Source organism: Spea bombifrons, chromosome 12, assembly GCF_027358695.1.
Source record: "Spea bombifrons isolate aSpeBom1 chromosome 12, aSpeBom1.2.pri, whole genome shotgun sequence".
NCBI lineage: Eukaryota > Metazoa > Chordata > Amphibia > Anura > Pelobatidae > Spea > Spea bombifrons.
Window position 1 is genome coordinate 8,660,523 of NC_071098.1, and position 105,341 is coordinate 8,765,863.

The window sequence follows — 105,341 nt, forward strand, 5'->3', positions numbered from 1 at the left end:
ATCCTTTCAATGGAAGTTGCAACGTTTGTGCCTGGCTAATTGGACCCAACTATTTTGTACATTTTTGTCCTACTGTAAAAACCTCTAGTCCATGGTCTCATCTTACATTATAATCCTGCAGGGGAATCTGGAAGTACATGAAGCTGAACAAGAAGAAGATACATATTATCTGCGACTAATGTGAATGTATCCATCCAAGCGCACCGAAGACTTCTGTTTTCATATGTGGTGTTAGCTTGTTAAGCAGAGGAGCAGAGGGGCACAAGCTTTCTTACCTGTTCTAGAAAGGGGGATAATTTTGTCACATTATAGGGTGAGATGGAGCAGACAGCTAAGTGCTTGGGAAAGAGACAGATGTTAGCTCACTATTATAAAGGAAACATCCCATACATGGGGGTACGCAGCCCCTATTTTCCTCCTCGGCCAAAGTAAGGACTGGATCTTGCAGGTTCTCCCTGGGGAAGGGAACCACTGAAGTCCACCAGAGAGGGAGAGGTGGCCAAAATGCATACCGTACCCACAAAAAAAGTCAGCTCAGCTGAGAAGGGACAGCACTAAAATGGTCTGCCCTCCGGTGAATGCCTACTCAAGAGAGTCTCTAACTAGCTTAGCCAAGAACGGGCTTGCATTTCATTTGCCTTGTGGTCCACACTAGTCTGATATGCTGATACATGGTGACGCTGTCAATGGTGCCTAATGTATAGACAGAGGGGTTTAGGGCCATTTTTAAGCCCAAGGTACCTAACCTATGTATATATATGTCAGCATTGCCTGTGCTACTTTCCTAAATTGTCTTCTCTGGACTAGAAGTTTTTCTCTGTAATGGAATAAGTGAGCGAAGACCACAGAGATCCCCGAGTGTGGATTCACATTTCATGTAAAGTGTTGTGTATTCTTGTTTGGGTCAATGTAGGTACTTCTTCTTTACACACACTTGGAACCCACACCACACCTATTGTTGCCTAATTGTCAGACAAATCCTTCGGTTCGGTTAATATTTGTGTATCGGTTTTTTTCCTTAGACTTAAAACACTCTCTGCTGAGCCGTCAGACAGCTGACATCCGAGTCAGAACAGATCAGCGTGTACCCGGTACTTGTGTAATAAGACGTGAAACGCAGCGAACAGACAAAAACAACAGCTGGGAGGAAAGAGCCAATTGTCCCTCTGAGAAAATGACATGTTGTTTTTCAGATTCTCGGCAATATCATAAAAAAAAAAAAATCACCTCAGACAACGTGGACCCCCCTCACCAACTAGGATAAACACGGACGGGCCCGCAGCCTGTCAGCTGTTAAATGAAGCAACACGCGGGCTTCGGGCCCATTAAGTCTGTGTATTTAGATGATTTGGCCTGTGAAGGGAAACGTTTAAACCCCGCTGAGCAGGCGTACCTATATATTCCACTTACGCTAAATGATTTGGGTAGAAGTAACAGCTCGTAATAGAAATACATAAAAGTAAAACATTACCAGAGGTGGATTTGTGCTTTATTATGCAGAACCTACAAATAGACATTTTTGTGTCCCTCAAAATTACCTTTCTGGCAATAAATATTGCCCCACCCTGGAAGCTCATTTAAACAGGACCCTCCGTACCATTTTCTAAGTCTTAATTGTTATATGATGCACTAATGGGTCCTGTTTACCCATTGTACAGTGCTGCGGAATATGTCGGCACTATATAATTAAATAATAACAATAATAATTGAAGAACACACATTTTGAAGTGAAATCCCCCCCCCCACCAGAGCCTAATGTATACCCCCTCAAGTGCAAAATAAAACAGAATAGTTTGTACGTGGAGCACATTTCTCGGTATTATAATAAATTGTGTGGAGCCAACACCAAGCCGCATCTTTTTTGCGCCTTGTGGTGGAAGTGGCGGTCCTACCTATACATCCTTTAGACGAATTCTTGATCCTTTCTTTTTGCTTTACTCGTACATAAAGAAATGGTAGTGTTCCCATTGATATATAGTGTTATCAGTATATAGTAGCAATATATACTGTAGTATAATACACGTTTATTTCTGGGATGTAGGGTTTATTTATGAGAAAAGGGTTTATTTGTCACTATGATATTAAGCGAAACAGACAATGAGCAAAAAAGGTTAATTCTACCTTTCACTCTAACCAAATAATAATAATAATCGTTGATCGTCTGACTTATTTTGTCAAGCACCATGTTGTTAACCTCTGTCATCTTTTAACACCAAAAGACAAGCAGTTATTTAGAAAGGACTAAAGCTAATCCCGGTCATCTTTCAGACATCGTATTTGCATAGTAAAGGTCAGCATCTGCGATCACCGACACAACACAAAGCATGGATCCTGCGTCTTTGTTTTCCTAGATCAAAGAAGCCTGATAAATCTGAAGTTCTGGTTATTTTCTTATTATCCCACTAAGGACTCCAAAGATTTTTATCAAACAAACTCACTCATTGTTTTCTTAACTCGAATGCCAACGTTTCATTAAACAACAAAAAGTGAGCTCTGAAAATGCTATACAGTACAATCACGGAAGAGAAACAACGTTAGAAGAAGAAATATATGTTTAATAATGCAAACATCTGTTATAAGAAAGTATCCTATCCCTCCATACTGAATGCCTCAAAAACACAATTTTTGTATAAAGATAGCCAATAAGCCAAATACATCAAGCTATAACATCACTGAGGAACCCATGAAGCCCAAACTGACATTGAAAATTCCAGGACAAGGTCAACATCGAGTGTTTTACTTCTGAAGATTCCACAGAGGAACTTGAGGAGTTCCAATCCAACTCTATCCCTTGTGTGACTCAAATGAAAGCTAATTATGCATATTGGGTAGTTTATGCTACTTTAACTCTGACCAGAGATGACTTGATGACCATATCTCTGGTGTTGGTGGCTTTTGGAATGTTCTCAGAGGATGGTGTATCTTTTCATTCCATTCCATGCTGAGCTGCACAACTCTCTGTGTCTGGGGTTAGGAATATCGTGCTGTATGATGGAGCATTTATTTGTGACTAGGCTAGTGAATAAAGACCTGGTTTAGAAGGAGCTCAGATGTTTCCAGTCAACACAAAGCAAGAACCCAAAGCAAGAATAGAAGATGACCTTCTCCACAGAGCTCAATCCAAGTGTTCTCATTGCAAGATTAGGTGGGTTTACGTCTGGTGGGTCGGATATCCTTATATAGTTTCACCTAGAATACCTTTAAAAAGGGTGTCTCTGGAATATGGAGGCCAGAAATTTGTAACCATCTTAAACTTAAGATATTGAATTTAACTTGTTTGGCAGAGTTGGATGACAATAACTTACACATCCTGCAAAACCATTATATTGTCACTAACAAAACCAATTAGGTTAAAAATACATTTTTGTCTCTGGAGCAATCTATTTGGAATCACTATGACTTCCGCAAACTAATACCCATTCAGTAGGAATGATTGAATGACAAAGCGGAAAAGATGACAGATTACTCATGAATAGCTTTTTGCGGAACTTTGTGTAATATCTCGCTTTTTTCAGTGAAAAGCATTGCAAAGTAAAATTCTAGGAGGAATGTCCTATATTTAAATGAAAAGAGGTATCTTTAGTATTGCAAGCTTGGGATAACTGCTTTGTTTCGAGTAAATGAAGTATTAGAACTGGCTTTCTTCACAAGGCACCAAATGAATTTTATTGTCTATGTTGTATTTGTATGAGTTGCTCCTTTTATCTTCTATGGCGACCCTTTAATCTGAATCAGCTTGCCTACGTGGCAGTGCCGGACTCTTAGTGATTCCACTACAATAAGTCCAATACATAAGTGAATGCTGGAGGGAATGATTGGCATTATAGCCTACACCACAAGTGGGCGCTCTTCGCACTCAACCATTTCTTTTTACTGCTGATTATCTTTCGCCCTGGAACCAAATGAGTTAATGGGTGCAGGATACAAGTAATACTACAGAATCCCTAATGTAGATTCAGTTAAGAATCCATTATACGCTGAGATATCTGTTAGATTTGCACAGTAATTAGCGCTTGTTATCATGTAATTTAAATACATAAAGGACTATTTTCTTGAAGAAAACATGAAACTTAGCCCCCTTGCCCACACAGAACAGCAATTATTTCAGATTTCCTTCCTGCCACATTTAATTATATGTTAATTAACTGTCATTGCAAAGATTTAATTCTACTGTATATTTGCGACTTAATGACATCAGCAAACTATTATTTTCTTCTCCGGTAAGAACACTGTCAATTTTATATTAGTTAAGAGCATGATTGTTATCTCGTTAATTTATGACATTATCTCACAAAAAAAGAATAGCACGGACATTGAAATGCATGAATTCACCAAAAACGGAAATAATATGATCGTCACAAACACATAATCTTTCTACAAGCACTGGAAAGTATGGAATTCATGTCTGATACAAATTGTTTAAATGCTACAAAACAGTATTGCCCTGTTACAGGTCCTTATATAAAATGTATAAACTGGCCTGGCAATTGCCCCCAGACAGTCAAAAATCTTCAATTAGGACTGATCTGATTTTTACTGGCCCATTTGCAGTGGTGGTAATGTGACTGGGTCACGTAATGCGGTGATCTTGCGGTAAAAGCATGGCTGAATGTGTATGTGTGTAAATGTGTAAGTATATGTGAGCATGTATGTGTAAATATATGTGTGTGTTAGCATGAGTGTAGACATGTGTGTTAGCATTAGTGTTGAAGTGTGTGTTAGTGAGTATGTGTAAGTGTATGTTAGTGTATGTATGTGTAAGCATGAATGTGTATGTGTGTTAGCATGAGTGTGTAAGTTTGTGTAATTTTGTGAATGTGAGTGTGTACATATGTGTAGCAGTGCGCATATAAGTTCCTCGGGGGGGGGGCAGCAAGGGACCAATGGGGCCACTTAGCTTTACCTGCCAAAATTGATGGGCTTTCTCTTTAGGGTTGTATTTTAGATACACCATCTGAAGCGTCATTTTTCAGGATTGGCATGAAATGAAACTTAGAATAATGTTATATTTTTCTTCATTCTCCAACAATGCCCTTCGGCTGACCCATCCAGCTCATATTTTGTGCTGCGGTTTCTTCAAGTGGTGGAGAGGTCACCTGGAGCCAGAGCATCGAGAGGTATCAGAGAAGGAAATACTTTGGCTCTGTTCCTCCTTTCTTCTCATGACTGAAATCTGCTGGAGTTTTTTTTCCCGGATATGAAAAGGGAGGAAGACAAACACTTCTCCGCATTAATAATTACAGAATTCTTCCTATATTTAATGTACAAACAGGAAAGTGTCTGAATGCTTAATACATGAGCAGTTTGTAAAATGTAATTGCATGACAGTAAACAAAGTCAAGCGTATTTTGTTAAGAAACAGATGCTTCCTCTCGGTAGAAGAAATTAAGCGCATACGGCTTGATAATTTGGGCAGGGTTATAAGGAAATTATAGTTCAGTCCAAAAGTCATGTCATTCTGGTTACTAAGTTTCCTACTATAACAGTATGTCCACATATAGGGTTTTAGAATCAACACAGAACCATTCGATTTTAGCATCAATAGAACCTCCACTGGAATTATGTCCAGTTAGGCCAATGAGTATCTGGAAAGATGGTCACAAAACAAGTGAGGGGTTTTATTACACATTAACTCATTCACTGCATGACTATAGGGGTTAATAGGGGTTTGAGTTATGATTGAGCGTACTTGGTACCATCTTCAGTCTTTGTTCCTGGTGTCTTAGTTCTCATGGGATGCGATCTCCAACTCCCATGCGAGTCAATCAGTCACCATGCTGGTATCTGACTTCTTAACTAGGCAGAAGAGGAGGGCCTGGTAGATGCTACTGACAGGTAGAGGTGTGTATCAGGAGGGGGTATCTTTAGCAGGTCCATGCATCGGTCAAATAATAAATAGAATGGGTCATTTTTCATCACTCTTGCAGATGTCCATCCTCAAAGGAACAAGGCCAAATGTTTCACTAAGCAACTGCTTAATCTTCCATTGATGCGTCTCCCACTACATGTGGAGTAAAAGTCACCACCACTATGTGGATTGGAGTTGCCTTTTGCTAATGGCCAATGGCAGATAAGGTGAGACCTGCGTATGATTAGATTGTGTACTCAAAGGATCAAACCACCAGGGAGGAATTTGTTTCTAATGTGAACAAGCTTGATTTTCTTTCATTTTTCGGTTTCGGCTGCCCGAAGCTTTTGTCTCGATAACAATGCAATATTTTCACTGGAGATTTATACAGCAGCTCGGATCTAGCAGGTAACATTATAACGCTATGCCCGGAAGCTATGCTGTCTATTGTGTTTTTCTTGTAATAAAAAGAAATGAACAAAGCAAAAACAAAAATCACAAAAAGTCAACCCGCTGCAAAGCAAAACTTGATATAATGTTGTGTTTCCCTAAAGAATTGTGTTTACGCTACACTCCATAGCCTTAACATCTCTTATGTACAATGTCATCTTGTCTGCTGTACTTTGTATTTTCATGACAATAACAACTAACATATAAACTAGAATAAAATGAGCCCTCATATTATCAACCTAAAATAGATATGGTGTTACTATTCCTTTAACATGGAAACATTAAAGGCAAATACAGACATATAAAAAGTTTTAAAAGTGGTCTTATCGCCGTGGGAACAAATGGAATGCATTATACTGATTGGATTATCTCATTGGCTGCTATGGAGATAAGACCATTTTCCAAATTTGCAGTTGCATACGCCCTGCCACACGCTACATAAGCATATAACATAGTACGTGGTCACACATATCCGGTTGCCAGCCACACACACGTCATTGGTCTTGCCAGCCCTGGTAATACTACCTGATCTACACTCACTGGCCACTTTATTAGGTATATCTTGCTAGTTCCGGGTTGCACCCCCTTTTGCCTTCAGAGATGGTCGTGCGTGAAAATCCCAGTAGATCATCCATTTCTGGAATACTCAGACCAACCCGTCTGGGACCAACAACCATGCCACGTTCAGAGTCACTTAAACCTCCTTTCTTCCCCATTCTGATGCTCGGTTTGAACTTCAGCAAGTTGTCTTGACCGCATCTACATGCCTAAATGCATTGAGTTGCTGCCATGTGATTGGCTGATTAGCTACTTGTGTCAACAAGCAATTGACCTAATAAAGTGGCCAGTGAGTGTATACAGTGAGTGGCGGGATCAGAAGTCCCCAACGGGTAATGGCTTGCGTGTCTTTCTTTTTTTTTTCTACATACATTGTACCTGTTAGTCTCACAGATTCATTCTTCTGTGAAGCATTTGTTTAGGCAATTAGTAAGACCTTCAAGTGACATAATGAAAGTGACATGAGAGAGCAGCTCGGCTGCGGAGACGAAATGCCAAGAGATAAAAAAACACAAAGTAACACTTGGCATTTCACCTGCCTGCGCAGGTATTCATTTCCGTGCTACTGTAAGAACGTGTCATTTCTGGTGATCGCACATGCCCAAGGGACCGTTTAAAAATCCACTTAACCGCTACAAATCTTCCTAACAATGTACAATAAGAGCCGTGAAAAGTTGGTCGGTTTTACATATTTGGACAATTTAAGTTGTATTATTAAAAGATAAAGTATAAACTGCTCTGTTCCACAGATAGCTTTGTATTTCACTGTAAGATCCAGATGCATAGGGTCCGTAAGGCCCATAAGGCACATAAAGAGACCCAGAACCGGTTAGCACTTCTAAAAGACCATACATTTCAATGTTACCCTTTACAGAATGCACCCAGCCTTAAAAATGTATTACCCTCATTAAAAAAAAATATAATTTTCCTGTAACAATCTGCCCGTCTCTGAGAGCTGATATAATTACCTGCCACGACATACATAAAAACTAAGATGCTAAAATGAAAAATGGAAAAAAATAACTCATGGTATAAATAATACTTAATTATATAATATATAATTATCCAGTTCTAATAATATACCGGTATTACATTATTTTAATAATAATTTTTAAAAAATACAAAGAAAAAAATAGCTCATGGTATAAATAATACTTGTGCATTTTTGTGTAATTATCCAGTTCTAATAATATACCGGTATTACATTATTTTAATAATAATAAAAAAAGAATACAAAGAAAAAAAAAGCTCATGGTATAAATAATACTTTTTTTATGTATTGTGCATTATATTATAGAACATGAATTATTTGCAATCTATAGACGTTTACTTGGAATTATACAAGAAAAAAAATTAGATGCTGATATTTTAGCAGTTTATAGTGTTTTTTTTGCATTTTTTTACCCACTTGCTACATGCAGTATCCCTTTCTGTGGAGTATTAGCAAGATGGATGTTCGGGTTCCGTGTTATTTGCTCGTTGAAATCTTAGGCTTTCTGACAAGTTTTGCAAAATGACCCCGATAGGCATTCCTCAGAGAAATGCTTATATAAGGTGGGACACGGAGTAAACACTGCCTTGAATAAATATTTAACCGCTCCGAGTAAAATGTTATGTCTACAGCTTGGAGCTCAGGGACTCTTTAAAGCCGTGTCCTTGGTTATTTTAAACATTTATGATGTCTGGGCAATGAAAGACTGACATGATCTCAGGTGTTGGGCCTTAACTCCTTATGAGCTTTGACTCTTAGAACATCATACGATAGAATATCTGGATTTATTTAATGATGGGTCCAAAAGTTGACTGTTGCTGGCATCTCGGATTTTTTTTGGAATGGCAACATGTTAATGGCGGTACAAAAGCTTGTGTTCCATATAGACAAAGCCAGATGATGGGGCGGAAGCATACCGAGGAACTCTCCTGGTTTTGCCCGGAGACTTCTTCTGAAGTGCCACTTCTTCGGGTCACCACGGGGAACCTATCTGCCTCCTCCGACCCCATCCATTGCTCTGTGTATCCTCAAGAAACATTTCTTGGCTATTCTATTACAATCATAGTCTATTAACCCCTTAATAGCAAAGCCCGTACATGTACGGGTTCAAAATGCATTGTTTTCAATGGGTTTAGGGAACGCCCATTGTCCTTAAGGGGTTAATAGTGTAGAGTTGTGCATCTAAACCGGATTCCGGTTATAATGGGCGAGAAATAAAAATAAAAAAAGAGGAAACATTCTACGATCGGCACAGGAATGCTTACGGGTGCGTGTTAATAAACCCATGAATTAAAGCAAAAGGCTATATCTTGGCAAAATTCATTGATTTAGAATAATTTTATGGGATGCCTTAAACAAAACAGTAAGGATAATATTATGATTTTCAATAGCTAGAGGTGTAAATAGCACTTAAGAACCATTTGACCCATCTCGCACCTCCATTCCCGGACTAAAAAGCTGTTATATTTCTTTTTTCGATTCCCCGGAGGGGAAAGTTATAGCCATTTTCGATATTCCTAAATTCCCTTACCGTATTTTATGGTCTTATGAGACTGCCTGACTGATGCCAGATCTTCCAGACCCCTACAAGCAGAGAAAGGCATTAGCCAGTGACTTATTCCGGAAATTATTGCAAGATGTATAGTCGATATGGGAGCCACGTTTTAGGTAAGAATGAGAATAGGGCTCCCATGGTCTCTTTATATACACAATAGGTAGATCAGTCCACATAGGAAAAAAATGAAAAAGGCTTTTATTTGTATTTAAACGGGAACAAAACCCTTCATATTCCACTAAGATTCGCCCATTCACGTTTTCGTTTCGGGCGCGTATTCGTGTACGTTCTTCGCGTTTGTCTTTTCGTTCGTTTTCTGCTGGTTTTCTAGGAAGGGTTAATACAGGGTTAACAGTTGGCAGCAGCTTTGGCGCCAGGATTTCAAAGGTCTGTAAGAGCAACTCTATTGGTTGCCGGCAGCGGCCTCCCGTGGGATCAACCAATAGAGTCGCTCTTACAGACCTTGCGTTCCCGTTAAGCCCTGCGATACTACATAGACAAGGTAGGCTAGAGGCAGTGACTTGTATGGGGGGAAGGAACCAGGGAGATATTTACAAAGACAAACACGAAGAAACGAAGATTCTTCGTATGCCATTACCTGCCACCATTTTAGTTTATTCGGTTCTCAGTTTGAACAATAAAGACACAACATTCTCCCGAATAGGAATGCGCAAGTCTAATAGCTACCTCCCCCCCAGAAATGGACGTGGGTAAATTATAACATTGCTCCAGTATTACTAAAAATGCAGACATTTTAAAAAAAAGTCAATATGTCAAACTAGAAATATTATGTATGGCGCATGCCTCCCAATGTTTCAAATGGCCAACCGAGGGGAACGTTGGTTTTAAGGATGTGAGGTGAGACTTTTTAGGTGACTTTGTGACCCGATTATAGCTATTTATACAATTAAGTTATTCCGAACACAAAAAATGTATTTTATTTGAAAGATGATTGACGGAAGGCATTTAAGTAACACAAGATGGTTCTGGGAGTCTTTGTCTTTGAATAGCTAATTGTGAAATATTGTGTTAAGGGATTTGCTGTCTGTCAGGACTGAGCCAAGGTAACGTTCATTATAATATCAAATGTCTTTAATTCATTGGAGCAGTAAGATTTCCGGATAAGCATTAAAGGTTACAGGAAGGTAGTACGCTTACTTTCTGTGTCGGACATTTTTCTCCCTATGGGGAATAAAGCACCATTATCTAAACTGATAAAAAAAAGATATTGAGGAATTTCTACAGAACTTCTGCAAAAAAACATTCCAGGTGGATTGAAGAATAGCTGCAGTAATAGCAATCTAGAGAAAACATAACTCGGAAACCAGCTGTCACAGTCTGAGGCTGGGCTCGCTAGCTCTACGCTCTTCATAACATTCATGTTTTCCCAACAGATTAAATGTTTGCATAATCACAGGATATTTTTCATATTAATCTCTAGCATTCTGGAAGCGAATGTTAGCGTATATGGCAACAATGTTAACTCCTAAGATCTCCATCTGTGTTGAATAAACATTTCATTGTAATGTTTTGTAATATTAAACAATGGTATTTATGGCAAGTAGATAGATATTGTGCTATTAAATATGGGCGTGATTACTTTTTAGCAAAGAAGAAAACAGACACACATACATATATATATATATATATAAGGACATGATTAGTAATCTCTTGCTGATCCAGAGAGAAATCAGATGCTGTTTTGGGGTTAAAAATACATTTCCCCCTGTTTTTGAAGCACAACTGGAAATTACTTCAATGAGGATTTTTTTTAACATCCACTGGATCAACCGCGAGGTTGAACTTGATAGACTTGGTAAAATAAGACATTAATATATCTGAGAATATTTGAGAATATGCTAAAGACATACTGCCACTGGATAATTACATCCCGGGAATGGTCAGAAAGAAGTACAAAGGGTTAACATTTAGGTACCAAGAGAAAGCAATTCATTGCGCTAATGCAGAAGGATGAATTAGCAAATGATTAATGTTGTTGATAATCTGCTTTCTGCCACTGGGACCCCAACCTGTGCTGTTTTCAGGCTTCTGTTGACACAGAAATCAATAGACGACCTCAAACAATCTTCACAATTATCAGTGTTTCTGGCTTTGTATTGCAGGTGGGGAAACTCCAAATTAGCAAATCTAGTAAATGGTGGGATTATAAAGGGATTTGAGTGCAATTCTGGAATACGTGAAATGTGTTTTTCTTTATCATTTATGGCTGGGGAAAAAATGAACATCAAAAGGTATTTTTCCATGTGTCAACTTTTCAAAAGATAGTTTTGGGCAATATTTAAGAGTTTTATCATGATCAAATGCTAGCATCTGTTTCATCCTGAAGGTTCTAAGACTGGAACTTTGACACCTCTACTCACTGACATTTTCTTATGAGTTGCATAAGCCAAGCCAACTTCACCTTTCTTTTTAAACATGTATTGTTCCCTGTAACTCATATTTTGTGTCTGTTTGTTATGTGTTGTTATGAAGCATTATATATTAAAAATATAAACTCAACTTTTATTGATGTAACCTATAATAAAAAAAAACATTTCCAAGTTAAGTCATCATAAAAATTATATAAGTCAGTGGGATTTGCTTAAAAGATTTGCAATAAAGTGAGACCTCTCCGCACTAGACACGATAGTAAGGACACTTGCCACATGGGCAGGAAGATGATGAGACCATCGGGGAATCAGGCAATCCAAGTTCTATCCCAATAGGACCCATAATATTAAGCCAGTGACTGTCCTACTAAAAATAAATTTTGGAATTCAGTGAGCGGTGGTTCCATCTAAACAGAAAAAGGTCACAATTTCCATGTAGCAATACATTGAATAGAACTGGGTAAACAGGTGAAAAATGGCCCCTTGGGAGTCACCAAGGAAACTTCACTTTTTCACCCGCATCCGCTGAGACTGGCAGCTTCTTGCCATTGGCATGATCAGACCCGGATGGGCCATCTGGCACGCCAAGCCAATGTGTCTGGCCACCCATATCCAGCCGTCATCCACACATGTAATTGGAGGCCACCGGCTCAAAAGTGCTAGTGCCACCTCGTCGTCCTCAGATCGACCCTGGACATGACCATGTACTATTTTCCAACGTAACCTAACATTGGGGCAAAATACTAGCAATACTTTCTGCTGGTTTATAGGTGTGGGTAAAAGTTTTCACTTTCAGTTCTACTTTTATACAGTTTTCCAAACAACCCAAAGGCTGTGAAACATGATTAACAGTGAATTCAGATAAGGGTGTACTTTAGAACAAATACGTCATTTAGTTAGAAAGGCTAAGATGGTAACTTCCATGAGCTCCACTGTAATCTATGTTCTACTAGTTTAAATTTAATTATTTATTTATTTTTCTTACATACTAGGGATCGCCATTAGATATTTAGGTTTTTATAGGTTAATAGGATAATGTACTAAACTATAATATAAAAAATATTTAATAGTATAATAAATAACTCATTTGAAAGCTTTGAGTTTGGCTTTACAGTTAGTTTTGGATCTTCTGTGCCTTAAACCCGGGAAGAAGACTTCTCTTGTATGTAATAATTGCATTCGCTACATCAGCTACAGACCTCAAGCCTTATATATATCATGTATTGGTTCTAACCCATCGCTCCCAGTATCACCGAGCAATTTATTGACTTCTTGTCAGTTCAATTTTGCACGGTTTCACTCCTCACTTAAGAGTCATTAATCTAAACCTGGAACATAAAATTAGAATGCAAGAAGATGCCCAGCAGTGTACTCAATAACAAGCTAAGGTTTTCCAAGAATTACAGAGATTAAGAATTTATCACCAGAAAACCAGTTTCTGGACTGAATTCTGCCCAGCAGGAAGCATCACAGATATTATATTACTTATTACTTATATTAACAGATATCCTGTATTTTCCAAAGAATTGCTAGTCCAGAGTCTTCAATTTATGAATCACACCAGCTAACTCATTTTAAAATCACATATATCAGAAACAGATCCAAATTTGCATTTATCATACGCATTCACGTAGCTCAATTAATTACCATTTTCCCCAGAAAATAACATATTTCATCCTTAACCATAAAATCACAATGCTAAGAGCAAAACTTCATAACAAGAACGATGTTCGGAAAATGATCAGCTGTTCCAGGACATTCGACACGACATGGTTTAGAGTTCTTTTTCTGTTAGTGGAACTTCAAGTGGCATTTTTGTTATTTGTGACCAGCTAATACACATATCTTATGGTCCATACTGAGGATCTGTGGCCACAATTATCTCCTCATTAAGCAGCTGAATCAATAACGGTGCTATTCTTGATAGTTGTCCCACCAACCCTCTTCCTACCATCACTGCGGCTTATTTGATCAATTAGTATTTCTTTTAATTTCTTAAAGGTCAAGTATCATTTCAATCTTATGTTGCCCTTCACGTCAGTCCTATTCATAAACTATTACATATAGGGTATATATCATTATTCTATTAATAATCACCCCTCTTCCTTCTCAGCTTGCCATCAGTTTTGTTGTACAATAGTGTTCATTAGTACATGTGTGTCAGGGGGAAGGTGAAATAACTCATGCACAAAAAGATCGATACTTTGTTCCAATGATGTGACCGGCATTGAAAATATGAAGGTTTTCCATACAGTAACAGAAAAGAAGGTTGCATTTTTTAGTAAAAGTTTAAGATTAGGACAGGGCTTGTGATATAAAGGTTTAGAGAGTGAACTATTTTAAGAGCTACATTGGGCAAGAAGTTGCAGTAATCTTGGAGGGCATTTTTGTCTTCATTGAATGCTGAAGCTGAAACCATTTTACAGAAAGCATTTCTATCCAACCATTGCATAGAATTTCATTCTAATTACTGGCAGCTAAAAGCTAACGTTAAAAGCTGTTCATTACTCACAGCTGTTGGTAATTAAGCCATCACACATCTCTGATTCCTTTTCTGCTACACTTCTGATTGTGGTCTCCAAATTGACTTTGGTCCATTAGATCTATTCTTAATTTTGCCATTTTGGTGCTAAGACGTGAACATGTTTAAGCACACAGAAACGTTTAAGAAGTTTCTATGTCAACAGCTTGCCTACCTTAGTGTCACATGGCTATTAAGTGCTCCCAGTAACAAAATATCAACTATGTAAAAAATTCAAAAGCTAAATAATGATTTCTGGGAAAAGACATTCAACAAAGCCAGCAAGTATATTTATAATGTTTAATTCAGGTGGAACAGCACCTCTAACACATTACAAAAGACAGATCAATCAAATGCCATTGGAACCCTTAAACCAGCATGGCTTGGGCTGAGCAGTTGAGACCGTCAACTTCTAGACTCCGGCTACCTGAAGCCCTCCCTCTTCAGGGGGCGTGGCTTCATAAGGGGTGGAGTTAACTTCATTAGGAGGCAGGGCTAGCCATGTATATTGGTGAGGATATCCCCAACCTTGTTCCCCGCTGTGATCTAAAATAGACCTCTGCCTAATTTTCCTGTACCCTAAGGAAGAGTCTGGATGGCCTTTAACCCTGTATTATAGATATGGTTAAACTTTAACCTTGTATTACAGGTATGCAGGTAGGCTGCTAACACAATAAGTACAATTTCAGCTGGATCACATTATCTATTCAACTCCGCTTTCTTATTATGTTTCTCTTTTTTAATTATAAAACCCAATAGAGAGTCCTTCTAAAAACAAATAAATAACGAACTGTGAAAAAATTGATTGTAAGCGAAATTGTTTACCAACAAAAGAATTCATGTGAGATGTTTTCTGTGCCAGCAGTAAGGCAATTGTTGCATCTGCATAAACAGGTGGCAGACTGGCAGCTTTCCAGAGAATATTTAGTAAATAAGTGTTGTCATCGCCCCAACGGAATTCCCTTTCAGACAGATTTAGCTGATTTCAAAGTTATTTCACATTTCTTTATTGATATATGTAGCTAACCTGCGCGGCTCCATCGTCGTAGAAGAACATTAATGGCATCTGTAGAAAGTTTCAGCAGAACTTTTTCAATGCATACACGTTAGTGACACTTGGTTGCAGATTCCTAGTAGGACAGTCATGCTGTAGTGGTTCCCTTTTGTGATACTAAGTTTATAATAACCCCTAAGCAATGGTCTTCCAGACGTAAGGCTTTTCATTAAAAGGTAAGTGATTCCATCCCCTTAGCATGCCACTTTGCCACTAGTGGACTTCCAACACTTCAGGGGCAAAATATAACTTAATTTTAAATGGTAATAGACATTCAATGATACCTCGGGTCAATTAATATATATGAGGTGCAGAATGAAATGACCGTATTTATAGAAGCAATAAAATATATTTATATCTTTCCTCTGCATCCTTGTGCATCAAACGGATCTCAGTTATCGAAGAACGAGAGATAAATGCAGATTACATAGGAAGCCGGGGATGCAAATAACAATAAATAAGGCGAAACCCTTACGGAATATAAATGCATGCGCATAATGCGGCATCTTCCATGCGGAATGCTGACCGTGCATGTTTTTGTAAAGGTGAAAATGCGACCAGGCATGTTTACGGAGGGGTTTCAAATAAAATGCTTTGCTTTCTACCCCCTGTGTCAGTGGAGCGTATGTAGTGTAGGCTGTAAGCAGTAGTGGAAGGTACGGGGGGGCAACAAAAGATGTTGGGGTTACAGACGCAGAACCAGATAGCTCCTAAAATACACAATGTTCATGGAGCCTAGATTATATCTTAAAGATTGGAAGATACAAGTCTACTGGCTTATCCCAGGATAAGAGCTGACTATCCAACCACCGAGGCAGCTTTTGATCCCCACGCGGGGCAGAATAATGGCTAGTATTGCCTACTCCTTGCCTTAGCTTTGCCTACTCCTATTATTACCTATTGGGATTAGCCCCCCCATTCTACCTTCCTTTATTCACGGAGAAATCTGACGCTGCGCTCCTATTAATATCTGTAACATCTTGATCATTTATTATGCCAAAGGGTTGGCAGAAACCCACTGGGTTGGGATGTTGTGTAGCTGAACTTGATGGCAAAATAAAGGGTAAATATATTACATGAAATTGTGATGTTGCAGAGATTTTATTCCCTGTATGCTTATTTCTTGAGATGCAGTAGACTACTTTGTGTCCAAATAGTAACTTGTACCTTTTAATATTATTATCATGAGCCACACAAGGGAGCTACTAGTCCACTTATTAGTTAATAAGTGCATGAACATGATCATACGTAGGCCTTTTGTTGCTTCTTTGCCACACTCCAGGACTTCTTTTTTTATCCCGAATATAGTTCAGATGCCCCCTTGATAATATTGCATGATTGATAAGTATCTGCCTGTACTTCTCAGTATTAAGGAGACTATTAATTCTGACCGATTCTGACATTAATAACATGTCTATTTTTTCAAGCATTCTTACCTTACAGCAATTTTTATACCTGCCTTAAACGTTTGCACGGTTCCATATATATATATAAATTCAATTTAATTGCAACTTTTCACATGAGTGATCACTTTCAACACCATTTATTCACTGGTTTATACACCATGCACATATCTTAAAATATGGCATGCAGTTTAATATGATCAAAAGCATGCAAATTATCGAGAAAGGGGATCTGAGATAAATATGCTATACTTTCAAATTAGAATCTTGCACTTGGCAGAATAATCCAATTTGAAGTAAAATCACAGGATATGCCCTTCATGAGTCAACAACAACAAAAAATTGCATTTAGAAAAAGTCCTCTACAGGCAAATACATTTTTGCCTGATTCCTGGAGCAAGGGCTCATCTACTCCAGATATTGATTTTCTAATATATTTTCTTATTAGTTTTTTTTATATTTACATTGATTTCATATTATGTGTCGCAGAATCATTAAAAAAAGGAATCAAATCAATTGTATGAGATCAGCTACATAAATATACCAATGCATTGGACAGCAAGGTGCTACAATAAAAATCTAGCCAATTACCTATAGAATTCCTATATCATAAACTCTGCTATATCATTATTGCAATGGAACTGTAACCTTGTTTGTTTACTAAATATTCATTTTTGTCCAGGAATCCAGGAATTATATATTTTTTTTCTCCCAAAGCCCTCTTATCAGATGTGATAATGTTCCGGAACTATAGTGGACCTTCCTGGCGGTAGATGGATTAGACAACTTCCTTATCTGCCACTAGTTACTGCACATGGCTGATAACAGCATTTTATAAAATAATTGTTTCCTTTAAAAAAAAACAAGAGATTTTCTCTATTTGTGCCAAAGTATCATACATTTACTGTATCTAGCTCTAAATAGGTACTGCTCCACAATAATATATAATACCTTTGCTATAATAATGGCCATAATTGGAACCATATTAATTATTCTGGTTTTTGTCTGAGAAATCATACAGTCATTTAACCTTCCCAATGGGGGATAAAGAGCCTTAGTTTTCTATTTGTACATGGTTAGGAAAAGTCCCACCATATCTATGGCTAATGTGGCCATGGAAGCTTGTAGACTTGCTTTATGAGGTTACACAATAACAACATTGAAATTATCTTTGACGGTTACCCAGCAATGACCAAGACTGTCCCGTTTTCTGGAAGCAAGCAATACTCTCCTGCTAGAACCTGTACATGGGTATCCACAATATCATCCGTAATTTCACAAGTAGGGACATGTACAGAGTGATCCGCTCCGTACATGTCCCTACTTGGCAAAAGACACTCTAGGCCAGTAGTTTGGACAAAGAAGGGTAAGTTTTCCAAGGTAATGGGCAAGAATAGATTAATGCAGGGGAAATGGAGAGTGGATGTTGGAGCGGAGAAAAAAGGGGGAAAACTGGAATGGACTATCTTTTCAAACATATAAAATACAGTGCACAATGTATAGCTATTGATAATATGATATGTGCCAGCTTCCCTAAATATAGATGGATAAGTCTGCATGAAGTCCTAGCTTCTTTGTATGCCCTCTGTGGATGTTTTTGTGCATTTCACATTCCAAAATGCCTGAAGATATTTTTTTCCTCCTGCAGAAATTACTTTTATTTCAACTGGAGCACAGAAGTAGAATGGAAAAATGAAAGGATTTCTTAATATTTTCCTAGCAAAATATTATCCATATACTGTATATTTCTGCATGCTCCATCTTCAAATGTTTTCATTGTGATAATGTTAAATGCTTTAAATGAAATATTACTGTAATGGATGCCAAAACGGCGCTGATAGCACCAATAAAGGTATCTCAAAATAACAAACTACTGTAATATGCTTCAAAGTTCAACAGGGGATTTTGTCCATAATTGCCATTATTGAACCATCCTTTATTATGGACTGTATAACCAAGATATCCACGCATTACTGATTTTAACTCATGTAAGTGTTCTGAATCCAGAATAAGTGTGGTTTTCCAGGGTTGCAAATGCACAGAAACCCCTACAAATGCTACATTGTCCCATTAATGGTAACAATGAACACAGAGATGAAAATGTTTTCATTTTGATATGTTCCTGGGTCATTTTACCCCAAACACGGTCTGTGTAGACCCTGATGCCAGGTTCTGAGATATTTTATCATATGCGGGGTTTAGTGATATTAAGTGGTATGTAGGCGGTGAAGAAGGAATTGCTACATGAGAGGTCTGTGGTGGAAACTAGAAGTCTAACTCACTTTACAGACCTTCAGCTCCTGAACCTGGAACACGTCAAGGGTGGAAGGAATAGCAGTCTTACCCCTACGGTAAGCCCAGACCTTGGCAGCTGTGTTAAAGACAGCCGTAGACAGCGCTCACCACAGTTGGCTGAGATAGATGTATCAAGCAAATAGCAAAAATCTATCTCGAATTTAAGACAAGACCAACGACTGATTAACTTCTTGAGTCACTACAGCAAGAAAAATGAGCAGACTAGATGAGTCGAATGGTTCTTATCTGCCTCCAATTCTATGTTTCTATTAAAGGGCCCCTTAAAGTGTTAGACATCCCGATCGCCCCTTTGTGAACAGAGATCTGTATGCCATGAAATCTCCACTGTTTTATGGGATGATGATACTGTTGCAGCATTTTCCGTACTTGTTATATTCCATGAAGTCTGTTTTCCATCAAACATTTAGTGATATCACTACACACGATAAAAGGGAATACTGGGCTTGAAATCACTTTAAAATGCAGCGCTAAAAACGCTAAAAAAAAAAGTGACACCTGCAACAGACATCAATAATGAAAGGGAAACAGAAAAAAACGGTTACAAGATGATATTATTTTTCCTAATTTAACCTGACAGCCCGATAATCACTGCAATTTACTCCAGACAGGGCAGCGTAATTGTCAGCATGGTACAAACAGCCAGAGGCTTATTCCTGCAGAACCCGACAGAAACCCGACATAGATGAAGACCACACACACTCCTACTGCGCCCTGTAAACAGATTAGGCGAAATGAACAGCCCTCTTTTCCTTCTGCACCAGCATGTCTTAATGTGGGATAATCCGGTTGTCAAATTGTATTGTCTAATTTAATATTATTGTTAATTTTCGCAGTCCCCCCCCCCTATTGTGATCTCGCTATGGAATCTGCTGGTGCTCTATGAATAAATGTAATTGAATATAGGCGGTAGTATGCAGGAGGTTTAGAATAAATAAAACGTGAGATATAGAGCAAAAGAAAAAGCTAGAAAGCATACAATATTAAAATACGCAGAAGAAACAATTGAAGTGTCATGGATCAGTGGGCAATGGTGCTTTGTACTATGTTGATCAACACGTTGGTGTTCAAAGTGCTGACATTTGGTACAAAACATGTTCTTGATGAAGTGTTTTGATGAAATATTTTTAATAAAGGGTTCAGAGACTAAGAAAAACAATCCCGTTTAATCAGTGGCATCAACCACCCCCTCCACACCTTGTCCTCAGAGCCATGATATGATGTCATACCCAGGGGCTCCATGTCTTAAAGGCACAGTCCTCCATAGTGTTAATGGGTCACATGGGCAGATCAGTGACCTCCCTTTTCACCAAGCAATGGTGCTACAAGGAGCCTTATTGTCCAATAGGGTGATTGGCTCCTTGTTATGCGACAGAGGGGCTAATGTCCCCTTGACCTGCTGCACCAGGCCCTGGCCCAGAATACACCACTGCTTTTAACACTGTTATGATTTAATAAAAAAGATGTAAAGAATATATCTATCTATCTATTGGTCAAGACAGGGTAGCGCCCCCAACATCAGAGGGACCTCCCACTGACGGCAGCATGACCACCCACTGACATCAGGGACCTCCCACTGACATCAGCGGGACCTCCCACCGACATCGGGGGGAACTCCTCCGCAAGTGAAGGCTCCGGGTAGCCGGAGCCCAGAAGTTCCCAGGTATGTCTATCTATCTATCTATCTATCTATCTATCTATCTATCTATCTATGATTACGTGACTGCAAGATTGAGATTATATACGTTTTGTAATTGGGGTGCTTTTAATGCAATTACACTTTATTTACCTTACATATAGAACACGTTTTTGCCATCCGTTTACATTTACACTATTATGGCAATCCACTACAGCATAAAAACTGGGCAAGCTAGACAGGCAGAATGGTTCTTCTGTGCTGTAAAATTCATATATAGATGTAAATTCATTATAAAGAAAAAAAATAGGTAACACAGAATCTGTGCAAAGCGACAGATTTATAAGATACGGAGCTGAATGATACAAATAGTTGGGATAGATGAATGCAAATCAAATAATTTCATGTCTCTTACGTGTTGTTTCTGGGAATAAACTTTCTGAGATTACGAGGAATATGAATTGTAGAGTTTGCTAAAAACCAAATATGCCATCACTATTATATAACAAGATTTGTAACGTTATCTTCTTCACATCAATGTTTTATTCAGAATAAAACCAGGCTTTACAACAAGGCAAGCTTCGAAAGGTTTTCGGAAGAGAGACCCATGCTTTCAATGAATGAAACACCACAAGATACAAAAGGCAACCCGCTATAATTTTGCTTTTTTTATATTAAAATGAAGACACCATCAGCAATTAAACCGAACTAAACAATGACAGTGATAAAACTCTCAAGAAACAAGTAGACCATAAAAGATCGGTGAAAGGATATGTTGAACATAAAAGAAAAAGAGAGAAGGAATGAAGGGAGAAAGGAATCTGTGAAACAAAGCTAATACAATCAGACCGTGGATTTACAAGGTGAATTGCTGCCAGGTCACTCATAGCCTGGTAGATACGGGACTCCCTATGTCCTCGTTGTTAAATATGAAGATCAAGCAACCAAGGACACTGTCTGGCTGTAATTTCCTAATGAAATCCCATACTTTGTGTGAGTAGGTGGGGATCTTAAATAAAAGGTTAGCCATTCCTCATTTACTGGTAGGTTATACCTTTAATTTTACTTATTATCATCCTGGACAGTTTCCAAAGGTTTTTTTTATTCTTTTAACACTTACTGAGAATCCTTTTCAGGTTCAGGCGTATTCAAGAAAAACAATGAACTCAGCAAGTCTTCATTATTGGATGGGAGCCGGCGTCTTGGTTTTTTTTGACAAGCATCTACAAATCTTCGACTTGTCTATGTGCCAGCTGTCAGAGTTGGTACAAAAATAGTGCTATTTTTTAGGTTTTCCTCAAATAAAGACATGTAACTCCATAACTAGCAACCTCCTAGGTTATACTGTACATAATTTTAAACACATTGATGATTATATAAGGAACACCTATAAACACATAGTGTGTGTGTAATGGGATTCAGCAGAGGGTAAAATGTCTGAAGCTGGAGAACGTGACAAATGTATATGAGCTCTGGATGGATGTTTTCTGTTGAGAAAAAGTATATTTACCCGCTTAGGTTTTGTGCGGATTGAACTTTTTGAAGTTTTGCATTTGGATGCAGAATGAAGGAGAATGAATTTGAAAAAGGGAAGAGATTTTATTAATCTCTTCTTGAAAAAAAAAAATTTACTAAATGTTGAAGGCACTTTTGGTCCAACTCTGAGTTATGGGTCTGGAGTTTTTTGTTGTGATTTTTGGGTTGCTGAGGGTACTTGCAGATACCCTACCCATTCCAGAATAAGATCTACCCATTTCACTCAATCTCTGCCAATGTTTAGTTGATTTCCCGCCCATTTAATTATAAAATACTCCATTTACAAAGAACCTTGGACAGATCGCTGGACTACCCCAGTGTTAGTGTGCGTGGATCTTCATAGATGGTCCTCCTTTATCAACATATTGCCCTAGATAAGTGGCACTGGTTGGACAATACCTGTCATCATTGAACTATAGGTGCTTTGGGATCAACTTATCGCTAGATTATTCCCTGCCTGTCTTTGAAAACTATCAACGTTATGTAAACATTCTTTGTGGGGTGGTTTCGGTGCCTGCTCCACCCAGCCATCTTCTTGGAATTCAAAGCAATTATGTTTTTTAGGTTCTAACACCGCCAATTAAATAAGCATTTTTGTTTCATCTATCGTTGTAATGCTCTGTTAGATTAAATTCTAATTAAATGGCTGGTAACGTTCCTGTAATTACTTAAAAGATATTTTTTTAAAGAAATATAATCAGCGGAACACATCACTCTTCAAGAAGCAATGAATGCGGAAGAATATTATGATGCTTATTAAAATATTGTGGCAGGTCTAATATATCATTTGCAGCCCCAGAAGGGTAATGTTGAGAAACACGAGGAATTTAAACTTCTTTGTATTACTTACAGAAACGTAAAAGGATTATCCTGAATTATATTTTTGTGGAGAATAGTTGTGTCTTATCTAAGCCATTTCAAAGACAGTTTGAACTGGTATCTGATTAAAGGGTCAAGCCGCCAGCAACCCGCGTAAATTAAAATGTCTGAGATGAAGATCTAGTAAATAAATTCACCTTCAACTAGTCAACAGCATTCCTTGTAAGATATTCCCATCTTTCAGAATTCCGGTACAATTTTAATTTGTAGACGATTTGTATTTAGAACAGCCATCGAAAATGTTGCAATTATTTCTTGAACTGCTTTTGGCCCACTTCTCTGAGTATTGTTACATTCATGGGTATAGTTTATGAGGCTACACGATTGTGGAGTTTGGCTTTGATCAAGTGAGTACCTGCAAGAGAGGAAAAACTTGATTCTGTGACATTAAGATCAAGTAAGTTCAGGAAGCCCGATGTACACATTAGGTGCCCCCTGATTTGGTCCGCTGGGGGCACTCAACACGTTGGTGTTTGTGTGGGGACGCATTGCACTCTGCTGTTTTGAATTGGTAAGCATTTATTTTGCACCTTGGACCATTTTTCAGCTTTTTTTCCCCTCCCCAATCTTAATATGCTCTGGCATATGGGTGGTGGCAATGGGGGGAATTTTGTACAATACCAGCCATCCGGCCAGGAATGGCACATTTCATATGTTTTTGTGTCATTGAACATGCCACAGTGGAGCTGGGTCCTGAAGAGTCTGGGTCCTGAAGGGTGTTACGCCCTTTGGCCACTAGCCCCCTTGAAGACTACATTGGGTTCTCCTTTCAGGGAAGGCCCTTAGGCTCCGGGTTGGGAGGGAAGGAGGGGGCCACACAATCCCAGCACCAGAAGACGTCTTACCACTTGGAGCATAGATGACATTTTTTCCACCAGACGAACTGAGAAGCATGAGCTCCTTGGGCTTCACAAAAAAATGAAATTGTAGATGCTCATAAAATGTCATCATGTCTTCTCCGTCAAACCTTTAAGGCCATTTGCAGCGGTGAAAATTAAATCAATTTCAGCACGAAAATATTTCTAAGGAACTTCTTAAGAAACGGTCTATCATTTCAATACATTTCAGTTTATTGCTTTTTTATTTATTGGCTGCATTTGAATCATGCCTCTAATGATTACCTTTCATAAAAATAAAACATGTCTTTACAATGGAGGCTTATTTTCAACGTTCCCTTCTTTGCTTAAAGCAGTTTAATGAATATCGTTTGGGGCTCTTTTTCACACTAAATGGAATATTGGACAAAAACACGAAAGGGAAAAGCGATGGTGTATGTTCTAAACTGTGCTTCAGCGGAGCCATGTAAATACCAGAGGGGTGCAGTTAGAAAGGTCAGTACCTCCGTAAATTAATTTCGGTGAATAGTAACAATCGTCTATGCTATTCTTAAAAGGAATTATACCTTTTTTTCTGTTCTATCTATTCACGTATAAAAATGTACCTCTCGTGCTTATTACTATTGGACAGTGGAATAGAAGGACCAAACGTTAAAATGTACAATGTATTCTAATGGTGAGTTCACAGAGCTCCTTATTACAAATATACCGGAACAAATGAACATGGACCAACATGTCAGCCACCCTTTTGGCTTAACAGCCATGCCATTGACTGGGCCATATCAGCTTTATTGGCTGTCTTATAGCCATTGTGGTCTTTGGCCGGGTTTGCTGCTCCAAGGCAAAATATGTCATTGCCTCCACTTAAATGTCCTATGCAGTGAGGAAAACTAAGGCATCACTCAATCCTAATGGTTCCAACCTGAAGCCAGTTCTGCCCCTACACAGTTCAATGCTCAAAGTGTGTCTTTTTGGGTAATTTTATATTGATGTTTCTCTGTTAGTGATTCCCTTTCCTATACACAAGTCTCTATTCTTGGCCCTTTCTTTAGTCCAGTCTCTCTTGGCCTTTTCACCATTCAGTCCCATCTTGATTGGTCTTAGTTTGACCTTTAAGCGGTTACTTGGCCTTTGCTTTGGATTGTCTTTATCCTTTACTTGCCTTTCTTAATCCCCTGCCCTCTGTCTCTACTGCTTGTACGGCTCTGTAATGGCGGTCCAGCCCGACCACAAGAGGATTGTTGGATTATCAGTTTATCACTGCCGAAAGTACAACAACTAAAGGTGATTCAAGGATGGCAATCAAGGGGTTTCTATGGACCAGAATAGGGAGGGAGGGAGCCCACAAATGCGACAGAAACCCCTGCGAGGTAGAAGTTAGATGTTCATATTAAGAGCCCCTTAATGATTTTTTAGCTATACTCTGAATTAAAAATGTAAATAATAAAAATATTAAACCTTAACATATTGATATGCAGCATTTATTCTGAATTAGGTTCCATTATAAATCCCATTTGTTGTTTCACGAGAAAAGGAATAAAAAGGAAAATGTTGTAAACGATCACCACATCTGCCCAGTATTTCTTTTACTCTGTTTGTGTATTTATTATCTTTTATATTTACTAAGAAGTAAGATGCTTCCCCACATCACAGGTTAATGCATCATCGGTACAATCTCTAATAAATCTGAATAAAGAACCGTGCTGGACAGTCAGCTGATTATAGATTTATTCACTTGCAGAACATCAGCTCTGTAATCCCTTCCCAGGCACCTTGGATTCCTTTTTTTCCTTTGTTTGCTTTTCCCAGTAAAAGCGGAAGAGAAAACTTCTTTGCACCTATATATCTTTTTCTCTGAAATGACGGTAATATATATTGTTTTTATTAACCCTTTGAGAGGAGTTTGAAGGCACACTATCAGTGCATCTGCAACGTATTATTTACTAAACGCAGAAGACCAATAAAAAATCACAATGAAGTTACTCAAAATCAAAAAGGGGTTTTCTTTGCGCACAAAAGCCATATATGAGCAGGTCAAAGAAACACATGCTAGTTAAATGATTAGCAGATTAGAACCATTCAAAACAGAGTATGTCTCTTTCCCTGTATAAGAAGAGGTATGAGAACAACTCAACTAGGAACGGGCAAGATCTCCATGGACATAGCAGTCGATCCTGCCCATGAAGTCAGTCAAAAACCAAAAGGCAAGGCAACCGTATTCTCCATGAACGAACCAACAACCCCAGACAGTTTTCCTACTCTGACTGCCGTTACTATGGAGAAGAAAAAAACTGTCCCTAAGCTCTAATGTCCCTAATCTTCTTCTTCTTCTGGAGCTGCACTCCCCCTGAATATGCAGCCCTTTATTTCCTCCCAGGCCAAAGTCAAGGGAGGGCGGACATACATCTCAGCCTTCATGAGGATCATCGGTGGGGTGAAGGTATCCCTCTAGATGCCTCAGCTTTACATTTGTGGTGAACCTCAACAGACATAGTGATGTAGGTTAACACTGACAAAAAACATGGTTTTAGCTCAGTCTGTTCCGATAACTATCCTTCATCTGTAGAACTGCAGGTCTCCATTGTTTTTTAGTCATGTAATATTTTATGTTACGTTCCCCGTACAATGAAGCCCCATCTTCCACAGAAGAAGAAACCCAGACAAACACAAACAAATTACTCATTTCAGCTGACTAAAAACATTACATTAACATTACATTAATTAAAGAACTAAAACATCGTTTCAGTATCATCAAAAAAAATTCCTATAATAAGATATGAATGCCTTAAATGATTAACCACCAAGGCATTAACCAGTCTTGGGTTACCCCAGCCAGCGTCAGTGAATGGAACCCAATGGCATTTTTAGGTTAACCTGCATTGTGCCATTCCCCTACCCATCAATGACCACAACTGGCCTCCATTTATCTCCACGTCATGCTGGACCCATGTCCAACCACCACTAGGAATGGTTAAAGTTAAACCTTTTAAGCGCTTAGAGCCTTTGGATAATACTTTTAAGATGCTGGGTGAAACCCCAAGATGAATGGAATTTTCAAAGCGGAAATTTCAAACATGCAGGTATTTATGTTAGAAATTCACCATATCTTTACTTGACTAAACAAGCTGTACGCGGCATACCAATGAGATCACCGCGTAAGACAGAATGTCACTTCTCATACCGATACTGTCCTACGTGTAATGTTATTCCGCAAACATGTCTTTCAGCAGATAAATAAATAGCATCTCCCGTCTCTGGCAAACTGCAGAAAGGGAAAGTGATTAGTCTGTAGAAAAGAAGTGTGGGGTTTTTCAACAGCAAATCTCTGTGAAAAAAAATATCTACTCTCGACATTTTCTCTGTTTTATGGTTCTTTATGCTTTCAAGAACCTGTGCTATTTATCTTATGAAAGGGAAAAAGCCGCTATGAAGGTGCGGTACATTATTTATTATTTCCCTGCTTCAAAGTCACAGCAGTACTTTAATGGCATTTGGAGTAATCACTAATAACTCTGGTTTGAAGTGGACTTTAACACAAATCAATTGGATGGTGGGGGTAGAATGTTTAACACAAAGAAGAAACAGAGTACATATTTTTATATATTTTCCAGGGTCACGTTTTAATATGTCTCACAAAGAATGAGAACCCCTGAATCAATGGGGGCAAATACCTACATACTGGCATCACCTGTGGAATAAATGCAATGTGTTGTGAAGGCTTGGGTGGGCACAGTGGTCGACAAAATCAACAGGGGCTCATTATGAACCTTTTCTGAATCCCACCTTACTAAACCTATGTGGACATAAGTATTGGGACACCTGACCATGGACTGGGACTTTTATGACCTCTCATTCTAAATACATAGACATTATTCTGTAGTTGGTCCCCCTTTGCAGCTATAACAGCTTCCACTCTTCTGGGAAGGTCAAGTTCTTCCACACCACACTCATCCAACCACCTCTGTTGTAGCTGAAATGGCGTCAACTCAGGGATAGGCAACTACAAGCTATATGAACATTTTACAAAAGTCTGATTGACATCACAGACCCACAAACCTTGTCACTAGCACTTATATCTTTGACACTGTGTTAACCATTGGACCACTATGAGAATGGAGGCATCTATAACGTAAAGATTTCCCTTTTTACATACATTGTGAGCTCCTGTAAAAGGGAGTCACACTATGGCAGGTTACCAGCTATCATTATGGCTTTGGATCAACAGCTTTAGCCTAGATGTCATGAAATACCAATCTCAGTAATCAGACACAGTAGTTCATCACCACTGATCAGACTTCACATATATTATTTTTAGAAACATAAGTAACGATGTCTCAGAGCGAGGCAAGTAAATGCAGTTGATATTCCTTTGGGAACAAGAAATGGTAAGAGACATGCCCAGACAGCATCAGCTCTGTGATTCTCATATCCCCATAGTGATAGCAATGCAGTCAGTCTAAAAAAAAATATTCTTGAGAATTCTGGAATCCTCTTGATTTAGATCAGTATCCAAGCCAAGACCAGTAAGAGTAGGTTGGAACAATGTATCTCTAAACACAATATTCACTTTCCTTTAACAGGTAAAGCATGGGTTGGATATAAACTCTGATTTATAATACACAAAGAACGTACTTTACTCTGTATAGTATACATATTGCTTGTGGAATAATGAACCTGTGTCTTGGATCAGAGCTGCATACCCTTTGGCACTCCGAAGAGCTACATGGGCGATTATTCTGGATTATTAACTAACCAGTCACAAACTCCACCGCAGTACTAATGTATGTGATATATGAGATATTCATTTTTTACCAAGCAGAGTCAAGTTGAGGTTCTGTTTTGCAATATTATCTATACTATATGCTGGATATATATATATATATATATATATATATATATATATATACGTTATATAGGAATATTGTCTTTTGTATTCACATCTTTTTTTTCCATTAGTTTTTCTTACATTTATTATAGTGGGTTTATTATACTTGTAGTAGTTTATTTTAGCTCATATTTCTTTCTCTATGCTTTTCAGGCTTCCTGCTAAACCCAGTTAACTTGTAAACTGGGGGCCCCACTCAAATAATGTAAAAATAAAGAATCCACATTTTATTACCTGCTTAAAAAAAGCATCTGAATGTCTTGCACTCTGAGAACATAGTTTAATAATAAGCCACGACTAGATTCCAGCGTTACTCTAATTGTATAAAACGTCTCTAGAAATTCTGAATTCAACTATTGCGATAAATTGTAAAATTCTCAAAAAAAAGACACAGCTTGATAAACTAACTCATTGAACTTTTACAAGGATTCTATTTTACTTAGTCCTACTTTTATGTACTTATAAATGGAACAATAGCTCAAATAAAATCTTAAAGATTAGATCTTATTGACATTGGTCTTTTTTATCTGGTTGTGTGGGGGAGATTGATTAGTTTCCAACAAGGTTTTTGGAACCACAATAAAGTAAATACAATGAGGAGTTTGTAGACCTTTTCCAACCCTTTAAGCTCTTTATTTATTTACTTTGATTTAGATCTCAGTAATAGGAACATTCCAAAATAATCTCCTAAATAATAGTTTATCATTTGAAATTTCTCATGGATGCATAATATTAGTTCTAAAACCCTAAAATATTAAAAATAAAATAATAAATAATAATAAATAAATAAAGGTTGCCTTTTCATGCATTGGTAAAGAGCACAGGCTGGCACTTGGTCAAATTCTTGGTGGGCCGCTAGCTGACAGCATCATATACATACAGTGGGCTTTAGTGTCCAGCCACAGCTGGATATCCCAGACTGCACGCTATGGGAGCATGAGAAGCTGTTTCCAGCTGTCGGCTGCACGTACATCACCAGGCGGTCGCCAGCCTAAAGTACCAAGGCCAACTCATTGCTGGCAGTCCGGCTCTGACGACAACACTATGTCGAGAAATTAACATCACGACGCATGAGACCGCAGAAACACCAGGCAGAGACGCTGGCCATGAACATTTGTATTTTTCTAATTTTGGGGGAAAATTTATGTTTTTCACATCATGTCATGGTTTCTGTTGTTTGGACATTAAAATGCAGAGCACAAAAGGTTCCGTCCCCAATAATTCATACAATTTAAACTTGCCCCGATAATTACTTAAAATCCGATTATTTTTGTACACATTGCTGCAAATCGTGACTTCTTAGAAATATATCGTATTAAGATAGACAACAGTATAATATATCCAGGATAACTCGCCCAGTTGTCTATTGGATTTATGCTTCTTGCTGTATGGCTCCCGCACTATCATCTTTAACTCAGAAGACTGCAAGATCAGCTTCTTTTCCCGTTTATCCCAAAGCATATTTAGTGTGTAATTGATTGATAAACTCACAGTTTCTGTTTGCGCTAAATTGACCCAGTGCAAGATTTGCAATCTGAATGACCTCAGAACAATTTATTAAAGCGCTCGAACAACATGGTGCATTTTTATGACACCTTGCTTCATATAAAGATTATGGGCAATCAATAAAAAAGGGGAATTTATCAGTTTCTCACCACCAATGCTATCTTTATAATTGCCTTTTGTTCAAAGGAATTCAGCAATACCAATGGTGCTGGCTGTCCTAATTCAACCATTTTAATGCCCTGAGGTCTCTTACAGCTTCTTGAACCACACATTGTACTAAGTGGGAGATGTAGAGAGTACTACAGTATGATGTCATATCACAGTATCTTCTACATCACTATGCCTGGCATATTCCATGCAGCACACAAAGGCAGGTGAAAACATATATATGGGAAACCTACGGGTTTGACCCGAAGTCTCGGAGTGAAGTGCTGCTTCCCTGGGTCTCTGGGTCGGTCTACTCTTTCTCAGAGCAGGGGCTGTTTTGCCACGCCCACTCCTCGTCCACTTCCTCTCCGATTCCCCACCCACTGAAAGCTGTCTGAGCATAGCGCTGTCCCTACGCATGGTTAGCCCCGCCCCCATACACAGCTAGCGCCACCTTGGGAAGCCACTCCCCCCAGAGGAGGGACATCTCCAGGAAGCCTCATTCTTACTTATTATTTTAATAAAGTATTATTTTATTATCAGCTTAGACCAACTGTCATCAAAACAGTAGCACGATTCTCCTGTTAATATGATATGAAAAAGGCGATTTGATATGACGGCGTTTGGGTGTAGCGTTGCTTAAAAGTTGAGGTCAAAGGGCATAGAGTTAACCCTTCCTCAGCTATCGGCCTGGTGATTTAAGATGCACTTGGCAGGTGCCCAACATATTTTAGTTTAAAATATGTTCTTCCTCCACCACTGCCAATTACTTTTACCCACCACTTATTGTTTGTTTCTGGCGCATTTCCCAGGGACAACAGGTGTTTTCTCAATTAAATAGTACGCGAGAGCCAAGGTGCCAAGCCATCCAAATCTCCCACAGTCCTGCTCCCAGCCAGCTGCACACCTTGTTACGGAGCCAATACAAACAAACCTGTTTAGCAAAGGTTTAAAATTACCCCGATACCAAGATATGGCTTCCCACTTTACACCAAGCGAGCTCAAACCTTGATTCAACAGGAAGAAAATGAGTTTGACAAAAACAGCTGGCAGCATCTGTCACGAAGGCTCAGAGACTGCTGCCAGTGCGTGTTAAAAACTATTATGAACTAATGATAAGTCAAAGAGTCTCGCTCGCTGGGGTATTCCATCCACAGGGCCTCGCATGGCAGTTCTCCAATCAATTTGAGCTAATTACATTTCTTTAGACAACACTGTAATTGGAATAAAATAACGGATCGCTGGAAGTGGCTTATGAAATTACGAGTCTTCAGCAGTGTTCCCTCTGAGGTGAGCAGACCAGCTTTGAAGCAAAAGATGCATAAAAGCAATAGGTGCTCACGAAGGGCCAGAATGGGCTATAGCGAGCCTTGACTGGCGTGTAGGCTTTTTGGCAGGAATTTGGGATTTAGGGAGAGAAGTTGGGGGCAGGTTTCCCGGCCTTGAAAGCCAATTTTAACAAGCATACCTGGGTTGCTCATCCCTCCCTTTTAAATTATAATTCTGGGAAGTTGTATGTGGAGTTTGTCAGTCTATGGGGCGACAGCTTGACAGATATCCAGGGGTTTAATGCGGTGGTAAGATAAGGGTTACAACCGGTGGGAGGTTCTAGGTTGGAAACAGTCTGTTACTATTCCATATTTCTAAAATGTATTTTATAGGTGGATTTGCAGGTTTGTTTCATAAAGTCTTCTTTGATATACCAGCCACCTTCTAGATGGTCCAGATCATGAAAATCTGACCATGTTGATAGCCAAGATTAGCCACTGATGCCAAAATTCTCTGTAACTGATTAAAAAACTTTGGAACTCTGCAATTTTTAAAAAAAAATATTTCTGAAATCCTAATGTGTTCGGGACCATGGCAAAATATGTCGAAAGAAACCCACAGATCCACGGAAACCCTTACTGTTTACATCACAGGTGTTTGCTCGTGATATTCATAGAGGATTTGCTATGGTATGAAATGATTAGAGACAGAGACATAATACACAGCGATTGTGTGTCACGTGAAAGCGTAAAGGCAAAAAAAAAAAATAAATACCACATCCAAATCTGTTTATCTTTACTGTTTTTAAGAAAAGTAAGAAATTCCCTGCAAAATGTTACAGGTGTTTTTAGAAAATATTTATTATCTTGGGTGATATTTTAAAAAGGCAGACATTTAAGCCAAAAAAATACCAACCCTTTAAAACCTTCCCTATCACTGTACAGAATTAATAAAACGCTGCTTATATATAAGTAGAAATATCAAATCGACGATGGCATAAAAACAAAAACATTTTAGAAGCCAGGGAAAAGGAGGAGGAAGCCCTGAGAATCCTTGTATTCACCTTGACCTTGGATCATAATGGAAGGTCAATAGCTGAAAGTACTATGTAGGTAAGTTTGCAGGCAGAAGTCTGGGGTAAGAAGATGCCAGGTAAGGCCTAGGTAAACCTGTAGTATAAAATTCAAGCTATCCACTTATTCTTTTTATTATTGGTGGCATTTTTTGGGCATTGTAAGCATTTTAAGCCAACATACCTCAAGACATTAAATCTACACATATGATTAAAAAAAAGGTTTTGTGATACCATAAGTTTTAATGTTTATTAGAAAAATCTGTGTAGGCACCATGCCAGCAGCACCTCCCTAATACTTCTCATTCCAGACGTTCATTATTCATACCTATATATACCACCTCCCTCTTCACATGCTACTTCGTAACGCAGGTCGAGACAGGAGATCTCGGATACTTGTATACATTATCAGAGTAAAAGTAAACATTTAGGATTATCATCAGAAGAACGCAATGTGTACCTTTACTTAAATTCTTATATAAGGAGGAGAAAGATCAAACATACCACAAGCTCATTACCCAAAACGTTAAATATTAGAAACCTGTCTAACTTCCCACATGCTCTGTTTTCTTTCGCTTTGTGTTGCTGCTGTGGGAGTATTCATTAAAAATCTATTGGGATGTCTTTTCATGAAAACATGCGAACATTTCCAGAAGGCAGATCGAACCATGGCGTGTTGGAAACTTTACTATTCCCCGGGTGTTATGCGTTTCAGAACGTTTGACAAAATAAATAAATCAGATCAACCGCTCATTTTAAAACAAATGAAAGAACCTTCCCCCATGGCAAGATCCAAAAATGAGATTATCACCCATTTTTCTCAACTCAGTGACTTGTGAATGATTAATAATTTCGCTGCCAGAGAGAGAGGCATGCCAAGGACCAATGGCCAATACACTAATTCGCCCAGAACATTTACTGTGTCCAGATCTTGTTAATATTTTCCTACCAACACTTACTAATGCCCACTCCGAAAGTCAATCATTCTAAAGCCCGTTGACCTCGCCCAAAAAACATTCTCCTTTTTTGTTGTGCCATGGAAAGAAAAGTTGCAGTAAACAAAAAAGTTCAAAGTGCCCTCGAAAAAGCCTGGCGATAGGAGAACAGATACCCTCTGTTCAACGAAGAATACAGTTTTTGTTTTATGGAAACTATAAATTGTGATGTGAAGAGAAAGCAACTGTACAGTGTGTGCTGTTGATATCATACTCTGAAAGAGCAGATCATATCTTATCCCTCCGGAATGCCATTGTATTTCACTCTGTATTCCTCGCTCTATCCAGAGGGTCTTAAAGCCTGCGATTGTGGGACAGATTTGTGCGGGATGTTTGTGTATCCAAAGAATGCTCTATGTTGCTATTGTGTGGCTAATCGTTTCTCGTTAGTCAGTGCTTAGCATTCATGGAGAGGCTAAGATGGTTTTTGTTGGTTAAGCAGATTGGACACAAGAATTGCGTAGACTCCCACTAATTTAAATGTGACCTTTCATTAACTGGAGGTCAATAGGGCCAGTTTAGATTTTCATAATTACCTCCTCATTAAACTGGGTATAAGAATAAAGCTGCCCAAATGATCATGCTGAGATCCTTCGGTCCCTGTGATAATGCTTAGACCTCTAGAAAGTCAAGTTCGTTCTACAGTATAGAACGTTGATAGGAACTTCCGCCTGTTGACTGCTATAACATTATTCATCTGCACAGTTCTCTTGGAAGGCAATGTTGAGTTAAATTGGCAAGACTTCTAGCAAAAAAATTAGAATTTTGGCAAATTTTATCTGGTGGGTTCCATTTGAGAGCACACAGCTTGGACCAGACCTTCCTGACTTTGGAGCAAAAACTATGTGTGAACATACTGTAAGGAGCTAAGAGATAAACTAAGGAGCATCATTAAAATACACAGCAGCCAAGTCTGCTCCGTCTGGCTTGTTCAACCATCAGAAGATCTATAGATCTATACGTGTGGATACCAACCAACTGGCAAAAGATTGTCACAGAAAATCAAGTTCTTGTAATATGCAGGGGATCGCATTTTATCCCACGCATATTTTTCTTCATTATTAATTGACTGCATAAACTATATGCACATTGTGTATACTTTTAGTGGCAAACTTGTTCAGATGTCCACCCATTGTCTATAACTGTCCATGGTGACTACTGACAATCTGAAGTCAGATGGCAAAATAAATGTATAAAACATAAAGTAAGGTAAAAAGAGTTTTTCTCTCAACATATTTTTATAGTTTTATTAGAACTCTTAGTCCGCCCATTTCCCTTTGACTTTGTGAGCTTCATTATCCTTCTTCTTTATATTGTAACCTTCTTTTTTTCTTGCAGGCGACATAGAAACTCGCCCCATGTATGACGATACTGAGGCTTTGTCCTCTATTATTGAATCAGGGCAAGTGTAGGTGGGCACAGGAATGTTGAATAAGCCTCACCAAGATGTCAAGTTATAAATATATTTTGACAATGAATTTCCTGAAGTCATGTATAAACATGTTAAATTCCACTTGGAATGTGGCCAAAGATTGATAAATTTTAAAAATCAACAATGCTTGGGACAACTTTAGCCTATTCATACAAAATATTTGAAATATTTAACACTGATAAGGTATACAAATATCTTCAGTCTCGAGCCATTCATTGCTTATATTTTCTTAGTTTTATATACAGCATACTAAACTTTATTGTGGATTCTGGACTGAACTTCTAGCAAATACTACATTAAAACAACTCCTACCTGGAAATGAATTGGGGTAAAGTAACTTAAACCGGTGCATTTTTTTCATATACATTTTGGACCAAGAAACTTTGTCTAGACACAACATATTACCAAAGAGATGTGATGACCTACAGGCAGGGCCGGACTGGCCCACCGGGATACCGGGAAATTTCCCGGTGGGCCGGCAGATTCGTAGGCCGGGCGGCTGCCCGAAATCTAATCTAAACGGCCGGCGCTACTTCAATTCTTTTTTTATTAAAGTATTAAAGCAGCGCCGGCCGGCGGCATCAGCACCCAGCGGCCGTGTGCGATGGCCGCCTACTGATGGGAGCAGCGTGAGGGGTGAAAGCCCCGCCCCCTCGCACGGACTTTTCACCCCTCATGTTGCTCCAATCACTATGCGGCCATCAGATTAATGGAAATTTAATCGAAACGGCCGCTGGGTGCTGACACCGCCGGCCGGAGCTACTTTAATACTTTTTTTATTTTACTTTATATGGCAAGCCGAACCGGCATATTCAATTTAAAAAAAAAAAGAATTAAAGTAGCTCCGGCCGGCGGTGTCAGCACCCAGCGGCCGTTTCGATTACATTTCCATTAATCTGATGGCCGCATAGTGATGGGAGGAGCGTGAGGGGTGAAAGCTCCACCCCCTCACACTCAGACTGCTGGAGCACCGGATGTCCTGTCACTGACATCCTGTCAACATAGAAAACGGCGGCCTGCGGCTACCAGAGGACGGAGGCCAGGATGAAAAAGCTCCAAAGTGGAAGAAGTAGAAGGTAAATAAACACATTTTTTTTGTTAACAAACTGTATAATATTTTTTTTATATAAAAGCCTTATGCCCCCCATATGCCACTCTGCCTCCCTGATATGCCTTATGCCCCTTATATGCCACTCTCCTTCCAGAAATGCCTTATACCCCTATATGCCACTCTGTTCCATGATATGCCTTTTAACCCCCTAAATGCCAGAGTGGCATATAGGGGTATAAGGCATTTCTGGAGTCAGAGTGGCATATAGGGGCTACAAGGCATTTCTGGAGGCAAAGTGGCATATAGGAGGTTAAAATGCATATCATGGGGCAGAGTGGCATATAGGAGGGTATAAGGCTTTTCTGGAGTGCCCCGTGGTATGCCTTTTAACCCCCTATATGCCACTCTGCCTCTATAAATGCCTTTTAACCCCCTATATGCCACTCTGCCTCTATAAATGCCTTTTAACCCCCTATATGGCAGAGTGGCATATAGGGGGTATAAGGCATTTCTGGAGGCAGAGGGGCATATAGGGGGTTAAAAGCAGGCAGAGTGGCAAGTCTGGGGCAGATGTGCATATCTGGGGGGGGCAGGTTGGCAAATAAAAGGAAATAAAAACAAAAAATGTCTCAATCTAAAAATGTTTGCAGTAGTAAATGTTTTGATTCAATTATGTGTAATATATTTCATTTATTAGGGCCTTTTAACAGTTTTGCTTTCTGGTATTTTAATACAAATAATATGATAAAAAGAATGTTTTATAGTTATTTGTACGGCAAATAGTGTGACTCGGGTATGTATAAGGGGTGTGTGTGGGTATAAGAGCACAATCGCGAGAAACTATATGGGGCTGTTCTCCAAATGTTTCCAGGGCTGCTTTTCAGTCCCAGTCCGGCCCTGCCTACAGGGGTTGTAATAATCAAACGATTTAATTCATAATACAATGAACGCCACCTGTATTCGTTTAAGACAGACCAGTAGACATGAAAAATGAGTTAGAATGAAACAGCAATTCCCACTTTTTTGCGCAGTTCATTCTACTATATTATGATGAATAATCAATTAATTAAGCATAACGAGTTTTACACTTTGTTTTTAAAAGACACAGATGTTTGTCATTGACACACTATGGGTCTATATTTCATTTTTATTTTCTACTCTTGACTAGGCTCCCAAAAATTCAGCAACTTCGTCATAATTGATTTTTGTTATCAGCTATTCCAAAAACCTGATGTGATCCAAAAGATGTGATCCAAAACCAATGTGATAATCATACCGTCCTTGTCTCTTTAGACCTGCTTGACCCTCATGACTTCATCATTTGCTTGTGTTGTGCACCCTATAGATACAATATATCTTGCATAGCTTTACATGTTCGCTATGAAGCAAATTAGCACCTTAGACTTCCTAGTAGCCAAACAAAAGCAGAGGCTCTACCTCTGATTCCAGATGTGGGTAACGATCTCCACTCTATGTATAACGTTTCTCCAATGTGTCCTACATCAAGCAACAAATTGTTACCTTGCTTGTTTGTAGCCATTCTCAGTTATTCCCACCTTTGATTTAATCCACCCACATATTGTTGGAGAAAAGTTTAGATGGACTAGTCTTTGTTGTTCTATCAATAAGTCAGTTGACATACAGAAGATCTAAAATGTTTCTAGTTTGGTCCTGAATTTGAAGACTATAATATCTTCCCCATAATGTATGTTTCTGAAGCACAAAGAGATGTTGAAGGTTGTCTTGAAGGTATCACATTCAGAAAGCCCAATGTTCTCGTAAAAAATATAATCTTTTGATTTGTAATATAATTTGTTCTCTTTCTATTTCATCTGATATGTCATTGGAAAAACTCCAAATCATACAAAGACTCCTAAGAATGTCCTGTCTGGGATCATCTACCTATAATGCCCGGAAAACAGTCTCATTTCATCTGATTGTTCTGCTTCCTTTTTTTCATATAACAAAGACTGAGGGTGGGTTTTTTACAAGAAACACAATAATTTACACATAACTAGCAAAGCCAGAAGATGTTTATGTGCATGGCTTGAGTGCCGAAATTGTTATTATATTTTGAAATGGGGGATTATTATTGAATGTTTCGATTTTGATTGAATTTTTGTTTTTCATTTAAATGCTAAATGTCAAAACTGAAAAAACAAACATTTTTCCACAGATAAAGTTTTTTTATAATAACTTGCATGTTCTGAAGAATAAATCACCCAGATAAACACATGGCTAAAAAAAATTATGTTATAAAAGAAATACGAGTAAGGAATACTGCCAAGTTTGTGATGTATTTTGGCCTAGGATGGGAGATCTCCTAAACCTATGAAATAGATCAAGCTGGGATCATGGTCCATATAGACGGATGGAACCACCCATATAATAGATCTTTGCTGGCGTAGAACTTGGTTGGAAGATACATTCTTTGGAAAGAGCATTATTTAAATACCGTATTGGCTCGAATATAGGCCGCACTTTTTCCCCCCACTTTAAGTCTTTAAAGTGGGGGTGCGGCCTATATTCGGGGTCTAGCGCCCGACGCCCGGGACATGCAGTCCTGGGCGCCGGGCAGGCAGCGGGGTTAGGATACAGATCCCCCGCAGCGGTGCAGGGGACCTGCATCCTACTCCCCGATACGCTCAGACAGCCTCCCCTGCCAGCACTTCCCACGGGGGGGGGGGTGCCGGCACAGGAGGTTGTCTAAGCGCATCGTGCGGACCTCCGCACTATGCGTTTTACCTCTGCCCCTGCCCCCCCCGGACTTACCGGAGCAGACTCCCGGGTGTCTTGCGGGGCCGGCGGGGGACATCTACGCAATACGCGTATACAACTTCCGGTGCCGGCACATCCAGGGCCGGCACCGGAAGTTGTATTGCGTAGATGTCCCCCGCCAGCCTCGCAAGACACCCGGGAGTCTGCTCCGGTAAGTCCGGGGGGGGGGGTGGAGGCAGAGGAGGACAGTGGTATCATATCTCGGGGAGGGAGGGCAGTGGTAGCGTATCTCGGGGAGGAGGACAGTGGTATCATATCTCGGGGAGGGAGGACAGTGGCAGCATATCTCGGGGAGGGAGGACAGTGGTAGCGTATCTCGGGGAGGAGGACAGTGGCAGCATATCTCGGGGAGGGAGGGCAGTGGTAGCGTATCTCGGGGAGGAGGACAGTGGTAGCATATCTCGGGGAGGAGGACAGTGGTAGCGTATCTCGGGGAGGGAGGACAGTGGTAGCGTATCTCGGGGAGGAGGACAGTGGTAGCGTATCTCGGGGAGGAGGACAGTGGTAGCGTATCTCGGGGAGGAGGACAGTGGTAGCGTATCTCGGGGAGGAGGACAGTGGCAGCGTATCTCGGGGAGGGAGGACAGTGGTAGCGTATCTCGGGGAGGAGGACAGTGGCAGCATATCTCGGGGGGGGGCAGAGTGGCAGCATGTTTTTTTGGTGCTTTTTTAAAGAAAAAAACCTTTTCTTTAAAAAAGCACCAAACTTTTAGGGTGCGGCCTATATACGGGGGTGGCCTATATCTGAGCCAATACGGTATATTTTAACGCATTTTGAACATAAATTTGTTTGCCACTGCCCAATGGAGACGCCTATGAATCCCGATACAATGGATTGATTTGTTGTCTTGGGTTACATGCATAAAACAAACCCAACCGCTTTATGTAGCTATAGCATTACCAATTAGCTTACAGAGCATCATTGATTTTTATGGTAATTTTCCTTCCTGCTTTATATTCCTCCATTTGTCTCATAGATATAAATTACCAGGGTACCTGCCAAAAAATTTAATTGGATTTTTTTTCTTTTATTGATATAATAAATTCTACGTGTTGCTACTAATTGTCAGGGTGCCTGCATGATTAAAAGAGACATATGATCGCAGTATATATCATTTTCTAGCTGTCCCAAGAAAACTTGGTTTCTGGCACTCCCCTTCCCTTGGCAACATAAGAAAGACCTTATGGCAGTTCCTTCTACCAGTTTAGAACGGTAGGCGGATGCCTAGTTTGCCTATGTGTCCCTGATTTTAAGTTTTGTATATAAAAATATAAATGAATAAAAATGTCCCATTGTATTCAATATTTAAGCAAAATACAAAGGGCAGCTAATATAAAAAAATGGGATTGGTTTCCCAAATCGTAAACACAAGAAGATTGATTTACCCAACAAATGACAAAATGTAACAAATGTTTTTGATTCCAAACTTACTAATGATACATTCGGTGATGTATTATCGCAACAGCAACAAGTCCCAATATTCTCCGCTGCTTCCTCAACACCCACAACGTGGTGGCTCGCCAAGAACATTCTGAGCCAGCTTCTGGATCAATGTAGGCCAAGACCAACAAAACACAACATGGGGAATTTCTGCTCGAGCTCCTGCAACAACATCTGCCCCCACTTCCAGAGGCAAAAGACATTACAAATTACACAAAAAACAAAAACTGTTTGCATGATATTTTTATCAGTTTGGGCAGAAATGTCCAAAACACTCAGCTAAATCAGCTTCTGCTTTGTTTGGGATTATACATCAGTCTAAAGGGAATAATATGTGGACTTTTCTTCAACAGGAACATTTAACCTTTGAACGCCCAGAGAGAGTTGAGAATGACATTATTGAGCGTTGATGATTAATTTATATTAATTTATGTCCACAGTAACTCCCACTGGAAAGGTTTTTCACATTGTATCCCACTTTAATGTACAACAATCTATTATTGTCATTTGTATTATTATCTGTTACAGAAAGGCAGGAAGATAGGCAGGAGTAATGCATGTATAAGTAATAGTGGGTACAAATAAAAATAACCAATTCAAGATATTGCAGTCTGTCCCAAAGAGCATACTCTTCATTGTATACGGTTCTTCCAAGAGAGGTAAGTTTGGGCTCCGTCCAAATGAATTGTGATCCTCCCTTGTTATATTTTATACATGTTTCATAGCAACATCTTGGCGGTTAAAAGAAATGTGCACAACTGGCTTTGCTAGAATAAAATTTATGTCAAATATCCAGCTGCTCTCTAGAAAAAAATGCACTTCATTAATAAAAACAGTCATTCTTTTTTTCTGAATCTATAGGCATAAAATAATGGAAATTAAAATGACTCTCTTTTCTCATGCTTGGGAGTTTACTGGCCTTCTGGAATTGTCTGTAAAGCTGTATTAAGCAACAGATGGAAGGAGAAAAAAAATCCTCTTGTTATTTTCAGATTTTCTAAGGTCTCTGCCTCTTTCGCAATCCGCAGATGAATGTTGCGCAACCTCCTTCGACCATGGACATCAAGAAGGGCAGCCCTGTTAACGCCCTGTGTCTTTTTATGTCTTGTAATCATGGCTGCGGAAAATTGCCCCTAGGAGGTGGCATGAGTGTTGCTGCCCGGATGGCATTGAGAAGGCTGACAGCATCCCAGATCACCAATGTTACTAAATGGGAGGCATCTGCTTGCCCGACTCCATGTCTAGCAGCTGGTAGGACTTGTCTAAGATAGTCACTTATCATGTTTAGCTTTTTTGTTCCCTCTTACATGAGGGAGACAGTGTTAACAACAACACATACACAGAGTTTAAAATAAGACACTGTCTCGCGGTCAGTCACAAGAATTTCCTTAATGGGCTCAAGTAGTTTTATATTTTTAAACAGCCATTCTATTTTAAGGTAAAATTTTGAAGGTGATGCTTCCTGTTTCCATCCAGTAGGGAAGCTGTGAACTTCCTGTTTCACCGTCTTCTTAATAACACACCTTAACCATACGCTGCTCGATGCAAGTATCTGGGCTTCCCGCGGAGACGTTCACAGGGCAGGGTTTAGAAATAAAACAATGAAATCTTTACGTGAGCTCACAACATAGATAGGATAATACTTCAGTTCAGGGTCCTGTTGCAGGAAACACAATTCCTTTCTCATTCTCCAAAGCAAAACAGTCGTGACTCGTGGCATATGACTAAAGTTAAATAACAAACCATGGGTTCATACATGAGGAGTCAGACTGGGACATTTGGTAGCACAGCCTAGACGTATTATACACAGGGAGTAACAGGCAAATAACGTTAAAATACGTAGATTAGAATATATATTGAGTTTGTTTAATGAAACATCTGAAAGGTGCAAAAATAAATCAGTGAAAGAAGCCACACAGTGGGGCAGTAACATTCTAACCTTGAAACTAATCAATGGTGGTAAAGACTGTGGCCATCAGGCTTCTACACAGCGGTGTATTTACCTTTGGTATGACGTAGGACTGACCCAGGGCAGCACCCCCAGCCACAACCTCCAGGGCCACCACCTTCACTACAGGGTGCCGGGGTATGATGTCATATTGTGGCGCTCACTGTCTTAATGGCACATAAGGGCCTATTAACGCAGTTTTTGGGGACCTTCTCTGTAACGAGCCCATTGTGCAGCTACACACTGGGGGCCTGATCACCCGAGGGGGAAATCTTTCCCCCGGTTTGGCAGCAGGAGGACTGCCGCCTCTCTACATCACTGCCTATACAGTCCCGTTGGGTGGGTGTCCCAACCCTCTATCTTGTGTAAGCAATGGTTGATTTTCTCCAAAATAATGATCCATAAAACATAAAAAAAGTTGGTTAAGAAGTGAAAAAAGAATGACGTGGACAAAACTGTCACAGAGCTACATTTTGTTTGTTGGAAGAAATGGTCAATATGCTATTTGTCTTGTTTCCTAAAACATTTTTTTTTAAATGTTACTATTTTTCTTTAAAAATCTTTATTGAGAATGGAAACAAATATGAAATACATGTTTTTGTTTGTTGGACAGACCATTGTGTTTTTTTCTCCTACTTGGTCTGTGTTAAATCTTAACAAGAAAAAGCTAAACAAATGATCTCAGTTTCCTCTCTGTTTTACTCACTTTTCTGCAATGTGGATTAGCAGTTACTTCTCTCAGTGATAAATGATGTACTTGAGGACATGAACACACATCCAATTTGTCTGTTACCATTATGAGTTAACAATATGTGACCTGTGGCTGGACATATCCTACGCCCCCCCCCCCCAATTATACAATCAGAAATTCAATCTATTGTTGAGTCCAGAGGACATTTGTACGATATACAATATTTTTTTTCTCTCTAAATGCCATCCGAGTTATTGTCAATGTCAGCAGTGATGTCACATAACCAACTTCTGTCCAAAAACACTCTATATCATCAAGAAATTGCCAACAGTGCTTCAGTTTTTTCCCCAATAAGAGCACAATTGTTCCAAAAATACATTGTGTCTCTTTATTATTATGATATATTAAACAATTAAATGACCACTAAAAAAATGTAAGATATAAAAATACCATCAACATTAAATTGGATAATATATTTTTTTCCCAGCTCCTTTTATGACAAAGACAAAACCCATAGCATTAGAATGATGTTTAGGTCACCTTTCCCCTTTATTTTATTAGTATGTCGTTAATGTTTTGCATCAGCATGTGAGATGCAGAAGATCTATATGGCCCTGGCATGTCGTATGCAACGTGTCAGGAAGTAATTGACCTTGTACGTCCCTGGGGTTATTTTTACTCTTTCAGTATGGATGCATTGTTGTCATAATATTTGGCTGACGTTTTCTACTGGATGATCGACAGTCATTCAACATCACAAGTACTAAAAATGTGTGCATCCAGAGGACAAAACAAACATTTGGTTACAATGTGTATCTCGGTTCTTGGAAAAAATGTCAATTTCATTCAAAAATGAGTTCCACCAAAAACACGTGCTAGCCATACTGCTAACAAATATATTATGTATTATGAAGTCTTTTATGTTAAAAAAATGCTGGTGATGAGCAGATCTCAGCATGCACGTGTGCACCATACGCAATACCCATTTTGCTAATCTGGTTATACATGAGATCCCCGACGAGAGATGTTCCGGTCTTGTTAAACATACCAGGAACCCAAGTATAAGGTCAAAGCCAAAGATCCTGCCCAGCCTGTTTGGAGAAAGTTATTTCTATAGGAAGAGAGCCTCAGTTCTATTATAGTTTAATTGGTATATCTTATAAAAACATGTTAACAACAACAACTTAAAAACAAGCAAATTTTAGTTTATGGAAAGTTAAATGCTGTTCGAATAAGTGGTGGGGAATTTTCTTTCTGGGTTTGACGAATGTATATTAAATTACTTACAAAATACTTTAATATGTATTTTTGTTGAATATCCTGCCTGGGATAAAAGGACCTGAGCAATAATTTATGGATAATGGAAATATTTATCATTAATCGATCCATTCTACAACCCAGATTCAGATAGGTGTGACATCTGGATTGCACGCATGTGATGTTTAGTGGGAACGCTACGATATTCAGGAAGAGTTCTTGGACTGCATCCCTATTCTAACAACAGTCAGATTACAGGGTTCTGGTATAACTCCAGATACTTTGGTCAGCAGCCATGGTACTTATCCAGACTTCTTTCAATTAAGCTCCTTCTTATTTGTTCATCTAAGTAAGTAAAGTATTCAACGCACCTCCATGACAGATAAACACTTGTGTTCTTTTTCCAGTCCAAGATATAGATGCTACAGTTGCTACATTATCTTCTTAAGGTGTTGAGGTTGAAAAATATGGTTCTAAAACCTCATGTTTGTTACATTTTTCTTTGCGTTGTTGTAGAATATGCCTATGGTAACATTTCTGCTTAGGTTATAGTCCAGCAGCAGTAGGGAGGACTCTTGGTCAACCAAAATATCTTTTATAGTCCCTGCTGGAAAGCATCAACAATCCATGGAAAGCTCAATAGGATTCCAATAGCCAATTGTGTCACTTAGTGCCCATCTGAAGATTAAATTATAGGCTGACATCCAATAGAATGCTTTACATTTTCCATATAAGTCATTGTATATGCTTATGTCACTTTCCTTTAGCCTAGAAAATGTAAAATAAAAAAGCGGATTATGGGGATATTGGAAGTTTACTATTTCTTTATGTCTCACCAGGCAACTAATGAGAAACAGAGCACTCGGACTCATGGCAGAAGCGAGTGGAAAAATATATATGAAGCTGATGGTACGAGGCTTCCAACGTTCTCCATAATTAGAATGTAATTATAAAGAACCGTTATTAACGGCAATAAGGGACCTGCATGGATTATACTGCTCACAGCTTGCTTAAAGACCAGCTAATATACAAAATAGTTGTGAAAATTGCAAGAAATCCGCCATTACTAAAATCTGTGAATTAATGCAGATTAATGGACTGGTCATTATCTACTATTAGTTTATTTATAAAGTGCCAACAAATTACTCAGAGCTAAAAAAAAAATATAATTTTTAAAATAATTATCATATCAAATTATAATATTAAATATGAAATTATCATTGTACTGTATTAGAATACGTTAGAGTTTTAATTAATGAGAGTTTTAAATATTAGAATGCACGCAATTCTAAAATAATAACAATAACATTGTTATATATATATATACATATATATATATATATATATATATATATATATATATATATATATATATACACACAATATCCAATTACTGTAAATGGTAACACTTCATGATGGGAGAGGGAACACCAATTTTTCTCCTTTGGTTTTTAGATGCAGACTATGTTTTAAAAAAAAAAACATTCTGTAGCAATATTGATTAAGCATTCTTGTACCATTATATGTATTTTAGCTTGTTGTATGTGTTCTATGTACATATGTCTACATATCCTAATTCTTTTGGGTCACCAGAGTTTAACGCCATGCTTAATTTGATTTGCAGAATACGAGAAATGACGTCTGATGGCAATGATTAAGAGCAACTTCAAATCCAGGTGGTCCAGATCCTTGATTCCTTTAGCACTCCCTATGGGTTTGCCTTCAGAAATGCTGCCTGTTCAATTTTTTTGGAATAGAAATCCCAAAGCCCTATATTCTGCACATATAATATAATCTAAAATAGTAGACATAGTAGCCAAACATTGATGTCCTGAGCCTCTTACTCTTAGTTCTGAGCCTCTTACTTACTGAGTTTACTGAGGCTTCTGCTCAACAAGATTGTGTTGCCACGGCTCATGGATTGACTCCTGGTTTGTTGCGGTTGCACTGCTCGGCCAGTTTCTGGGGGTTATATACTGGTTCCTTTATTGGTTTTCCTCCTTCGAAGTTTGCTTTTCATGTGATGCGTAACACTTATAACCCTCAGCAGGCGGCTGCTTACTCATCAACACCGTCATTCAGATGTGTCACAGCTGCTGAAGTCTCATGTCTGCGGAAGAGATGGCCAGCCAGCTGCCCGAAGTCACCACCCAATTCTAGCTTACAAATTGTAAAGGTGTATGAATTATGGCACACAAATAAAATAATTCAGTGCTCTAAATGGATAGTAAACTAAGATTATTAGCAGCGCCTTCTGTCAATATTTGGTAATTCATAAACTGCTTGCATTTACTGATTATTTTTATGTTATTATTTTGTAGGATTTTTTACTAATCTAATGGCCCTTTTTGAATTTGGATTTATTCCAGCCCATGGCTCAGGATACTTTTGATCAAAGACCTTCTGGTAGTCTTTTATTACAGGGCAACTTTCTGCACATCCTCCTATATACAGAAATGTGGTCATGATTTAATTTTAAAGAAATATATGGATCTGCAAAATACTAATTAGACTATGGTATTGACATTCAATCCAGAACGAGTAAAGAGGCATCGATAACGACCTTCCATGGTGTCACGTTCATTTGAATAATGTAGGCTAAATCCTCCACATGCATTACATTCTAGGTCAATAGACTTCACTGTTTCAATACTGCCGTTCTTGAAATTGGAAACATGTTTAAGAATATTGAAAGCCGTTATAGACAGTTGGGTATCTGTTTTTTTTAACAATGGCAATTTAAAAAGAACCAAATGTGCATCTCAGTCGATAAAATGAGATTAGGACGTATCCGGATGGGAGATTGGCTCTATATCGAAACCTGACAGCCGTCTTCACAAGTAGATTTCCTGATGGTTTTCTTGTAAGTAAAGCTGCTTGTGGTTGTGGCCATTTAATTCGACAAGTTGCCCGGTGCAAGGCAGCACCAGTGAAAAATTGTTATCGGTTGAAAAGTCAATATTTTGCAGTTTATTTGCAAGTTATCACACATACTCTCTGTTTTATACCCTTCATATGGTACTAAGAACCAATTCAAAGATCTTAGGGACCATTTCTGGACTTCATGTCTGGGGCAGGGTTGGAGTTCCCACTCTTGGGTGCCATCACATCTGCTTCCAGAAGTAAAAGAAGGATCAGGGGTATGGCTTCCAGGAAGCTCAAGTGCACCCCCTGTGCAGTGCCTGGGGGTCCTGCCCCTTCGCCCCTCTCGCCTCATGGCATTTATGGACTAGACCATAAAGTGCTGCTCAATGGGCATGTGTGCGCCATCAATTGCTATGAAATACTCCTTGTTTCACTGTGCATATTTTTAACTTATGACTTTAACCAATCTATGACAGATAATAAATAACTAAATGTGTTTTCCAGTGCAAGTGAACCTTACAAGCATTGCATAACACAAATTATTACCATTTTCCTAAAAGCACAACGGACGATACAAACATTAATAAGAGAACGACTCCCATACTGAGCTGATCAGGGCAGCTGTTAAGGCATTTTGCATTGACAGTGGAAATGTTGCAGCCGCTAAGGGAACATGTGGAATTTAACTGTGTAACATGGGATAATACACACGCTGAACCCAGATCATCCACCATCCGAACGATGCACAAAACCCTTGCAACCAGACATTGATTCATAATAATAATAATTATTATTATTATTCCACCAATTCACACCAGAAAGTGTAGCTATAAAGTGTAGACTGATAATCTTGTGTGACCTATAGAACCGGAAAAATGCTCCGAACTCTGTGTGCTCTAAATATATGAATGAAAATGCGATAATACCATAAAATGGGTGAAACTGTATAAAATGGGCCAGGTTGGCCCTCAGACAAATTGCGCATATCCCTGGTGGCCTGGTGGTGCATAATGAAGCCTTCACATAAATGTAATGCCCCTTGTGCGGCAGATCTAATCCTTTAGTGTGCTAGACATGCACCGCTGCGATAATGAACAAGCCTAGCGTACAGCCACTATATCCAACATGCAGCTGCTGGCCTTAAAGCAGCAGTGCAAATTTTAATCCCTGGCCACGTGTATAAATGGTTGTCAGGTATTTGCACTCGTTTAACAAAAAATACAATTTTAACCACTGATTCAAAGTACCAAGTATGTCTAAAAATCAGCAATTCTGTTTATATATAATGATACCATACAAACAGAAGTTTCAGGATTGCCTATATCATGTGCTGGCTCCATTGATTTTTTGTTAAATCTGCCCCTAAATTTACCTAGCAGAAGATCAGCAGTGTTGCCCAAGAGTGAGTAATGCCCTATGTAACATGTATGTTTAGCTGCTAGATACATAGTATAATACACTCCCTGGTTACAATGTAACATGTATGTTTAGCTGTTACTGATAGATACATAGTATAAAACACTCCCTGGTTACAATGTAACATGTATGTTTAGCTAAGTTACTGCTAGATACATCGTATAATACATGCCCTGGTTACAATGTAACATGCATGTTTAGCTAAGTGCTAGATACATAGTTTAATATATGTTCCAGGTTACAATATAACATGCATGTTTAGCTGTTACTGCCAGATACATAGTATAATACATTATCTGGTTACAATGTAACATGTATGTTTATTTGTTACTGCTATATACATAGTATAATACACTCCCTGGTTACAATGTAACATGTATGTTTAGCTAAGTTACTGCTAGATACATCGTATAATACATGCCCTGGTTTGAGCTCTGTGTCTGCAAGTTTGTACATATTTATACAGCTGCTGTACTTTGAAATCACACATCACTGCATGACTTAAGACAGTGAGGGCTGGTCTCTCATTCTTTATTAACTAGAGAGCTGTAGGACCTGGAGGCTCCCTGCCCTCCCCGGTGGCTGAGTCCACAGAGGGTGTGTAAAGGAATCCAAATGTGCACAAGTTTAGCTACTACCCAGTCTCTGCTTTCTTAAACCCATGGGGCAAGAGGACACAGCCTTGGATGAGCTTAGATCTTCTTATTCTCAGGAGGAACCTATGCCAACTCCCTGTGCTCAGCAAGGAGAAAAGCACAGCCCAAGCCTTACATGGTTAAACCTGCCATCCATGAGAACCTTGCAGAAGAACTGAGTTTTGGAACCTCCTCTTGGCAGGACATTTACAGCTTCTGGGGAGGAGTGTGGGTTTCCAACTTAAAGACAAGTAGACAAACTTATCTGTACAATCCCCCCTCCAAAGCCCCTTGGGATGATGCTCTGGATAAGTATTTGATGCTCAAAGTTCTGGAGACTGGTTTACCCACCTTGTGACCTGCTATGATTGTCTACCTGGTACTGTACCTGCACTCCCTGCTCCTGGTTGTGCTAGGACAGACCATCCCAGAAGAAGGTAAGTGTCTATCTCTGCATAGCTAATGATTTCCTTATTGCTTTGGGTTTGTGATCCAGCCCAGTATACTAACACAGATAAAATGCCTTTCTGTGTGTAATCCGAGCTTTACAAATACCTGGAATATACAGATCCACAAGAAATATGATCCAAGGGCTTTGATTAAATCAGCAGATTACCAACCAGAATTAGAAATCAACCCTTTGGGTGCCAGAGGGTAGCATAAAAAGGTTTTCCTTTACATTCTAATAATATGGATCAAGATCAAGTGGCATTACAATTCTTTCTATCTATATATATATATATTCATTGAGCTAATGTGGCAATAACTTTACTTTAGGTTGATCACCAGTATAAGGCATGGCTTTATTCTTGAGTAGACAGCTAACTGGGGGTAACTGGGTTTTTTTGGGGGTGTAACATGTGCTTTTGAAGGAGTCACTCACCTATAATCATTCACCAGGGGAGTGTTTGCTAAGCAGGAAGCTCATTTAAATGTCTGTAACTTAGAGTTGCTCATTAAACTCTGAAGTTTTCTGCGGATCAGGAACAGAGGAGAAGAATTACAAACAACAAGTTTATGAGATCATCAATGAAACCATTACAATAAGAACACAATTGTATGAAAAAGACCCCCTCCAGGTATTAAGGGTAATAATAATAATAATAATAATAATAATAATAATACTCATACAGCCTGAAAATATATATGTCTCTAAATATGGAATTAGACAGATCTCTACTTATTGTAAAATTACAAATCCCAAAATGCTCAGCCAGCATGCCACATTAAATCATATATATTTTTATAATGAATTAAAGTTGCAGTTCCACTAGAGCTGGACCGCTACCTGCTGCTGTAACAGGTAATTTATACTAATAAGTAATAATAAGTGTTGGTGAATTTAATTTTACAAACTTGACCCGTTTTTTTCGCTCTTGCGCTGCTAAAGCCTTAAAAAAAACTGAAACTTCAGTTTTTATATGAAATTAGTCGTTTTTTTGCCGATATGTTTATAGTAGAGAGATAGGCTTCCTATTCACTGTTGCGGACAGAGATTACATTGAGGTTCCTCTAGCCTCTTGGCTGGTTGACTGGAAGTCATGGGAGTTATAACCTGTAGCCCTAACATCGGAAACTACCTGCCCCTAATTAGAAGACAGCAGTCCAAACAGAGGTGAAAAAACATGCATAAAAACATAGAAACATGGTCTGCCAATTGTTCCCACTGTAAATCAGTCCTCGGTTTTCTCTTAGATGCAGGAGCCATATGCTTATACCATGTATGTTTAAACCCCCTCACTGTATGGGCCTCTACCACTTCTACTGGGAGGCTGTTCCACTTATCTACCACTCTCTCAGTCAAGTAAAACTTCCTAACATTATATCTAAGCCTCTGACCCTCTAGTTTAAGATTATGACCTCCTTGTTCTAACATTTCTCTTTGTCTGAAATAAACGATCATCGTCTTCACATTCACATCGTGCCCCACGTGTGACTTATTTCTAAAACCCCGCTGTCTGTTTAAATGGGAGGCGCGATAGTCGAAGCAAACAACAGCGTCATTGTAAATTGATATGAGCGTTGAGGTCAATATCGTTGTTATTTGTGTTATCTGACACTCTTCAACAGCTATACAGTGTAGTTGTTCTGTGGTTGTAGAATATCAGATTGAGACTCAAAGAGGTGTTCTAGACTGTCAAGGTATCCAGAGGTGTAAAAGTCACTTAAAGGGAGGGTGGTAGCTAAGTGGAACAACCTCCCAGCAGCAGTGGTAGATGCTAATACATGGAGAGAATTTCAACATGCATGGGACAGGCATATGGCTCCTGAATCTAAGACGAGGCTATGGAATGATTAAGATTAGGCAGAGTAGACGGACCATATACATTACCGTAAACTATGATATCATTTATACCGCAGGCAATATTTTATATACTTAAGTTTAAATAATTAATTTTAAACTTCGATTTAATACAGATTCTTCTTTTACAAATAATAAGTCATTTTTCCTGAACCCAGCCTATTTACCCACTTTGCTATTATCAGGGCAGGACTGGGGATAAAAAGCTGCTCTGGCTCTTTAAGGCCAGCGGCCGTTAAATGTCACGCGCACTGAAGCACCCAGTTTGGGTGGGTGGGTAGGTAGGTGTGCGGTACTCTCGGCCACTGGCCCGTCAGACTCTTCTCCAACGTACTCCCGACGCAATCGTGGCCACTTTCTTACCATGAACCAGCAGCTCTCTTTCTGTAGAACTGATGGAGAGTTTGAGTCAGCTGCAGTTTCTTGGCTTTATTCTGCAGTAATCCCTGATTACATCATAAATAATTCCGTCCTCCAGGCAGACTCTTCAGAGTATATCAACTGAGCGGAGATAAAGTTGTTACATGGCACCAGTAGCCAGGTGCTTCAGCGATATTACAAAGCAATAAATATCATTTTGACATTGGGAAAATCACATTTGAAAATATAAAAGAGATATTCTGTTCTTTTTTTTGTAGTTATCATCATGTAAAGATGTATTGCTTTTCTTCGTAAAAAATGACATCTCTGAGGCTCTTCCTCCCATTATAAAAAAAACAAAGCACTGTTCATTAACGTTCTAGTTAACTAATTCGGCTAAGATCTGTGATATCAATATAATGATCGAGTTCATTGGAAGGGCTGCCAGGTGTGGGGACGGAAGGGCTGCCAGGTGTGGGGACGGAAGGGCTGCCAGGTGTGGGGACGGAAGGGCTGCCAGGTGTGGGGACGGAAGGGCTGCCACCCCAGCTTTACCTCCTGGGCTACAAGGATTTTGGGTCACTATCAGAAGCCTTTTTGGCAGCGTTTCACTTGTAAATCAACAAATAATAAATAATTATGATAAGAATTATTCAGGCCTTTGGTACTTAAAGGGTTATTGCAGCTCTCTATCCTATTGGCTGTTGTATTAAAATAGATTGATACAAGCCTTTTAATGACTTCACAATCCGGCTATTGTTGATCTGTCCGCGGACAGAGATGTTAGGGTGCCATCCAGTCTGAAAATAAATGTAAGAATGAGTGTGCCAGAGGCTTTATTAAAAAAAGAGACAAGAATATATTGTTTGGTTTCATTTTCCTAATATTCAGCCAAGGGAATACAGAACTTCTTTAAATCAAACTTTTACTAATTATTTTTAGTACAAATGAGGCTAGAAGTAGAAAATAGATGTAACATTTAATAAGCTTTCGTGACCTCAGAGGTCTTTTATTCAGATGGAATCGCTGAGATTACAAAAGCTAAGCAATTTTACATATTATATTGTCCCAATAGGATATATTAACTTCAAGTAAAGACTATTTTTTCTTTTGGGCTGACACAACTTTATCCAGTTTTCGAGGATAAAATTAGCTCACCGAGAAGAGGATTGCTTTATGGTCCCTATTAATTTAAATGCCAAAAGTCTCATTTTTGTCATTATAAATGAAACATCAATTTGGGTATATTAGATGACTTTTCCATTATGGCAGTCCAGGCCTGCAATACAAGACATATTTCTTATCCCCAGCAAACAATGGCGTGCATCTCAGCCTTCATCCGACTCATCAGTCCGCTGCGGACGGTATCCATGTAGATACATCAGCCAATGAAATCCACACTTAAAGGATACCCCTAGTGTGACCAAAAACTGGAAACTTTCCTGGCAGGGGACGTTCAACGTTTGACCCAGAGTCTCCGGGTCAGTGTCTTCTTTCTCCAGGCAGAGAAGTGATGTTTGGCCACACCCACACCCCACCCACTCCCTGCCCACACTCCCCACCAACCACTAAATGCCGTATGGAACAACCCCCTCTGTGCAACTATAGCTCCACCCCTTCACAAAGCCACTCCTCCAGAAGAGGGAGAGCTCCAGGTAGCCTGCCCTGGGAAGTTCCCCGGTATGTCTGTAGTATGCCCCTAATTAGTAAGGCGTCCGCAGCGTAACCAAGTCTATACAGCATGTGTTCTGCGTAGCGATTGGTGGGAATTTGGACTCACGAGCAAAGGTCCTTATTGTATTTTAAGAAAAGCTTTTTTTGTGTAGGTAATTACTGACAAGTTACCAATTAGCCGATACTATTTCAATTTCGCCATTAAATGAGCCATCTGCTTCAAACATATTTAACATCTTTAAATTCAACCTCTTGTCCCGTTCGTATTATTTATTCTTCATAAGGCATTAAAATGAGTCTCTACTAAATGTTTCAGAATTTTGTATTTTAAAACTTTTTAAGGTGAATTTGGCCCATTATGGCGAGAAGCTGATCCTATTGGATGAAAAGCAGTCGATACTCTGTGTATTTCTGGCAAAAGGTAGCCCCTTAAGCTAATGAATGGAAATGTAACATCTGATGTAAGTGTGAGAGACTCCCAAGGAGCCAATACTTACTCGGTAGACGTAACGTTGTCAGGGCAGTAGAAGTGTTAGCCGCACACTATTCAGATGTCCAGATGACAGATAGAGCCCCATATTGAACATTGGCTATTATTTTGTGTGTTATTTTTTTTAATAATTATCTCTCTTACTCCACTTAAGTAAAATCATTTAAATGAACGTATACCTCCACATTGACTATAATTCACCCATGGAATACAGAATGCGGTGAAATGCGTCGACAGCTCCCACATTCTGCTCTGCGGGATCTAATGGGAACAATGCTTACCGATATAAAAATCCATAATGAAATTGGACGCATTCTTTGCTCGTGAAATAAAAATGTTAGCTGTGAAATTTCCCGTTCAAAGGATAAACAAAATAGTTATTTCTAGATTTATATAGGTGATGGATTTTGATCTCCCGATGAAAAAGAATTGGTAACAATTACTTGAAACAGAAATTTTTTTTCTTTTTGTTCTTTTTTCAGAATGTATTTTTAACTGTGTTACTCCCAAGACATTTGGACTCGTGATAGAAAGGTCTCTTTCATGGGTCCAGTAGTATTGGGAAAAACAGTTTAAAATACCTGTTTCTATAAAGCGTAACTAACAAGTGAAAATCGAAAGAAAACGGTTAATCAGAATTTAAAACACCATGATATTGGAATCCTTGCCCTAAAGCTTTAGTTTAAAACCTGTTTTATAGTTAGTTTCGGACCAATACATTTAAGATTGTACGTCATTCATATTTCAAGGATTATACCCCGATTTACTCAGGCGGGGAAGGGTTTATCTGGCAGGGAACTTTAGCATTCCAGTATGGCAGGGAAAGGGTTAGCTCCGCTAGTAATTGTGCCACAGAGACAAATGTGTTTTGTATTCCAGGCGTGCCAGCACAAGCGCTGAATGAAGGGTACTTTTCACTTGTAGGGGAAATGTATTGTTGGCATTCGGAAAAGTCCAAACGCTTGCAGCTGGAACGTTTTTAGATTCTCCCTTTCTCATAACAAGTTTCATTTGAAGGTTCCTCCCGTATATTTTATATAACTTTAAAAATATCTCCCAAATTCCTTTGCGTAGCTCAGCTCCCGCTTTACTGTCATTCTGTACGGATCCCGTTTTCACAGCATGTACTCTCAGATGGATTGGAGGGCACTGTCCATAAAACCTGATGTAATTGTTTCACTGTTCGGAGTTTGACACCTAGAACGGGGTATTCCTCATTTCTGATACACAGATCTACATGGGGAATACTCTGGAAAAGTTCTACTTTATAAGATCTTTTTTAGTTGGTAAAAATAGATGCTGTGATGCTGCTCCCATGACCTGGATTTTCCCCATAGTTACCCGGAGAAGCGGTGCTTCACCCAAAACATGGAGAGTACCCAGGTATGGTGGTCAGTTCTAGCGTGCCAACTAGGCTTAGTTTAGTAGGTCCATGGGCAGCAGCCCTTCTGCTGCTTAAGAGTGAGCCAATCACCCTCTTGGGCAATCAGACTTCCTGTAGCATCACTGTTCAAAGGACCGGTTAAAAGGAAGATCACTGATCTTCAGTCTATTGACACTACAGAGGACTGTACCATGTGAGCAATATCTCTTCTTATCCTTAAAAGATGGAGTGCCAAGTTATGATGTCATATTCCAGTGCTCAGCAGTAACAGAGGTGGCGCACAGGGGGAAGCAGGTGGCACTACCTTGGCTTAGGTCTAGTGCAATGCTGAAGGTAAATAGGTCACAGGTGCCAGGCGGTCAAATGAGAGAAATTGGGAATGTTGTCCTGCAACTGATCTGCCGCTACAACATATTTTCAGTTTCATGAAAACTAGCACATCAATTAAACAGAAGCATTTAAATAAGATTATGTAAAATGTTGATAAATGGTTCCCGTTGAATAAACACATTCATCTCAGTCACTTGTGCAAATATCAAATTGTAATGTTGCTGGAGCTTTACAAACAAATTTAGAGGAACACAGCCGGCATTCCTTCCGATAAATCAGCAGATTCAGTGAGTGTAAGAACAGGCAGTGCATTGTTACATTGTTAATCACTTGTTGATACAATGTCACACCTCACTGAGAAGCATAGAAACCGTAGATGTAATCCTCTGTATTAATGTCTACACCACGGCTAGTCGTAGCTTTTTAATGATGATTCTACAGTAGAAATGCTTGTATTTTCCAGCTTATACACAAGGCCGGTCCTAAAGCTTGCGGCACCAGAAAGGTTTCTAGCTCCATGTTCTACACGCAATGGCTTATTAACATAGGAGAGAATCTTGTGGTGGTGCCCCATACGAGCCTAATGCTCTAGGTCTAGGTACTTTGAACTGGGCCATTATCGTCTCCTTATAGGTTTCTGGAACCTACAGATGCAGGGCCGAACTGGCGATGGTCAGACGGTCCCGGCCCTTTAAGGCGATGGCCGTCTGACGGTGTCAGTGTCACCGACAGCTGCATATACGCATATTCTGCCCACATAGCGTGCGGCCAGGCATATCCAGCCTCTGCGCATTGGGTGATTATGTGGTCATGTCAACAAGCGACCCACCAGGCATTTGCCCGTTGTGCCGATGTGTTCCAGACTAGTAGCTGACTCTCAGACAGATAAGAGAGTTTATAATAGTCTCCAAATGATTATATTTTATTCTTGAAGGTCTGATATTATTTATGTGCTTGATTTAACTGTCTTCAATGTGATAAGAATGTAATGGTGCAGCTAGAGGGTTTGTACAAATGTCTTCTTATTTGTGGTAAAGTGGCTTAAGTGTGATTATCAGTTCCTTAATGAGACCTTTAGAGAAACAATTTCATGTTCCAAGCTATAAAGGGCTTTCATGTTGATCCATAAATATTAATTAAAGGTCAAAACCACTAAGAGAGGTGTTCACGCAAATGCTGTGCAGCATGGAACACATTAATATTTAAAAGGTCCCTTTTTTGTTTTTTATTTTCTAATTGTATGTTATTTAATCAAATAGCCCATGTATCTACACTGGGAAATTCATGCTGTTTGTATAATGAGTACTTTTGTACTTTTGTTATTTTATTTTTCATGATTTTTGCCCATATTAGCAGATACTAAGGGTCCCTAGATGCCACTCAACCAGATAGTTAAGATCTGAGATAGGACGTCCGTCTTGTCCTCCCCAGGCTGGCTCTGCTACCATGTATTCCTAAATCAAACAAACTCAAAAAATATTATGGTCAGAAAATTCTGTTTAATATTGGCAAAAACTATGACAATACTCCGCAACATTTCAATTTTCCAAATCAGGAAAACTATGTTGGGTGTATGCCATGGTTTTTGTCAATATAAAACAGGAGTAAGCAGGCCACCCACCTACCTTACGCGGAGTGCCAAGTGGCAGCTGTAAAGGCCTATGAACCCCCGAAAATGGGACAGTGGGGCTGCTTGGCAGGACGGTGAGACAGTGCCTAAAATCACATGCGAGGTATATGTAGATGACATCTTTTCTCTTTCTAAACTTCATGTACGAGGTGGCCACTCCAGAGCCATCATTTATTTCTAGGTTGACAATAAAGTGTTAAATTGTAATACAAGATCAGCGTTTTGTGCTGTATCTTGAAGTTTTGGTTATAAATCACCAGCACTGCTGGTTGTCAATTCTTTTTGCCGAAATACTGCTTGGTTATTGATGTGCCTCACAGAACAAGGTGTTTTATACAGTTGAGTTCAGATAGAGTGGAATAAAATATTTTTCTGTGTTCTTGAATCATAGAGGAAAAGATTGATGTTTGGGTTTTACGTAAAAAAATAGGATAGGAAATATGTCATAGTGAATGAACGGGGGCATGAAATATCTACTTTTATTTTGCGCTGCTTCGACACATTGTTCACTTCACATGCATGGGCCAGCGATCACACTGTGCATACCTTGGACCCTTCATGTCATGTTTTTGTTCACTTCTCCTCAATTAAATTAGGTATTCCGTGGAAACACTATAGTGGAGACAGGCTTTTTGTGGCTGTACTTTTTGGCTGCTACCCCTGCTTGAAGACTTCAGTGCTTCCCCTCTTTGGAGGCCTTAGAAAATACAGCCCTCCTTAGGCCTCAGCCTTGAAGGGATGGAAGGGGCCGCATATCTCCCAGTGGAGATGGCTCCTCAGATGAGGCCCTTGTATCCGCTCTGGCCCTACCACCTTTGGAGCACCATTCACAGTTTTTCATACAATGACTTGAGAAGCTTGAGACCCTCGAGGTTCACAGAAAAATATATATTTAGGGTTGTTCTTGTGTAGCAGTGGTTTCTTTGCATTTAAAGTTTTGGCTGTACTTGTGACTGGAATCAGACACATCAGAAACATCAATGGAGTTTTTTACCTTTAGGGTGTATTGTGGGCTATTGAGTTTCAGTCCATTTGGGTTTGGATTAGAGTCATAGATTTTGTATGTGATTATTTTGTTGTGTTGTTTTGCATGATAAAATGTCGGACACCGTATGTTTTCCTTATAGAAAAGAAAACAGATCATAAATTATTAAAAGTATTAATGATTTAAAAAGAAACTAAGACTGTATGTATCAGGAAAATGCACCCTTTTTCTTCTGGGTCTCAATAAAATTTTAAATGAATCACGAAAAAGCAAATTCTGGGATTCTCGTTCCCAACCATCAGTCATAAGGATGATAGAAAAGTTTTATGGGAAACGGAATGTTTAGTATTAAATACTTATTTCATAATACAGCCCTTAGGGTGCCTATTATAAGATGAACTTTATAAAAAAAATGTCCAGACAACTATTAAAAAGACGGAGAGGAAATTGAATTCTATGCTCAAGTTATAATTCCTTTAATTGGTGGAATCAATGAACACATATGTCATGTCTTTATCTTATAAAACCTACAGTGCTTTATAGATTAGGTTAATTACATATAATGCGTGTAGAAAAACATAACCCTCCCAGGCAGCCGGCAGACTGACACGTCCTTCAGTGTCTTCACTTTTTACTGGTTCCTGGGTGGGGTTGCTTTATGAGCCCCGGGTTTGGGTGAGGATGAGTTCTTGCTTGTACTGGTAAAACCATCCATCCCATCAAGCATTTTATATGTTTTTTTAATATTTTTTTTTTTTTAAAGCATAAATTCATCAAGTTCCACCTTATTATAAGAATAACTAAAGAATGTGTATTCATCGCTTCAGATCCTTGAAAAAAAGGAAGAAAATGATTCCCAATTGATATCAATAATAAAAAAACCTATAAACAGAGTGAGCAGAAAATATAATTATTTCTTGGTTTATATATAAATATATATATTTTATGCCCACTCTATTATAATAATATATAATAAAAAACACAATCACATAGAGTGATATACAGTCTCTCCCGCATGCTCTTTGGATGGCTGTATAGTACATGTGGAGAGAAGTCCACGGCCATTCCTGCCAATGAAAGATATTAAGCGTGGTTTTCCTGTAGATAACAGATGCTCCTCCGACCTTTTGCCTCAGCCACATTTAAAGGAAACATGAGACATTGTTATCGCTGATAATGAATGAGATTATTTAGAATGATGGTAGTATTATTTTAACACCTATATGCTTTGAGTAGCTGCTTTTCCCTTACGGTCTCCTTTTTTTTTTGGTGGGGGAGTTCATTTTAATTAAAAATGGAATTTCCTTTTGACGTCAATGTCGCTTTTTCCAAAAGCTACACTTTACAACGCTGTGTATGAATGAAAATAGGAATACTTGGCAGAAAACTAACAGTTTGTAGCAAAACAAAAAAGAAAAATGCCATTAATTATAAAAGAGTTGTAATTAACAAAGTAGACAGAACAGCACCTTTAAAATTCTCTAGAAAGCTGTCATTTGATGGATCCATTGGACTGGAATGTGTAAAATCTTTACATTAAATATGAATTATCTGCTTTGAGGAATTAACAGTAACAGCAAGCATTGTTCTGTTTAATATATCGCTGATTATGGTGTGTTGGCGGTGGAATTTATGGAAGGGCATGGAATAGTCCAGCATAGCAAAAGTTCTAGCACAGGTACCTCAAACACATCTTTTACTTATTTTCTTAAAATTTGGAAATTGTGGAAAAATTGACTGGATGTTGTATATATACTTGGAAAACAATGAAGCAGTGTTAAGTTAACCAAAATCCTCAATCCATTCTTTTTTTCTAGACCTCCACACTTTTGTTCCAGACTCCGAGGGTGACCTTCTGTTTCTTCTGGACAGTTCGGGAAGCGTTTCTTATTATGAGTTTGCTAAAGTCAAGAAGTTTATTGGTGATCTCCTGCGCCCTTTCACCTTTGGCCCTCAGGATGTGCAGGCCAGTATTGTTCACATTAGCACAGATCCTGCTCTAGAATTCCCTTTCGACCAACATGGCTCCGGCAAAGAGATACAAAAAGCGATACAGGATGTAAAACAACGTATGGGCGATACAAATACGGGAAAGGCCCTTTCCTTTGTCAACGAGAACCTTTCTGCCGGCTCTTTTGGATCTAGGGATGAGGTCCCGAAAGTCATGGTGTGGGTTACAGATGGCCTGTCCACTGATGATATCTCGCAGCCCATGCAGCTTCTGAAGGACATGGGTGTTACAGTGTTTATCGTAAGCACTGGCCGTGGAAGCTACCTGGAGCTGTCAGAAGCAGCCAGCCAACCACCCGAGGAACACCTGCACTTTGTGGATGTGGATGACCTTCATATTATTACAAAGGAACTTAGAGATTCAATAATTGGTATGTTGGTAGTTCATCTGTATGGCATCACTAAAACTACACAGAATATTTATATTTTAACACGTAAGCCTCCCTTTTTTCTCTATGTTGATCGCAAAACCAGATGAGTCGTTTTCGTCAAGGGCACTTCTGGGGCAGGGTTCTAAATCTGAACGGATCAACAAGGAAGTTCTCATAGTTCCATGGTGATCGCTCTATATTTAGCATTTCAGCCCAGAATAGCTTTTGATAACTTTGGTTCCTAAGAATATTATGTTTGTTCTTCACAATACACTAATGTATATCCAAGTCATTTTGCTGTTACATTTCTATACTGTAGTTATCCCTTATAATTCCAACACCCGCTGAAAGGCAGGTTTAGGTGCTCGGGTATTTAATCTAACCTTCAATTCCCCATCCTTCAAATATAAGTCGTATAAGGCAGATCTAGTAAATTACTACATTTTTACATCTTCCCTTTTTGTTTCTGTCCCAAAACATTCAGTTCTTCAATGTATAGATGAATTATACATTATATTAGACCTAGAGCTCTGAATAGGGCTATGATGGAGAGTTTATCTTTAGAGCTAAGCCTACGCGCCTTTCTAGATGTAGTCTCTGATGTTTGCATAAGCTAAATACATTCATTTCGGAGTCACTGGATGACCCAAGGTGACAAGAAGCCTAACATTAAGTCACCAAATCATACCTGCCAATATATAAAAATAGAAATGATTCTACATCCTTACATGTGAATGAGTGAGCGTGTGAATGCTGATGTGCGTATGGAGGTCTCAGTGAGTATGCTGTTATTCTGACCCAGGCTAGCCATCCCAAACTTGTTTTTTTATAACAACCTATCTATGTAAAAAATTTTCTTGGGGAAAGAATATTTCTGCGAATGGTTTGGACATTCAACAGTACCAGGAATGATGTTTCTAAAGGTACATTTATGGACAAAAGTGTCAGTGGAACGGCGCTCTTTAAAAAGTCAAGTTCATTTTGTTGGAGACCTTTTTAATTTGAGTGCCAACTGAGTTGTGAAGAGAGATGTTGCTGTGCGTTCCATTACAACTTAAGGTGAGTTGGGAGTCGAGTAAACTTGAAATCTGGTTTAGTTTAGTGATTTAGAGTTATTTATCCATTTAGATCCATTTTGATCCAACTGGCAACTTTACCTTTACTGGGCAGACTCGGATTTTGTTTACTAGAATATTGTTGTTGTTGGTATTATAATCATCTTTTATTTATGTAGCTCCAGCAATTCCTGCAGCGCTTCTCACATTCAAAGGGTCTGACAAAACCAGAACTGATAGATTAAGACAGACTGACACGTTGGGTAAAGAGCTTACAATCTAGAGAAGGGAGAGTTCCTTTATATCTGGGTGCCAGTAGTTAACAATTAGTTTGTGGTAATGTAGATTAGCATACATCGAAAAATGTTCTGTATGTTGACGCATTGCTAGGAGCACATGTCTGTTTTAAAGGTGCTGTTCCACTTGGACACAACATTATCTGTACTGAGTATGCTAAGCAATAAACCTCAGCAGATCTGCCATTTTATTCTTTCTTCTGAAGGTTGAACCCAGACCATACGACATTTATTTGAAATAGGTAGTCAGATCCATGCTTCTAATTATGTTTTATGCAAAAGAGACGACACAACTGTACACATGGCCACCTCGTAATGTCTCTGCGGTGCTCACATGTGCAATGTGGCCTTTACTGTCCCTTAAATGTGGACCATTTTAATTGATTAATATAAAGTCTATTTTTTTCTTAAGTAGTCAGCTTCACTTTTATAAAATAATCAGGATTTCTGGCACCTTTGAGTCAGAAGGTATGTTCATAAACCTCTGTGTAATAAAAGGACGGAATCCATAGTGACGGTGTTTTTCTGCGCAGGAATGCAGTCTGTCATGTGCCCTGCCATTATGTCTGGTACGGGGTTATTACGGCATTGGCAGACGTACAGATGGAACCGGACCAACACAATTTGCAGCACAGTTTTACGGTTTTGTAGGCCTCGTGTTTTTAAAGATATACCGCCTTCCATAACAATCCGCCGTGATCCACCCAGCCGCTCTACCCTGCCAGGGAGTAAATATATTTTTAATTATTCAAGATTCCTAAACCCCCCAAAAAATCAGAATAAAGAGTTTAAACACATTTCTGGTAAAGCCCGTCTCCTGTCAGCTCATACAAAGCTGTTCAAATCTTTTCCTCCATATTTTACCGGGTTAAAAACTCGGGGAGAGGGATTGATCATATCTGATTACAACCCCCCCACACCTCCCCAACTATAATACAGTAAGTGATTAGCCTGAAGTTGATGCATCCCATATAGCGCATTGAAATATACTGTATACACACACAATCTTTTATTCAAGCACGTACCCAGCCCGCTGCAGTAAGTATGTGGCTTAACCAGCCAGCTAGGCATGTGCCCGGTGTGCCAGATGGCCAGTCCGCTCTGTATGTCCTGAAAATAAAAGGTGATGTGGCAACCCTAACAGTTACACCTGCAGGACCAAACCGCCTATTCCAATTACTATATAAAACGCATTCACTGGAACAAAAAATACTACTTTCTATATTTTTAATGGAAGCCAGCTGATTATCTTGCACAGTCTTGCATTAAACGTTTAGATGCTTTGATGTTCAAGCATCATCTGTACGTTTGTATCAACTCTGTGCATTCGCAACGCGAAGCGCGCGCCAGATTGCCGATGAGACATTTAAAGTACAGCGAACAATGCTGCCACCTGGTGTCCGCAGCTGGATACTGCATATTCATCATGCACCCAGTTAATTAAACACATGGAAAAATAAGTTTCTGTGAAAATGCTCTATCTATCTAACTATCCTGATACAATCTTTTATAGTCATTTATTTTTCTGTATTGTATGTGTTGTATTGTGTCACACATAATGTCTGGACCGTGCCTGGAAGTCGGTGTTTTGAGTTCTGATTATCCTGATGTTTTGTAACAAGATTTTAGATTAGGTTATGGTAGTTCCAACAGACATTCTGCAGTGGATACATTCATATGATCACATGACATATCACAGTACACATACACAACAGTCTCACCATACCCATACACAATAAACACTGGTAGATTGTCCATTAGCATAGTATGTGCCTATGGGCCCCGAGCACTAGGGGGCGATGGTGTGTTAATGGATGCGTAGCAGTAGCTGCATTGTGCATCCATTGTCACACAAATTACAAATACTGTAGAGGGTCCGAGGGTCCTAATCCGACACTGTCTGTACATATGATATTGGTATCTTTCTTCCATAGAACTGATTCAAGCAAAAAGGCTGCAGGCTCATGACATAACCACTACAAGTATTCGACTAACGTGGCCAAGACTGTTGTCGGAAGCCAAAGATGAGAGTTATACTGTGGAATATGCCCCAGAAGCAGACACAAGCCGTAGTTTGAGGATGAGTTTGGCTGGAGATCAGACCGGAGTGATTCTAAGTAATTTAACCCCTAATACTACATATCGTGTCACACTCACCCCTGAATCCAACGTCCGGTATGTTCAGCCACAAACAATCCAGGTCTCCACTCTCCCTGGTAAGTTTAGAAGACCCCAAACATGGGCTACGGGACAATATTAAACGGCTTTTATGCTGTACTCAAATTGGGCTTTTACAATCTTGCTGTGTCTTCACTCTCCTTTTCTTCCCCAGAACCGGAACTAATACTGGAGGTTCATGATATCACGGCTACAGGTTTTCGGCTAACATGGCCAAAGTTGTTGTCTCAAAGAGAGAGTTATATTTTCGAGTGCACTCCGGAATCTGACGCAAGCCGCGGTATACAGGAGAGTCTGTCTGGGGACCAGGACGAGTTGGTCCTCAATAACCTGACCCCTAATACGACATATCGTGTTACCCTCACCCCTAAATCCAACGTCTACTCTATCAAGCCACAAACTATACAAGTCTCTACACTTCCTGGTATGTTCTCAAGCATAGCGTACACGTTTATATTGTGTAACCAAAGTCTTTCCCCCCCCTCGAAGCGATAAAGCATAAAAATTGTCTACTACCGTTTTTAAAATGTGCCATATTAGCTTTCCAGACGGTTTGTTTCAAGACCGGTGCTGGACTCAGAAAAGAACATGTGTTTCCAGAGCAGGGGAGGGAAAAAATGATATTACTCTCCATATTTCTGTTCATTGAAAAATTCCTTCTGGTGGGGTCATGATATAATCTACCGGAGACGCTTCTGGGGGGAAATTGGAAGCAACAAGTCTTTGAAGATCAAACCTGACTGTCCATGTGACAAAGTATCCTAAGAAACTTAGATTTATTAAAACAACAAACTCCAGTTTTGTTCTGTCATCTCGTTCCTTTTTTCAGAAGCGAAAGTAATAATCCTGCAGGTTTATGACGTAACAACGACAGGTTTGCGGCTGTCATGGCCGAGGCTGCTGTCTCAGGTGGAAGGAGAGAGTTACCTTTTGGAATATTGGCCAGAATCAGACACAAGTCTCGGAATACGGAGGACTTTGTCTGGAGATCAGACTGAGGTGGTCCTGAGTAATTTAACCCCTAATACCACATATCTGGTAACGCTCACTGCCCAATCCAACGTCCAGTTTATCCGGCCACAAACCGTACTCGTCTCCACGCTGCCTGGTGAGTAACAGATCTCCAACATGGGGGAAAATATTGTATGGGACTACTATAGTCCGTTTACCTGTAGAATGAACCTTCAATAAAGGATTGTTTGTTAATCGCCCTCGAAAAGTTAAATTGTTTTTCTCCTGCTTATAGTATTATATAAAATGTTATTTCGAATGGATAGTTGTGTTGATCTTACGGTGTTTCTGTTCTTTGACAGAACCAAAAGTGATGACATTACAGGTTCACGACTTAACGACTACGAGTTTCCGGCTAACGTGGTCACAGTTGTTGTCTCGAGATCATGGAGAGAGTTACCTTTTGGAATACGCGCCAGAATCAGACACAAGCCGCAGAATACTGAAGACTTTACCTGGGGACCAGACTGGGGTGGTCCTGAGTAACTTATCTCCTGATACCACTTATGAAGTCACACTTACCCCTAAATCCAACGTCCAGGTCATCAAACCACAAACTATACGGGTCTCTACACTTCCTGGTATGTTTTTCAACCTAGAGTACAAGAATTTATGCATATTTTCCCCTTTAAAATGGGAAATAACAAAACTATGTATATATTATATTGCCATTTTTAAACTCTTCTATTGGGTATTTACTATCGCATTTCTATCTGCTTTAATGATTCTGGTTTGCTTTAGAACCGGTAATTTAGACAAACGTGTTCTAGAGCAGAGGAGAAGAAACATTTTATTACTCTTAGTATTTCAGTTCATTGAAAGCAAAAACTAATATGTTCTAGAACCTAATTTGTTATTATGGCTGACGAGGAAACTCAACAGACACTACGGCATCTCTTCTTCTGGGGCAAAATTTAAGGCATAATCTCTCCATTTTTAAATGATGTATGGGAGGGCCTGCTGACAGGGCCGGACTGGGACTGAAAAGCAGCCCTGGAAAAATTTGGAGACCAGCCCCATATAGTTTATCTCACGGTGAAGCTCTTATACCCACACGCACCCCTTATACACACCCGAGTCACACTATGTGCCATTCTTTTTATCTCATTATTTGTATTAAAATGCCAGAAAGCAAAAGTGTTAAAAGGCCCTAATAAATGAAATACATTACACAGAATGTGATCAAAACATTTACTACTGCGAACATTTTTAGATGAAAGAGTTCCATTTTATTCAGTGGAACAAAACACTGATCACATTATTCTTCACGATATTCTGGTAAGAAACTTTTATTTCTTTATTAATTCATGTAGACTATTTTTTTTCCATATTTAATAAAAGCTATGATTGAGACATGTAGGGGGTTAAAAGGCATATCATGGGACAGAGTGGCATATAGTGGGTATAAGGCATTCATGGAGGCAGAGTGGCATGAAGGGGGTTAAAAGGCATATCATGGGGCACTCTGCCTCCAGAAAAGCCTTATGCCCCCTATATGCCACTCTGCCTCCCTGATATGCTTTATACCCTCCTATATGCCACTCTGCCCCATAATATGCCTTTTAATCCCCTATATGCCACTCTGCCTCCAGAAATGCCTTTTACTCCCTATGTCACTCTGCCTCCAGAAATGCCTTATACCCCCCATATGCCACTCTGCCTCCCTGATATGCCTCAACCCTCCTATATGCCCCTCTGCCCCGTGATATGCCTTTTAATCCCCTTTTTGCCACTCCACCTCCAGATATGCCTTTTGACCCCCTATATGTCACTCTGCATCCAAAAAAGGCCTTATACCCTATATGCCACTCTGTCCCATGATATGCCTTCTAACCTCCTATATGCCACTCTGCCATATAGGGGGTTAAAAGGCATATCATGGGACAGAGTGGCATATAGGGGGGTATAAGGCATTTCTGGAGGCAGAGTGGCATAAAGGGGGTTAAAAGGCATATCATGGGGCACTCTGCCTACAGAAAAGCCTTATGCCCCTTATATGCCCCTCTGCCTCCCCAATATGCTTTATACCCTCCTATATGCCCCTCTGCCCCATGACATCCCTTTTAACTCCCTTTATGCCACTCTGCCTCCAGATATGCCGTTGACCCCCTATATGTCACTCTGCATCCAGAAATGCCTTATACCCCTATATGCCACTCTGGCATATAGGGGCTTAAAAGGCATATCATGGGACAGAGTGGCATATAGGGGGGTATAAGGCATTTCTGGAGGCAGAGTGGCATAAAGGGGGTGAAAAGGCATATCATGGGGCACTCTGCCTCCAGAAAAGCCTTATATCCCCCTATATGCCACTCTGCCTCCCTGATATGCCTCAACCCTCCTATATGCCACTCTGTCCCATGATATGCCTTCTAACCCCCTATATGCCACTCTGCCATATAGGAGGTTAAAAGGCATATCATGGGACATTTTTGTTTACTTTATATGGCAAGCCGATCCAGCTTGCCATATTAAATAAAAAATAATATATGGCACTCTGTCCCATGATATGCCTTCTAACCCCCTATATGCCACTCTGCCATATAGGGGGTTAAAAGGCATATCATGGGACAGAGTGGCATTTAGGGGGTATAAGGCATTTCTGGAGGCAGAGTGGCATGAAGGGGGTTAAAAGGCATATCATGGGGCACTCTGCCTCCAGAAAAGCCTTATGCCCCCTATATGCCACTCTGCCTCCCCGATATGCTTTATACCCTCCTATATGCTCCTCTGCCCCATGATATACCTTTTAACCCCCTTTATGCCACTCTGCCTCCAGATATGCCTTTTGACCCCCTATGTCACTCTGCATCCAGAAATGCCTTATACCCCTATATGCAACTCTGGCATATAGGGGGTTAAAAGGCATATCATGGGACAGAGTGGCATATAGGGGGGTATAAGGCATTTCTGAGGCAGAGTGGCATTTAGGGGGACACACTTACATACACACACATGCCGATTTTTTTTGTTCTTAACAAATACAAAAAACATACAGTACAAAAAATACATTATTTTACTCACCTTCTACTTCTCTTGACTTCTTGGCAGCTGCACACTGTTCTCCTCTATGCTGACTGGATGCCACTGACCTGACATCCGGTGCTGCAGCAGTCTGAGCGCGAGGGGGCGGAGCTTCCACCTCACGCTGCTCCTATCACTATGCAGCCATCAGGCTGCTTGGAATGTAATCTAAACGGCCGGTGCGTGCTGATGCCGCCGGCCGGAGCTACTTTAACACTTTTTTTATTTATATGGTAAGCTGGATCGGCTTGCCATATAAAGTAAAAAAAAAAAAGTATTAAAGCAGAGGCGGCCGGCGGCATCAGCACGCACCGGCCGTTCAGATTACATTCCCAGCAATCTGATGGCCGCATAGTGATGGGAGCAGCGTGAGGGGTGAAAGGTCAGTGCGAGGGGGCGGAGCTTTCACCCCTCACACTGCTCCCATCACTAGACGGCCATCGCACACGGCTGCTGGGTGCTGATGCCAGCCGGCCGCATCAGCACCCAGCGGCCGCTTTGATTAGATTTCGGGCAACCTGGGGGGCAGCTCAGCGGCTGTCTTCATGGCCGCCCAGCCCCCGGACCTTCCGGCCCACCGGGAAATTTCCCGGTATCCCGGTGGGCCAGTCCGGCCCTGCCTGCTGAAAAACTAAACTACGTGAATGTGAATGTAATCCTAGAACTATAGATTTCCTAAATAGAAATCACCATCTCCAAGAATCCAATCTATACTGAACCTTTAATACCCCTTTAAAACTTATGACAAGGTATCACAGGGACACCATTTTCTGAACTTTTTGTTTTTCTTCTTTTTTCAGAACCGAAAGTAATAATCCTGCAGGTTTATGAGGTAACAACGACAGGTTTGCGGCTGTCATGGCCGAAGCTGCTGTCTCAGGTGGAAGGAGAGAGTTACCTTTTGGAATATTCGCCAGAATCAGACACAAGTCTCGGAATACGGAGGACTTTGTCTGGAGATCAGACTGAGGTGGTCCTGAGTAATTTAACCCCTAATACCACATATCTGGTAACGCTCACTGCCCAATCCAACGTCCAGTTTATCCGGCCACAAACCGTACTCGTCTCCACGCTGCCTGGTGAGTAACAGATCTCCAACATGGGGGAAAATATTGTATGGAACAACTATAGTCCGTTTACAGGTAGAATGAAGCTGACAGTTTTATGTTCTGTTTCTTTAGAATGCTGTATGAACTGTTCTTTTAGACTCACGGCGTCCCTTTTCTTTGACAGAACCGAAAACCATCACTCTGCAGACTCATGACATAACAGCTACGAGTTTCCGGCTAACGTGGTCGCAGTTGTTGTCTCGAGATCATGGAGAGAGTTACCTTTTGGAATACGCGCCAGAATCAGACACAAGCCACAGAATACTGAAGAGTTTACCTGGAGACCAGACTGGGGTGGTCCTGAGTAACTTATCTCCTGATACCACTTATGAAGTCACACTTACCCCTAAATCCAACGTCCAGGTCATCAAACCACAAACTATACAGGTCTCTACACTTCCTGGTATGTCTTTCAACCTAGGGTATAACGTATAATTATGTTTCCTTTTATAATGAAAAATAACACATGAAGCAAAGAGCAAAAAGCTGTTAAATTTTGATTTTTTAAAACTCTTTTATGGAGTATTTTTATATTGCATTCAATCATTCTGGATTATTTTAGAATGTTCAGCAGAAAACATGTGTTCTAGAGCAGAGGAGGAGAACATTTGTATTACTATACATATTTTTGTTTAATGAAAACCGACATCTAGTAGAGTAATGTTTGTAATGTGGACCTAGTTTTTCATTATGTCTGACAAGGAAACTCAATATATATATATATATATATATATATATATATATATATATACACATGATGTAGAGACCTGCTGAAAAAATAAACTACCTAAATGTGCATTTAGTTTTGGAAGCATAGCATTCTTAAATATAAATCATCTTCTTAAAGATTTTAATCTATATTGAGTGTCCAAAAACTTGGATTAATTAAAACACCAAACTCCATTTGACTTAAAAAAAAAAGTGATATTCTCTAAGTTTTGTTCTGTCATCTCGTTCCTTTTTTCAGAAGTGAAAGTAATAAGGCTGCAGGTTTATGAGGTAACAACGACAGGTTTGCGGCTGTCATGGCCGAGGCTGCTGTCTCAGGTGGAAGGAGAGAGTTACCTTTTGGAATATTCGCCAGAATCAGACACAAGTCCCGGAATACGGAGGACTTTGTCTGGAGATCAGACTGAGGTGGTCCTGAGTAATTTAACCCCTAATACCACATATCTGGTAACGCTCACTGCCCAGTCCAACGTCCAGTTTATCCGGCCACAAACCGTACTCGTCTCCACGCTGCCTGGTGAGTGACAGATCTCCAACATGGGGGAAAATATTGTATGGTACGACTATAGTCCGTTTACAGGTAGAATTAAACTGACAATTTTATGTTCTGTTTCTTTAGAATGCTGTATGAACTGTTCTTTTAGACTCACGGCGTCCCTTTTCTTTGACAGAACCGAAAATCATCACTCTGCAGACTCATGACATAACAGCTACGAGTTTCCGGCTAACGTGGTCACAGTTATTGTCTCGAGATCATGAAGAGAGTTACCTTTTGGAATACGCGCCAGAATCAGACACAAGCCACAGAATACTGAAGAGTTTACCTGGGGACCAGACTGGGGTGGTCCTGAGTAACTTATCTCCTGACACCACTTATGAAGTCACACTCACCCCTAAATCCAACGTCCAGGTCATCAAGCCACAAACTATCCTGGTCACCACTTCTCCAGGTAAATTTAACATACTTAAAACATAGATTACATGTTTTTTTTTAGAAATATATACTCTCTACTTCTGTGAACCTGTCACAAAATATCGGAACAATACAAAAAGCAGGTTTTATTGCTAAATTAGCATTTTACATATTAATCGTACAATCTGCCTAATGCTTTTTACATGTTATAGCTTGCTTTAAAACAGTTGTGCTCGGGGCGAGGATGCATTTCCAAATTGGAAGCGTTTAATCAGTATTTGTAACATAAACGCTTGAAGAATTCTGTGACGTCAAGGCTGAGGTCTATTTTTAAAAACACGTTAATAATGACTGCTTGATCGTCAAACTTTTATTATTTCATAAAACCCGACTCCCTTAGATGACTAAACATTTCCTGAACAGTTACCTAAATCGTGAAATATATCCTGATCTGTCTTGTTCCCCTCTGCCTTGGATCTCGGCCCAACACGATGTCCAAGACCGCCACGAAGTACATTAAAAGCCATCGTGTGTTCATTTGGGTTGCTTGATGTCTTCCCACCGCTGGGTCAACGCAACACCATACCCAGCATGTCCTAGTTAGTTATTTTGTGATTAACATTTATTCTTTATTCTTTATTCTTTTTTCTTTAAACTCTTGAACTCCTTGGTTTTCTCTACTTATCGATTGTTAATATTCAACAATCCCAATAATTTCAAATTCCTTAGAACACTATGCTGCTTATGGCCTCCCACCGAGTGATATTAACTCATATGTATATATTTTATGTATTGGGCTATTCGTTTAATGACATCTCTCTATTTTTCGCAGAACCTAAATTAATAACACTCCGGGTCCATGATATAAAGCCTACAAGTTTTCGGCTAACATGGCCAAAGTTACTGTCACAAGCTAAAGGGGAGAGTTATCTATTGGAGTACGCACTAGAATTTGACACAAGACACAGAATGCTGAAGAATTTGCCCGGAGATGAGACTGACGTGATCCTAAATAACCTAACCCCTGATACCACTTATCGGGTCACACTTACCCCTGAATCCAGTGTCCAGTTTGTCCAACCACATACTATACGGGTCACCACTTTTCCTGGTAAGTGTAACGCATCAGAAAGATGAGATACATTATTCTAATATAATGACGCTGGGTGTTTAATATTTTTAAAAGATTCCTTTTTCTTTAAGAGTAATGCCAAATATTCAGTTCTTTACACCCTTTTCAGTTCTTTGGAAGTGTTGCATTTCTCTCTACAGATACAAAATTGCAGCATGTATTAGCCAGCAGACAGATTCAACAAACTTCAATTTACTCTAGTCAAACAGTAAATACGTTTATATTGATTCACGTGGAATTGCAAAAGATATTTAGATAATATTTCACATTTATTTTTGTTATTCTGCTACCCATTCCCCATTTGACAACCATCTCTGCACTTTCTCCTGGGCAAAAAGGTTAGCGCTGTTTAGATTGTAAGGCCCTTCTTACCTGTTGTTTCTGTAATATGTTCTATTATTTGCTACTTGTCATGTCCTGTGTTATATAAAACAATAAATAATAATAACTAATAATTAATATGCCTGCAGTATGCTTAGCGCTTACACTTGTAAGGTCTACTGGCGGCATTGGTCCAAATAAAAGGTAGGTATTGGTACAAAAAAGTGGACTTCAGTTTCAACTAAGACCAAAGTGGTTGCCGAACTAAATTGGATCCCTCCCTACGTGATTCTATGCTTTGTTCTACACAAAATGTTCTGCAAGTACTCCAAGTTGTCTGCTTGAACAAACCATTATCTTGATTATAACAAGTTCCCCAAGAGCCCAGTTTCTTAATCAAGCCCTCATTGCAGTTCACTAGCCAAATATGAGAATTCTTTCATGGGTTCACCAAGTTCTCAAAGTCCCTAAGTTTACTCATAGTGAATCATCAGCAGAGCTCTTAAGGACTTTTTCTTTTAACATGCACTATTTGAAGGTAATGAGTTCAAACATTTAAATGCTCATCATTATCAAAACATCTCTTTGTTTTACTTTTTGCAGAACAAATCACTCCAACTCAGATTCTGATATCGGAACCCAGTTCACACAGTTTCCGGGTAAGCTGGGGTCCTAACCTCGACAGCGTGGCGGGCTATGAAATCCAGTACGGTCCGCTTCCAAGCAATACGGTGCACAAAGTAAAGGTGGACAGCACCATCAACAGCACCGTCCTGGAGAACCTCAAATCCAACACAACGTACTTGGTCACTGTAGCTGCCATATTTAAACATGGAGGGGAAAAGGCATTATCTGCAATCGCTTGCACAGAAGAGAGTAAGTATTTGGGGAAAAACAGAATAATTTATAACAGAAAACAACAAACGACGCTGAACATCAAAAAGTCTCCGGAATACTCACATTGTTCGTTTATTTGTTCATAAACCACTCATTTTGGACGGTATTCCACTTTATTTAATGATAGAACGGCTGCAGTATAGTAGTGTCTGGTCGCCCAAATTGAGCCCTTGGTATAGGACTTCTACTTGCCTAACCCCATAGGGACTTCACATTTATAGCCACATACAGCTAAATAACGCGTCCCATTATCGTAAGATGTGCTGTTTTAAGGTCAGTGATGTCCTTTTCTGGTTTCTTTAACAGAAGATGCCAAAGTGAGTTACCTGCATTTGGATGATCTGGGCTCTGATAGCCTAAAGGCCACATGGGGCTCCGCAGAAGGAGATGTACAGGGGTATCGCGTGAGGTGCCGGCGACAGGCAGGGAATACCTCGGTGGTCAACGTGGCTCCTCACACTCACAATGTGCTTTTTACCGATATGGCAGTAGGAACGACCAACAAGATCTGTGTGAAGCCAATCTATAAGAACGGTGCTGGGAAAAGCCTGTGCAGGACAGTCCGCATACATCGAGGTATGTTAAAGAACCAGTGCTGGAAGGGGTATTTTTGAGGGTTATTAAGACTTGTAGTCCAACAGCAGCAGACCTGGTGGTGTTCTGCTCTAAAGTACGACTCTCTTCATTTCCTTACAAAAAATTCATCCCAATAGGTAATTGCACACATCACCGGAAGTTATTATCAATCAAATAAGGGGCAAGGGGCTGGGGGGATCACTTAAGTATAAGTAGAATAATAGTGCTTAAAGGAACACTCTAGCACAATGAGAATTTGGATTTCACCACATTCTAAGCGATACATGCATTCATTTGTTATTTGGGTTTGAAGAAAAAAGCTGTTTAAGTGTTAGTTTAACATAAACGTATCCAAGGTCAGCTCCCATAAAAATAAATTGGAGCGTAACTCGCAGAGCAGTAGCCACCGGCATGTAGTTCAACGGTAAAATCCCCCGGAGACCATGCAAAATGGAAACCAATACGCAAAAAAAAAATATGCATTTAGGAACCGAAGTGTTCCTGTAACAATGTGAATTAGTTCCTTGGCAACTCATACAAAAATAATGACCATGTTTGACAGCCGTTTGCAAATTTAATAACTAGAACACGTTTTATTACCTCATTTTATTTGCGTTAACATCATCAAGGGAAGGGGGGGGCAGATACTTTGTATAAATATGTACATTATTGATGAGAAGCATCTGAACAATGTTTCTTTTGTTAGCAACTTCTGCAGGAGGATATCCGAGACCGCAGAGTTAATAAATCCATGCGAGAGAACCACAACTATCTACTCCAGAGCCGGATCTCAGAAGACAGCCCCGTGCCTCTCAAATCCTCAGTTGGGTTAGGAGTGTCTTCTGTAACCTTCATTCAGACTTGACTGTAGCAAGTGAGCGGCAACCGAGATCCTGAGAGTCTGCACGTTGGAAGAGGTTACGCATTTCGTATCTCAGGATGCCAGAGAGGGACCTTTGCGAGTCTTGGTTTTGAGAGACTAAGAATGATACCCACTAGAGCAACGAGGAACCTAGTGTCCTAGAGGGTCACTTTGAACAACAAGCCTTAATTATGGACCTTGGTTATCATTGAAATGCATGTACTACTTGAGGGCAGCCAAACAAGGCTTCCGCTAGTGTCGGGTCGGGGAAAGCAAACCTTTAGGTGGGTCTGTAGAAAGACCAAATGGATATAGCACCATCTATGATATGGACCCAGAAAATACACTGTCAAAGGAAGATAACTATGATGTATTTAAGTATTGTTGTTTTCACAAAAAAATGAATTATTAACAAGGAGACTGTTACAAAGTACAACGAGAATAAAAATCAACACCTTACCACTGTCTGGTCACAATTATTTCAAATAAATAAATGTCTTACCCTATATTAGCATAATTACCCTATTTTCACGCAGTATTTAATTGATTCGGTAGCGATGAAGGTAGAAACCAAACACCTACAGTTTGTTTTTGTAACATTATGTCACATTATTACTGTAGAACTATCTGTATGTGTGTAGCTATGTGTGTCCACGAGTTTACACCTAGGCTAAAGACATTCAAACTCAACGCCACACATGTTATGTTATCCATACATTTCTTTTCTCAAGTCGATTAAGGCATCTACTCTGTTCAGATCAGAGGTAATTTTAAAACAATTGGATTTCAGACAGAATCATTTCAGCTTTAATTCACTATATCAGAATATCAGTGGGTCAAAAGTTTACATCCGCCAGACTGACATTGATACGAAACAGGAGGAGGTGTAATGATTTTTTAGTATCTTCTGACTGTCCGATTGTCCTTATTAGGAGTTACTTTGCCCCCCGTGGTTGTATTTAAGAATCTACCTGTATAGGGCCCGTGTGTGTGATATGCCCTAGAGTTTGCTCCTCCTCTTGCATAAAAAGTCCAGTTCTTTGTAAATAGAAACCTGGGATATAACAGCAAATAAGAACCACTTGGCCCGTCTTGTCTGCCTGTTTTTTCCCTGCTTTATTTTATAGCATGTTTAAAACCCCTTACTGTGTTAACCTCTACCACTTCTGTTGGGAGGCAGTTCCACCCTCTCAGTAAATTAAAACTTACATTACAGCTTGACCCTCTAGTTTAAGATTATGGCCCTGTGTTCTAACATGTCTTCTCCTTTGAAATAAACTTTCCTCCCGTACATAAATGCCTCTCATCCAAGCTATACAATCATAACACAGCAGCCTAGACAGTAAAAAAATAAAGCATTTAAAGGGTCAGCGGGACAGATAACACACTTAGCTCATTAAAAAGGAAATGTTTTCAAAAGGGCCATAGGAAACAGGCAAAGTTAAATCATCATTTTTTTATTATAGAGATCTTAATAAAATGACAAATCACCTAAATACAGAAATCAGATATGGAAAAAAGTGACCTTTAATGAACCTGCGGCTGGGGCTATTTGTTCATTTTTAAAGAATACTTGTATAATTCCTGTTTAAAAAAAAACCCAGCTTGTTACTATGTTCTTTAACCCCTTAAGGACAATAGGTTGTCCTTACACCCATTAAAAACAATGCAATGGGATCCGCACAGTATTAGAATTTGGAATTGTTGTAAAATCGTCTGTATAAAATGTTGCTATTCCATAATTTAAAGGGACTGGCATGAATAAAGCTTTGCCGTAAATCTGTTTATATCCCACACTTCTTTTTGACTAAACAGTACAGGTAAGTACTAATCAAAGCCTTTACACAGACATCAAAGAGTAACTCGGGGAAGTCAGTTCAACTTTAATTCTATATAACTATTGTTGATTAGTCCATAGATTCTGAAAGCTTACACCAATGTAAATGTTTTCCTTCGTCTGATGTAAGAGCAGCGACGTAGTGAATAGTGATAGTTATTGGAACAATATAAGTACTACCAAGCGTTTGTGTTACACAATGTGTGTTACGATACCACAAATGGTAAACCCCGATCCGCTGCCATTGACATGTTCCTGAATATAGTAACACACTTAAAATAAAAGAAACAAATACACACATATCCAATTAATATTATATATTATTTCCTATCCATCACATACACACAGACACTCATAATAAAGAAAAGTTAAATTCATTAAAATGTACTTAACTCAGGCAAAACTCCCACCCTGCAAATTGATCACTGAAAAAGAGATTATATTATCTGGATGAGAATGCCGACCAGCAGCTGGACTCTGCGAATGTAGCTGCACTCAGAAGCTCTTCATAGATTAGGACTCGGTGAAGCTAAGGGATCCCAATCAGCCGGTACGTCCTACAAAGAAATAAAAAGGTTCACCATTATAAACACTCAACTGGCAGCTGTCATGTACATAGGTTACCTATAATAAACATTAATAAACATACCCAGTGCTAGGCCAGTTTACACGGGCTCCAAATGTGTAATCTTCAGGTGTTCTTGGAAGTCCCTGGAAGCAGCAGCCAGATCTTGCCGGTAATCGTAAATTGACTGGTAATCCTTACTGCTTTTCAACAGCTCGTTATTTTTACGTGCTTCATAGTGGAACTGCGAGTTCTTCATCTCGTACCTGATCAACAGAATAAATAGGTAGTTCTGTTATTTTCTGTTTATGGTTTAAGGATTTCTCCAATAAATTAATATAGGTGATTTCGGTAAAAAGGGCCGTCACTGGTTCCATAACCGAACCAGGTAGGTCAGGCTCACATGATGTCATACATGCAATCCCAGCATACTCCCCCCCCAGCAACTGGGTACTGTATGGGTCACATGGCGCCATGTCTGTGCCCATATAAATACAATGCAAGGCACTAAGAAGCTGAAATAATGCACATTTTTATTTCATTTATTTGAAAAAAATATTAAAAACTGATAAAAACAAGAAAACATAAAAAAATAACCCACTTCAGTAGTGGGGAGGTAGTTTAAAAATCTGGTTCTTTTTGTTTGTTAAGTGACAAGCTCACCATTTAGGTTTGGGGCCTCTTGTTCTCTCCAGCTCTTGTTGCCGTTTAATCTCAAGTAGTAACTCTTCTTCCACACGAAGGCGCTCCAGTCTTAGCCGTGCCAGTTCCTGCTGATACGGTGACGCTTCTACCAAGGACATGCCAACATCTCTCTCTGCCAGGGTCTGAAGAAATCTAGAACATGGCACATCCCTCAGTTAAAAAACTCAGAAGCATCTACCCACCTTATTCATAATCATGTTCTGAAACGTATCCCGCTCCTGTAGTATTCTAGATTCTATTTCTGGAGCTCTTTGATTAGGATTTGTGCACTTAAAAGTCTTGTCGTAACAATAATATCATGGGTTTCAATGCTGCTACTAAAGAAAGCATCTCACCATCTGTTTAGAACAGTCTTATGATTCCAAAACCTGAACTATAATACATTAAAACATTAGTTACCTTTCACTGATTTCCTCAGCGCTTGGTGAAGATACAGCTGTTGATGGTATGCTGTATGGACTCCAAGAATAAGTGAGATTACTCCTCGTCTTCCTTGGTGGTGTAAAGGACCTTGCGAGAAAAGCCCCAGGTCTATATAAACGTGAGCGTGACTGTCTGTTGGATGAAGATGTTTTCCCACTCGACCTTGGTCTCGGTGGTGGCTGGCTGCAGGCATTAGCCTTTGCAGAATTTGGCCGCCATATTGGTTTTGGTGACTGTGACCGAGATCTAAGCCATCGTGCTTTCTTGGAAGAGGGTGAAAAAGAATGAGAACGATCGAGCGACTCGGATCTCCCTCGCACTACGGAGGCTTGTGTTTTGTCTGGGGATCGAGGACGCACAGGGATTTTTGGAGGCAACAGAGATTTGACTCCAATCACATGTGGTGCCCCGAGCTTGACAGGCATGGCTTCACTATAAGCAGTGTCTAAGTGTCCTGGAGAATCGGAAAAGATACCCGAAGATGCACTATTCAGAATTCCTGTAGTGTGATACAAGGATGACCTTGAAAATGAAGGCAATCCTGAGCTCTGTAGGACAGAACAGTTTTCCACTGAGTTTTCTAAATGTTTGGGCTTTAGAAACCAATTTGAGTCTGGTGTTTTGCCATCAGTATACTTTTGGTAAGCTGTGCCGTTCGTTTGCATTGGCCAATGGGGTGTGGATGTACCTGCAGAACTGGTAGAATTTGCTTCGTTTTCATATTCTAGATTAAGGCTTGAGGCCAAATTGTCCACCTGAACTTTGAGTTTCCTCAAATTATCTTCCAAGTCATCGATGCTGGGATTCTCTTTGGTGTACTGCGACGATCCTAGAGAAACACAAAATCTGGTAAACTCATCCCAAACACTAACTAATATTACGGATCATGCCACGCTACCACCATGAACCAACCTTTATGACTACGACATTCCGCCTCATACAATACAAACTTCCGCCAAGTTTATGGAAACATCGTAGAACATTCAACAGTAGAAGTCAGACAGAATGACATCATAGTCTAGTTTGTTTAACATTACAATAACGGACTCAACCAAGATAAGGTGATGAGACCATTGGAAGATTAGTATTTCAAGATCAATCACATACAAAACTATTCCTAGAACAGAACCGTTGAAGACTTCATTTAAACTAAATAATAGACACTAAAACATAGTTATAAAGCCATTCATGACTGATAAATGTATGGTTTTCTATGCCTACATAGACCCCAAAGGAAGGAAGAAGTCAGGGTGACAGATTTGTGGGAAGACGAGACCAACCACTGATTAAGGTCTGAGTCTTTAAATTGGGCAGACTAGATGGGTCAAATGGATCGTATCTGCCGTCTAATTGTAGATTTTTATGTAAACCTGTAAAGAAGATTATTTCACGTTATGGGATCTCAGTTACGTCGAGCCCATTACCTACCGTGAGTTACATTACGTAGAGATTGTCCTTTGTGGCTTGAATGAAGCCTGCGATTATTTGCAAGCCCTTGAAAGCTCAGATTGTGACTGCTTGTCGTTTTTTGGGTATTGCTCAAAAATTCATACGGCTTCTCTCTGGAGAAATCAGGAAAAAAAATCACTGTTATACTGCAATAAAAACTATAAGAAATGACATCATTGGTGTAAGAGTCCGTGCAACGTGGGCCATCCTCATGCCAAAGTTCAACAAGATTTAATTTTAAATGAATCCATCGGCAACAGACAAATGAAGCCAAACCAGCGCTTTACCAAAGCCGATAATATTTATTATCGTATAATTAAAAGAAAAATAGCGCGATGCTGCTTCCCCTTTAAGACCGGGTAGTCTAGTTCTTCTCTCAATAGACGTTGCATTACTTTTTAAATGCGAGTACTGATCCCGTTATATAACGGAGGCTGAAGAGGGCCTCCAGGAATGGTTACCGTGACAACGGGTTATCCTATAATGAAATCCCACTTGTCACAGCCAACCATCCTCATGATACTAGGATTAGTAGCATGTCTGAGCGGCACGGGAACATGGTTACTGGGAATCCTAAACACATGCGCAACCTCTCATGATTTCATCGGTTAAATGGCAATTCGGTCGTTTCTAGCTGATAAGCGTGATTTATAAGGCTCCAGCGTGTTTAGGAGCATTATGTAAGAGAAATCATGTTCACGTGACCAGACCAGACGTCACGGATGCTGCGATTTTACTAAGCTGCTTATTATCTGCAAAATCACAAAAAAAGAGCCGTGCGTTAGTAACACGTAGTTGGCGTTATTTCTCGTCCTCCTTCCTTGTCATATCGCTGCGCGTTGCATTATTTAGGGGATATGTTCCCAATATAATAACACCGATCTGCTTAGATTGCCTCCAGAAAAACCTGCATCTAGTTGGCTTTAATTAGCAAGCTTGCTAATAGCCATAGGAAAAAATCATGGCTACTAATATGTCGCTGTTGGCTCCTACATTTTTTTGAGAATCTACGTTATTTCCTTTAAAGGTATCCCAGTCTGACTTTTACCAGTTTCTGGATATCCACTAAGTTCTATATACATCTGTCAAGCCCTGGAATACACAGAAACTTTCACAAAACGAGTATGTGAAAATTGTATAATAATAATAATGATAATAATAATAATAATACAGAGGCTGTTTACAAACACAGACCATAAAACATTGTAACATTCCTAGACTGAGTTACAATGAGCTCTATGACAAAGGAAGCCCCACGTAACGGACAATGATGATACACGACGGACATACTTGCTTATTTCATACCAGTTTCCCAACAACCTTTCATGTACAGCCATCAATCAGCCTCGCCTACTAGGAGCTTGGACATCAAACAAACGGGCGAGAACGTACCCGGGCTGAATGGTAAATAGTAAGGGGTGTATTCCGAGGTTCGCAGGAGATTCTAGAACACTTTTATACATTACTAATCAACTCTTGCGAGAGAGGATCACTGGGGTTGGTGCAAGATGTTCAACTTTCCTACAAACTCCCAAATCATTATTATAAAAAAAAATAATGTAAGGCTGCATGATGGCATCTTTGACATCATTATTATTTATTGATTTATGTAGCGCCATCATAATCCGCAGCGCTGTACAATGGGCAATCAGGACATGACAAGTTCATTAAGAATCTATAAATTAAATTATTTGAATCTTGTGCAGTTTACTATTGAGATTCTTAAAATCAAAATGAGTGTTTATGTGTCTGACGTTCAATATTAATGTAAGCGGGTGTTTATGTGGGGTGTTTATGTGTTCCAGTATTTGTACAGTGTCTCCAAGTATACACAGAATCACAGCCGTAGCCGACAATGCTATACATTAAGGACGTATATTTACCTCTCCTGATAACTACGGGGGCAGACCTCTGATCCAAGAGATTAAGTAATAATGGGGGCAAATTCACTCTTAAAGCCATCTTAAATAAACAGGGAATGCAGGTTTGAGGAATAGGGATATCGGTAAATTCTAAGATGTTGTTAATGACTACAACTCCCATGGTGCTCAGCCTGCATGCTGATCACAAGGAGTTAAGCAATGGGGACACTAGCACTCCAGGTAAAAGACTCCCATGGTGATCAGAGAAACTCTTGAGTAGAACCTCTGGCTGGGCATTATGGGAGTTGCAGTCTATAGCAATCTGTGTTTAGTGTGTCATTAGAACACAGCTCTGCAGAGAAATCAGTCGCAGTAATATGAGATAGAAGTATAATCCCCAGTGATTGGTGTTTAGAATCTGCTAGCACATACCTCATTATACTGTACTAATGAATGGAGAAAGCAAATCTGACTTGGTCTTTATTTACAATTTCTTTTTTAGAAGGCAATAAATGATATAAATAAGCACATGTACAGTATCTCCCACCCCCCACGGTGCTTTAATGCCCAAAGGTTACCTGAGTGCTGCTTTTCTCCCATGCAGGATAAACGTTCCCTCTGCTCTCTGAGCCATGTTGCCTTCTCTGCCTCTCTCTCTCTCTCTCCTTAGTAACCAAAGGAGGAGTCAAACAAGGCGTTGCTAGGCGGAAGCAAACGAAGTCAGCAGGCGTCAAGACGCTTCGCTTTTTTACTTATTTTGACCTTGCTGAGGACCCGTCCTGTCGCAAGTGGGTGACCTCTGAGCCCTGCCATGCCGGTAAGCGCAGGACCAATCGTGTGCCGATCTGCTGCCTGACGTCACTGCTCAGGATGGCTGTACGGAAAGTGACCTTGCTGCGGGGTTACTGCGCATGCGTGGAGCTGCTCCGTGAACCCACGTGTGTCAGTGAGAGGTGAAGCGCAGCCTGTGTGTTCCTATCTAGTCACCTCCACCTCACGAGCAGACATGTCATGGTTATTCGGACTCAACAAGGGGCAGCCGGACCCTAATATCCCCGGTCTACCTATACCCCCGCCTCCTCCCGGGGGTGACGGAGATGGGGGCGACAAAAACAAACCCAAGGACAAATGGAGTAACTTTGACCCCACCGGCCTGGAGAGAGCAGCTAAAGCAGCCAGGGAGCTCGATCAGTCACGTAAGTGGGGGATGGGGAGCTATTCCTCTAACGAAAATGTGCTACAATCGGTAAATGGCGGTGCTTTACCCCGCTGATGAGCCAGGCAGTGATGTCATTCTGCTCTCTGAATAAGCCAGTGGTTTACATGTCATGCTTTTTACATGTGCCCCCCACAGGCATTCACAGACATACATGTATATACCTCATACATGTAGTAACAGCACTGATAGGATCTAAACCGTACATTATAGAAATACCCATTGTACAGCTCTATGGAATTTGATGGCGCTATATAAAACAATAAATAACACACTGAATAGTATTTGAATTGCTTGTTAAGAGCTACAAAACCTAGTGTAAAAAAAACTAAGTACTGCACTCAGCACTGTATATTTCTCCGTTACTGGTTGACTTGTCGGGTTGCACAGAGCAATTTGGGGGCAAAATGGTAAGTGTGTGATCAAAAGTAACGTATTGACTGCAGCAGCGATTGTATTTGGTGTTTATAAATACCCTACAATGACCCATCTTTATAAAGAGCAGTCCTTTGCCAAAGTGCTAAATGTGGTGCAGTCAGAAGGAATGTTAGAGTGGTTTCCATGGCGACTGCTCCAGAGCTTAGAATTTAACACTTCGGAAAAGCTTTGTAGTATGTACAGCCCGTTATAACCTTTAACCTTAACTCTCATCAAAGCTCTGTATACCAGGTGGTGAATAGGTTAATAACACCCCGCAATCACTAGTCGTAATGTTAGATGGAGATGCCGTTGACCTGAGTGTCCTTGACGGGGTTGTGAGCTGTCAGTTGTCCCATGTGGGGGTTATGCTCGCAGGGTATTTACTTTCTTAAATGCTTTGATTGCCAGGGGTTATTTTTTTTTTTTAATAAAATTCTCTGTGAATGAAATGCATTAAATCTTCCTTGGTGTGCCCTGAGCCAGCAGAAACTGCTATTGTTTTCTATAGCGACGTCGTATTCCGCAGCGCAGTATGGTGGGTTCTGATGCAATGGTTAGAAATGATAGATTAATAGGAATCCATAAATGTTCAATATCGCAGTCTTTCTGCACCAATCCTGATAAATGACTTTACGTTCCGGCATTTACTGTGAATGATCGGCTGATAAATGCCCATCTTTTGCTTTTTTAATAAGGTTTGTGAATATATTGGGAAAGCATTCTGTTTGTGTCAGGTTCCGATGGGGACATCACTAAATAAACGGTCACGGGGCTTGTGTCGAAATTGAAACAGTTTGGCCCCGGAGCAAAGTTTTAACCTCCCTAAAGTTTTAATACCCGATTCTATGTATTCTCCAACATTCCTGTCTCCGTGTGTGTGTGTGTGTGTCTGTGTGTGTGTCTGCGCGTGTGTGTACACTATTGAGACTATAGTCAGATGTCCCTGCATTTACAAAGTGTTGCATCATTCATTCTCAGCCATGACCTTCTGCTTCATGTTAAATCCTACATGACAAAGTTAGAGAAAGGCGACTTCTTCAAAAGACAGAATTGGTTCCCGAATGTACCATGGATTGTCGTAGTATCATACAAAAACATTCTTTCTATCATCATGCAGAGAGTTCCCGTTGACTTTATGATATACCTGAAGTGTTGGGTAATATTTTTCCTGCTTGAATACATCATCATGCTATGTTACGTGTACTCGCGTGTTCTAATACCCTTTAGTGTTAGTATTCGGCTGGTACACGGCTTCTACTTCTAGGTCATGGAGAGCTGAAGGTCTTGCTGTCGCTGCTGCACAGGACTTATAGACAGTAGACAGACCACACGACCTAGACATACTATAGAGATGTGTCGTTGGTCTCTTTCTAGTCCATCAAACTTTAGGTGTATCATTGATTCTCTATTTGCACGAGTGGTTGTGGCCCAATGTATGGAAAGAAACGCATATAGTGCTTCTAGTGACTGGGAAGCGTAGTTTATATTTGATTCCGTGTTTATGACGTGAGCTTTACGGCAGGCCTGTCCTCTTCAAACGTAGCATATGTTATTTATTTTAGGACATGCCAAGGATGCTCTCCACCTTGCGAAGATGCAGGAAGAAACGCTTCATCTGGAACAACAAGCGAAAATTAAGGTAAAAAGCAAATATAAACTATGCTTCCCTTCCACATATCAAACGTCAGACCACTGTGAGGGCTAATTGTAGCTTCTGTATGAGATGCTCTCCTATAACCCATAAAATTGAATGGGACGTTGCCATGGGTATGATAAAGGTATCACAGAAGTTGGACGATGCCATCTGCCGTGGGGGTCGCTGCCGTCGTCCGTTATTGATATGGAATTTACCTAAAGAATGTGTGGAAAAGAACCAGCGGAGCCATCGGGGGCTCGAGAAGCTTTGAGATGTTCCACGTTAACATTGCAGCCTTTGTGTTTGTGTTGTCGTTTTGTGCTAATTGCCTGTTTTCCCCCCGTTTGTTAGGAATACGAAGCTGCCCTGGAGCAAATTAAAAACGAACAGATCCGCGTGCAGGGCGACGAGAGGAGAAAAACCTTAAACGAAGAAACAAAGCAGAACCAAGCAGTGAGTCAAATCCTCATATCCTTCACTGTGCCGTTTGCTTTTATTACACCAGGAAACGTTGATTGGGGTGAACATCTAACTTATATTTTCTGTTTTCATCTAGAGAGCTCAGTACCAGGACAAGCTGGCAAGGCAGAGATATGAGGACCAGCTACGCCAACAGGTAAGTTACTGGTTGACTTGTCGGGTTTCAAAGAGCAATTCTGGGGCAAAATGGTAATGTGTGATCAAAAGTAACGTATTGAGTGCAGCGGCGATTGTATTTGGTGTTTATAAATACCCTACAATGACCCATCTATATAAAGAGCAGTCCTTTGCCAAAGTGCTAAATGTGGTGCAGTCAGAAGGAATGTTAGAGTGGTTTCCATGGCGACTGCTCCAGAGCTTAGAATTTAACACTTCAGAAAGCTTGTTTGTGTTTTGTTCCGTGTCTTCTTCAATGTGTATTTATGAATCTCGTGTTAAAAAGTGCCTTTTTTGCTTCACATAGTAACCCGAAGCTCATATTTTTTTACCTAACCATTCATTTTATTTTTTAAAGCAAATGATGAATGAAGACAATTTAAAAAAACAAGAGGAATCTGTCCAGAAACAAGAAGCCATGCGTCGAGGTAAACCATTAGATCGCTTTCCTTTTCTACTCCTGATTGTGTTAAAAGATCCCTTTCCCCAAATGAAAGTAGAACCCAAAAACGATCTATATATTGTGCTCTTGGTGCATGTTTTGTTCGTTAACCCTTTGTTTCCAGCAGTGCATTATAATGTAGCTACTAATGTCCACTACCTAGCAGTTTGGCATATTTTTTGCCATCCTCACTAGAGTTGTATGAAAGTGTGAGATTGAAAACTTTTTTTTTTTCTTTTTTTTTTTTTTTAAGTGAGGAAAAAAAAAACGTGAGAAAAAAACCCAAACTTTACCCCTGTAGTATTTCTAATAATTCAGGATTTAGCATCCAAATAAATGCAATATTCAAACAGCTTTTTACTTTGTGAATTTGCTAAACTCTAGTACCCTCCCCCTGCCTCTAGGTGGCAGCATTTGTAGTAGATGTTAAATAAGCTGTACTATTCTCTGTATAGCCCCTGTGTGAATTACTGTGGCTCTTGTATGTGGGCAGCTTCGCCAGCGTGTAACTAGCCGTCCCTGCAGCAAACGTCAGTCACATGGATCGGCATCTGAGGTCATTCAAAGATGTTTGAGGGCAACTTCCATTGCTCTTTAGTTTTTTCAGTCTGAAAGTATCTCGTTATGAAATATGGTAGCCCAGGAACAGCTGCAGAGTTTTAGTTGCCCAACAAGGCTGTTCTGTTTGCTTCCGGTGTTATAGCGATCTGCGATTTGTCACTTAACTGGGGTTTGTTTCTCTTTCGTATGTTAAAAAGACATGATTTCCCAGAAAAACATGTCACAAACAATCAGTATTGGATTTCGTTGGGTACGTCTTCCCCAAGTTCTTTTTTTAATTTTATTTTTTTGTCCCACTGGATTCATTCTCGTTTCCTCTGCTCAGCCACCGTTGAGCATGAGATGGAGCTCCGGCATAAGAATGAGATGTTGCGCATCGAGGCAGAGGCTCGCGCCCGCGCCAAGGTGGAGCGAGAGAACGCGGATATCATCCGAGAGCAGATCCGACTGAAAGCTGCAGAGCATCGCCAGACCGTGCTGGAGTCCATCAAGTACGTAGTGAAATAGCTTCCCCGTCACAAATATTACTTGGTATCGGCGAACGCGCTTCTAATGCACAACTCTACTTCTAGGACTGCGGGGACGGTGTTTGGAGAAGGTTTCCGTGCCTTTATCTCAGACTGGGACAAAGTGACCGCAGCAGTGAGTACACCACCGGCTTAATGATCAGAAATCCTGTAGGTTAGCTTTCACAGATTAACATCTCTATCCCTAAAGTTACTTTTCTTCTAAACTACTGTATTTACGGCATCTTTTGCTTTTGCAAGTAATGCTTCTATTCAAAAAGCCATTTTAATGCCTTAGAGTTTAGGGATAATCTCTGGATTTATGGAGATTTTAGCCATAGAAAGAGACATTTTAGAATACTTGCATCTGTTTAGATAATAACAATTATGTGCAATGTTGTGCAGTCAGTAAAGCATAGCTTGTTGCTATGGTGATTTCTCCGCATTGATGTGGACTAAATTAAAATAAAGCATGGTGCAAAATAGTCTTATTGCCAAAGCAGCCAATGGGATGTTCCAGCTAAATGGGTCATTCTGTTGGTTGCTATGGTAATAACTACACTTTACCCACTTTGCCCCCAGAAGTTCTATTCAGAACCTTCAATGGAATCAGATTTGTTATGTATCAATGTGACTCGATTCTCAACGTGCTAACATTTTTAATAAATATATAAGCTTAAAATAAGTGCAAATAAAGATTAGAATATTTGCAGGGCTTACAAATTTGGTAAATAATATTGGTCCATGTAGCGAGCATCAAAATAGCCATTCATTTTGAGTTAAATCAGTACAGAAACTAGTACTTTGTTCCCCACCACTCTGACATATTAACAGAAGTGAATTAGCAAGGCACACAGGATGATCATGAATGAATACTGGTACTTGGGCTGATTTTAGAAATTGCCCATTGGTTGGAATTTCAACTCAAAATGGGAAAGTAATATATTTCTCTTTGTATGTATTGAGGAAAAATATCATGATATTGCGAAACAAACTACCTCTGGCTGGCCGTTACTAGAATTAGATCACGCACTTTTGTTTTTTTTTCTCAAATAGGGACAGGTTCAGAAATGAAATCTGTAGTTATAATGTAATGCAGTATTTATGTTAAAAACACAACCAAAAAAGTGCTTAATATTTTCTCTTATGTTCTGGATATTGTCATAAATTTGTAGACACTTCCAATACAGGTACTTTGGTTGAGAAGAATAAGAGCGCATGTGAATCAGCTGTAATATTCCATTCCAGCCATTAGGTGGAGCCGCGGAGTTGCGTGTGTGTGCGTGTGAATGCGGATATCTGCAGGTATCGGATCTGCAGCTTGGGAATTAGGTAAACATGGTGGGATGCCGTGTTGCCAGGCTGATTCTGTAGTGCAATGCGGAGCTGTCCATCTGTTACGCATCGTCGCCGAGGTAGAATCTCGGGGTATTCCATAGATGAGCGTCTCCATGCAAGAGCTGGAGTATATATATATATATTTTTTTTTAAATATAATTTTGAGTGGCAGATTTCTTATAATACAAAAAGAGAGCCGAATGGTGAAACGCGATATTTTATTTTACGAATGTGCCCTCTAAAGACAGGAGGTTGCTGGCGCTCCGGAAAGCGGCACCTTACTGGGCTTCACTTCAAGTGAACAGATTGACAATGAACCCGCGTTATGTCCCATTTCTTGGAAAATGAAGGAGTTTCGCTAATATCACGGATTAAACTGTTTTTTGAAGGTTCAGAACTTTTTAAAATGTATTTATATCTTTTTTATTTTTTTTTCCTAAACACATGGGATTCACTCGATTTCAGTCTTTTAACAGAGTCGCGTCCTTGGACCTGATCCCCTTGGTTTTATAGTTCCAGTTCACCGGCTGCTGCAGATATATAGAATTTAGTAGTCAAACATATATATAGTATAATATTATATTATATACACACTCATGTTTGTTTTATATAAAATTTCCATATCCGAGCTGACGTTCTTTGTTTCTTGGAAAGACATCTCGGATTCTAGAAGTTTGCAGGCGACACTAAATAGATTTAGGAGTCGTCGGTCTGCGGTTCCTGGGGTTTGTGAATATCTGGAATAACCGTTTTGGAACCCTTACCACCTGCTTGGCAATATGTTCCCGGGCTCCCTATCAGATAACGCACTGAAAATCCCCGTCTTAATGGCTTTAGCTTGAATGCGAGTGCGACCTTGAAGGTTTTTTATTGACTTTGAGAAGTTTCTAATTCTCATCTTGTTCTTTTAACCCCCTGAGCGGTGGAAACCCATCGCTTCGCGGTGATTCACATACCCTCCCTCGGTCGCTGAAGAGTCCGTGGAAAACCTTCCGCTGCTAAACAAATCTCCTCTTCGCCTTGACGAGCGCATAATTGTTCGTTTTTAAATGCTTGCACAGATGTCTGATGCAAAATAAAAGCTTTCCGCTCATCCCCTTTCCCATATGAGCTTAAAAAAAGAAACGACTTGACGACGAGGCACAACGTGCTCCCCCTGCCAGGACCGGAGCGGGAATTCTTTTCATTGCAACAAAAGGACTTAATTAGGTCTCAAAATGTTGCCAGCTCGCAGGTGTCTCCTCCGGGATGATGTACGTGCCATAGAGACCTGTAGGCGATGTTGGACAAGGATCCGGTGCGGGGCCATCCCCATCATTTGTTTTGGTTGTGTATTTTTATTGCCCCCAGTTGCATAGTTCTGTTGTTTCAAAGCGTCAAAGAGGAGCTGGATGGAATGGTGTGTATGCAACGGATCTATCCACCCCCTGTTCTTTTCCCCATTCGGTAAATCTGACCGCTAGGGATATCCACTTTGGGTTCCACAGAACACCCTTTCGCCCGTCTTACGCGCTCTCCTCCAATACTTGTCACTAGGGTGACTGGTCTGTCCCAACAGTACCTCTTGTCTAATACACCCTAACTCCCTCTAGATTGTAAGCCCCTTTAACCCGGGCCCTGCTCACCTGTTGTTTCTTTAAGTCATATTATGTTCTATACCAGGGGCGTCCAACCTGCGGCCCTCCAGCTGCTGCAGGACTACATCTCCCGCAAGGCTCTTTCAGCTAAGGGGCTGGCTGAGGAGTATGGGAGATGTAGTCCTGCAGCAGCTGGAGGGCTGCAGGTTGGACGCCTATGTTCTATATCGCTTGTTGTGGCCTGTCTACCCGCTGTACATCGCCATGGAATATGATGGAGCTATATAAAACAATAAACTCGTATAATCCAAGGTTCATGGAGTCTGGAGCTGTCTGTAATCACTGCCTATGATTTAATAGGGCCCCGTTGCCCCGTTGTACAGCTGCAGCTCTGAGGGTCATTTCCCTGATACGGATTGTTCTTCCTTTCCCAATTCATCCCGTGGCTCTCTCTGTATTAAACCTTTTTGCTCGCTTTGCATCCGTCTGCATTACAGCAGCGCTGGGGAAAGGTCGCTTTTACATATTACCTGCCAGGGCAGCCGGTGTCCGCCCAGGGCTTCTGCTGGCCGCGATCTCCCGTCGAGCCCGTGGCCGGTGATTTATTCCGTCCCGCGGGGATTCTTTAGCTTTTATCTGCTAAGTTATGTATCCTTTCCTCCGGCGCCGGTGACACTTGCCTGATAGGAGCTGTCACTTCAGCCCTCCTGCCCGATCCTTCCTGGGAGTAGTGCGTGATTGCTTCTCCCCGGGAGAAGGCGGCTATTCTTTAACTTATTGGCCAAGTACAACTTGGATTCACTTTATATTTCTCTCCTGTATAAACTCATCTGGTTGAAACAGTAGCCGGCTCCATTGTTCAACAGAAGAATGCTAAATAATATTTTGCCTTTCTTTAAGAAGCACTATATCAAAGTTTAACCCTTCCATAGCCCGGAGTCCCTGCTTACTTAAGTATTCTGTCGCATGTACAGAGGGGGCTGATTAACGATACTTTCATCGAAGTGATCCCCAGTACCGAACGGGCTGCGCTGAGGTCTTTTCTTTTGAAATGGAGCTTTTGATGTTGGCTGGCACCAAGTCGGCTTCTCGACCAAGTGAGATGTTTTAACGTCCTCTCCATCACAGACGAGCCAAGGAACATACGTCATGGGGGGCCTGAAATAGTGTGCTTCCAGTTCGGCTTTTCGTACATTAGAATGGTGATGCCGGAGCGTAAAATCCAGTTACATTTAAGTGTCGCCCAATGCATACAATCTGATTCTGAGTATATAGGACGATTAGACGTCGTGTGGATTGTATCGGATCTGTAGAAGATGTCGGGCCGGCAAGCGGTGACTTTTATACATGATCTGTCTCATGCAGGCCGCCGGCTTGACCATACTTGCGTTGGGTGTCTACACGGCGAAGAACACCACCGCGGTTGCCGGTCGGTACATCGAGGCCCGTCTGGGAAAACCATCGTTGGTTAGAGATACGTCGCGTATCACTGTGCTCGAAGCGGCAAAGCATCCTGTTAAGGTAATAAGACATCTCGGGGAAAATACCCCATTATTTTAACAAAATAACTTATTTCATTCTATTGTGTTACTCTGATGTATTCACCTGGGTTCCCCTGCCATCATATGCCGTCTTCACCTAGTTTCCGCCTGGAAGATAGTTACTCGTGCATTGGCTGTACATACAAGCCTTACATGCGTGTTCAGCTCAGCTGTAATTGTTCATGTCACGGCCATGCGTAGCATATGTTTTGTGCAAGACCCGCAACTTCCAGCTTGTGGTTTAAATAGACGAAGCCAACGTTAAAAGCCTTTTATTAAATAAGTTCCTGATTATACACAAATGTGTTGAAATCTACAGCATATTATACAGGTTTTTATTTCATTTACTGATTACCTGGCCGGGAAAACAGAAAAAAATGTATTGTGAGTCACGCAATGCTTGTTATACAGCAGAATAGAACGCAAAGGTCAAAAAATCATTCCTTTTCAATATATATATATAATCTAAATTTATATTTTGTTTTATCCTTTCCTGAAGGTCAGCAAGCGCCTTTTCAGCAAGATTCAAGATGCTCTTGAAGGAGTTGTTCTCAGTGTAAGTATTCAGAATACAAACCTGTTAGTCAGCGGCGATATATACACTACCGGTCAAAAGTGTGGGGTCGATTTGAAATGTCCTTGTTTTTTAAAGAAATGGATCAGAAATCCAGTGCAGATGGGGTTAATGTTGTAAATGACTATTGTAGCTGGAAACGGCTGGTTTTTGATGGAATCTTTTTTACGCGAACAGAGGCTCATTATCACTCCCATCACTCCTGTGTTCCAATGGCTCTATCACTCCCATCGCTCCTGTGTTGCAATGGCATGTTATGTTCGCTGATCTAAGTTTAAAGGGCCAATTGATCATTAGAAAACCCTTTTTGCGATTGTTACGCCTAGAAATGTCCTTGTTTTCCATGATCACAGCTACGTGACCCCAAACTTTTGAATGGTAGTGTATATAGTGGATCTCTCCCCCCTTCTCTATCCATATCCTATATGTTCCTCAATATATCCATATCCTATATGTTTTCTCAAATTGCTCTATCTTGGCTATTTTTGCTTTTTCTCTGACAAAGTAATTAAATGGGTTAAAGGTCCCCATAAAATGATGCCGCTCGGAGAAGCTTGAAAAACTTTTAAGGTGGCTGTTGAAATATGAACGTTCGCTCCAACAGGAGGCAAACGATTATTTTTTTTCTCTCTCGCTTTTCAGCCAAAACTGGAGGAGAGAGTGCGAGATATTGCGATCGCCACAAGAAACACAAAGAAGAATAGAGGTCTTTACAGAAACATTTTGATGTATGGTCCTCCTGGGACTGGGAAAACACTTTTTGCCAAGGTACGTCGTCACTGTTATATTTCTGTTTGCGTTGCGATGGTGTCACTGTGCTGGGGGTCTCCTCTGTGTGCTCAGCATTGTTATTTAAGGGGATATTGTAAATTCTCACCAGATATGGATGGCTGTCCATTTGCTTTAGACCATTATATGTCAAATCCCTTGTTTTAAAACAATACTGGGATTTCCCAGAACGTAAATGTTAATTTTTTGGGGCCGTAATAGTCGGTTCCATCATTTTGTAAAGGAATTAAATAGCTGAGGGACAAACAGAATCTGTGCTGATTATAAATTGCAACCAAAGCGCTCGAAAGGGTTGGAGCAAAAATAAATGTATGTAATAGAAACATTCATGCATGAAAAAAATGGAAATTCCACCTAAATACAACTATGAAAACACAAATTCTGCTTTTTTTTTTTTCTGAGTTTTTATTTTTATGAATAGAGGTGAGAATATTGTTGGTCTTGTCCATGAACCATGCCGTCTGTACTTGCTGCGTAATGCATGTAATACAAAGATGGCCAATATTGATTTGTGGGTCAAGCCTAGCTGAGCACGATTAAAGATTCAACACGGCGTTCTCTTTAATTGAGAAATGGACTGTATTTATGTGACACGCGCACATACGGAGCCCATAGCCTGCTGGGATTGATCGCGATTTCACCCCCCCAAAAGGCTGATATATGAGACTGCTCCCCCGTGACTATTATATAATGTTTAACAAGATCATTGATGGATGCTTTTCAAGATCCGAATCCTTCCCCCGTTATTGCTTGGAAGTAAATGAAGCGTTATACGCTGCGCTGTTTGCACACCCGCATAAAACTTGTAAGATGATCTTCATTTTGCATTAGTGTCTAAGACAGACAAAGATGGTGGGTAGTGGCCATGTGACTGCCGCTTCTTCTTGTCTGGCTTGATTTTTATCTTCCAGAAAGAACCTGGAGCACTGCGATGTGTCTGGCACGGTTTGCTATACGTGTATTAAAATTATAATGGTTGTGCTCTGTCTCCATGCAGAAATTAGCCATGCATTCTGGCATGGATTACGCCATCATGACTGGCGGCGATGTTGCCCCCATGGGGCGCGAAGGTGTTACGGCAATGCACAAGGTTTTCGACTGGGCAAACACCAGCAAGAGGGGGTAAGTAAATGCATGTCTAAAATTACAGAGTAGTTCTAATTCTGTGGCTGTGCCAGTGAAAAGCAAAGCGGGAATATTCAGCTGTGGAAGTACCATTCCCATAAACCTTCTCTAGCTGCTAATTAAGTTCCCACTGTCAAAGTGGTTGGGGATCATGGGAATTGTAGTTCACTGTGAGGGTGGACGTTTCTTGTTGCTGTCCTGAGTGGTCTGATGCTGGCATCATATTGAGTCGTGTCTGCCTGCGTATAGATAGAATAATGTCGGATTACATTCTGTTGCATTAGTCTGACCCACTTATTACAGCAGGAACTGGGGCATTCGCGTCCCGGAGGTGTGAAGTTTCCTATATTACAGAGGAAGAGGTGTAACAACGACTGTAGATTTAATTCCCACGTTTGTCTTTAGTGATGTCGTACACTGCTTGCCGTTATAAATTGCCCCTGAATTAGCTTGTCTAACCCAGAGTGACCCTAATGTTGTTTTTGTTAAGTCCCCCGATGCAGCGCAGATTTCCAGAACCTCATTCCTTGAGAACAGGTGTCTTCGGCGAGTGTAATATACACCTGTGCCCATGTACGCCCTGAAAACCTGCATATTTACCGTTTTCTTGAATGTAAAGTTTGTGCCGAAGTGTTTTTGTGCTCACTTGCGTTATTTTGTATGGCGATCATAGTGACACGCTTTTACTTTTTTTCTCCGCAGCCTTCTGTTGTTTGTGGATGAAGCTGATGCTTTCCTAAGGAAACGATCCACGGTACGTTCTCGTGTTCTCCCAGCTACCCCGGGTTCAATCCCCCCTTATAGCCGGAGAGCTGCTCTCCGTGACATAAGTCGATGCCAGGAACTGCGTGTTAATCACATCCGGATGCCTGATAAAACAGACTTCAGCTTCCGGCTGGAAGAGTTTGATTAACGTATCGAGAATTGGTGGCCCTGCGTTGCTGAGCGGAGAATTTCCTGCCGTTGATTGTTGTAAAATCTGTAACCAATTCTTTGGCAGACTTTATCCTATTGGTTAAATATGAGGCTCAGCAGGCAGATTATTCATTTCAATAAAAAACATAATAATGTTTTGTAGCTGTTCCTAAATTATGTTCCTGCTACATGATCCATAGGCAGCTTATTATTTATTTATAGTCTGAAATGTATAGATCAAAACAGAAACGGGCCTCTGCATTCTAGTTTGGGCATGTGTGACCCTAACGTGGCTCATGATGAAAAATCTGAGCCCGTAACGCTGGCTTTAGTGCCCTGAATGGACATTTTTGCAGGGCTGGAGACATCATATGTCCGTCCTCAACTGAAGCATTTAAACCTCTGGCTTTTTCTTATTTTCCAGGAAAAGATCAGTGAAGATCTCAGAGCGACGTTAAACGCCTTCCTCTACAGAACAGGGGAACAGAGTAACAAGTAAGTATTATATTATATTGTCATTGGTGACGAGAGTTGCGTATCTTTTGTAGAATGTACGGTTGGATGGCAATACTGAATGCAGATCAGGGGTGAGGCTACGAAAGGGTTATGGGAAGTGTAGTCTGGTTGCCGTCAATCAACACACACGGCAAGTAAGCGTATTCCACCGGCTTTACCGAGGCATTCTTTCAATTTAATTGGCTGCATTTCGCTTCCTTTGTAGCCGTCCTTGGGTAACATGATTGACGTGCCTGGTCAAAGAGCACAATTATCTATGCAATGCTGGCGGATGTATAGATCAAAATATATTTCGCAACTCAGGGGCGTGTCCCTCGTATGGCACAAGCTGAGCGTTGCAAGTTGCATCCATTCCGTTTGTACCGTAGATTCCGTCGGGTGTTTTTATTCCCCGCGTGTTGATTTGCTAGTGGTTTGGATGGAATCCAATACAATTCTGCCTCTGTAGAGGTCTTGTTGTCGGAACGAAAGCTTTGCTTCTAGAAGCGACTTGTTTGCGCCGCGTGGCCAGGGTATTAAAGAGTTAAGCGGCAGTCGCGTTCCTGCGTCTGCCTGTAGAGTAGATTAATGTCTTGTGATAAAGTCTTTTTGTCCCATAATGAGCAATGCTAATGGTCCGGCTCATTAAAATGACATACATTCTGTGCACAGCGTGGACGCTGAAATACACCGGACAAATAAAGAGCGGCCCCAATCTAATTTTGCTCCATTTATAGTCCTGCGAGCCGCAGCGATGATGCGCGTTTGATGTGATTTCGCAATATTTTGTGGTTTATTTAAGTGTTTTCTATGTGCCGGTGATTGATGGCAGATACCATTCCGGATGACTTACCCCTTTTATACCGCGAGTGAATCTTACCTTGTAAACCAATTTTAAATCCATCAGCCGCTCTACAAACAGGAAGGCTTTATTCGCTCGGTGTGGAGTCCAGATGGAGGTCTATGGCCTTCAAGGCTCTTTTTCTATAGTCCTCGGCCCGCCTTAACATTAAATATTTTCCGGTATTCTATAACATTACGAAAACGTAGAATTTGAGATCAGATGCCTGTTTTTCCTGATGTAAAGACCTTTAATCGGTTGTTGGTTTCTTCTTAGATTCAGGAGCCGTACGCCTACCCCATATGTGTTTAAATTCCCTTATTGCGTTAGGAGCTCCCGGGAGGCTGCTCCACTTATCTACTACTACCCTCTTCTTTATTAAGTAGTCTGGCCCTCCAGTCTATGACTGGACTTTTCCATTAATAAAAATGCACCAGGACTTGTCTAGAAGAGCTGGTTATCATAATTCGCATTTTATAAAGGTTCTGCGCGGTATATCCTGCGGGTAGAGAGAGGATCGCCGCCCCGCCATGTATCACAATCTGCTTTTCTTTTATTGTTTAAAAGCAGAAAAGCAAAGATTAACGAGCAGTTCGGGTTCATCGCCGCCGTCGAGCGACGTAGGCTATTGCGGTACTTAGTACATAAAAGATAATGGTGGGGAACCCGGTGAAACTATTGTATCGAAACCTTCTCTTCTCTGTAGGACTTCTCCTGTAAAACAGACCTATTGTAAAGGTATGTTCCAGCCACAAAAGAATCCGGGGGGGGGGGGGTTCATATTCATCTGTGGCACTTTGCTTACGGACGGATGTATTTATTAGGAAGTCATTGCCTGTCGTCTGGAGTGGCTTTTGAAGGCAGTGGGGGGGTTGTCCAGTACCCCGTTAAAATGGTCGCCGTGGAGATTTGTGAATTGCCCCTTAGAGGGTCTGTAAATGTTTTACGAATGGATCTGACCTCAGAGGTCAGCGATGTAAAACCAACTTGCAGTTCATTGGAAAGCTTTAACCCCTTCTGGTGCCTTGATTCGTCTGCGGGGGGGGCGTTACAATCGCGGTCACTTGAGTTTTTACATGAAGTGGAGGCAGTTCTATGCCCACGCGTGACCGGCTTTTAAATTGTGGGATATCCTTTAAAATGTGTGTTTTTGTTTTGTTTGTTTTTTGTTTTGTTTTTGTTTTTTAAATAAAATTGCTCTGGCGGCACAGAGGCAGTCTGCGCATGTGCAGCGGGTATGGATAACACGCGGCTTTTTGGCCCAAGACGTTGGGTAAAAGTCCGCAGAGCGCTGATGAGATAACAATAATGACTTGGTCAGACGGGCCACGTTTATCCGAGCCAAAACATGAGTCATCCCGTTAATTCCGAGCGGCACTTTGCCTCTGAATTACTCCGGTTTTGCGATGATAAATGTATTAAACCATAAATCTTACGATCTTTACACCGTTTCTGGTCTCGTTGACCCGCTAATGCGTATCACAAACCTCTCGTCTTATGGGTGGGGGGGGCTGCTATGTATTATTTGTGTTATTTGCAACCCACATTTTGCTTTTGTCGTCTTCAGGTTTATGTTGGTATTGGCCAGTAATCAGCCCGAACAGTTTGACTGGGCCATAAATGACCGAATAGACGAGATCGTCAACTTCGACCTTCCGGGACTTGCGGAGAGAGAGCGTCTGGTCCGGCTTTATTTCGATAAATACGTCTTGAAACCGGCATCAGAGGGCAAGCAGTAAGTGCGAGCATCGGGACAGAAATATACAAATATATGGAGCTAAATCCAAGCTGCTACTTTGTTTATATATATATAATATAACATTATATCTGTGTAAAGGTTCCCAATTTATCTCTTGTTCCAGCTTTCTCTTTTTATGTGTGTGTAATGTATCTAATGTATACGTGTGTGTGTGTATATGTGTATGCGTGTGTGTTTTTGAGGTCACACGGCATCTGACATCATACCACTTAGAATCCCCCTTTTTTCTGTGTCAGTCCGGATGTCCCAGGCTAATCACCGCATGCTTAAAGCTCTATTTCACGACATGCGCAAAGTGAATGTGTTGGAAATGTATTGAATACACCCCACGGTGTTGTGTGGCTCTGAATGTATAATATATTATATTTATTTCCGTTTTCCTAGACGTTTAAAGATCGCCCAGTTTGATTATGGGAAGAAGTGCTCTGAGCTGGCGGAGCTGACCAAAGGCATGTCTGGGAGAGAGATTTCCAAACTGGGAGTCGCGTGGCAGGTAAGATTCATTATACGAGAAAGTGATCCTCCGTATTCATGCAAGGCGCAGAATAATACTTAATGCCGAATTATGGATGATTACCAGGATTCTCTGGGGGGGGGGGGAGCGAAGTTGATTTTTGCTCTGGCAGCTCGCTTTAACCCCTTCAAGACCGGGATGTACCTGGTACTTCCTGGTCACGTGTCATCAGCAGACCAGGTCATTGATGATACACGGTCTCGAAGGGGGTTAAAAGAAAATCAACGTATGTTTAGACCGGCCATTTTTCGATGTCTTGTGATCTATACAGTTACTTGAAATTCATGTTTTAGGGCTAAAGTGGCGTAATGCAAACTCTTAGGGAATAGAAGCCTGTGAATTGTCTTTTATTCATAAAATGGATGGTTGACTTTGAAGTTCAGGGACTTGGCTGCATGATCAAAACAGTGTTTTTCAGCGCTTCCGTAGAGTTTTACACATACGAGGGCATGTGAGGTGGCGAAAAAGGCGGGAAAAAAGAAAACCTCCTGAAATTTGGTCAAATCCTGGGTGTCTCCAAAATTCTGGAGGAATTTCCTTGACCTTTCAATAAAACGGGGCAGGGAATGGTAACGGCTTACGATCCTTTCCACAAAAGCTTAGTTTGTGATCCTCCAGGATAAAATAAAATGGAAGGATATCGTTACAGTTCTTAAAACTTTGAAACTGTGTTAACTTCAATCTTAATCCAGATAGAGCCTAGCAAGCATCCCTAATTGTGTGACTTTCTGGATATTTACAAAGGGTTCCTCTCCCCCTCCTAGTGTAACACAGGCAGACGACATAATAATGTTAAAAGGGAGAGGACTAGAGCAAAAAAATGCCGGCCGCGCCGCCCGATTGAGCTCCCGGCAGCTCAGCCTGTGTGACAAATTGTAGAAAATGACTTTGCAGAGCTGTGCTTAAAGTTGATTATCTCCGCTGGGTGGATAACCATTTGCATTAGCGAGGGCCGGAGCGCGGGGGGCGCCGCTCCGTGCCGCTGCATCGAACGAAGGCATTTACATCGACTGTCTCCCCGCAGACCGCTTTGCCTTTTGTCAGGCCTCGGTTCACCGTGAGAGGCAATTTATTCCACGCTCTGCAGCAGTTGCGGCTCAGAGGTGCCGCTGCAAGATGGGGGGTTTCGGGGGGCTATTAGCCGGAGACTGGAAGGCGGGCTAGCCAGCGTGTCTTTAAAAGCCGGTGTATATAAATATTAAAATTCACAATAAAACTTTAAAAAAAAAATAAATGAAAAACAATAGATATTAATACGGATACAGTTTTTATTATAAAGCGTAAAAACTAAAGGTGATAAAATGACGTTGAATGATAATAAACACCTTGTGTATTCCGGTAATAAATAAATTATGAGCGCCGGCTTCAAAGGGCCTGTGTGCGCACTGAGAGCTCTCTGGACCCCCGCCTGCGCCCCCTGGGGTCCACCAAACAGGCAATATATCCGAGTGGTTCGCGGCTACACTGCAGGTCTGCCTGTTTAGACATCTGCAGTGTCCGTGAAAATTATACAAGCGTGTAAAAGCCCCGAGCGAATACGTGTAGATATAACATGTAATGTCTGTATGTTAAAGGCATTGTGACGTTATTTATTTTGTAGTATTTATTTTTGTTGGTTAAGGTTTCAGTAAATAGGAAAATAATAGAATAATTCTACTTAATTTCTATTTCACGCGTGCCGCTCTGATGAATTATTTAGCGGCGCTCTGTAAATTAGGAAGCTAATGCCCACCTCCGCACCCAGCAGAGAAGAATCTGTGCGGATGAATGAGCTAACGATATCGCTGAATTCTCGCGTCTCCCCCGGTCCCCGCTGGGAGGGTAACCTTGTTAAAGGGTATGGAGTTTCTCGGCTCGGACAAAGAGTTGCTTTGTCAGCCAAGTCTGCAGAAATGGGTTAACGTGTGCGCGCGGGGGGGGGAGATAAAACGTATGAATATGAATGAGACGCGGAAGCAGGGTTCAGTACGCAAGCAGCTTTCGCTCGGCAGGGACATCCACTCTCCTCTCTCGTCATCCTTTTCCCATCCAGTCCACCCCTCCCTATCCCTCCAGCTTTCCTCCCCTCCTGCCGGCAGGCAGGGACCCCGCAGCTCGGCTATTTTTAGAAAGTCATTCAGAAAAGCAGCCAAGCGCAAAGCATCGCAGTATTCAGCGGCCGGATGCAGGGGCCGCTGTGGTGACTTGCGAGGGATGAAGACGCTTTAAGGCATTAGGCGCATGTTGCGATCTTCACAGCTGCCGCAGTTCCTTATTCTTTGAAAGCATCTTCTCTGCAGCTGGCAGTACGGCCATTAAAAAAAAATCATTAGCCGGTTCAGCCTCCATTAATATTTCATGGCACTTTCATGGTTAACGTGTGTCTGTTAACCCTTCTGTTACATCTTAACCTGTTTTCAGCTTGGAATGTTGTCTTTGAATACATTTCGCTTGTGACCTAAGGTGGCCCCCATGATGTTACTATACAGCCGCCAATAGTATTAATGATGACGATTTCACTACTTTACATTCAGATGGGAGGTTAAAATCTGCAGGAACCTTTTTCTGGGACCCACTCATCTTTCACCTTTCCAATCTTCAGTTTCTACTCTTTCTCCCAAAGTATGGCAGGTTTGGCTTCCAGTAAATACAAGTATGGGAAGAGGATAACGTAGCCAGATGTGTGCGACCCTCTCCAAATGAGAAGGTGGCCTGTAGTTGGCTTACTATTGTTTATAAGCCAGAAAGAAGTCAATATAAAGCGGCACAAAAGGGTAGGAGCCAGATCTAAAACTCTACAAGCCACGTCTCTCTCTATCGTGGGATTTTCCGAGCCCTGCTGTATTTAGATGCAGTGTATCAGGCCAAGCTCTTATCCGCTAATTTATATAAAACTAAATGGACTTGTGCCCACGGTGCCGCACCCTCTTAATGTGCCTCTCTTCTTGTAACCTTCAACGAAGGATGAAAAGAGGGCAAGCTCTCCCCTTCCCGTTAATCCACATTAGACGGCTGACGTGCTGGAAAATCCCTCAAGAAAGCAGTTTGGGTGGAGGATGGGCCTTCGACCTGGCAGAGCTAACAACGCTTAAACCACCGGGTCCTGGGCGGAATCTTTCCAGTTTCCGAGGCGTTCTGATAAGGAACATGTGGGTCTTAAGTCTTTGAAGGCAATGCCTTGCGGGTCTTCTTGACCTTCCAGGTCTCATATGGTTAACCGAAGCATACATTCCTCTTAAATGTTAGCATTTTGTGCCGGCGCACAAATAACATTTTTAACCGAAGAATGTATGTCTGGGAGACGGCGGCCGCTGCATTATGGGTGTTTTAATTAGAAGCTTTGCCCCTGCTATATGCATTCGATTTAGTTCTCTGCAGTGGCTGTGGGTGGGGGGGGGTGCTTTCTCCGTGAAATGACACGCGTCACATTGATACACTGCAGTGCTCTCACGCACCTATCTTCAACTCCGAAGGGTCTGCTGCTTTCATGTAGAGATCATTTGTGAGATCTCCTAGAACGAGCACATACAGAAGGATCCCTTATGTTGTGTGAATAAAGCCTAAGGGGGGGAGCCACGAGGGTCTCTCAATCTGTTATCAATTTTGTGTTATAGCACAATGTGTATTCCCTAATTTAAAAACACGGAGGAAGATGATTCCTTTTTCTCCAACTAAAACGTAACCCTCATTGAACATCGGATTCGAACGAACGTCTTCCTATATAGAATGTTATGGCGTTCCTGCTGCTGGGAATGGGAAGGTGGTCTGCTTCCAAAGTGTTTAGCTTTAGTTTAGTAGATATTCAAAATACAAGTTTGTCATTCAAAAGCATGGATGGGGACAGACACTATTGAGTTAATCAAATAGCACGTTAAGACACATATTATTAAGAACATTTTGGTGCAATGTACATTTGGGCGAGTCGGCGTGAATGTTCAACTTACGCTGCCGGATAATTCCCTTTTTTTTTTTTTTTTTTTTTTTTTTTAAATAGGTTCTACTATCTATACAAGATAGAGTTTTTCTCTTAATTGTCAAGTGACTCTAAAGCAGGCACTGATAGACCGTTTGATGTAGAAACTGACAGAGCTTCGTACAATTTAAGATTTAATCGCATAAAAAAAAAAAATAACAGATCAGCCAATAATTATTTGCTATACATAATCCACAGCTTGGATTTATCAGCGTTTTTGTGATTCTGTGGTGTATAAAGCAGGGGTGTCTGTAATCATAGGGTGGAAATAATTGCAGCGCTCTTTGATCTTCCGTTACTGTTAAACTTGCTGTAATCTTGTTTTAAGCAGCTGAACATTAGGTGTCTGACTTGCAAGATCGTGATTGCCTGTCATCGCTCTATAGGTTCTCATGGGCTCAGGATTTTTGGGTTATTTGGTGTTTTTAAAACCTCATGGTCATCCTTTTAACCCGTTTTCTCTGCCAAGTGACCATTTCTTCCACCTCACGGCTGCCTGTTTTGTTTTCCTTAGGCGGCTGCATACGCCTCAGAAGATGGTATCCTAACTGAAGCGATGATCGACGCTCGTGTGGCTGACGCGATAAGGCAACATCAGCAAAAGATGGAATGGCTCAAGGCAGAGGGTAAAGAAGAAAGCAAAGAACCAGGGAAAAATCCTCTACTCCTGCCCCTGGAGGGAACCCCGGTCTGAAACTACTAGGAATACAATGGCGACCATTGAACTGCCTCAGCTTTCTGTCCAGATGTGAAGTGGCCAGCCTCTGAGCATTAACCTGTGCCTTGATTAAGACGACGACGAGGATCCTTAAGGAGACCTCCTCTTACAGCAGACGCTTCCAGAACGCGGGGTTCTAGGCTCAGGTGCTCAGGAGATTCTTACGACCGTTTCACTTATCATTCCTTGTTGAACTCATTTGTCCTTTTTATATTATTTTAGGATAACCGTGATAATTAATATGCTGTAAGACACGTGATCATTTGTTTTAAAACTGGATGAAGCTGTGGAAAATAAAATGAACCCTGGAGGAGCAGACAGAATTTGGTTTCTTTTCATGACTTTTTTGTGGTATTATTAGCTTGCTCATGAAAATCGTTCCATGTTGGTTATCCAGCTGGCCTCCCCAATGACACCAGAAACACATTCTAGAGAGAACAGTTAATATTTAAATGACACCACACCTTTAATATGTTGGGTGCCGTACACGTATGCAAGACACTGCAAAGCGTCCACTTCAAGAGCCAAGCCCTTAATGGCTGAGGCTCTTGAAGTGGATGTGCCAGCGCTGCTTGTGTATCGCTCAAATAAATGGCTTGCTGGTCTAACAATAAGCTTCTGGTACAAATCTGTTACAAATTGCATACAATATTATGCATCAAGCAAAGTGTGACATGGGGATTGTATACAATATCCAAAGTATAGATGAGTGTTTGCATCAAGCAGGCTTCGGTCATATGAGAAGTAACCAGAAACACTATTCCAATGAAAATCAATACTGGGTATTTCCACTGCAGTCTGGACTTTATGATTTATTTTTGTCCGCATGTCCTGTATGGTGTTCCCAAAATCAACTACATTCGTCAAAAAAAAGTTAAATCAAATGGTGCTCGATTGCTATAAATATATATATATTTATTTATTACTGTCTACAACGGGGGTTGCAAAAAAGGTTGATAAGTTATCTTTAAAATTAGGGTTGCCAATAAATAAAACACTACAGGCTGTTTGAATGCGGAGCTAATATACAACCGCTCCGGAGAAGCCATAAACCTCCTTACAAACATTAGAAATTGAGAGATTTATGGCCTCCATCTTTCACGAAGGCTGAAGCCATTGGCACAGCGTGAGGACTGAAATATGGTTGGTAATGAGCGAAGCTCTCCCTTGCAGCCCTTAAATTCAGAAATGCAAATGGCCGTAGCACTTGGGGGCGGAATACTCAAGGTTACGGGCCGTGTTCCACTTTGCGCTTCAGCCCATGGTAATCGGGATTTGGGCCGTTACACTGCATCGTTCTTACTTTCAACTCGTTACTTCCGCGGCCTTTAATCCTCACCATTTTGCATGGAGTTCAGTGCGATCACCACTTATAAATTAACGCATGTTCCTTTTGTAAAAAGTGAATGGAAACATGACTCATACGTTTGAGCGGACTGCGGGAACTTCTTATTTGCTGAGATTTTCCCCCATTTTATCTGTACGACGGATTTTAAATCCAGGGTTTTAAGACTTAATCATAAGGAATACATTTTCTTCTATTAAAGTATTACTGAAATTAGTTTTACTCCTCTTGGAATCTTCATAAAGCCTACTGAACCCTGAAATGTGGGATTCTAGACATCGCGGTGTGATATGTATCATCTCCCAAACCAACTGTGTTTGTGACCCTTCGGTTACGGAGCTGGACACCCATGGGTTTATCGTACAGGAGATGAGATGAATATGGAGGCTCATGTGACTAGGACTTAAATTCATTCTTTCTATCTTCTGTGATGTAGAATGAAAACATTTTTTATTTGACACGTATATCGCCAGGTTTAAAAATAATGCTTATAGACAATGCTTCATAAAATGGCATGGGTGGCGTCTCGTCTACAAGGTTCCATTGTTCAAGTTCCACCATCTACTTGTCACCTTTATTATATATATAATCTATATATATTAG

General features: G+C 40.4%; 3 protein-coding genes across 5 annotated transcripts; 2 read left to right on the forward strand and 1 right to left on the reverse strand.

Moving 5' to 3' along the window:
- Positions 1 to 49,161: 49,161 nt before the first annotated feature.
- Positions 49,162 to 75,456, forward strand: VWA1 (von Willebrand factor A domain containing 1). 3 transcript variants are annotated; one of them, XM_053452211.1, is made up of 14 exons: positions 49,162 to 49,795; positions 60,331 to 60,894; positions 64,180 to 64,461; positions 64,578 to 64,847; positions 65,253 to 65,531; positions 65,737 to 66,015; positions 69,259 to 69,537; positions 69,692 to 69,970; positions 70,535 to 70,813; positions 70,968 to 71,246; positions 72,042 to 72,320; positions 73,266 to 73,538; positions 73,866 to 74,135; positions 74,842 to 75,456. In XM_053452211.1, exons 1-14 carry the CDS (start codon positions 49,723 to 49,725, stop codon positions 74,877 to 74,879), a joined length of 3,723 nt encoding a protein of 1,240 aa, XP_053308186.1. In that variant the 5' UTR covers positions 49,162 to 49,722; the 3' UTR covers positions 74,880 to 75,456. The 3 variants fall into 3 exon arrangements, with proteins under 3 accessions (XP_053308186.1, XP_053308188.1, XP_053308187.1); XM_053452213.1 differs by lacking the exon at positions 65,737 to 66,015 and having other exon boundaries at positions 65,253 to 65,284; positions 69,291 to 69,537; XM_053452212.1 differs by lacking the exons at positions 65,253 to 65,531; positions 65,737 to 66,015.
- A 1,486-nt stretch (positions 75,457 to 76,942) lies between these two features.
- LOC128470350 (uncharacterized) lies at positions 76,943 to 82,483 on the reverse strand. The gene is made up of 6 exons (XM_053452225.1): positions 82,417 to 82,483; positions 79,956 to 80,089; positions 78,504 to 79,356; positions 78,063 to 78,236; positions 77,484 to 77,665; positions 76,943 to 77,391 (listed from the first exon to the last, which is right to left on the reverse strand). Exons 1-5 carry the CDS (start codon positions 82,470 to 82,472, stop codon positions 77,500 to 77,502), a joined length of 1,383 nt encoding a protein of 460 aa, XP_053308200.1. The 5' UTR covers positions 82,473 to 82,483; the 3' UTR covers positions 76,943 to 77,391; positions 77,484 to 77,499.
- A 265-nt stretch (positions 82,484 to 82,748) lies between these two features.
- ATAD3A (ATPase family AAA domain containing 3A) lies at positions 82,749 to 103,716 on the forward strand. The gene is made up of 16 exons (XM_053451869.1): positions 82,749 to 83,034; positions 85,037 to 85,113; positions 85,462 to 85,563; positions 85,667 to 85,726; positions 86,105 to 86,174; positions 87,075 to 87,240; positions 87,322 to 87,391; positions 91,536 to 91,691; positions 92,211 to 92,267; positions 92,928 to 93,053; positions 94,072 to 94,196; positions 94,902 to 94,953; positions 95,539 to 95,609; positions 98,018 to 98,185; positions 98,594 to 98,702; positions 103,190 to 103,716. Exons 1-16 carry the CDS (start codon positions 82,845 to 82,847, stop codon positions 103,367 to 103,369), a joined length of 1,779 nt encoding a protein of 592 aa, XP_053307844.1. The 5' UTR covers positions 82,749 to 82,844; the 3' UTR covers positions 103,370 to 103,716.
- The last annotated feature ends 1,625 nt before the right edge of the window (positions 103,717 to 105,341 follow it).

Excerpts from the sequence above, each read along its gene's own strand:
- VWA1 (XM_053452211.1), top strand. The coding sequence starts at position 49,723 with ATGATTGTCTACCTGGTACTGTACCTGCACTCCCTGCTCCTGGTTGTG. Across the intron at positions 69,538-69,691 it reads ACTCGTCTCCACGCTGCCTG|AACCGAAAACCATCACTCTG; the intron begins GTGAGTAACAGA and ends TTTCTTTGACAG. Across the intron at positions 74,136-74,841 it reads GACAGTCCGCATACATCGAG|CAACTTCTGCAGGAGGATAT; the intron begins GTATGTTAAAGA and ends TTCTTTTGTTAG.
- LOC128470350 (XM_053452225.1), bottom strand. The coding sequence starts at position 82,472 with ATGGCTCAGAGAGCAGAGGGAACGTTTATCCTGCATGGGAGAAAAGCA. Across the intron at positions 80,090-82,416 it reads GGGAGAAAAGCAGCACTCAG|AGAGAAGCCGTATGAATTTT; the intron begins GTAACCTTTGGG and ends TGATTTCTCCAG. Across the intron at positions 78,237-78,503 it reads GCTGAGGAAATCAGTGAAAG|ATTTCTTCAGACCCTGGCAG; the intron begins GTAACTAATGTT and ends GCCATGTTCTAG.
- ATAD3A (XM_053451869.1), top strand. The coding sequence starts at position 82,845 with ATGTCATGGTTATTCGGACTCAACAAGGGGCAGCCGGACCCTAATATC. Across the intron at positions 85,564-85,666 it reads AAACAAAGCAGAACCAAGCA|AGAGCTCAGTACCAGGACAA; the intron begins GTGAGTCAAATC and ends GTTTTCATCTAG. Across the intron at positions 91,692-92,210 it reads CGGCAAAGCATCCTGTTAAG|GTCAGCAAGCGCCTTTTCAG; the intron begins GTAATAAGACAT and ends CCTTTCCTGAAG.